The sequence below is a fragment of the Dasypus novemcinctus genome, chromosome 3 (genome assembly GCF_030445035.2).
Source record: "Dasypus novemcinctus isolate mDasNov1 chromosome 3, mDasNov1.1.hap2, whole genome shotgun sequence".
NCBI lineage: Eukaryota > Metazoa > Chordata > Mammalia > Cingulata > Dasypodidae > Dasypus > Dasypus novemcinctus.
The window spans coordinates 83,041,487-83,185,665 of NC_080675.1; the positions used below are offsets into that span (position 1 = coordinate 83,041,487).

The 144,179-nt window shown below is 36.5% G+C and overlaps 1 protein-coding gene across 7 annotated transcripts; it reads right to left on the bottom strand.

Annotated features, from left to right (window-relative positions):
* Positions 1 to 24,794: 24,794 nt before the first annotated feature.
* ARHGAP5 (Rho GTPase activating protein 5) lies at positions 24,795 to 114,761 on the bottom strand. 7 transcript variants are annotated; one of them, XM_058293593.1, is made up of 7 exons: positions 114,454 to 114,761; positions 97,179 to 101,066; positions 62,580 to 62,727; positions 38,517 to 38,594; positions 35,107 to 35,238; positions 32,672 to 32,777; positions 24,795 to 28,427 (listed from the first exon to the last, which is right to left on the bottom strand). In XM_058293593.1, the coding sequence occupies exons 2-7, from the start codon at positions 100,893 to 100,895 to the stop codon at positions 28,100 to 28,102; spliced, it is 4,509 nt and encodes a 1,502-aa protein (XP_058149576.1). In that variant the 5' UTR covers positions 100,896 to 101,066; positions 114,454 to 114,761; the 3' UTR covers positions 24,795 to 28,099. The 7 variants fall into 7 exon arrangements, with proteins under 7 accessions (XP_058149576.1, XP_058149580.1, XP_058149577.1 ...); XM_058293597.2 differs by lacking the exon at positions 114,454 to 114,761 and adding an exon at positions 114,232 to 114,350 and having other exon boundaries at positions 62,580 to 62,724; XM_058293594.2 differs by lacking the exon at positions 114,454 to 114,761 and adding an exon at positions 114,232 to 114,350.
* Positions 114,762 to 144,179: the final 29,418 nt, after the last annotated feature.

Below are 144,179 nucleotides of genomic sequence, written 5' to 3' on the forward strand. Positions count from 1 at the left end.
CACAATGATACAGATGAATCACACAATGTAATGTTGAGCAAAAGAAGCTAGACAGAAGAATATATTTGGTATGATTCCATTTTCATGAAGTTCAAACATAGGCAAAACTAGTCTATTGCATTAGAAATCAGAAGCTAACTTTGGAGAAAGGATGGGGAAAAAGACTAGGACTAGGTAGGCTTTAGAGTTGTAATATTCTATTTCTTTATCCAGGTGATAATTATACTGGTTTGTTCATTATTCAATAATTCATTAAACTATCTACTTCTTATTTGCACATTCTTCTCTATATGTGTTATAGTTCAATGAAATGTTCATTGTAAAAAATAAAAGCTATCTACTGTCATAAATAGTATCTCATCCTGAAACCTTTCTCATCCATAGAAGCATTCTGTACTTTTCTATGGAATTTACCTTACTCATACTTTCAGTCACTTCAGTACTTGTCTTGTTCTATTAGGAAATATAAGATTAGAAACTGAGTGTTAATTATCTTTTGGTTTTCTGAAGACCTTTGCATCTAGTAGGTTTTTAATAAATTGCTGAACTGAGATGGAAAACTATGTATTAGAATCCTTTCTGAACAGTTTTAAGTAAACATGCCATGAATTATTACTGGTTTACCATTCTCACCAACTGATCTATCTTTTATAATATCTTAACATGAGATTAACATTCTCAAATTCTAAGCAATCTAGTACCATTGCTTTGGAACATAAATATTTCTAAACAAGTTTGTTTTAATTTTAGAATATTTTTTCTGGGCCCTAGACTGGTTGGTCTATGGGTATAATTTGTTCATGTTCAGAAATCAGAGGCTGCAGCAAAATAATTTATTTTCAGTTGTCAGCATATTAAATTCACCTCCATATACCCAACTGAGGAGCCATAGTATCTGTTCATAGAATAAATATCCTTTATCCTTCTTATTTTTTTTTTAGCCTAAGGGTTTTCTCTTCATTGTTTTTAAAGAAGACTTACATTACGTAAGTGTTACATTGAAAATACAGGGAGATTCCCATATATTAATACACCACCCCTGCCCTCCCACACTTTATTTTTCATTTAAAAATATGTTTCTATCTACACAGCAGCAAAGGAACACCTGCTCTAAGCTACTTTTTCTAGGAAGGATAAATTTTTTTACGAATCCATCTACTTTCCCCTGCCTAGGCTTATGGTTATCATCTGTTAAATGCTTTTGCAGATAATCTCCCCAGGGATAGTGTGGCAATTTGAAATTATTTTATGAATCCCAAAAAGAGAAATATTACGTTTGTAAATCATTCCTCTGAGTATGATGCCCTTTGATTGCATTAAATTCAGTTGAGGGACCTTTGGTTAGATTACGTGATAAGATTGGTTTAGGACTTTTGATTGGACGACGTCAATGAGGCACAACTCAGGTTGAGTCTCCACCTTGCTGGGTCTGATATAAACAGAAACACAGAGGGAGACTCACTTAGACACAGGAAAAGGAAGCCACCATGTTTGATCCTGCCATGTGAGAGAGAGGACTACAGGATTGCTTTAAACATGAAGCCGCAATAGGCTGGGCCCACAGAGCAACTCAGGAAGAGACGGTGAGCCCTGAGGGGAAAGATGAAACCTCGGCAGAGAATGGTGGCCATCTTGCTTCACCACATGGCAGCACGGAAGGATCAACAGCAGCTGACTTTTGGTGAAAAAGCATTTCCGATGGAGCCTTGATTTGGACTTTTCATGGCCTTGGAACTGTAAGCTTTTACCCCAAATACATCGCCATTATAAAAGTCACCCCATTTCTCATACTTTGCATCAGTATCCCTTTGGCAAACTAAAACAGATAGGAATAACTTCTGTGAAAACAGACCATAGCTAAGATAAAAACCTCTCCAAGAAAGAATATGTGAATGTGGCCTTAAAACAACTTAATCTAATCAATTAACCATATCCAGTTTAGTTAATAATGTCACTAAAAGCACCTTTATTGTGCAACATGGCCTTCCTAGAATACTCCCACTCTTACGGGAGTTTGGCTTATGGACTTTTTCCTGAGCCCCCACATCTCCTGAGCAAACGTCCTTCATAACTCTTAAAACACTGAGCTGTAATTGTCTCTTTATTGGTCTGTCTCTAGATCACGAGGACCTTGCAGATAATGTTTCTGTTTGTTTCTGTTTGTTTGTTTTTTCCTATCTGGTTGCATTGTCTTTTTGGTGCGTCACTTCACCATGCAGGGGGGCCTGGTGCCTCACCATGCAGGCCTTTAAAAAAATTTTTTTTTACCAAGAGTTCCCGGGAATGGAACTGGGTCCTCCACATGGTAAACGGGAGTTTTTTTTGTTTTTTTTAAAATTATTTATTTATTTATTTAATTCCCCCCCCTCCCCTGGTTGTCTGTTCTTGGTGTCTATTTGTTGCGTCTAGTTTCTTTGTCTGCTTTTGTTTCTTTGTCCGCTTCAGTTGTCCTCAGCGACACAGGAAGTGTGGGCGGCGCCATTCCTGGGCAGGCTGCACTTTCTTTTCACGCTGGGCGGCTTTCCTCACGGGCGCACTCCTTGTGCGTGGGGCTACCCCACGCGGGGGACACCCTTGCGTGGCACGGCACTCCTCGCGTGCATCAGCACTGCGCATGGGCCAGCTCCACACGGGTCAAGGAGGCCCGGGGTTTGAACCGCGGACCTCCCATATGAAAATGGGAGTTTAATTGCTTGAGCCGCAGCTGCTTCCCTCATTCTTTTTAAAAAAATCTTCAGTTCCTTGGGAGCAAATGTGGCTCAAGCAGTTGAGTGCTCACCTCCCACATGAGAGATCCCAGGTCCTGTTCCCTGTGTCTCCTAAAGAAAAAACAAACAGACAATAAGCAAAAACAACAAGCAAACAGACAAGGGAGCCATCTGGGAGGGACTGGGAGGGCATAGAAATCAACTTTACAAAATTTTTAAAAATCTTCAGTCCCTAGCATTGCACCTGGGAAAAAAGTCATCATTAATAGATTTTACATATTTGAATGAAAGAATGATTTGCAGACTTGATCTGTCACACAAATTCCTGACTCATACAAGGTCAGTTGTTATTATTAGTCATATCTGGAATTTATTGAATCACAAATATGGATATCTGGACATCTTGGAAGCAAAACATGAGAGAGTATTGACTATTAATCAAATAAGATTAAACTTCTATTTCTGGCAATATAGAACCAGATAGATAACCTGAGGAATTCTTTCAGTGTAGAACACACACACACAAAGCTGGATAAACATTAGTTAATTTTTCTATAAATGCAGAGCTGAGCTGGCAAAAAAAATTTGCTCCAAAAAAAAAAGTTACCTCCACATAAGGTAATGGACATTGGAAAAAAACAGCTACTGGAAAGCCTCCTGTATGATAGGTGGATGCACTATCACTTAGGCCACATCCGCTTCTGAACCTTTCAGTTTTAACTGAGCATATGCAAAAGGCAGGAGTCAAAACTGAGGGCTTGTGCAAGGTGGGTACTCAAAATAAGATCTTTTATAAAGCCAGAACACTGAGAGCTGTCATTTTAATGAAAAGGTGAACTTGGGGGAAAAAACCCATTACATGGAAAAGACAATGAGGACAAATGCCAGTCTTAACCTTTTTTTCTGAATAGAGTGGGGGGGGGGAGGAATGCTCTCTTGAGATTTACTAATAACAAACCAATCTTCATTTGGGTAATGGGCCAGATTTTTAATAGATAAACTGAAATTATAGTTTAAAATAGTTCCAGATTGTTAATGACTATTGTTTAAAAATAATAATAAAGTATCGAGCATATGGAGTTTTGAGCTGGAGCCTGGGAAGTAAACACATAGGAGAAGAACACACAGGCCCCAGGAAGGGAAATGAACCATTTACCTGATAGTCTACAGCTGACCTTGTGGATAGAAGCAAGCCTGAGTCCAGAGAGAATCAAGCCCCAGGGAGACACAAAGCCTAGAGAACCTAATGGTCTACAACTGATATTGGAAGAAGCTGGGACCACAGGGACTTAAAAGGAAGAGGAAGGCTGAACATTAGCAGCCATATGGCTCCAACACGTGGCAACAGACTTTGGTGAGTGAAGTAACTTATGCTTTATGGCCTGGTAACTGTAAGTTTCTACCCCAAATAAATACCCTTTAGAAAAAAAAAGTATCAAGAATATGCCCAATAAACTATCAACATAAAAAAAGATTATTAAAAATTGTCAGAAAGATCTAAAAAACTCAAAGGTAACATCTAGAAAGAAATATGACTAAGATCAGAAACACATTGATTGAGTTAAATGGCAGATTGGCCATAATTAGAGAATTACTAAAATAGAAGTTATTAAATAAATCACACAGAATTTAGCACAAAGATATTTAAAAACCTGTAAAATAGAGGTTAAGAAATCTTGAGACTAAAGTGAGAAGGTCCAAAATATGCTTATTCAGAATAAATAAAAGGCCATATAGAATGGGAGAAAAGATAATATTTTAAGAAGATAATGACTGAGAACTTTTAAAATTGATGTTCAGTAAACTTTAGAAATCCAAACCAGTAAAAATGGAAAGAAATGCATGCCTAAACACATCTAAAACTACAGAAATACCAAACACAAAAATAAGATTAAAGGAACATGGAGAATGCATTATCTACAAAGGCACCCCTAGTATACTGACAGCTGTCTTCTCATGGGCTTCAATAGAATTAAGAAGATAATGGATAATGAAATAAAAGCTTCAAAATTGACTATTAACTTAGAACAGTATATCTAGTGAAACTATGTTTTTAATAATAAGAACTAAATAAAGATATTTTCTGACAAACTAAAACTTAGGAATTCTCACTAAAAGAATTTCCACAGACTATATCCCAGGAAGAATGAAAATGTACCAAGAAGAAAAGGAAACAGCAAGTATTTGGGTAAATCAAAGCAAATTTTGACTGGATAAGATAAAAAATATTAATTCAAATTAAATCCCAATTTAATTAAAACTAGAATACTGGGAAACAATTAAAACTAGAATACTGGGAAACAATAACATATAGGTAGAATGGGGGGTGATCAGAATTATAAAGCACTCTCAGGTCTTGTAATGATCAAGAGAAAGATAAATATACTGTTAGAAGCTGTTAAGAAAGCATGTTAAATATTTGAGAGTAACACTGAAAGAAAAGACAGAGTAGAAAAATTTCAGATTAGTAAAGGTAGACAAATAACCAAAATATACAGTCAAGCTAAAAGGAGTCAAGAAAGAAACAATGAAAGAAAGAGACAGAGAAACAGAAAAAGTGGAACAAAATAAGATACAGAAATAAATTCAAGTATATAAATAATTATAAAAATATAAATTCACCTTCAAACTAAAAGACAAAAACTATTACCCTGGATAAAATAAGCATCTATACAATCATCTCTATGCCATTTACAAGAGAAACATCTAAAGTCTGAGGATATACAATGGTTAAAAGTAAAGGACAATAAAAGACATACCCAGAAAATGCAAACCCAAAAAAGCAATAGAGCTATATTAATAATGGACATAAAAGATGTACGGCAAAAAGGATAAATAGGATAAATAAGTTTTAGGTGGTGTTTTAGTTTGCTAAAAGCTGCTGAAAGCAATATACCCGAAATGGGTGGCTTTTATAATGAGAATTTATTACCTTTTAAGCCTACAATTCTGAGGCTGAGAAAAATGTCCAAATCAAGGCACCAGGCAATGCTCTCTCCCCAAAGACTGGCTGCCGTTGATCCTGGTCTCCTCTGTCAAATAGGAAGGTACATGGACGCATCTCCCTTTTCCTCTGAGCCTCCTTACTTTCAGCTTCCTGTTCTGCTTTCCGTGGCTTCCTCTTTCAGTGGTTGTCTCTGTCTCTCTTTCCAATTCTCCTGTAAGAGAATTAAGATCCACCCTGGGTCACACCCTACTGAAGTAATCTAATCAGAAAGCCCCAACTACCAATAAATTTACAGTCACAGGAATGGATTACCTCTAAGGACATGATTTTTTCTGGGGTTCATAAAAGCCTCAAACTATCACAGATGGTACTATCCACCAAGAAATTTTAGCAATCATGAACTTCTTTGAGGCTAATATTAGAAAATCAAATTACATAAAGCAAGAATTAATAGAACATAATGTGAATCTAGCAAGTTCAATATCATATGAAATAGTTCAGACATTTATCTTAGTAACTGATAGCAAGAGATAAAAATCAGTAAAATTATTAAAGACTCAAACACCACAGTTAATAATCTTAATATAACGAACAGGTGTAGAAAACTGCATCTAAGACTTCACATTCTTTCCAAGAGCTTGTGGAAAGAAAACATACTACGTACTTTCCATAAGTAAATATCAATTAATTCTCTCCATAAGTGAAACCCAATTAATTTCAAAGTACTAATATTATAATATTAGAGAGACAATATTCTCTAAAAACAATGCAATTAAATTAGAAACTATACAAAAACAAACTACAAACACCCTGCACATAAAATATGAAAATCAATTCTAATAATAGAAACAGGGAAACATTTCAAAGTGAACAATGATAAAAAAAAACACTATGTATCAAAATATATGGAATACAGCTAAAGTGCTACCCAGAAGGAAAGTTAGAGGTTTAAATACATATTTAAAAAAAGGGAAAAACTAAAAATTAACAAGTGAAGCATTCAACTTGAGAAGTTAGAAAAATAAGAGAATAAACCCAAAGAAAGTAGAAAGAAACAATAAGATAAAAACAGCAATAGAGTAGAAAACAAAGACACAAAGAAAAACAATAAGGCAAATAAAAAATTGGTTCTCTGAAAACATTAATAAAATTAACAAACTTGTGATAAGACAAAAACAAAAAGAGAGGAGGTAAAAATAATGTTTGGAAGTAAAGATGGACATTACAGAAACAGAAGAAATTAAAAGGAAATATTAAATACAACTTTGTTTCTATGAATTTGAAAATGATATAGACAAATTCATAAAAAAATGTTATTAGTCATATCAGATTGATATCATTATAGAATGGTATAAATTGGAAATTCACTGAGAATTTTCTGACTCAGACCAGAAGGAATCTCCTTCAGTGACCTTTTAAATTATCCTCCCAAGATTGTTTGAATACCTCCTGACCAGAAAAGGGAGGATAGACTGAATTCTCAAATTTTGTGCTAAGCTTCTATTAGTTTCCCACAGGGCAATATATAAACAATGCAATATATAAGACATGGGTTGACTTTTATTATGGGAAATGTATTAGGGTTAAAACTTACAGTGCCTAAGTTGTGAAAATGTCCAAATCAAAGTCAGCTACGGGTGACATGGCAAGGCAAGATGGTGGTCAATCTCTACCTAGGTCTCTGACTTCCATCAAGTCTCACCATCTCCCAGGTGTGGGCTATCAGGCATGTGGCTTTTCTTTTTCCTGGCCTCCTCTGCTTTCTCCCCAAGCCCAGCTGTGGATGATCAGGAGTATGGCTCATCTCTTCAGCCTTGACCTGCTCTGTGGGCCCAGCCTTTAGGGGCTTCAGCTTTGGCTGTTAGCGATCTTTGAGTCCTCTCTCATGTGACAGGATCAAATATGGCAGCTTTCTTTCTCTGCCTCTCTGTGTGTTCTCAGTTTATATAAGACACAGCAAGAGGGTAGAGACCCAACCTGTGTCAGCTCTCACTGAAATAGTCTAATCAAAATCTAATAAAGTGATCTAATCAAGGTTCCTTAACTGAATCTAATCCATAGGCCCCATCAACACTGCATTTACAAGCACAGGAATGGGTTAGCTCAAGAACATAATTTTTCTGGAGTCCACAAAAGACAAACCAGAAGAGCTTCTAGCTAATTGGAGGCAGAGGTTGGGAGTAGAGTGGGAAAACAGATACAACCTCAGCACCCCATCAAACATGAAAAGCAGTAAAAGTTAAGAATTTATATTAGATTTCTTATTGAAAGAATACTAAGTCCCACTGTTCATTTTCTTTAAAAAACTTTTTAAGAAAGGTAGGATCATTGATAGAAATACTAAACCCAGAAAGTGGACAGTAGGTGCTCTATAATACAGTTCTTGTCCCTACTCCTTTGCAGTACTGGTGGAGATAACATGTTTACAAATTGCTCTAACCTGTAAAGGATGAAAATGTTTCTCCTGGGATCTGGCTTAGAAAGTTCTAAACATCACACATTTTAAACCCTATTGTTTGGACCAAAAGATTGTTTCAAGAAATTTTGTATTTTTGGTTTATCACACTTTCTAGGGAGCTGGTTAAAACTTCAGTCTGTGTTAATGCAATAAAACAGAATCCTCTTTTTGAAATAGCTGTGGAAGAAGACAACAGAAGATATAGGGATGTCAGTGAGGTGACTGGCTGCCTGCCCCCAAGAAGATGCCATTTTGTATATAAATATGCCATTCATGTATATAAATATTTAGAGAGATACTTTTATGGACTGGCCTGCTAACATAATTATACCTTTACTGATATATTCCCCCAGTGAGAAATATATTTTCATTTTAAACAATTTACTTTCAATAAATTATTCATATTTGACAAATTAATCTGCATATATATTTATATTAAGCTTTATTTAGAGTCCAATATTTCTAGATACTCAGCTCTTAACATTGTTTTTTTAAACTGTGGGATCTATGCTAATAGTGGTTGTTGTGAAATCACCTACACAGGAAGAGTAGTCAGTTATGATCAATACTAAAAAAAAAAAGAAAGAAAATAATAGAGAGTATTATATATAGTAAGTGAAAGTATTGTTGGTAAACTTTTGTATCTATGTTATATGTGTGAGTATGTATGTGTGTGTGTGCATACATGCACACTAGGTTATAATGGCAAAAAAAGCAATTTTTTAAAGTATATCATTCATATATGTGGCAGTTTGAGATTATTTTTGAATTCCAAAAAGAGAGATTATATTTGTAAACTGGTCTGTTCCTCTGGGTGTGATCCCCTTTGATTGTATTAGATTCAGCTGAGATGTCTTTGATTAAATTATGTTAAGATTAGGGCTTTGATTTGACTCATCGAGGTTGAATCCCCACTCCCTTGGTGGGCTATATAAATGAACTCTTAAGACGATACACATAAGAAGGCAGAGGAAGAAAGAGAGGTGAGAATCTTGACCCTTTGGCCCCAGGAAGAGAGAGGAACAATTTGACTGATAGTTTGCAGCTAAAGAGAACAGAGCACTTGAGCTGAGGAAGCCTGGAAAGAAACAAACCCTATGCCAGCCTGCAGCTGAGATTGGAAGAAGCTGGGCCCACAGAGCCTTAAGAGGAAGAAGAAAGGAGAGACCAGACCTGCTATCTTACTTCAACACATGGCAACGACTTTGGTAAGAAAGTACCTCTTACCAAAGGGCCTTGTAACTATAAGCTTGTACCCCAAATAAATACCTTTAACAATAACCAACAGATTTCTGGTACTTTGCATCAGCATCCCTTTGGCTGACTAATACAATACCTGAACATATATAAAAAATAACAGTAGAGTAAAAGTTGTGAACTTACAAAACAAACATGCATAACATCATACAGGGCTCTCATACATCACCCCACCACAAATACCTTGCATTGTTATGAAATATTTGTAACAAATTATGAAAGAACATCATCAAAGTATTACAACTAATTATAGTCTATATCTTACATTTGGTATATTTTCCCCCAACCTTTTTTTTTGTTGTTCATAAACCGTGTAATTTACCTAAAGTGTGTACAATCAATGGCATTTGCTATACACTGAGTTACTCATTCATCATTTCAATCAATATTAAAGCACTTTCATTACTCAAAAAAAGAAAAAGAAAAATGACAAAAAACACACACACCAATATCATACCAATATGTTAGCACTACTAATTACAAATCCCCAATTTCTTTTTTTTTTTCTTTTTTTATTGTCTTTTTTTAAAAGATACATAGATCACAAAAAATGTTACATTAAAAAATATAAGAGGTTCCTATATACCCCACATCCCACCCCCACCCCCTCTCCTCCCAAATCTACAACCTATTTCATCATTGTGGCACATTCATTGCATTTGGTGAATACATTTTGGAGCACTGCTATACTGCGTGGATTATAGTTTACATTGTAGTTTACACTCCCCCTGTCCATTCGATGGGTTATGGCAGGATATATAATGTCTAGCATCTGTCCCTGCAATATCATTTAGGACAACTCCAAGTCCTGAAAATGCCCCCACATCATTTCTCTTCACCACTGTCTCCACATCAATGATATAATTTCGTCCATTGCTAGAGTCACAATAATTCTATAGTAGAATCCATATTTTATTTCTCCATCCTGTGGACCCTGGGATGGTGATGTCTACTCTACCTCTAAATCGAGAGGGAGCTTAGATCCCACATGGCTGATGGATGAGATTCTCCTGCTTGCAGTTGTAGGCACTCTCGGTTTTCTGGTGTGGTGATTGACCATCTTCACCCTCCTGTTAGCTGACCTGGGTAATTCCAATGAACCAGAGAGTGGGTGTTGCAACTCTGCTGAGGCTCAGGGCCCAGCTTGCACATGGCTAGTGCAGAGATTCAAGTCTCCTGAGTATACACCAACCCCAGCGCCAACCACAGGTTCAGTAAATGTGACAGAAGAGGCATGTGTAGACAGGTCACATGTGAGTTCAACTTCATCACAGTCAGGAGCACAAATCCCACTAACAAGGCACTGAACTCCAGAGCTTTCTGCCATGACCGTACAACCTATGTGTCTCTGTAGCCCTCAGGAGCACCAGTACCTGCGGTTATATATCTACTTTGGCTGTTTCTGGGATTCTGCTGAGAAGGGCATAGGAATGACCCCTCTGATGACCTCTCAACTCATTTTGAAGTCTCCTAGCCATATAAACTCATTTGTCTTTACCGTTTCCCCCTTTTGTTCAAGATCTGTTTATAGTTGCATCACTGGCTGGTGATTGCACTAATTGCACCAGGGAGGCTCATCCCTGGGAGTCATGTCCCACACTGAGAGGAAGGTAATGCATTTATATGGTGAGTTTGACTTAGAGAGTGGCAACATTTGAGCAATATGGAGGCTCTAAGGAGGTACATTTTAGGCACCCTGCAGCTCTTAGGCTTAGTTCAGATTTCAGGCACACAGGCTCATAATCATAGTCATCAGTATCAAGGGCTCATCATTGGACCATCCTTCACTGGTCTTTGCCCTTGCACTTGGGGAATTGTTGCTGTTCCATTGGGGAATGTGACAGAGCTCCCCTGGCTAGGAACTCAGCACTCCTTCAGTTGTCGTTTGTAACTCTTCCTACTATGACAATACCCAATTATATCCAAATATTTTTATATACCCTATATACATGCCCTGGAGAACTCCCTCCCAACCATGTATTTCCCATCAATAACACCCCACACCAGTGTTCCTCCCCTGCCATAGTTGAACCACTCTGATCCAAAACTTCTTAAAAAAATGAAGCCTAATATATGCCAACTTCAATTAGTAGGAAAATGAAATAGTACTGACAGGATTAAAGATTAGAAATAGAATACATATTAATTTAGAAAAACTAAAATAAAGTAAAAAATAAATTCGGGTGTTAAAACTGAAAAATATCATAAAACCTTGTTTTTGACATTTTGCCTTTCATCACTGTAACAAATCCCCATTTCTATTCATTTCCCAAATTCTGCACAGACCAACCTTAGCTTTCTATTCTCTAACCATATTCTTTTCTCCTTGACCTATATTCTAGCAATTAACTCCATGAGTTTGCTCATTACATTTAGTTCATTCTTGCAAAATCTTACATTGGTCATTTTGTGTCTGGCTTGCTTCACTCAATATAAGATCCTCCTGGTTAATTCACATTGTCAAATGCTTCACAACTTCATTTCTTCTTAGAGCTGAACAATATTCCATCATGTGTATATATCACAGTTTTTTCATTCATTGTCAGTCGATGGATACCTGGGTTGTTTCCATTTCCAGGTCAGGGAGTGTGAGCCTTCTGACTTTGCTCTTCTTTTTTTTTTGGATATTCTTGGCTATTTGGGACCTCTTTCCCTTCCAAATAAATTTGGTCATTGACTTTTCTATTTCTTTCAAGTAGGCTGTTGGTATTTTGATTGATATTGCATTGAATCTCAATTTGGGTAGAACTGACATCTTCACAATGTTTAGTCTTCCAAACCATAAAAATGAATTGTCCTATTTGTTAAGATCTTCTTTGGCTTCTTTAAGCAGTGTCTTGTAGTTTTCTGAATATGGATACTTTTCATTTCTGGTTAATTTAATTCCTTGATATTTGAGTTTTTTGTTGCTATTATAAATGTAATTTTTTTCTTGAGTTCTTCTTCAGCTTGCTCATAACTAGTATAAAGAAACACTACTGATTTTTGTGTTGATCTTGTGTGCTGCCACAAGGCTGAACGCATTTATTAGCTCTAATAGCTTTGTTGTAGATATTTTGGGATTTTCTAAATATAGGACCATGTCATCTGTGAATAGTGAGAGTTTTACTTCCTTTTTTCCTATTTGGGATGGCTTTAATTTCTTCTTTTTGCCTAACTGTTCTGTCTAGAACTTCCAATTCAGTGTTGAATAAAAGTGGTGACAGTGGGCATACTTGTCTTGTTGAGAATTTTTGCATCTATGTTCATTACAGAGATTGGTCTATAATTTTCTTTGTGTGTGTGTGTAGTATTTTATCTGGGTTTGGTATTATGTTAGCTTCATAAAACATATTGGGTAATCTTCCCACCTTTTCAATTTTTTGGAAGAGTTTAAACAGGATTGGAAATAATTCTTCTCAAAATGTTTGGTAGAATTCACCTGTGAAGCCATCTGGTCCCAGACCTTTCTTTATTGGAAAATTTTTGATGTCTGATTCAGTCTCTACTTGTGATTGGTTTGTTGAGTTCCTGTATTTCTTGTACAGTCAATGTAGGTTGTGCATTTCTAGGAATTTGTCCATTTCATCTAAGTTGTCTAGTTTGTTGGCATATAGTTTCTCATAATATCTTCTTATGATTCTTTTTATTTCTTAGGGATCAGCCATAATATCTCCCCATTCATTCGTGATTTTATTTATTTGCATCTTCTATCTTTTTTTCTCTGTTAGTCTTGCTAAAGTTTCATCTATTTTATTGATTTTTCTCAAAGAACCAGCTTTTGCTTTTCTCTATTTTTTTTCTCTCAATTTCACTTATTTCTGCTCTAATCTTTGTTATTTCTTTCTTTCTGCTTGCTTTGGAAATGATTTGCTGTTCTTTTTCTAGTTCTCCTGTTGTTCAGTTAGATCTTTGACTTTATCTTTTCCTTTTTTAAAAAAATATAGTTAGATCTATAAATTTCTCTTTTAGCACTGCCTTTGCTATATCCTGAAAGTTTTGATAAGTTGTGTTCTTGTTTTCTTTCATCTCAAGATATTTACTAATTTCTCTTACAATTTCTTCTTTGACCCATTAATTGTTTAGACGTGTGCTGTTTGGCCTCCATATATTTGCATACTTTCCCTTTCCCACCTATTATTCCTTTCCAGCTTCATTCCATTATGATCAGAGGAGGTGCTTTGTATACTTTCAATCTTCTTAAATGTATTGAGAGCTGTGTTGTGCCCCAACATGTGGCCTATGCTTGAGAAAGATTCATGAGCTCTTGAGAATAATGTATAATATGCTGATTTGGGGTGCAATGTTCTGTATATCTGTGAGACCCAGCTCATTAATCATATTGTTCAAGTTCTCTGTTTTCTTGTTGATCTTCTAATTGTTCTATCCATCGATGTCAATGGTATGTTGAAGTCTTCACCTATTTTTGTAAAGATGTCTGTTTCTCCCTTCACTTTTGCCAGAGTTTGTCTCATGTATTTCGGGGCACCCTGGTTAGGTGAACAGGTATTTATTAGCTACTCTTTCCTGGTGGATTGTCCCTTTTGTGAATATATAATGGCCTTCTACATCTCTTTATCTTTTTTTTTTTTTTGCATTTAAAGTCTGTTTTGTCTGACACCAGTATAGCTACCCCTGCTCTTTTTTGATTACTATTTTGCATGTAATACGTATTTCCAACCTTTCCCTTTCAGTCTACTTGCATCCTCGGGTCTAAGGTGAGTCTCCTGCAGACAGCTTATGGATGGGTCATGTTTTCTTATCCATTCTGTCAGCCTGGCTTTTGATTGAAGAGTTTAATGCATTAACATTCAATGTTATTACTGTGGAGGCATTACTTATTTCAGCCATTTTAGCCTTTGGCTATCATGTCATTATCTTATTTTTGCCTGTCTTTTTACCTTTTTGGTTACCATTTCTGATAGTCTTCACTTCTACACTCTCCTTTCAAGCCTCTCTCTTCTCTTTTCTTTTCAGGCTGGAGAACTCCCTTTAGTGTTTCCTGCAGAGATGGATTCTTATTATGAACTCTCTTAGTTTATCTGTGAATATGTTCATGAATGAAATTGGTCTGTAATTATGTCACTGAATTTGGTTATCAAGGTTATGCTCACCTCATAAAATCAGTTAAAAAGTATTTCATTTTTTCTGTCCTACTTAAGACTTTATTATAAGATTTGTGTTATTTTTAAATTAAATATTTAGTAAAAGTCACCTACAAACCCATTTGGAACTGTGTATATGAATTCTGAAGTTAAAAATTCATTTTACTTAATAGATATTCCCTACTTTTAAAAAACATAAGTTTTGATAGGTTGTGCTTTTCTTGGAATTGTTCTTTTTCACTCAGATTTTCAAATATATTGGTATAAAGTTGTTCACATTATCTTTTTATACTTTTTGCCTTTTAAACTTTCTATACACTTATTTTTTTGGTGTCATCCTTGTAAATAGCTTATGAATTAGTTGTTTGAATCAAGGCTGACATCTAGTACCATTTACTTATAACATTTACTTTTAAAATTTATTTTAACTATTAATATTTGAATTTAAGCATATCTTATATTTTTGTTCTCTTTTCCCTCTCTTCCCCTCCCCCCACACTTTTTTTTAGGAGGTACTGGAGAACTAGGGCATGGGAAGTAGGCATTCAACCATGAGCTACATCCACTAACCAATGAGAGTTGGTTTTTTCATGTTTACTTTTAGGCGGTAGCAGGAGGGATCAAACCTGGGACTTCATACATGGGAAGCAGGCACTCAACCACTTGAGCTACATCTCCTCCCATCCCCTTCTTTTTGATAAACATTTTTCATTATTCCATTTTTATTTCCTGTTGTCTTGGATGTTATCCTGTTTACTATTATTTTAGTGATTATCCAAGAAAATAAATTATGCAAATGTGACTTAGTCTAATATTAATTGGCATTTCTACCCTTTTCTTGGACAAGGACCTTCCAACATGAACTTCATCTATACCTCTTTCAACTTCTTGTCTTAATTACACGTGTACTTAAATCCACTGGGCATTATTATTGTTTTCATATAGTCAACATATTTACCAGATTCATTGCTTTTCCATCCTACAAATCAACATTCAATCTTAATAGTTTCTGTCTGAAAAGTCTTCAGGATTTTTTGGTCAAGAAAATTTTCTACTTTGTTTTCCTGAAAATGTATTTAACCTTTATTTTTTTTAAAAGATTTATTTATTTTATTTCTCTCCTCTTCCCTCTCCCCACCGGTTTTCTGTTCTCTGTGTCTATTTGCTGCGTCTTTTTGTCCGCCTCTGTTGTTGTCAGCGACACGGAAATCTGTGTTTCTTTTTGTTGCATCATCTTGTTGTGTCAGCTGTCCGTGTGAGCTGCACCATTCCTGGGCAGGCTGCACCCTCTTTCGTGTTGGGCGGCTCTCCTTACGGGGCACACTCCTTGCATGTGGGGCTCCCCTACGCGGGAGACACCCCTGCGTGGCAGGGCACTCCTTGCGTGCATCAGCACCGCACATGGGCCAACTCCGCACAGGTCAAGGAGACCCGGGGTTTGAACCATGGACCTCCCATGTGGTAGACGGACGCCCTAACCACTGGGCCAAGTCTGCCACCTAACCTTTATTCTTAAAGGCTGTTTTTGTTGGGTGTTGAATTCTAGGTGAAAATGTCTTTTCACTGGTTTTTGGCTTCTAATGTTTTGAATGAGAAAGGAGCTTTTAATCCGATACTTCCTGGATGGTAATATTTTTTCCTTTCCTGCTTTTAAGATTTTTCTTCTCATTTAGTTCTCTGCAGTTTCATTATTAAATGCTTAGGTAAAGATTTCCTTTTCTGTCTTGTTTGGGGTTGGTTCATAAACCTGCTTTAATCTGTGTCTTGCTGTTTTGACAGTTGTGGAAATATCTCAGCTCTTACCTACTCATATATTGCTTCTGCCTATTTCTCTCTCTACTGTCTTTCTGGAGGTTCATTTAAATGTATGACAGACCTTTTTTAAAAAAAAAATCCTTTCAATTATTTTATTGTCAAGTCTCTCAGTGTCTAAAAACAATTTTCAGCTGTATTTAATCTATATCCCAGGGAGCTCCTAATTTCAGGTGATAATATATTAAAGGTTCTAGAATTTCCATCCAGTACTTTTCTTTATTTTCCAGTATCTGCTGATATTTCCCAGCTTGTCATTACTGGAGAATTTTTATGGGTCTGTTTTCACATCTTCTGATATAATGGACATTGACAGTTTGCTCAAGAATGTGAGCACTACACTGCAGCATTACTATTGTCTTAAGTGACTATATTGTATGGGGATGTTTCTGAACCCTATCTTGTTTCCTTGGTCAGCTTTCCCATCCTTCACCAATATCACCCTCTATTAGGTGCAATAGTCTTTTAACAGGTTTTGTTATCTGCTAGGGTAAATCCTCCAGCTTTGAGTTTCAAAATTGACTTGACAGATTTTGGTATTGTGTTCCTCTGGTTTCACAGAAAATCATGGAAAGAGTTGTCATTTTATCTTTTTTTGGTTATTCTCTGGAAGACTTGTTTACTGTTTTACTGTTTTAAGTTTTTTACTGTGTAAATTTACTGTTATTTCTTCCTTAGGTATCTGAAAGAATTCAGCAGCAAGGTTATGAATAGGGAGAGAAGCTTTGAATACTAAATTCAATTACTTCTATAGACTATTCAGACAATTTCTTCTGCCAATTTTGATGGGCCATATTTTCAGGAAATTAATTTCACCAAAATTGTCAAATGGATTCATATATTAATATTATATATAATAATGTCTTTTTTTATTCCCAATATTAATTTTATCTCACTTATTTTCTGGACCAGTCTCACTAAAGATGTATTACTCTTATTTCAAAGAATTAACATTCTGCATTGATTTTGTATATTTTTCATTTGTTTTCTACTTCATTGATTTCTTCACTCATCCTTATACCCCTTTACTCGTTTTTTTAAAATTTCTCTCCCCTCACCCCCTAGTTGTCTGCTCTGTGTGTCCATTTGCTATGTGTTCTTCTGACTGCTTCTATCCTTATCAGTGGCACCAGGAATCTGTTTCTTTCTGTTGCGTCATCTTGTTGCGTCAGCTTTCCGTGTGTGCAGCGCCATTCTTGGGCAGGCTGCACTTACTTTCACCCTGGGTGGCTCTCTTTACGGGGCGCACTCCTTGCGCATGGGGTCCCCCTACGTGGGGGACACCCCTGCGTGGCAGGGCACTCCTTGCGCGCATCAGCACTGTGCATGGGCCAGCTCCACACGGGCCAAGGAGGGGCCCGGGGTTTGAACCGTGGACCTCCCATGTGGTGGGCAGACACCCTATCCATTAGGCCGAGTCTGCTTCCCTACTCGTTTCTTTAGGTGTGATTTGCTGTCATTTTCTAGCCTCTTGAGCTTAAATCCTTAAATTTTTTCACTTTTAAAATACACATTTAAATGTCTTTGAGGTATAATTAGCATAAACCACAAAGTATAAAACTTGATAAACTGTCACTCATTAACCTGACATCACCACAATGACAATAATGAATATATCCATTTCCAGTTTCTTCACACCCTCATTAATGCTTGGTATGGACATTCTTAATAATTTTAGCCTAATTGGCATGTAGTGGTAATTTATTATTTTGTAATTTGCGTTTTCCTAGTGGTAATTATGAGAATGTTTTAATTCCCATATGTATATGTTCTTTGGCACAGTGTCCAAATCTTTCATATTTTTTAATGAGTTACTTTCCTATTATTGACTTGCTAGAATTGTGTTCTGAACAAAAGTCTACTAAACCAATTTGCAATTCCACTGTCACCCAAAGCAACTATCGATGTTTTTTGTTGATATAGTCTGCCTTTCCCAGAATTTTATTTAAATGGAATCATACAGTATGCACTCAATGACTGGCTTCTTTCACTCAGCATAACTGAGATTCAGTCATGTTATTGTGTCAATAGGTCATTACTTTTTATTGTGGAAAACGCCGTTGTATAGTTATACTACAATTTGTTTAGCAATTCACCTTTAGGAAGATATTTGGGTTGTTTCTAGTTTTCATCTATTACAAATAAGGATGCTTAGTTTCCCAGGGCTGCTGAAACGAAGTACTGCAGAGAAGTTGACTTTGGAACAACGAATTTATTTTCTCAGTTTTGGACACTAGAAACCCAGTAACAAGGTATAAACAGGATCATGCATTCTTCAAAGTCTGTGGTGTTCTAGCAGTAGATTGCTAGCCATCTGTCAAATGGCCACCTCAGTCCTACAACTGCTGTTAAAATTTCCTGTAACAAAACTACAGTTAAATTGGCCTAAGGCCCACCTTGACTCTTTCAGGAGTTACTGGGGCTTGAACCGGGGACCTCATACCTGGGAAGCAGGTGCTCAACCACTGAGCTATACTCCACCTGCATGTCTCATTTTACTAGGATCTCCAAATAACCCAATTACATTAGTTCACAGTCATAAGACCAGTGTTAGGGCTTGAATGTCTTTGTGGGGGCATGATTCAATCCCTAACAGCTGCCAGGTACATTTCTATAACTTTTTATGGACATAAGTTCTCATTCCAGCTCCTGACCTTCCACGTCTGTCTTCATAAAGCCTCCAGTACTAGGATTAAAGCCTAACCTCATTCAGTCAGGCAACATCTTAACTAAAGGTCCTATCTACAATGAGTTCACACCCACAGGGATGGTTTAAGAACATATCTTTTTCTACCAATATAATTCTATACTTAACTCTTCGAGGAACTGCCAAACCGATTCCCACAATGGGTGCACAAGTTTGCATTTCCACAAACAATGTTATCATTATTGCCAATCCTTATTTTTCATTTTGAAAAATGAGGATTCAAAATAGGTTCACATAAAAGATCAAATAAGGCAGTAATAGAAAGAACCGAGGGACAAAAAATACAAGACTAACACAATAGCAAAATGTTAGAAGAAAGTTCTGTATTATCTGTAATTACTTTAAATGTAAATGGACTACACTTTCCAGTCAAAAGGCAGGGCTTAGCAGAATGGATTAAAAAGCATAACCCAACTACATGCTGTTTACAAGAAACTGACCTTAAATTGAAAGACATAATAATTTTGAGTCCTTCTCATTTTCTTGTGTTTTTCAGATAGTTTCTTTGTGGTTCCCATAGGACTTAAATTTAGCATCCTAAATCTATCACCATCAAGCTTGATACCAACTTTATAGCATACTATAAACAAACTATATTCCTGTACCACTCTATCCTCCCATCTTTCTGTAGTTCTTGTTACAAATTATATTTTTGCACACTGTATGTCCAAAACCATATATTTATCATTAGTTCTTATGCCTTTGCATATTTTAGATCCTTTAAATAAAAAGTTACATAACAAAAAAACAAGACAAGACTACTGGCATTTATAACTACCCAAGTACTTTTTACTGAAGACTATTATTTCTTTATGCTCTTTTGATTTTCTATCTAGTGTCCTTTCCTTCAATCTGAAGAACTTAGCATTGCTTGTACATCAAGTCTAGCGGTGATGAATTCTCTCAGCTTTTGTTTATCTGGGAATGTTTTAATTGCTCCCTCATTTTTGCAAGTCTTACCAGATATAAAATTCTTGATTATTCTTTCAGCACTTTATCATCCCACTGCCTTCCATGGTTTTTGATGAGAAATCAGCATTTAGTCTAATTGATGCTCCCTTGTTTGTGACACACTGCTTTTCTCTTATAGCTCAGAACTCTCCTTTTTCCTGGTATTTTAACAGTTTGACTACTGTGTGTCTGGGCACATTGTTTTTCCTGTTTGTGGTTCACTGGGGTTCTTGAATGATGTGGGTAAATATAAATACCAGTCCTATTGCATTTTTAATTTGTATCTCTACTTTTTATTTCCTTCAGGATCCAAAGGACAAATGCATAAAATGTAATAATGGTTTTGGACTCATAATGTATACATACGTAATTTGACAAGAACTAAATAACAGGGGGGTTTGTCACTGAAGGGCACAGGAAGTTAGTTTAAGTATGCTATTCAAGTTAAATTGGTATCAAGGCAAGTAAGATTTTAATAGATTCGTGGTGTTAAATTTAAGCTGCAATGGTAACCACAAGGAAATGCAAACTCAGAGACAGAAAGTAGAGTACAGGTTACCAGGAGTGGAAGGGCGGAGGTAATGGAGAACTAATGCAGAATTAGTGGTTTCTGTTGGGGTGAAGTGGTAGTTTTATAGTAATTGATGGTGGTGAGGTTACAACAACATTGTGAATGCGATTAATTCCACTGAATGGCATGTTTGGGAGATTTACGCTGTATAGTTTTCCACAATTTTTTAAAAAAGAGATTAAAGAAATGACAATTAAATGCAATAATGATGTCTAGGAAAGGAGGAGAAAGGCTTATAAGGACAATAATAGGACATAAGAAAAAATTGGAATATATAAATTTTAGATCAAAGTTAAATTGCATGAACTTGGTTAAGTGCTCTTAAGATAATTGCATGGGCTGGTATCCTTGTTAGTAGTAAATGTGGGGAAGCGGACTTGGCCCAATGGTTAGGGCATCCATTTAACATAAGGAAGGTCCATGGTTCAAACCCTGGCCTCCTTGACCTGTGTGGAGCTGGCCCACACGCAATGCTGATGCATGCAAGGAATGCGGTGCCCTGTAGGGGAGACCCACGCACAACGACTGCACCCCATAAGGAGAGCTGCACAGCACGGAAATAAGTTCAGCCTGCCCAGGAATGGCACTGCACACATGGAGAGCTGACACAAGATGACGCAACAAAAAGAAACACAGGTTCCCGTGCCGCTGACAACAGAAGCAGATGAAGTACATATAGGGGGAAAGGGGAGAGAAATGAATAAATCAATCTTTAAAAAAAGTAGTAAACGTGGAGGTTTTATTTGCTCAAGCAGTGTGATGTGTACAAACTGTTCTCAAGTATTTGGATGGGTAGGTGAATGGATGTATGGATGGAATGGCATGAAGGGGTGGTGAAGCACTGATGTTGGTGGATCTGGGTGTGTTTGAGGTATGGAGGTATGGTGGAGTGTTTCTGTATGGGGTTTGTATTATTCCTGTAATTTTAAGTTTGACATTATTTCAAAATAAAGGTGGGTAGAAGAGGGAAGTTAATTGTAGTTAAATTTGTAGGAAATAAAATCACAATATAAGCTTCCTTACTAATAATTTCATGTCTCTATTAAAAGTATTTTTTTTTAAAGATTTTATTTCTCTCCCCTTCCCCCCACCCCCATTGTCTGTTCTCTGCATCCATTTGCTGTGTGTTATTTGTTCACTTCTGTTGTTGTCAGCGGCACGGGAATCTTTTTTGTTGCGTCATTTTGTTGTGTCAGCTCTCCGTGTGTGCAGCACCATTCCTGGGCAGGCTGCGCTTTCTTTCGCGCTGGGCAGCTCTCCTTACGGGGCGCACTCCTTGTGCGTGGGGCTCCCCTATGCGGGGGACACCCCTGCACGGCAGGTCACTCTTTGCGCCCATCAGCACTGCGCATGGGACAGCTCCACACGGGAGGCCTGGGGTTTGAACCATGGACCTCCCAAGTGGTAGACGGACGCAGTAACCACTGGGCCAAGTCTGCTTCCTAAACGTATTTTTAATCAGCTTATTACAATTGATGATTATAAAATTTCTCAGTAACTATCATGTCTACAAATGTAGATGTAAAATTAAGAGTTGACTTTTGAATGCCAAAAGTTTTTGCCTATATAATTAACCTTTGCCACATGGATCTTTTCCTCAAGAAAGTTCACCTAGTTCTGCATGGATGGAATGGAAGCACATGGCTGGGAATAAATATCTTTTCCTTGTACCTCAGAGATTTGTATACAGGAATGACTACTGGATACCTTTATTTTAAAATTTCCACGAGTGACCCTGATATTTGGAAATCACTTATACTGGAAAACATTCAAAGGCCAACACATTCTTACAATTTCTATGGTTATTTTTAACTGAAGCAACTTATTTGAACTTGGCCCAAACCAGTCAAGATTTCCCATCTTTAAGGTTCATAGAGCATATACGTATTCATACTAAAACAGCCAAAAGGATTTAAAATTAGAGATACCTATACCTTGGAGAGCGATCATTCATTAAGTAACTTTCATATACTTTTAGATTCATTATGGGCATCACTAGTATTTCAGACTGACTTTCTAATCACTTCATTAGTCTATGACACAATTTACTGAAATACTTACTATGTAGTAATATTTAATAAATAATATGTGAGGAAACAATCACTGCCCTTAAGCCATCCTTAAGAAGAGAAATAAACCTGAGGCAATTCAGTTATGATGTATACAATTATATCACCACTTCTACCTTGCAGCAGCACTGTTTTAAATAATTTAATAAGATCTTTTAAAATAACTATTTCATACAGCTCTTACTTTATTATTAAAAAAGATTACTGCCTTGAGAAAAAAGGCTGGTAAGAATTCCTATGATTACCCTTTGTAAAATGTTACTTGAGCCTATATTATCTTGAATCAACCTATTATTAAATTATTCCATATGGATAAAACCTAAAGATTTACTTTTATTAACCACTTATGCCAGGGATCATTTAACTTGAGTAGTTGAGTACTGCCACAGAAATAAAAAAGCCGGCAAAGTCTAAATCTGTCCCTTCACCAAAAAAGTTTGGTCACCCCTGATTACACCATGAAAATAATGATTCAAATGAGTTTTAAGGTAACTTAAAATACTCATTTTGTAATTAAGAAATGAAGAAAGATTTTCATTTTTATTTTAGAAGTATATTGCTGGGAATGTACATCAAATATTGTACACCAAAAATATTCAGTAATTATGTGTCTGATTGCTAACAAGGTGAAGAATCTGGAAAAGAAATTTCCAAGAAACAAATCTGAGAGAATAGCTAAGGTCTGTTCTCTCAGATAGTTAGGTGATTTAAAAAAAAAAAAAATCTTTCACCTACACTTTTTAAAATAATCCAAGTCCTATAAAAACAGTAAGAGGACAGTGTGCATTGTGTCTAACTTTACTTATACTTTAGGGAATTAAATAAGTATGCTCGTGAACACCTCAACTGACATTCTGGAAAAAAAAAAAAAAAAGAAATACCAAGAATCTAGAGAATGGAGAAATTAAGAGCTCTAAATATAAAGCTGATAGATTTTAAAAACTGATAAAGAATGCCTAGAAAATATTAAATGGTTAGGACAAAACAGTCACAGTTCAAGGTACAAGAAAATGATCTGATGAGCAAGTACAGATATATAATTAAAACTAATTTGGAAATAATAATGAATCAATGCCTAGTCCAATTGTTAAGCCCACATCACATAATGAATACGATTTAACGTAATACAAGAGGAAATTTGAAAAAATTGGTTAAAACATGAAGAGAATTTTAAACTCTTAGGCAAACAACTAGAACAAGAGAGCTATTATCAAATTATTCTCAGTTTTTTGCCTTTTGAGGAAATTAAAGCTGAATCCAATTTGTACTGTGGGAATAATCAAGTACTAAGTTGTTTCCCAACTACAAATTCTTTGACTTCTTAAAATATATATATTACAGGCCCTCTTAACTACTGGCAAAAGTGACTAGAGTAGAAGTGCAACCACTGTGCTATACCAAGGTTTATAATTTTATATCTTAAACTTTGCAGTAACTAAAATGTTAATTTACAGATTGATAAAGTTCAGTTAAATAATAAAGTTTCCCAAATCCATTAACCAGTAAATATCATCAGAAGACCACGGTACTTGGATCACATCTAATCATTAGATAATGCTGAAATATCAGCTGACATTAACATCAACTACAAAGTAATGCTACCATTAGAAAATGATTTTGAATAGTCGTCCCTTCCCTTACTGACTGTTAGAAAATTTTATTCTGAGATAATATCTGATAACTTGAAAAAATTCCTGAGTACTTCAAGAGTTCAAATACAATAAAAAATTTAAAAATTTCCCATATGCAAAAATTCTTAGTATTGAAAAACATCAGAAATTGACCAGCTTAAGATACTAGGTACCTAATATAGTTAAATTTAAGATAAACAAAAAGATTCAAGTCAAACAGACCTGACAAGAGCCACAAAATCTGACAACATATACCCATGAAGTTTGATTTAATAATCACAAACTTAAAAAATATTTTTAGCATCTCAAAAGAATGCTTAGCCACATCTCAAATTTCAGATCCAGTTAACATATGAGTCTTAGAAATCTGTGCTTTATTACCTTGTTTTCTGACCACTTTTAAAATGCAAGTTTCATCTGTATATATCCAGAATGAATTTTGGACCTCCTTCCATGGTTCAGTGAAAGTTCAATTTATCTCCCTAATAAAGTTTCTTCATATTGACATAAATTTAAATTTTTGTATTTTACTTGGGGGGAGGGAGGGGAGAAGAGCTGATTTTTACCACTGAAATGGTAAAAATAGAGGCAACTAGAACTTAAAATTATACAGCTTCTTAATGTTTTATTCAGAGCATTGTTTATACAGAATAAGCTTCACTGATATTTAATTCACTGCAGCATCCTGTGGGTGAAGCACAAAATTACATTAATTATAAACAAACAAAGCACTTTTGACTTTTTAAAATTATATATATATATATTTATATCCAGTTGACAAATAGCATCACAATTATTACTGTATAAAAAACTAAAAATCACCATGGAAGCTAAGGCCTAAGTTCTTATTCCAATTGTTCCCTTTGTTTATATCTAAGAGTTTTAGAAATTATAATTCCAGTACCTCAAAAAAAGGAGTCTACAATATTTACATACAGTATGGAAAATAAAAATTGCTTTTCAGCTAAGTTAGATTGCTGTTAACTACAGTATTTACAATGTAAATGTCCAACCAAAACAAAACAAAACAAACCACCACTAACAAATACCATTTCAAGCTGAAATATCTGAAATACATTGTGCCTGGGATTTTGTTCTTAAATTAACTGTATATTCTAATTAGTGTCTGTTGAATATAATTTGATTTCCAACAAATCTACTGAAAGTTTGAAACAGAGTACCACTATTCTTCTTTATACTGCTAATCTAGATACTGTTAAGCCAATAATCTTATAATTACAAGCACTGAACCTTAAATGAAACAATGGCACCATGTAAACAGATGGAATTTTATTTAATATTGTTTTAAAATATAATGCCTTAATGCTTTCCCATAATTATGAAAAAACTATCTAACAGTCTTTTAATCCGTGAAGACGTCTCATAGATAATGACCCTAAACAGTGAAACCTTCCAGTAACTTATCAGAAAAAAATTCATTTTATTATTCTGTTCTTAGAATTATTTTTCTAATATTTAGAAACATATCTAAACCCTTGGCAAAAAGAAACGCAATCAATTCAGTGTAACAGACTGAGCTTTAAATTGTACTTTAATTTTCAATAACTGTAATCTACTGGTTAATTGAACCAAATGTTGACTATTTAGATGACTCACTATGAAGTGTGTCAAATCAATGATAGAATGCATAGAAAAGTGGAGGTAAATTTTGGGGAAGGTGTAAGGTAGTTAATGTGGAAAATGGTAAATGCTAGTTTTAACACAAAAATGGTACTATAGCAATGGAAGTTAAATTAACATAGTATAAAAGAGAATAGCTTAAATAAACTGGGATTCACATATTACAATAGCAAAGTTAGGAAAGATTGAACTGAAGACACGAACAGTTCTGAAAATTCTCTTTTCAGCCTACTTCCAAATAGAAATAGTCAGGCTTTTTTTTTCCTGTACATAGTTTGATGCTTTGTCTATACCATAATATAGTAGAAAAATAAATTCTTTAGCAACCTAGAAACAGTTTATAAAACTCTTAAAGTTTAATTTTCTTTGCCAGACATGCCAATGTTAAACTGACAGCTATAAATTAAAGCTATATAGACAATAGGTATAAGTAATATAGAACAAGTTAGGAATACTACATTTACCGGATTTTATTTTTTTAAAAATTACTGTACTTTCTTAATTCCTGTGTGCTTTGCAATAGGAATAATAGGGACTTTGTTTTCTTAGAAAAGATAATAACATGTAAGATTATAACACAAATAAGATAATTTATAATATACATGTACTTCAACAGCAGCCTGGTTCATGTCATCTTGATTTTGAAGTTAAAATTAGAAGTACAATACCTAGGACATAACAGTTAGGAAGGACAATATTTATTTTAGGCAAAAAAAAAAATGGAGCAAATCAAACTCTTAGGAGCTTCAAATCTCAAAATCATCTATTTACTATAAAACACATAAAACAACCTTAAAATTGCATTATGAATGAAGATTACAACATCGACCAAAGAATCTTTCTTTACTATACAAAATATATCCTAGCAATGGAAAAAAAGCCATTTTTTTTTTCCCTTTCCAGAAAATTATGGCATGGTTTGATAATGAAAGAGAGTTCTGAATAAAGCCTAACAAAACAATTTACCTATGCCACCTTTTCTGAAATTTTTGCCCATAATTTAGTGTTCTGGTTGAATCTTCACTAGTAAAATGTTTAACCCCAGAAGCAGCAGTCATTTATAGCAAATCTGGTACCAACATCAAAGGAAAAACCTGGTTTAAAAATGGTGCAAGAGCCATTTTGGATTTTAGTACAACATGTCACAGAAAAGAATATGAATACAAGTTTGTAATTTTATATACACACACTCCAAAGAGGCTGTCAGTACCCAAAGTATTTTTATTGCTATACTAGCAATGAATTTTTGGATATGTTTTTAAGGGCCACATAAAAATAGATTCAAGGAACAAATTAGATTGAAGTCCTAGATTAAAATGTTTGGTTTAAAGAATTTTCTACAACAAATTTCATGTTTATGTATGAAAAGTTATATAACTTTATATGAAAATGTCATGAACTATTTTCTATACCATACTAAATGTATTCCCCAAGAGGGAAAAAATTAAAATATCTAAAATATATTAGATTAAGATTATAAGACCATCAAAGATCTTTTGAACATGCATCTGTTTACAGAATTAACAGTATACAAAATGTTCATTTCATTATGGACCATGAAGAAATGAACTGGTGACAACTATCTTTTGCACGACTATTATCAACTCTAGCCACAAGCGTGTCCTTGGTATGCATGTGCGTACAAGAATTACGTTCATTTACCTCTCATCAAATCATCCACAGGTTTACTCTGAAGTAAAGATGAAGATGCAGAAATGTGAAATATGTTTAGTGGATTTTTTTCTTTCTTTCAGACTATACCCCAAACATGGCCTAAGTAGCCTGAAATTATAAAATACCTAAATGGGTTTTTGTTATCTATACAGACTGCTAGAAAGTAAATTGCCCAAATTAGCACATTAAATAACAAAATCAGCCATAAAGCAGGCTGAAAAGCATTAATGTTTCATATATGTGAGTTTTTAAATTAATTTCTATAGAAAAATTTTATTCACAATATAATGTGACAGAAATTGCCACAGGAATGATATACTAATTGCAATAAGGTTGCATGCAGCAGCAGCTTTGTTTTTTATAGCTATTTTTGTTTATAAAAATTAAATCTCTCCAGTCATGCTTATCACTTGGCCTTAGATCTGTAATGTAATGAATAAGGAATACCATATAGTTCACAGAGAAAATGTCCCATCCTTTCGAATGTGAATTATCTGTAAGAAATATGAAGTATACTACTGAACCCTGAAACATGCATGTTTGGATATGCCTTTTGTCCAATTTCAGGCTGTCTGCAATTACTTCCTACTTATATAATACCAAGAGGATCGGTCTGTAATTGTGGTTGTATCAGCTGAGGTTGCAATGGTGGTGGTAACTGAAGAGGTACCATTGGTTCCACCAGTTGTCCTGGGTTTGAAGGTGGTGGAGGAGCCACAGTGTTCACAGTTTCTACAATTTCCCCATTGTAAAAGAAAAACTGATACTGTTGAATGAACGTTTCAACAACAGATTGATGGATCTTAGTTGTTGACAGAAGCTCTCGATTTTCAAAATCAGGTCTCATCAAAGTTGGCCAAAAACAGATGGATAAGTTGTCTGCTGTCATTAGGTTGATTTTATTTTGCTGACTAACCCTGAAATTAAGAATGGAAAAAAAACCAATTAGACATTAATAAAAATTCATAAAATTACAGAATCCTAGAGTTGGAAACGCTCTTAAGATTATCTAGCTTTTACCAATTCCATGTTAACTTAAATTTAAAACATTTTTCTATTCATGCATTCTACATTCAACTACATTCTATTGACAAGAGACAGCAATGAAAAACAATTCCTTATAAGAATCAAAGATAGTGTTTTTGAACAGGTGCATACTGAGGTTTTATAGTTTACTTATGGAGCCTCTTTCTTTGGTGTGGAAAAACCACTTTTCTCAGAGTGAGATCATGTAACAAGTTTTAATGAATTTCCAGGTACAGAACAGAAAATTCTGATTGGATATCCAAATTTCTTGACTATTATGGAGATGAAAAGACTATAAAAATCAGAGTATTCCATCTTTTTCAACCAGTTTTGGAAAAATTACCTTATGACATCTTCCCCTCCCCAGAATTTTCCACTTTCAACCAAGCGTTAGTTTCCAATATTATACACAATCTTTTAAATCATTAAATAACTTGCACACAGTTGCAAATTTCATTTGAAACACAACCCTCAGTTCATAAAAACATATTCCACTTTGAAATTCTTGAGATTTAACAATTTATAAATGATCATACATTATTAGCTGATTTGCCTTGAGTCCTTTTAAATATATGACCAAGTACCTCTACTATCAGCTATAATAAATTTTAAAAAAGGAGGGAAATCCTGGATTATAACTCAGAATCATTTAATTTGAGGGGATATAAAAGAATTTTATTCAATTTCATTTCACACCAAAGAAACAGTCCAGATGTATGCAGGTAGCAGGAAAATCTTAAACTTAAAATTTACAAACCGAAAATTTTAAAAAATCTAAACCAAAGGAAAACCCCAAGCACTGAAGCTAAGGTTAAAAAAAAAAGTGGGCTAAAAACATGTTCTGTGGTAAAAGTAATCACTAGTTGTTAAAAGAGCCAAAATTAAAATATTCAGAATAAAATCAAACCTCTGTTAGACTATTTGGAATTTCTTGTAGTAAGCAAGTGCTACGTTCTAAAACACTTAGAGTTAAAAGATAAGAAGTATGGGCATCAGGTCTAACTGAAGAGTAAAAAAACTACAAAGGCAAGGTACCAAACCAATTTGAGATGAGGATGACCAAGGAATATTCCTTGAAGAAATAATTTTTAGGATTAGTCAAGGGTGGTGGTCATAGGAAGAATGGCAGAAAGGATGGGTAAATCAGGTAAAACAATGGATTTACCCCAGAACTTCCTGAAAGACTTGTTAAGAGAGATTGCTGGGGCCTAACCAGAGTTTCTGGTTATGTCTAAGATGGTGCCTGAAAATTGGCATTCCTAACAAGTTCCCAGGTGATGCTGATGGTTTGGGGACCATACTTTTGAAAACCACTGAGTCAGTCATGTTAAGATATGGTGATGGGGAAACAGACTTTGGCCCAGTGGTTAGGGCGTCCGTCTACCACATGGGAGGCCTGCAGTTCAAGCCCCAGGCCTCCTTGACCCGTGTGGAGCTGGCCCATGCGCACTGCTGATGTGCGCAAGGAGTGCCCTGCCACCCAGGGGTGTCCCCCGCGTAGGGGAGCCCCACGCGCAAGGAGTGCACCCATAAGGAGAGCCGCCCAGCGTGAAGGAGGGAGCAGCCTGCCGAGGAATGGCGCCGCCCACACTTCCCATGCCGCTGAGGACAACAGAAGCGGACAAAGAAACAAGACGCAGCAAAAAGACACAGAAAACAGACAACTGGGGGAGGGGAGGGGAATTAAATAAATAAAAATAAATCTTTAAAAAAAAAAAAGATATGGCGATGGACTAGGCACAACTTGTGTTATCTGCTATTAGTTCGATATAGGTGGAGCTTTCTTGGTGTGTGTAAGGAGGGAAAGAAAAGGAAATTGAAATGAAAAAGTTAGAACTAAATCACTTAATGTTAAAGAGTTTAGGTAGTATCCTGAGAAAATAAGGTGTTAATTAATTTAATCAGAAGTGATCTTTACAAAGGATATTTCTGGCCTAAGGATCAAGAGAGGATCAGGAGGGAAAACTGGCAGGGACAGCTCAATTAGAAATTCTTGGGAAGTGGACTTCGCCCAATGGATAGGGCATCCGCCTACCACATGGGAGGTCCCTGGTTCAAACCCTGGGCCTCCTTGACCCATGTGGAACTGGCCCATGCGCAGTGCTGATGCACGCAAGGAGTGCCCTGACACACAGGGGTGTCCCCTGTGTACGGGAGCCCCACATGCAAGGAGTCTGCCCCATAAGAAGAGCAGCCCAGCACAAAAGAAAGTACAGCCTGCCTAGGAATGGTGCCATACACACAGAGAGCTGACGCAACAAGATGATGAAACAAAAAGAAACACAGATTCCCGGTGCCACTGATAAGGATAAAAGTGGTCACAGAAGAAAACACAGCAAATGGACACAGAGAGCAGACAGCTGGGGGGGGGGAGGACGGGGAAGGGGAGAGAAATAAATAAAAAATAAATCTTAAAAAAAGTTCCCCAATGAAAAATAATAAAACCTGAACTAAAGAAATGGTAGGAAAAAATAGTAATAAAAAGGAATATAAACCATGCAATACTTCTTACACTGAGAAAGTCTTGCTCCAAAAAAAGATGTTAGCTAAACTCAAGTGTGCCTAGTGACATAGGTGATTTATATTCTGAAGCAATCACCTTATCTTGTCAGTGAACTACTCTAAGGACTAAAGCTGTTTAACTGACAACTCTTCAGTAGTACTGGCCTACATGATCTGACATTGTCCCTTTCCTTTTTGACTTCATCTCTTACACTGTCCTTTCTTTACTCTGCTCCATTAGCTGTTTCTCAATTCATCATATGTGCTTGTCTGTGTGGTTCACTGTTGTACCAGAGCCTAACACATGGGTCAGCAGTGTGATCATTTGAACATGCTCTTCCCTATGCTCTCTTCTTAACCTATTTAGTGGAGTATAATTCATATTTTGACATTTTTATCAGGACAGACAATGACAAACCATCCCTAATCTCCATACAGGTAAGGTACATTTTTATCTAACCACCAACCACTCACATGGTAGTGTAATTTCAAAAGAGGAAATTTTACTAATTTTACCATAATACTATGTATGCTGATGTTTTCTCAGGAAGGGATTCTTCAGGGAAAAGTTATGAGAAATGCTAGTATGATTATATACTGCCTGGACAGCAACACTGAAACTTTAAACATTGTTTAATATTCTTCATACTTTGTTTGGGCCTTCAATATTTTATTAATTTTAAAAAAAACTTCAGTTCATTAAAATGTCAGTAGAAAATACTATGAAGAGCAGATTTTTGAAAAAATTAGTACAAAAATGAATAATCCCATTCAGTCCTCAGAAATGAGGTGCTACTCTTTTCCTGTTTATAGCTGAGAAAAATCAAGGCTTGGCAAAGGTAAGTAATTTGCCCAAGGTCATAAAACTAGTGATATTTCAATCCCAAATCTGTGTGACTACACAGTCTGATTTTTTAATCATTATACAATATGGCCTCTCACTAAATTAATGGTATTGGGAAGACTAGCTTTTTAAAAAATATGTATATAAACAAGAAGCTCAATATACTAGGATTATTCAAGTTAGTATAGGATTATTGCCCTGCATTTCAGGTAACTGGTTAGATAGTAATATAAATTCAAGTTTCTGATAAAATTCCACTGTGTGAAATACCCAAACAAAACAAACTAAGACACACCAGAGCAACATATGGTAGAAAAGGCAATCAAACTACTGACCTGGTTTCTAGTCATAAATGTGTCACTTACTAATTGTGTGACTTTGGGCATATCATTTCCCTCTTTAAGCCTCAATTTTTCTAGCTCCAAATAACTTGATTTGGTTAACTATCTAAGAGTCATTTCATACTTAAATTCTAAGGTTCTATATAAGAGAACTGTCAAAGAATGTGATAAAGAAAATTTGCATACAACCAATATACATTTATATTATCATTATACATACTAAACCAATCATATACCTTTTCTATAAGCTACCTGACTAAAAATCTACATTTTTTTAATCAAGAAAAAATTATTTGAACTTTATGTGTCTTACCATTACAGGACCAAACGTTGAACCATGTTTAAATTAGTATGTGTCCCTTTTTCTAGCTGAAACTCAATTCATAAAATTACATGTTGAAATGTATAGTATATTTTTATTTGCAAAAACAAAACAAAATTAAAATACCTGTTTAGATGTGTTATTATATATCTGAATACATCGTAGTTTACAGGATGGAATTTCTTAACAATTTCTTTCAATGCGTGAAGACGTTCTATTTTATCTGGGGTTTCTGTAAAATTAATGAAAAATTTGTGAAAATCATAACTTTAAAGTTTAATTTAAAAAATATTTGATGCTTCCTGCTACACTTATTCTATTACCATCAAGAATTAACTTATGGATTATAGATAACAATAATATTGTAGTATTTCTGCAGCAATGGCAAAGAAGATATATCAATTCTAAGGGACAAAAATGGCAGGATATAAAGGGATACGGGATTTTTCCTTTTGGAGTAATTGAAAATGTTCTAAAATTTACTTAAGGTGATGAAAGCACAATTCTGTGCTGAAAATGAGAGCCACTAAGTATACATTTTGAATGGACTGAACAAAGCATGGGACTCTATAGCACACTGAATCCTGTGGTGGAAGATGGACTGTGGTTAACAGAATATCAGAATGTTCTCTCAAGAACCATAATACATAATACTAATACAGGATGTTAATAATAGGGTGGGTTGGGGAAAATACACCAAATGTAAGGTATGGACTATAGTAAGTAATACTTTTGATGATGCTCTTTGATAATCTGTTATAAATGTTTCACAACAATGCCAGGTATCGGTGGTGGGGTGATATATGGGAGCTCTGTATATTGTTACGTATGTTTGTTTTGTAAGTTCACAACTTCTACTATACATTTACTGTTTATGTTTATTTATGAATGGTACATGTCAATAAAAATTTTTTTTAAATGAAAGAGAGAGAAAAGAGCATGTTTGAAGCATATTAGGATAGGTAAGCAAAAACAAAATGTTACAAAGAACCTGCTAAAATTATCTAAATTCAAGTCACTTCAGCTAGCAGAACATCAGTTGTCATTATCTACTACACTAGCCTTTTTGTAAGTAAAACCAGTCACTGAATATCAAAATAGCTTGGTGCTAATAAAATGGGCAATGGTATCTTAGCAATTTACTCATGCAATTTATATAACTAGATGCTGATTTAGAATTGGTTCATTACTTTTAATAAATAATAGACTTATAATTCATGCTACAGATATTAAATATTTTAGACTTTGTGGGCCACAGTCTCTGTTGCAACTATTCAACCCTGCAACTGTAGCACAAAAGCCGCCACAGACAGTAACACTGAAATTTGAATTTCATGTAATTTTTTTGTTATGAAATATTTTGCTTTTGCTCAAACATTTAAATTTTAAAAACCATTCTTGGTTCACAAAAACTTTTTAGGCTGAATTTGACCCGTAGTCCAGTTTGCTGATACCAGATTTAAAGTCTCAACCCTGTATTTATTTATATAATCTTACTTTGCTTATCAAAACTCTTTCTTCCCAGGCAGTATAAACAAATATTTAACTTAGTAACTATCCAAATTTATGCAAATTATGAAACAGGATAACTGAAATGTGGTACTGCAATAAATGGGAGATATAGAGTACTTTTCTCCTTTTCCTTATTTATTCGTTCTTCCAAAAGTTACAACCCAAATATACCAATTCCTTTAGGCTTTCTAACCAAGTACTAACAAATTTTCATGTGCCATATATTCTAAATCAGTCCTCAAAAACTTCCTAAGTAGGAATATACTGAGACTATTGTTTATGGTTTAAAAAATAAAATCAATTAAACCATTTCTCCAGTTTAAATGTAAGAGTATGTACAAAGCAACTATACCTTGAGACAATATAATGAAATAGTTCTTAATCTAAAAAATTTAACCATGAACTTTCAGAGTCAAAACCAAAAATAGTCTCACTTTAGAGAGCTTGAGGACCTAGAATCAAAAGGAAATATTAAATAGAAATATTTAAAACTATATTAATTTTGCCCAAATGGACCTTATTTCATTATCTAGATAACAAATGAGTATCTGTTTACTTGAACCATCTGGATGAATGATGGTAAATTATCAGTATAAATATGGAGTAAGCACCATTTACCTGCCTTATTTTTTTCCAAAAATACTTAAGAGCTAAAAAAGATTTAAATACACATGTGAGGAGACCATATGCAGGTTAATATTTTACTTAAGTACACTATAGATACATTCACCTCTGGGGTTTAAATTTCTTGTAATAACTTTTATTTTGAATTGAAGGCACAAAACCTCCAACTTCGAAGTATAATGATCTTCAAACTTCCAGGAACATTTGAGTCACCTGGTAAGTCACCTACAACTGAATATTCCCAGGTGTCAACCCTAGGAGTTTTTATTTTATTTTATTTAGAGGAAAAGACCTTTAAGAAAGAAAGTTCAAGTAAGTTGAATTTTTATTAGCTATATATTCTAAAATATGACTAATTTAACACTTAGCAATCTATATTTAAAAACTGCTTCCATCATCCCCTTCCAAAAAAGATTTATACTTACTTGCTGCTTCCAACAGCTCTGGATGAAGAGGATATGGAATTAAAGGATCTGGCAGATCTGCAAAGAAAGCTTTAAGAGCTCCAGCTACAGCATTTACTGTTACTTCCATTGATACTAGATTGATATTATGATCTATAAAATAAAAATTAAAAATTTAATTTACAGCTTATATAACAAACCGTTAATTTATTATAGAAGGAGTAAGCCAAACAGGTACCTCTACGACCTAAAGATATTTAGGTCTTAATCAGACACCTTTCTTTATACACTCGAATAGGCTGACTCATCACTCAATAATTACATTGTTTTAATATAAGTCTGCCTAACAAACCCATACATTTCTAGTAAACAGTACAGATCAGGGAAGAGAAAACCAAATTAAGAAGCATTTTCGGTAATAATGAAAATGCTTTTAGTCTTCTGAGTATATTGAAGAACTTTAACTTTTACTAATACCTATCCAATTTCAAATTTATTTTGTTTACATAGGCTATTTAAAAGAAGCCATAGGCGGTGGACTTGGCCCAGTGGTTAGGGTGTCCGTCTACCATATGGGAGGTCCGTGGTTCAAACCTCGGGCCTCCTTGACCCATGTGGAGTTGGCCCATGTGCAGTGCTGATTCGCGCAAGGAGTGCCCTGCCACGCAGGGGTGTCCCCCGCCACGCAGGGGTGTCCCCCGCGTAGGGGAGCCCCACGTGCAAGGAGTGCGCCCCATAAGGAGAGCCGCCCAGCACAAAAGAAAGTGCAACCTCCCCAGCAATGGCACCGCACACACGGAGAGCTGACACAACAGAATGATGCAACGAAAAGAAACACAGATTCCCGTGCTGCTGACGACAACAGAAGCAGACAAAGACTACGCAGCAAACAGACACAGAGAACAGACAACCAGGGAGGGCGGGGAGGGGAGAGAAATAAATAAATAAATAAATAAATAAATAAATAAATAAATAAATAAATAAATCTATCTTAAAAAATAAATAAAAGAAGCCATAAGGAAACAGATGACAAAAAACACGAATTAATCATATAATTCCTAATTTAGACCTTTGAACTTTATTCTTAAAATTTTCCTAACAAAGAGTTTAAATTTAAGAAGTTGGTAGTGAAATTCTGATTTAGTACACCAGAAATACTAATACATACTAAAACTGTATCCTAAGGTTAATTTGCTATTAGAGTTACATGTTTTTATTATAAATCATTGTTTATACTTTGGCATGTTTCATTTCAGCCCTTCCTGTCCATTAAAAAAAAAAAGGCCAAATCATACATATGTTTTACATCAGATTTTCATTTTTAAAGCATTATCCAAGGTTATTAAAATTTCATGAGCAATTAAAAATTTTTTTTGATTTTTCAAGGTAACATTTCACTGTAATATAATTTTAAACTCACAGAAATGTTGCAATAAACTAAGAACTCATATATACTGTTAATCCAGAATTACCAATCATTAACATTGTCATATATAAACAATTTTGTTAAGTTAAAAAATTATTCTCCCGATGTTACAATTTAGACTCTATTCTACTGAACATTTAATTTTATTTCATTTAAAAATATAAAGATACTATGATAAACACTTTTAGTATTAAAGCTTATTTCCTAAATTTACATTCCTTGTAATAACAAGCACCCAATGGACATTTAAAATGGTGCCCAGCACAGAAAACTCTTCATATACATTATTTCATTATTCCTAATACTTACTCTTATCCTCCCCTTTCTAAAGATGAAGAACTTGAGATTTAGAGAGATTAACTCACCTGGAGCACAAAACAGTTAAGTGGCAGAGAACAATGAAACAAAAACAGGAAACCTAATTCAAGAGGCCCTGGTATTAACTATTTCTGCCTTCAATACTGAAGTGAAATTGCACCCAAAACTCAATAACATAAGTCAAATATATTATTTTAAACAAAATATTTTTTAAAAAGGTCTACATACACCACTCATCATTTTGGTGGTTTTGCCATTTCAATGTACAAATCATTTTACATGGCTATGAAGTAGTCTATTTATAGACACGAGCAGTTCCCCCACTTACCACACCCTTTTTCAAAATTACAAAGCTATAATGAATGCCTTTTTAAGTTTCTCTTAACAGGCTTCTCAAACATAAATTCATAGGTTTTAGTCTAGTAAAACCACTATTCATTTTAATAGATATTCCCAAATTGCCTCTGAAAAGGCACCCCCAACCAACAGTGTATAAGTTCCCTATTTGCCCACACACTACCTTAATAATCTTTTTTACTCTAATAGCAAAACAAACATAACCTTTTTGTTTCAATTTTTATTTCTAATCAACACACTAAGCATCTTTCCATGGACTTGTTAGCTACTTTCTTCTGATGTGAACTGCTTAATAGTGAACTGCTTAATCTAGCATTTGTATTCCATGCCCTTCCTAAATTTATAGTTTGTCTCCTGATTTTTATTACCTTTTAGCCATCTTCTCATAATGAATTTTTACATTTTTATGTAGTGCAACTTAACATCTTGCTTATGCTTTCCAAGTTTCATATCAAGTTTAGGTCTTTCCCTACTCCAACATTATAAAAACACTTTATTTTCTGTAGTTACAATTTTCACTTTTTACATTTACATCTTTGATCTCATAGAGACTTTACTTTGATATAAATAGGAATTCAGTTTTTTTCCTTTAACTCCTTAATGTTAGTAGTCCCAGTAACAACAACAACAAAAAATGTTCAAATAAATTACTCATGGCATACAAAAATACTGATCCATCATAAGGCCATTTATTGCTTTTCTAATTCTAGCGATAGATTTGATGGATTCAGTCAAAGTTTTATATTTGTAAGATGGCTTTTTGAGTTAAGGATATAAACTATTGGAAAAAAACTGAGCAGGAGTATATGGGCCATTAAATAATCTTGTTCAAAATATTTGTTTTATACTGTTCTCTGTAGACTTAAGAGTAAGAAATGGTTTATCATTTCTAAAACAAAACCTATTCGCTACATTCCATTCCTTCTGGGCCTATAAAGGACTTTGCCTCAATACTGAATATCTTCTTTTTCAGTAACTTATTTCCTACTGCCTTTACATTTAAAAAGATACCATATTTTCCTGATTCAACTGCCTCTCTTCTTAATATTTTCAACTGCAAATGTATTTAAAGCATCCTTCTCTAGTACCCAGCACTAAAGTAATCAATAGTTTTGCTGCTAGTGAAACAGCTAATCTTTCTTAGTAATCAATTTCCCTTGACTGTAATACCTATCCCTATATATTACATCTAATTCCACTTCAAAATTTTCACCTTTACCATCCATATCCTCAGAAAGTTTTCAAACTAAAATTATTTTTCACATCAACAATTTCCAATTAGGTAAACAAAAAACCCCAGTAATTTTATTTTACAGAATTACATTCTTACCTTGATCAAACTGCTTTTGAATGTTGTCTTGATCAGTTTTATTCCCACTAACACGGTAAAGTCCTTCAGTACATAATCCTTAGAAAATAAAAAAACACACAAGCTTTTATAAACACATAGATAAATGTAGCACAGAATAAACTTAATCTAAAGAACTAAGTATAACTTAGTGACTGAGAAAAATACAGCATAAAATATTTCAAGAATATTTTTGAGCATTTCATTTTTAAATATATTCTCAGTAAACTACTTATTTTAGAGCATTTAAGACATCTAGTTCCAGAATGAGTAGAACAGGTCTCCCTATTCCTCATATCAAGTACAGTTGAAAACCCTGAACAAAACAAACAAACAAACATAAAACTGAATCATGAAGAAAAGAAAAGGAAGTGGACTGATTAGTGGCCTTGGGACTCGAAGAATGACATGACAGTGAGTTCCTTGGGGTTTCTTTTTGCCTCCCCAAAATCTTGGACTAGGCAACAAGTCCACAACCCAGACATACCCACAGGCAAGGACAAAAGAAGAGCAGCAAGAAAAGCCTACTTTCTCTAGTCAAAGGACTGGAAAAAGTACAACCTAGCAAGACAAATAATCACCCTACTACAAAAAAACACCACGGAACCCCCTTTTCACACACGTTAGTGGAGGCCAAACATGAAATATGGACTTCCACCCCTGGCCAGCAATAACAAGGTGCTCTTCTCCCTGCCAAGAGTGCCAGCAGAGGCTAAGGGGAGTGACTGAACTTCCACCATCATCCTGAGGTAAGAAGTGCCTACCAGAACCCACTATTGTAGAGTCAGTAGAGGCCAGCAGTCAAAGTAGGAAGCCTGTACAAACCCATATGGCAGTAACAAGGAAGTCTCCCTTCCCTATCACTGGGTTGTCAGAGGAGACCTGCTAAAATAAAAGATTTAAATAAGGTCCAAAGTCTCAAAGTCTCATAAATATGCAAACATGCAAGATAACAAGAAAAAAAAAAAGCACTTGTCATACCGTGAACCAGGTAAATCTCAACGTGACTGAGGAAAAACAATCAACTGATACCAACACAAGGATGACAGATACAGAATGATTTGACAAGAATTTTAAAACTATCATAAAAGTGCTTTATGAACAATTACAAACATGCTTGAAACAAATGAAAAAGTTTCAGCAAAGAAATAGAAAATGTAAGGAAGAACCATTTGGAAAATTTGGAACCGAGAACCATAATAATAGAAATTAAAAACTCACTCAATGGGCTCAAGATGACAGAAGGAAAAATCACCGAACCTGAAGACAGAGCAAAAGTAACTGCCCACTCTAATTAAAATAAAATGAACTGAAAAAACAAAAAAAATTAAGGAGAGTCCTAGGGACTTGTGGGAGAATAACAAAAGACCTAACATTTTTATCACTGGCTGGAAGTCTACAGCTATCTATATATTCACTGAGGAGTACCACAAAGCACTTTTGGAAAGAGAATCTTTTTGATATGACATTGTACTTTTCAATACACAGTAAAGATCAATGGAAAAGTAAATTTTGTTCAACTTAACATTTCTGAATAAATATGTCACAGTACTTCCAAAACACAACCTGTAATTCTTTATGTCTTATCTAGCTAGAATTATTTCATTAGGTGTGAAAGGCAAGCCAAATCTCTCATACTGGGAAAGTATCAATTTTTAGAAATCCATCAAGATGATAAGCATAAAAGGAGCAAAAATCTGAGAAATGTTTTGTGTGACCAAAGTTAGAACTCAATCCTCTCCCAGGAAAATAGCCAGAGGACAGACAGAAAAAGACTGGGGCAGGCTGGACACTGTCCAGAGAAGAGAGAGGGGCACAGGAAAAGAATCTCAAAGTTAAGACCATGAGTTGAAGCTGCAGCTGGAGACTCCCCTTAGCCTCCCATGAGCAGAGAACTTTGAAATCTCTAGCCTCAGGCAGGTGGCTACAGACAGAAGGGGGATGTAGAATCTACTTCCCAAGGAAAGGGGAGAGAGATGAATGCAGTCTAAGGTTGATTTAGCTTTTGCCCACAAATTTCGTCTGCTGTGTTCCATGATCATTTCCAGGCTGGGTGGAGCCACATCATTGTTTGCCCCGGGAGCCAGCACCAGACTAAAGAGATCTGACCCTCTCAATCACCCTCCCTACTGACTAGAAATGGTTGTTGAGAAGGCAGAGGGGAGTGGAATTATTTCATATGAAGGAAAAGAGAGGGTGCTGCTAGCAAAGATTGGAGAACTATCTTTGAGAAAGTCTGATTTGCAAGGCTCTTAGCCTCCACACAGGGTCCTCTGTCACATTCATCTGGTCCCTGTTACAGCCAACATTCTTCAAGTAGACTTTGATCTGAGAAGATGGCAGAAGAGTGCTATCTGCTGGCTGACCAGTGAACTGCAGGAGAGAAAATTAAAGGTAAATTGAGAGGCTATTTCCTGTCTTTATAGCCTCCCTCCACAAGGCCCTCTGAACTGGCTTGCAACCCATTACTGGGTCCAGTACATAGATTTGAGCAACTAACAGGACAATCCTAAAAACCTAAAACCGGTTGAATCAAGAACAAAAAAAAACAAACAAAAAACCGGCAATAACACAGTCTCCTGCCACCAAATCCCTAAAAAAGAGAGAAATTGAGCATGAGTGTAAACTCACCATTCTAATCAGCTGCTTAGATATCAGCAAAAAATTATTAATACAAGCCATACTAAGAAAATGGAAGAAATGGCCAAAGTGAAGGAATATATCAAGCACCAGATGGGACACAGGATATGAAACATCAATGAGATTCATACAAATTTCCAAAATCAAATACATGAGTTGAAAGAAAATATGGCTAAATACAAAGGACATCAAGAAGACACTGAGTGAGCACAAAGAAGAATGTGAAAAACTGAATAGAAAAATAGAAGAGCTCATGGACATGAAAGACACAATAAGTGAGATCAAAACACATTACAGGCATACAAGAGCAGACTCAAAATGATAGAAGAAAGAATAAATGATACATAAGACAGAACAGCTGAAATTGAAGAATGGGAAAAATTGAGCAGTGGTGCAGGGATTTGAATGTTAACATTAAGTGCAAAACATAGGTGTCACCGGAGTCCCAGAAGGAGAAGAGAAGGGAAAAGGGGCAGAAAGAATGGTTGAATATTTCCCAACACTCATGAAAGAAATGAATTTACATGTCCAAGAATTGCAGCAAACCCCAATCAGATTCAATCCGAACAGACCTACTCCAAGACACATACTACTCAGAATGTGAAATGTCAAAAGATAAAGATAAGACTTAGTGCTGATTTCTCATCAGAAACCATGCAGGTGAGGAGACAGTGGTATGATATAATCAGGATACTGAGAGAGAAAAATTGCCAGCTAAGAATTCCTTATCTGGCACAACTGTCCTTCAGATGTGAAGGTGAGTTTAAAACATTCACAAATAAACAGAAACTTTTGAGTTCATATAAAGGAATCCACTTTTGCAGGAAGTATTACAGGGAGCCTTACAGGCTGAAAGGAAAAGGAACGGCTTGGAGGAGAGTGTAGAAGGCAAGAATAGCAAAAAGGATAATCAAAACGGTAAAAAGACAGATGAAAATTAAGATTTGACATAAGAAAACCAAAGAATATAATGATGGAAGTATAAAATGGATATACAGTAATATCACTGAATGTGAATGGATTAAACACCCCAATCAAAAGACATAGGCTCATAGAATGGATGGAAACACATGAGCCATTCATTCATATGCTGCCTACAAGAGACTCACCTCAGACCCAGAGATTCATTGGAAAAAGATACTCCATGCAAACAGTTAACCAAAGGAGAGCAGAGTAGCTATACTAATATTGAAAAAACAAACATGTTAAATGCAAAAACGTTGTAAGATATACACAAGGCCATTATATATTAATAAAAGGGACAATACATCCGGAAGAAGTAACAGTCATAAATGTCTATATACCTAGCCCGGGTGTCCCAAAATGCACGAGGCTAACTCTGGCAAAATGGAAGGGAGAAACAAACATCTCAACAAAAATGGTTGGAAACATCAAAACGCCACTCACATCATTAGAGAGAAAACTAGATAGTAGATTAACAAGGAAACAGAATTTGAACAATATGATAAATGAGCAAGATTTAATATATAGCGTGTAGTATCCCAAATCAACAGGTTATACATTCTGTGCTCATGAATCATTCTCCAAGATAAACGACATGTTAGATCACAAGGCAGGTCTCAATAAATATAAAAGACTGGAAATATAAAAAACACCTTTTCAGATCATAATGGAATGAAATTGGAAAGCAATAATTGATGAGAAAGAGGAAAATTCGCAAATGTGGGGAGGCTAAACAATACACTTCTAAATAATCAGTGGTTAAAGAAGAAATTGTAAGAGAAATTAACAAATATAATGAGACAAATGAAAACAAGAACACAACTTGTAAGATACAGAGAAGGTGATGATGAGGGAAATTTATAGCCCTAAACTCCCATATTAAAAAAAAGAGAGAGAGAGAAAGCTAAAAGCAAAGATCCAACTGAACAACTGGAGAAACTAGAAAAAGAACAGCAAACCATTCCTAAAGTAAGCAGAAAATGAAATAACATTAGGCAGAATGAAACTGAGAACAAAAAACAACAAAACCAAAAGCCAGTTCTTTGAGAAGATCAATAAAATTGGGACATCCTTAGGTAAACTTAACAATGAAATAGAGAAGATGCAAATAAATAAAATAAGAAATGAAAGGGAGTTACAACTGACCCCACAAAAATAAAAAGGATTATAAAAGGATATTATGAGAAACTGTATGCCAACAAATTAAACAACCTAGATGAAATGGAAAAATTCCTAGAAACACAAACAACCTATATTGATTCTACAAGAAATACAAGAATTTGGGAAACGGACTTGGCCCAGTGGTTAGGGCATCCGTCTACCACATGGGAGGTCCGCGGTTCAAACCCTGGGCCTCCTTGACCCGTGTGGAGCTGGCCCATGCGCAGTGCTGATGCGCCCAAGGAGTGCCCTGCCACGCACGGGTGTCCGCGTAGGGGAGCCCCACGCGCAAGGAGTGCACCTGTAAGGAGAGCCGCCCAGCGTGAAAGAAAGTGCAGCCTGCCCAGGAATGGCACCGCCCACACTTCCTGTGCCGCTGACGACAACAGAAGCAGACAAAGAAACAAGACGCAGCAAATAGACACAGAGAACAGACAACCGGGGGAGGGTGGGATTAAATAAATAAATCTTAAAAAAAAAAAAAAAAAGAAATACAAGAATTTAACAAACTGATCACATTTATAGAGATTGACTCAGTCATCAAATATCTCCCAACAAAGGAAAAAGTCCAGGACCAAATGGTTTCACAGGTGAATTCTACTAAGCATTTCAAGACGAATTAACATTAATCCTATTCAAACTATTCCCAAAAAACTGAAGAGGAGAGTAAATTACCCAGCACATTTTATGAAGCCAACATCACCCTAATACCAAAGCCGGATAAAGATACTACAAGAAAAGAAAATTACACACCAATCTCTCTAATGAACACAGACACAAAAATTCTCACAAAATACTAGAAAATAGAATTCAATAGTATATCAAAGGAATTACACACCACAACCAAGTGGGGATCTATTCCTCGTATGCAAAGGTGGTTCAATGTAAGACAATTAATTTCATCACATTAACAAATTGACGGGGGAAAAAAAACCACACTATCATCTTGATGCAGAAAAGGTTTTCAACCAAATCCAGAATCCTTTCTTGATAAATCAACATTTTGAAAGATAGGAATTGAAGGGAAATTCCTTGATATAAAAGGCATATATGAAAATCCCATAGCCATCATCATACACAATGGGGAAAGGTCGAAAGCTTTCCTAGATCTAAGATCAGGAACAACACAAGGATGCTGACTGTCACCACCGTTATTCAATATTGTGCTGGAAGTTCTAACTACAGCAATTATATAAGGAAAAAATAAAAGACCTCCAAATAGGAAAAAAGGAAATAAAAGTATCACTATTTGTGGATGACAAGATCCTGTATTTAGTAAATTCTGAAATGTCTACCACAAAGCTAATTGAGCTAATAAACGAGTTCAGATAAGTGGCAGGATACAAAACATGAACACGCAAAAATCAGTAATGTTTCTGTACACTAGTACTGAACAATCTGAGGAGGAAATTGGGGGGAAAAATATAATAGCAACAATAAGACTTAAAATATCTAGGAATCAATTTAATGAAAGAAGTACAGAACCTATATGCAGAAAACTAGAAAACAATGCTAAAAGAAATCAATGAAGACCTAAGCAAAGAGAATGACATTCTGTTTTCATGGAAGACTAAATATCGTGAATATATCAATCCTACCCAAACTGATTTATAGATTCAATGCAATACCAATCAAAATTCCAAAAGTAGTATGACAGTGGTTTAAAGGGAAAGTCAAACATCATTTATATTACTAAAGGAAAGCTAAAAAATGTAACATGGGTAAAACTGCATATATAAAACCATTTTTCTTTGAAACAATACGTTAGTTAATACTATGTTAGTATCAAAGAAACATTGCACAAGTTTAAGAAACCAGACACAAAGTACTATATATTGTATGACTGATTCATTTATATAAAAGGTAAAGGTTTCCTTTCTATAATGGCATGTGTTCTTTTTGCATATTCTAGACTTGGAGAAAATGAGTACATACAATGTGAATTCACACTGGATAAAGGAATTTAAAATACTAAAAGGTAAAGACAAAAATTAAATAAATAAATAAAATACTAAAAGGGGGCCTAGCACTAAAAGGTACTCTGTAATGTTGGACTGAAATTAGAGGTATCAGTATAAACTTATGGTTTTTAATACAGATACAAATTCAAATACAGATAATTGATGCAAGTACATGCACAAATTTATTTCCTAATTTTGTCTGCTGCGAAGAACTAAATACTCTTTCTAAATTATTCACCACCAAAATATAAGAGAAATGGCTGCTTTAAGGAACATATACAATGAACCTAGTATAGCCTGTGTCGAAAGTAATTAAGTCCTCAAAGAATTATGGGAAAATATCTCAAAAGGACAGAGAAGCCATGAAGGGAAGGAATCCCACTGGGCCAAGGTCGGGAAATCTGAATATCAAAGCATATAAGGGCAGTAATGCATTATAACTCATAGACTATAACAGCAGAAGAAAGAAGAGTTCATTCTTGTAATAAAATGTTAATAAGTAAATATAGGAGGAAGGTAGGGACTAAAAAAAACTAGTATCAAAGTATATCTCACCCCAAATGAGTTATTAATTACAAAGTTTTAACTTCAGTAAGAAATCTGGCAGACACCACACCAAATGATCAAAGGTAGCATCATCTATATTGGCACAAACTAATATCACATCCCTCCTGATATGACGCACTCAAAAGATCACAAGACCACTTTGATGGTATTTCTGACTTAAATGCAAAAACTGCATAATCTGAATCTAGCAAAATGACATCTGACAAAGCCAAATTATACAAAATAACTACAATGTATTCTTTAAAACTGTCAAAATCAGGAAAGAAAAGAGGCTCCAAAACTTTTCCAAATTAAATGAGTCTGGAAAGATAAAATAACTAAATGTAATACTTAATTGTCAATTAGACCCTAGAAGGCCCCCTTCTCCCCAAACACTGCAGGACCAGTTGATGAAATAAGAATATGTACTGTGGACTAGGTAATAATACTGTATCTATGCTATTTTCATAATATTGATTACTGCAGTTTTGTATGAGAATGTTCTTATTCTTAGGAAAAAAACCTCTCAAGTGGTTTAGGAAAAAGGCTCAGATAAACAGATGATGGAGAAAGTGCGGCAAAATAAAAATAAATGGAAATTCCTGGTGATATCATGAACATGGTAGTGTAAGATATCCCCTGAAAAAGTCTCCTGTCAGAATCAACTAAAAGGACAAACCCCACTTATCAGGATCTCTGAAGTATGACATAGACTGGAGAAGGACTCCACAAATGCCTGATAAAAGACACACAAAACAAAGAGGGAATATGGTACAAAAATAATATACAGAGGGGCAAACAGAGAAAGGATATCCCATTGAAGACAAATTGGTATCTTTTCAAATTAGTAGATTATAGATGCAGGTTGTGTAATATCAACTACAGGGTAACCACAAAGAAAGTATTCTTAAAATCTCCATTCAAAAGACAGATTGGCAAAATGGATAAAAAAGCACGATCCAACTATATGTTGTTTACAAGAACTTGCCTCAGACCCCAAAACACAAGGTGGGCTAAAAATGAAAGGATGGAAAAATACAATCCATGCAAATTAGTAACCAAAAAAGAGCTAGGATGATATACTAATATCAGACAAAATAGATTTTAAGTGAGAAGCTGTTCAAAGAAACAAAGAAGGGCACTATATACTAATAAATGCATAAATCCACAAAAAGAAATAACAATCATAAATATTTATGCACCTAATCACAGTGCCCCAATACACACGAGGCAGTGAAGGGAGAAACTGAAGGGAGACACAGACACCTCTCTCTCTCTCTATATATATATATATTTTATGTTTTGGAAACTTTATTTATTTTATTTTATTTATTTCTCTCCCCTTCCCCCTGGTTGTCTGTTCTTTGTCCGCTTCTGTTGTCAGTGGCACGGGAATCTGTGCTTCTTTTTGTTGCATCATCTTGTTGTGTCAGCTCTCCGTTTGTCTGGTGCCATTCCTGGACAGGATGTACTTTCCTTTGGCCTGGGAGGTTCTCCTTATGGGGCGCACTCCTTGCACGTGGGGTTCCCCTACGCGGGGACAGCCCTGCATGGCATGGCACTCCTTGTGCACATCAGCACTGCACGTGGGCAAGCTCCACATGGGTCAAGGAGGCCCAGGGTTTGAACTGCAGACCTCCCATGTGATAGACGGACGCAGAAAGCTGGCACAGCAAGATGATGCAACAAGATGACACAATAAGAGACACAGAGGAGCGAAAATAAGGAGACGTAGGAGAACAGGGAGCAGAGATGGCAGAAGAGAGTAATCGCTTCCCTCCTACTCCGGAAGGTTCCAGGATCGATTCCTGGGGCTGCCTAATGAGAATACAAGCAGACACAGAAGAACACACAGCAAATGGACACAAAGAGCAGAGAACGGGGGGAACGGAGTGGGGGCAGAAATAAATAAATCTTAAAAAAAAAAAAAAAAAGACATCAAATGGCTAGAAAGCATATAAAAAGATGCTTGACATCATTAGCCATAGGGAAATCCAAATCAAAACCACAATGAGATATTAATAACGTTCATTAAAATGGCTGCTATTAAAAAGGAGACAGAAAATAACAAGTGTTGGAGAGGATGCAGAGAAATAGGATCACCCATTCATCACTGGTGGCAAAGTAAAATGGTGTGATAGTAACAAAACATTGTGAACACAACTGACAGCCCTGAAATATATATCTGAATATGATTAAAAAGGGGAATGTTAAATTGTATATATGGTAGCAGAATAAAAATTAAATTTAAAAAATCCATGAAACTATATAATACACACGAACCGTAAGTTAAACCATGTACTTTGACCCACATCAACGCAAGGTATTGGGTGGTGGGGTGGTATAAGGAATCCTGTATTTTATGCACGATTGTTATGTAAATCAACAACTTTTCTAATAAAGGGGGAAAAATTAAAAAGCTAAAATGAAAAACCTAACTGCACACCGGGAAGAACGAGAGAAAGAATGACAAAGTAAACCCAAAGCAAGTGGGAAAAAAAAAGCTTTAACTAAACCAAAAGTTCTTTGAAAAGATCAATAATATTGACAAACCTTTAGCTCAGGGGTTCTTAACCTTTTTTGTTCCACGGATCCCTCTGCCAGTCAGGTGGAATGAATACTACTGTAATTTACTTATTATATACATTCATAATTGAAGAAAGTGGGGAGCAGATGTGACTCAAGCAGTTGAGCAGCTACTGCCCACATGGGGGCAGGGAGGTCCCAGTGCCTCCTGAAAAAATAAAAACAAAAAATAAGCAAAACAAACAAAAAAACCGACTCAGGGAACCTGATGTGGCTCAGTGGTTGAGTGTCAGCTTCCCACATATGAAGTCCTGGGATCAATCCCCAGCTCCTGGTACCTCAAAAAAAAAAAAAAAAAAGGAATGCTAGATTTCAGTTAGAGGTCAAAGAAAACAAAGATAATAAGCCAATTCTTTTTCAATTCAAGTTCTCAGACCCCCTGGTGGTCCATGGACCCCTGGCTAAGAGCCCCTACTTTAGCTAGACTGGCAAAGAAAAAAAAAGTAAGGACACAAATAAAAATCAGAGATGAAAAAGGAGACATTACTACAGCCTCCACCAAAATAAAAGGACTATTAGAGGCTACAATGAATAGTATATCAACAAATTAGACAACCTAGATAAAATGGAAAATTCTTAGAAACACATCCAACAAGCTACAGTGACTGTACAAGAAATAAAAGACCTCCACAGACCAATTACAAAAGAGTAACTGATTCAGTTATTACAAAAATTCCCAAGAAAGAAAAGCCAGGACCGGATAGCTTCACATGTTTGAATTCTACCAAACATTTCAAGAAAAATTAATACCAATCCTGCTCCAACTCTTCCAAGAAATTTAAGAGGAAACACTACCTAACCCATTCTATGGTCAACATCACCCTAAAACCAAAGCCAGATAAAGATACTAAAAGAAAAGAAAATTAAAGACCAACTTCTTCTATGACTATAGACACAAAAATACTCAACAAAATACTAGCAAATCAAATCCAACAGCACATTTAAGAAATTATACACCATAGTCGGATGGGATTTATTCCAGGTATGCAGGGTCGTTCAACTAAGAAAATCAACTAATGTAATATACCATATTAACAAAATGAAGGGAAAAAAACAACAAGATAATCTCAAGTAAGGCAGAAAAGGCATTTTTCTGCAAAAATATGGCCTAGAATTTTGAAAAAAATGCAAGTGACATTAAAACACATACACAGCTATTATACATTGAAGAATAACAAGGAGACATGACAAGAAATATTAATGCATAAGCCTTGACTGAATTGAATTGAAAAGACAAAAAAACTAAAGGAGACATTGTTGGGACAACTGAGAGAATTTGAAAAAAAAAATGGTATATTAGGTGATAGGATTGTTAACTATGTTAAATGTCCTGAATATGATATTCATATTGCAGCTATGTATGATAAATGTACTGGTTCTTGAGACATATATGCACTAAACCAGGGTTCTTAAATGAGCTTGAATTTAAATTAAAAAAAATATTATTCTTGCGGGGACATGTTGGTATGGGTGTGATATGTTTATTAAATACTTAGTGTGGACTCAGTAAGGGTTCTGTGGTTTTCACAGAAAAGGGTTCTGTGGAAGAAAAAAGGTTAAGAACCCCTGTGCTAAACCATTTAGAAGTGAAGTATCATAATGGCTATAACGTATTCTCAAATTGTTCAAGGAAAAAAAAAAAGATAATGTGGTAAAAGTTAAGAATTGGTAAATCTAGGTGAAGGGTATAGAAATGCTTACTCATTATACTATTCTAAGCAGTTTACTGAATTTGCATTTGGTAAAGAATGGGAAAGCAGTCTGTCTTTTTGTTAGGTCCTGGCAGTCAAAGAAACCTGTCATAACATCAGCTGACTCTAGCTTAAAGAACAGATGCCCCACTGTCTAAATTCCAAAAAAAACCCACATTAAAATATTAAAATGTCCAGGTTGTAACAAAATATTACAAAACATTCAAAGAAACAAGAAAATATGGTCCAAAGGAGATTAAAGCATTAGAAACCATCACTTCGAAGGACCTACCCTGCCCCTAGATCTTCTCCTAACCTTGATTGAATTCAAAGCTCTACTTAAAACTGGTTGAGGGAAACTATGGGGGGAAAAGAGGGGGAAAGATGGGGGAGATGTGAGTTTAGCATAGAATTCTGTCTACTAGACCTGGAAATTAAAAATGATAGGGACAGAGTAGATATTACAGGATAAACCTTGCTTTGCATGGTTTGTCTGTAATTCCCCTATTAAATTTTAACAGCCTTGAGATGAGTTATTAATAATCCAATGGTCAAATTTCCTAAGTAAAGAAAAAGTACTTAAAAGCTATGAAAAGGTTTTTCTATATTATGATTAAAGCAAATAAAGCAATTATGATACATTCTCCAGAGCCTGATAGTATGCTTTTGAGGTTATTTATAATTTTTTAAAAAATTCTTTAAATATGTTTTTTATATTTTTAAAAAGATACTTAGATTATATAAATGTTACACAGCCATTTATAATTTCAGGTAGTATGACAACAAAGATTTTAATCTATGCAGGAAAAGAAAAAGGAAAACACTTCTTAAGTAAACTATCATTAATTTTAATTTACTTGGGTGTAATCTCCCTTCCTAGGTTTATAGAGATACTAATAAAATAAAATAGCATTAAGTCTGTTAAATCCTTAAGATGTACAACATACAATGGTTTTTGTGTTCATAATGTAAAACATGTGATCTAGGTAAAACTTCATTAAAGTAAATGTAGGATAAGTTTAGGAATATATTTGTGTATACCCTCGAAGGTAAATTGGTATCAACCAAACAAGAATGTTACAGATTTAGGATGTTATTAACTTCAAGTCCCATGGTAGTAACCACAAAGGAAATATCAGAAAAATATTCACAAAAGGAAATAGGGAAGGTTTTCTAAAGGGCTCACTACAAAAAAATCAACTAAATATAAAAAAAGGAAGTATGAGATGAATTGAGGGACAAAAAAGGTACAAGATTTTGACAATTTAGACATAAGACTTAGTGAAAGGATAAAAAAATATTCCATTCAAATAGTAATCAGATGGCTATACAAATATCAGACAAAAAGTGTTAAAAAGGAACAAAGATAGACACAATAGATTAATAAAGGATCAATTCATTAAGCAGGTATAACAAATATAAACATAAAAGCATCTAACAACAGAGCCAGAATATGCCTAAGGCAAGTTTATACAGATTTAAAGGGAGAAATAAAGGGTTCTACATTAATTTTAAGAGATTCTAACACATTACTATAATGGATATAATGTAAGGAAAGAGAACTTGAACAATACTGTTAACTAACCATAACCAGTTGACATATATAGAACACTTCATCCAACAATCACAGGAAGCAACATTCATCTCAAGTGCACATGGATCATTCTTTAGGGTAGACCATACAATAGGTCACAAAAGAAATCTGAATAAATTTAAAAGAATTGAAATCATACAATATATCTTCTCTGACCACAGTGGAATGAAGCTAGAAATAAGAAACAGAGAGACAGCTGGAACCAATGGGTCAAAGAAGAAATCACAAGAGAAACTGGGAAATATATTGAGGAGAATAAGAACAAATATACAACATACCAAAACTTATGGGATGCAGCGTCAGGGCTCAGAGGGAAACTGAAAGCTCTAAATGCTTACATAAAAAAGGGAAGAATTATCTCAAACCAGTAACCTCACCTCACACCTGCAGGAACTAGAAAATGAATAGGAAACAAACCCAAAGTGAGCAGAAGAAAAGATATAATTAAGGTTGGAGGGGAGATAAATGAAAGAGAATGAAAAACAATAGAATCAAGGAAAAGATAGTTCTTTGAAAAGATTAATAAAATTGACAAACCTTTAACTAGACTAACAGAGAAAGAGAGAAAGTGTGCAAATAACAAAAACCAGAAATAAAAGTATACCACCTATTTTAATTAAATATAAAGGTTAAGAGGATATTGTGAACAACTGCACACACACAAAACTGGATAATTTAGATGAAATGGTCAAACTCCTAGAAGCAGAAATACTACCTACAGAGACTTAAGAAGAAATAGAAGATGTCAAAAGACCAATAACAAATAAAGATATTGAATAAGTAATCAAAAACACCCCCAAGAAAGGAAGGCCTGGGGCCAGATGGCTTCATTGGTGAATTTTAACAAACATTTAAGAAGAATTAACATCAATCCTTCTTAAAATCTTCCCCAAAAATGAAGAGGAGGGATGATTTCTTAATTCAGTCTATGAGGCCAGCATCACCGTAATACCTAAGCACCACAGAGAGACCACAAGAAAATTACAGACCATTATCATTTATGAATATGGATGCAGACATCCTCAACAAAATACTAGCAAACTGAATCCAACCGCACATCAAACGAATTATACACCACAATCAAGTGAGATTTATCCCAGGAATATAAGATTTCAATGTAGAGAAATCAGCCAATGTACAACAACACATTAATAGAAAAAAATGCATGATCATCTCAATGGGTGCAGAAAAGCATTTGACAAATTTAGTACTCTTTCTTGATTAAAAACACTCAGAAAACGAGGAACAGAAGGAAGCTGTCTTGTCTTAACATGATAAAGGGCTTATATGAAAAACCCAAAGCCATATTATTCTCAATGACGAATGACTGAAACATTTTCCCCTAAGATCAGGACAAAACAAGGATGACTGCTATCACCACTGCCATTCAATATTGTATGGGAAGCACTAGGAACAATTAGGAAAATCAAAAAAAGGGCATCCAAATCGGAAAGAAATAAAACTATACCTATTTGAAGATGACAATTGTAGATGTGGAACATCAGAGGAATCTACAAGAAAGCTACTAGAGCTAATAAACGAATTCAACAAAATGGTAGGGATCATTATACAAAAATAATTGTGTTTCTATACATCAGCAATGAACAATCCGAAAAGGAAATTAACAAAATTCCAGGGAGCTGAAGAAGTTCAAGAGGTTGAATGCCCACCTCTCACATGGGAGGTCTCGGGTTCAGTTCCAGGAGCCTCCTAAAAATAAAAAAAAAACAACAAACAACAAGCAAAACAAATGAAAAACAAAACAAAACAAAAACTAACCAAAAAAAAAAAACAACGGAAAAACTCAGGCTCTGGTCTCATGGTATTGAGAAGCCCACCGGGTTCTATAATCCTTATGGGGGACCAACTTTGTGTCTCCAGGAGATCTACACTCCACCTGGAAACAAAAACGAAACTAAACCTCCAAAAGAGCGCTGCCTCCTCGTTTTGCATTGGGATTATCTGGAAGGAATTCCAAATGGAGTATGCCTCTCTCCTCTGCACCAACTCCCACATCATCCAGCCTCCTTCGGAGAAGTAGTGGTATTTCTCCCACCCCAAACCAGTCTTTGAGAGATTGCAGTATGACTTCATTTCCTTGGTACATTTGTAAAATAATTCACCCAGTGAAGATGATGAATATTAGTGATGATACCACCCTGCTTTCTCTGATTTCCTGTGCCTGGAAGTTGTGATTTTTAAGTCTTACAATACAGTTGGTATAATTTCACTTACTGAAGTTCCATGAAATCTAAGACACTGGCAAGATCAAGTTGTAGACCTGTGAGATTGAATACCACAGCCTGAATCATGGTGAAATCACTAAAGCAAATAAAATAATGCCTGTGAGATGGTCCTATAGCAGCCAAATTATGCTGTTTTGGTGATACCCATTCTTTACTGTGTATCTTTGAATTCCTATAAATCCATTAAGGTTCCAATAAACTTTGTCTCTCACAAACCAACTCAGGGAAGCTGATATGACTCAGTGGTTGAATGGTGCCCCAAAAATCTAAAAACAAACAAAAAACTATCTTGACAAAGAAAAGTTGGAGGACATATTTCACAATTTATTACAAAACTAATCAAAACAGTGTGGGTACTGGAACAAGGACATATAGACCAATGAAATATGAGAATCCTGAAATAAACCCACAATCTGTGGCCAGATGATTTTTGACAAATGAGCCACGTCCATTCAATGGGCAAAAAATACTGTCAACAAATAGTGCTTGGACAACTGGATATCCACATAAAAAAAATCAAAGTGAACCTCGACTTTGTAACACAAATAAAAATAGATTGACATATGAACTGCATAAATGTAAGAGCTAAAACTATAAAACTCCTAGAAGAAAATGCAGAGAAACATTTTCAGGACCTTTCAGTAGGCAATGATTTCTTAGACTACACCAAAAGCATAACCAACAAAAGGAAAAAATTGATAAACGGGACTTCACTGAAATTTAAAACTTGTGCATCAGCATTATCAAGAAAATGAAAACCTACGCAATGGGAAAAAATAATTAGAAACAATGTTTCTGGATAAAGATTTGGTATCCAGAATATAAAAGAACTACTTATACTTCAAAAACAAAGAGACAACCCATTTAAAAAAGACTTGAATAGACATTGCTCCAAAGAAGATAGACAAATGGCCAATAAACAGATGAAAAGATGTTCAACACATCACTAGCCATTAGGAAAATACAGATCAAAATCATAAGACACAATCTCACACCCACTAGAATGACTTTTATTAAAAAACTGGAATATAACAAGCACTGTTGTCGCTGTGGAGAAATAAGAACCTTCGTACACTGTTAGTGAAAATGTAAGATGGTACAGTTGCTGTGAAAAACAGTTTAGCAGTTCATCAAAAAGTGAAACACAGAATGAAATATATTCAGCCATAAAAAGAAATGACGTTCTGATACATGCTACTATATGGACGACCCTTGAAGACATCATGTTGAGTGAAAGAAGTTAGACACAAAGGTACAAATATTGCATGATTCCACTTATATGAAATAGCTAAAATATGCAAATTCATAGATACAGAAATTAGAGTACCAGTTGCCAGGTTGCCAGGAGGGAATATGGGCAGTTAATGCATCAAGAGATACTGGGTTTCTGTTTGGGGTGATGGGTAAGTGCTGGTAATTGTAGCACAACATCGTGTATGCAATTAATGCTGTTGAATATTATGCTCAGCAGTATTTGAGATGGGAAAGTTTATATTGTATATATGTTTCCATAACTGATTTTTTAAAAAGAAGAGTGAATAAAGACAATGACAATTAAATGCAATACATGATCACAGAGTAGATAACACTGGTGGAGAAAAGGCAAAAAGGACATTGTGACATATGAAAAATCTGGATTATAGATTTTTAAGCTTTATATCCATGTTAACTTTCTTAAAATTGGTAACTGTATTTAAGGTGGTTACATAAGTGAGTATTTTTATTCTTAAGAAAGGTACATGGAAGCATTAAGTATGCAATGAACATGATGTATACAACCATCTCTCCAATATCTTAAAAATAAGATACATTGATAGATGGATAGATTCAATGATATGGCAAATGTGGCAAAATGTTAAATAGAGCTGGTTATCTGCACGGGGTTATGATGGAGTCCTCTGTATGGCTTTTCTATTAATTTTTGCAACTACCTGTAAATTTGAAATTATTCAAAATAAAAAGTTTTTAAAAATGTGAGAACAAAATACAGAAAAAAAATCACTATTAAAAAAAGGATCCTTACTGAGAGCAAGAGAATGGCTAGGAAAACAGAATATTTCAGATTTTGGTGACCAATTTAAAATGAGATACATGTTTCTGTTTTTATAAAGTTATGATCCACTGCACTGGTGCAAACAATGAGGAGGCATATAGTTTCAAATACAGAAGAGACAAAAAAATTAGTTTAACCAAATTGAAGTTTTGCCAGATGAGTAAGACGATGAGACTGAAGAGACAGCATGCAAAGGCATGAACCTAAAAATGGACTATGAAATCTAGTCAGGGCAAGATAGGACTGAAGATTTAAGGCGTTGATGTTCAGTGAAAAAGTGATAGAAAAAAGTGAGATTTCTTCAACATACTGAGTGGGAATGCTGAAATTCATAAAGAAAAAGAATTTAAGAAAGTTATATTTACATTAAGGATAAAACAAAGATTCATATATCTACTTCGCTTTATTTCTCTTAAATAGAAGGATTTATTCTTGATTTATCTGTTTCCATCATTGGTGTTTAGGAACAAGACACATCTTTAGTTTAATTTTTAAATGCTCACTGACATTTATCCTTGTAAGTCAGCCTTACCAGAAATATAAGCTTTAGAGGTAATCTATTTCTTCATGACTGATTTGTAATAGGGGAGCATTGTCAGATTTGTTACAGCCACGTGCGAGTATCAGTTTTGGCAAAGAGTAATAACTGACCTATGTAGAATGTAGTCATCTGATCCATCAGAACTGAAATAAAAAATATATATATATATAAAAGAGGCAAAAGGACTATGAATAGCCAAAAAGATGTCACAAAGCCCTTGCACTGAAATACACTTCATATATAGGAGAGGCACCTCAGGTTTTTCTACAGATTCTATTTAACCTAACCAAAAGAATAATATGAAGTGGCCTCTGCCATATGGTTTCCTGATTTACAGCAGATTTAGTAGATTCAAGACAGATATAAAGAGCAATCAATATCCAGAGACTGAGTGCCTCCCTCCCATGTCGTCAGAGTAGGAACCAGTTCAGTTCCTGGTTCCTAAGGAAACAAGGAAGAAGAGACACAGCAAGAAGTAACAATGAGTGGGTAGGGAGAAATAAATAAATAAAAACTTAAGGAAAAAAAGGTTGACTAATATCCCTTATATAAAAATCCTTCACAAAATACAGTAAACCAAATCCAAGAGCATATTAAAAAGGTTATATGCCATAACCAAGTGGGATTTATCCCAGGAATGCAAGGGTGGTTTCAGAATTGGTTCCTGAGGAAATCAATCAATGTAACATACCACTTTAATAGAACAAAAGAAAACACTGTATGATTATTTCAACTGATGGAGAAAAAGCATTTGACAAAACCTAATACCCTTTCATGATAAAAACACTTAAACTATATGATCTCAACATGATCTAGAGCATTTATGAAAAACACTAACATCAGACTCAAGGCTGAAAGACTGAAAGCTCTCCAAGTAAGATGAGGAAGACAAGGATGACCACTTTTCACCACTGCTATTCAACATTGAACTGTATGCTCTAACCAGAGCAATTAGGAAAGAAAAAGAAATTAAAAGTAGCCAAACTGGAAAGGAAGAGTAGCGCCACACACACGGAGAGTTGACACAACAAGATGACGAACACACAGCAAATGGACACAGAGAGCAGACAACCGGGGCGGAGGGGAAGGGGAGAGAAAATTAGATAGATAGAAATAGGATGAATAGATTAGACAGACAGACAGACAGACAGATATATAAGAAAACAGACAAAAAGACAAAGAGAAAATAATTCCATAAAATCAAAATCTTTTCTGAAAAAGAACAATACAAGTGATAAACCTCTTGAGACTGCTTAAGCAAGTGACAGAGAGAAGACACAAATTAGTAGTATCAGGAAAGAAAGAATACATCACTACAGATCCTAAAGGCATTAAAAGGATAATACTGGGGAACAGATGTGGCTCAAGCGGTTGGGCTCCCGTTTACCATATTCAAGGTCCAGGGTGCTGAGGTCAGCTCAGCGATAGGTTGGCTTGAAGGGAAGGCAACGCAGAACTTTATGAAATAAAGGACAGAGAAAAAGACAAAAGATAGGACCAGGGGACTCACAGCTTCTGGAACCGAGAGCCTCAATCCTAGTTTCCACATCATTATTTATTGGAAACTACCGAGCAGCTGTTTGCTATCAGAACTGCAACATCATTTACAATAATAACAGGGAACAAATGCAACATCTACAATAAGGAACAGGTCATACAAAGTTTAAATACAACTCAATTTAAACTCTTTTTCCCTATTTCCCCCTTTTTGTTTTTGCACATAGGGGGTCACACAAAAATCAGATATATTACAATAAATGTTCTGCTAGATAAAATGCTTTTCCAATGCTTTGCAACATCTAACTTACGGCTAGGAAGTCCTGAACCAGCAGCCAATACCAGAATCTTGATTAAAATAACAAGTGAAAAAGTGCTGACCCATAAGGCATTGGTTCACTGATTTAAAAAGTTTCCTGCATGGTATTTTCACTTCTGGTTTGAATAATACTCATTAGATTTTTTCTCAATACATTCAGGCCCAGGATTGTTCAAACTTAAAACAAGAGATTTACAAATACATTCAACTAGGTACATTTATATATCACTTAAAGTTCATCGAATCACTTAAGTACAAAATGTTACATTATTGAAGTTCTGATTAGTATTCAAGCATTTATATATAATCCATAACTACCATAGATTATATAACAACAAACGATAAGACTTCCAACTAGCAGATGTTTAATGAACAAACTTTCATTTCTCATGGGATTAATATTTCCAACCAGCAAGGCTATATAGGCCAGTAGTCCACTAAAAACGATCTCATTTTCCCCAGTTTGTATAGTGCTCTTAGCATCTTCACTTGACCTGGGGCAACATCCAATTCACAAGCTAATTCAATATTCACCTTTTCCCTCTTTTTTTATTTTTTTAAAGCAGCCTGCTGGAGGTCCTACTCCCATTAGGGACCTTTACTAATTAACACATCTCAGTGAGGGATAAAAGATTTTGAGTATTCCAACAATATTACAAACTCCATTAACACGAGAAAACAGCAGAGAGTATACTTTTGTCTTACCCAACCAAACAACATTTAATAATTGATAAGGGTAGCAGGGACCTTACACCTTGTCCCAATTGTTTGCCTATTCCGGGCTCTTAAGATACCACTGTCTGTGATGTTTCTTTGTAGGTCACTGCCAAAGGTTTCTTCTATGCAGCAAGATTCACTGCCATCAGGCCAGGGCAGAAAGCCTTAAGGAAGAACTGCGAAAGTCCACTGTTGACCTTTTCACACAGTTTTTGCATTTTTTTATTTACTCAGTCTTGTTTTACTTTCACAAAACACATTATCTCACTGAATGCTACCACAATACTTTTACAACATGCTATATGCATACTAGTTCTGTCCCGCATGTCTCCATTACTTTAAAACTAACCATTTTATTTTAGGACAAAATACACCTTATTAAATTTCAGTTAGCAGTCTCACAAACTTTTTACCTTTCTCAATATTCACTTAACTTTTATATCCTTTCATTTTATCCTTCCTTTTTCTCTTTCTCTTTTTTTCTTCCTTTTCCTTTCTTTTTCTTTTTCACACACACTGAACAATTACAACATACACATTGACATTGAGCAAACACAAAAGCAGTTCCAAATCTATTAATCTAGAATTTCTTCATTGCTTTCTTTTATAATTCAACATTTCTTGTCCAGTTTTCCTCCTCTCAATTTCCTTCTTCATCTCTTTCTGTCCCCAAGCCATACTTGCTTTATGATGCCATGCTTGAACAAGTTCTGTAGTTTAGATACTTTGATGTAAAGCCATTCTAGTCTTTGGAATGAGACACAGCCATGCAGTTTCCAGCATCGTCTCTCCCTCTGCATGACCAGAGGTTCTGGGTTCCACAGGAACTTTTGTCGTCTCTTGGCGTTCATGGTATGGCTTTATCCTACGAGCTGGTACCCACGCAAGATGTTCTCTGTCTCCTGGGGAAATGCAAGCAAACCCTCGAGGACTGTGACTGTGAAGGCTTTCCAAACCACTCGGGGCTCTGCACTGTCACAACCTCTTTAGTTTCCCTAGGAGTGATCCTTCTTCCCTTCAGGTACCTGTTCAGGCTCCAGTTGCTGAGTTTCCCTTCAGGTCCCATGTTGGGCGCCAGTTACCGAGATCAGCTCAGCAACAGGTTGGCTCAAAGGGAAGGCAACACAGAACTTTATGAAACAAAGGATAGAGAGAAAGACTCAAGAGAAGAGATAAAGATGGGACCAGGGGACTAAGAGCTTCTGGAACTGAGAGCCTCGACCCCAGTTTCATTATTTATTGGAAACTACCGAGCAGCTGTGTGCTATCAGAACTGCAACATCATCTACAATAATAAGGAACAACTGCAACATCTACAATCTCCCATTCTAGAGAGTCCCAGGATTGGTTCCTAGAGCCGCCTAATAAGAATACAAGCAGAGACAGAAGAACATACAGTGAATGGACACACAGAGCAGACAACAGCAGGGTGCGGTAGAGGGGTGGGGGAATAAATAAATAAATCTTAAAAAAATGAAATAAAAGGATAATACATTTAAAAACAACCTTCATCAACTTAGAAGAAATTAACAAAGTCCCCAAAAGACACAACCAATGCTCACTCAAAAGAAAACCTAAATACTCCTCACAAAGAGAATTCCAGGCCTGAATAGTTTCACTGGTAAATTCTACCAAAATTTAAGGAAGAAATATTAGAAATTCTTTGCATACTCTCCCAGAAACTCAGTCCATGATGCCAGCTTTACCCTGATACCAAAACTAAACAAAGACAATGCAAGAAAATTACAGACCAATATTACAGAAATTCTTAATATTTTAGCAAACTGAATCCAGGAATATATAAAAAAAGCAATGCATTGTGACCAAGTGGGGTTTATTCCAGGAATGCAAAGCTAGTTTACCATCTGAAAATCAATTAATATACTCCATAATATAAGCAGACTAAAAAGCCATATGACTCTCAAAATAGATGGCAGGAAAGAAAAGTTATAAAACCAACACCGATTTTGGATAAAAAACTCATCAAACAAGAAATAGAAGGATATTTTTTCAACCTGACAAAGAGCATCTATAATAAACCAACAGCTAATATAATACTTGATGATGAAAAATCAGATGCTTTCTCTTTAAGAATGGGAACAAGTCAAGGATGTCTACTCTCCATATCTACTCAATATTGTAGTGGTGGTACTAGCCACTGCAATAAGGCAAGAAAAAAACAAAAGGCAAGCAGATTAGACCTTTATAAATGCAAATCTATTATTTTATTATTTTCCAATCACTAAAGAAAAGTGTTTTCTAACTGCCTTATCATATCCATAGAAGGCCTAATTATATTACTAGAGAAAATGAGAAATCAATAATCTCAAAGCAGAAAACTAATATTCCAAAAACTTTACATTTCAACTGTGTTAAAGATGGAAAGAAATACAGACAAGTTATGGTTGCCTAAAACATACTTTTCAAATATTTATTGAAAGAAAAAATAAATGATTATGAGTATATCCAAATATAGGTTGTAGGAAGCAGGAAGGTATGTGTTATTACAAATAACAGATATTATTCCCCACAGTGTGCTAAAATAACTACTGAAAATAAGCATTCTCACCAGACAACCCAATATGTATAGAACTTAGCTGATCATCAGGCTAAAAGTAAGGAGTACATCTAAGTAAAGATAAGCATGCTTTTTACTTTAAAAAATGTTACTAATAATGCTTATTTAAAAAAACATAATTAACAAATATAGTTAAAACAGCACTAGTTCATACTTTCAAATTATTAAATTTTGCAATATATTCAATCACTAAGATTTTCATTTTAAACATGATACTCTTCTACCTTTATTCCACACCTTTGGCCCAATCTTCAGATACTAGTTTATACTGGCCAAAGTAATTGTAGGGGAGCGGATATAGCTCAAGTGGTTGAGCACCTGCTTCCCACGTACAAGTTCCCGGGTTCAGACCCCGGTATCTCCTAAAAACAAACAAACAAAACCAAAACAAAACCCAAAATAAACCACATAAGAACAGGCTTGTTTTTCAAATAGTGAGGATATCTACCACATTCCTTAAAAAATACAACTCAAATCACATGAACTCATACCAAGCTAGTGTAACCAAGTAATAGTAACATTACAAACAGAGTAAGATGCCTTTATACATCTGTAAATACAGCTATGAGTTTTAAAAGAAATCCTTGTGCAAAATGCATAATATAAATAAACAATATTGGATTTCAAAAATATTGATGCCTTTCAAATACTGACTCATATAATGACTATCTTTTGATTAAATAGTAACATAATTTAATATTCAAGTTATTCTAAATTCCGGGATGAGATAAGCTTAACATTTAGTATTCATCTTAGTCACTCAAGGGTCAAAGAGAAATACAACAGTAGCATTTTAAAAAACTTTCAAATATAAGTGAGTTGATACTCAAGACATCCAGTCCAAACAGAAATCTTTCAAAACTTAGCTTTAACAAATCACATCTGATGAACAGTTAACGCAGCAAAAGTGAATTTTAAAATAAAATCTCTTGCAATGATACTTCTATCCTACCTGTATCTTCAATAAATTCCACACATTTTTCAACAAATAGTGGTATGGGCTTCTCAGCTGTAACCAGATCCTGGAGGGGCATCCCAAAGTAATTACTTTCCCAATTTCTACGTGTTGGTGGATTGAAGTTCTTAGTTTTCTTTTTCTGCTATAAGAAAACATATTCATGTTAAAACTATTATGATTAATTTCCCTCAAAATATTAGTATTAAACACTGTAAATAAATAATTTGGATCAAAAGAAATATTTGAAAGCTATATTCAACCTAAATGTCCATCAATATGTGACTCATAAAATAAAATTATGCTATAAGCAGCAAATTGAACAAAGGAAAGAGACAAAGTGAACGGAGAAGAAACGACTAAGTCCTAGAAAATAGAAGACAAGACCAAATAAGTAGGGAGAGATAAGGGAAGGTCATTGTTCAATACCAGTACAAGGTACAAGCTGGGAATAAACACAGTCTAATTCAGTTTAGGTATGGTCTATTTTATTTGATCTTTGCAACAGGTCCAAATAAGGTGTTTATGTATATCTATATCTGTAAGAATATATAGCATTAATTATTCCTTATTCAATAAGATTATATAACTTAATTTTTAGTCCATCATTTATCCCTTATTTTTCCTTTTTCTTCCTATCTACCCCTTAAATGGTAAAATAATATTCATAAATAATGTACAAAACATTTTCATAATAGTGAAAAAGAAAATTAAACTTTTTGGAACTTAACCTCAATTTAGCATTACAGGGAAATGGGTCCTTAAACCAAAGAAAGTTTTTTCCTGCAATCTAACCCTTAAGGCAATTCTGATTCCATCTTTCTAGAGTAGGTTGTAGAAAACATCTCCATAAATGATTCTATTGTGCACCCTAGTTTAATAATCTCTGATGAATAACAAGATAAGGAGGTTGTCAGAAACTCAAGAGGACTTTAGACCATTTTAGAAATGGGCAACTTTGGTTCCTAGAAATGGGCAACTTTGCCTTTTTTTACTCTAACTTTTTATTACAAAGCCTTTATTTTCTCTGGTATAAGTAAATCATAAACCCATTTATTTATATTTGCCATAAGTATCACTATTGGCTTTCGACGGAACAAAACATACCATTTCTATTAAGGAAAGTGTATGCCTGCATAAGAGGGAATATAGGCAGTCCTCATCTTAGTCTCCCATTCTTTCTGTTGGAATCTCTCCTCCAGATGTTTTCTTCTAAGTCTCTAGAGTTGAGTTGACTACTTAACTAAGTCCTTTCTTAATTTCAATTTCAGGTTGCTCTACCTAGTAAACTGCCAGAGTTCATGAAATCCAACTTCCAAGTCCTCATATTCTATCATTTTCCATAGCTTCAAGTTACATACAACATAAAAAGGTATGCAATATTATCAACAGGGTCTTGGAGTGTTTGCTATGGCTCAATATCAAATCAACTGTTGTGGATCCCTGCTCCTTCATAAAATAACAGCTCCACTATCACCACCACCAAAACAGAACACTGGGAGGAAATGGAAATGGAAGTGAAAAGGCTAAAACCTTCAAAGTTCATCAGAAGTACAGTGGCTGAGTCCTCTTTTCAGGAACACTAGGGTGCCAACCACTAGCTACCCTATCACTTGACTAGAAAAGTGAAAACTGTGGCAAAGATGGATGCTTTTTGTTTATAGAGATAATAAAAGTGGTGGGAAAAGAAATACACTTCGGTAGACTCATGAAACAGCAACATCTAGACTACAGCAGAAACAACAGGAATGAAGAGACAGAGATTCTCACCAGTCTGCAATACTCCTCCAAGGTACATAATAGTCTAAGTCCTTAATACTTCACTAAAACTATGGGGTGAGGAGGGGTGGAGGCAGAGAAGTAGAATAAGGTAGACTCTGGCTCATGCTTAGTGAACATCCCCACAAGTCCATACAGGCGAAAGTTACACCAAGATTCAGGGCTAGCAATCTAAGGTACTGAAAGCTAATCTAAGTAGCTTATAACAAAGAATTTCTGGCAACTCCAAAGGGGTAACTTACTAACACTGAACTGCCCTAACAGTCAAGTTATTTCCAAATATCCTCCTGTATTAACTTTTATGATGAATAAAAACATACATGATTTATTCCTTCCCTCCCTCTTTCTTTCTTTGCTATATGGTAGTCCTTAACCAAAGGTACACATCAAAATCACCTCAAGGAGGCACTTGTAAAATATATGGATTTTGGAAAACTCTCCAAATAATTTTGATATGCACCTCCTGGTGCATATCAGTTGCTGACTGACGGCTAAAACCTTATACCAATTCAAAATGACTTAAGTGCCTGACAGATATTTAAAAACTCCTATCAGTATAAGTAACAGGACCAAAGAATATAAATAACTTTCTGCAGAAATTCCTCCTCTTTACAGTAATATCAGCAACACAAAAAGGGGTCATCTAAGCAACATCCTAAAATACTATAATCAACATTAAAAAAACAAAACTCTCAACCACTTCATTGGTCACGAACAAACTGAACAAAACTTAGGCAGAAAAAGGTAGTTAACTAGGCTTTCAAATAAACAATCCAGGGAAGTGGACGTGGCTCAACTGACAGAGCATCTGCCTACCATATGAGTGCCCAGGGTTTGATACCCAGGGGCTCCTGACCTGTGTCATAAGCTGGCCCACACGCAGTGCTGCCGCACGCGAGGAGTGCTGTGCCACACAGGCGTGACCCTGCGCAGGGGTGCCCCACACGCAAGGAGTACATCCTGCAAGGAGATTTGCCCTGCATGAAAAAAGTGCAGCCTGCCCAGGAGGGGTGCTGCACACAGAGAGCTGACACAGCAAGATGACACAACAAGAAAGAGACGCAGTTTCCCAGTGTTGCCTGATAATACAAGCAGATGCAGAAGAACACAAAACAAATGGACACCGAGAGCAGACAACAGGGGGAGGGAGGGCGGAAGGGGGAAGGAAAAAAAACAACTTAATATTAAAAAAAAAAAAATCCATGAAACAGGATCCTTTTGGACTTCTTGATTTTCTTAAATTAAAAGGTAGGATCTTAAAATAAAAGATCAAAGAAGAAATGAGATAATAGGAGATGAAATTTAAAGAAAACTCCATTATAGAAATGAAAATTTCTTTAGAAGCCATGCAGTTTTACTCCCATTAAGAGAGGAATTCTCAGTCTTATACCCCCTGGTAGCTACTGCCACAATGCTACTACTTCCTTTTGTCAACAAAAATCATCAACTAGATTCTTCTTCCACTCTCTTAAATACTCTCCTATCAGTCTATCAATGTCATAGCTCCACCAAAACTGCTCTTATTTACTAGACTTTCAGGACACCACTTCTATTACCTTACTGGTTCTCCATTTCTTCCTCTCCTTTGCTGGTCCCTCTTCTTTTCAACCTTGTAATGTCGTGAATACCCCAGCGCTTAGTCTCTGATTGTCTTCTTTTTTTCCATCCCTACTCACTCACTCCCTTGCTGTCTATGCTGATAATCCAAATTAATACTTCCAGCTCATCACTTTCTCCTGAAATCTAGACTTATGTGAAGCAGCCTACCTGATATGCCTCTTGAATGATGAGGAGACATTCTTTCTTAACATATCCAAACTGAACACCTGACGCTTCCCTGAAAAAGTACTCTACCTGCGGCCTTCTGAATTTCAGTTGTTGGGAATTCATTCCATCCATTCAAGTACTCAGTGGTAAAATTCTTTAGAATTTTCACCCCCTTTTAATCTCTCACCTTATTTTGAAATGTTTAGTAAAATGTTATATAAAATATAGAATCTAAGTAATTCTTAGCACTTTTTCTGCTAACTCCCTGGTCTGTATAACCATCTTCAATTCTCACATCTGAATTACTGCCATCAACAGCTTAAATGATCCCTCCTGCTTCTACTACCAACCCACACAAGTCATTCTCAACAGAGTAGCCAGAATGATGCAGGCTCTGCAAATAACAAAGCCTAAAAGGCTCATACAACTTGCCTACCTTGGGCCCTATACATTCTGATTTCATTTCCCTCACCATCTATAACCTGGCACTAGCCACAAGGTTTTCTTGCTATTTTAACATGCCAAGCATGCTTCTACCTTAAGACCTTTATTTTCTCAATGAGGCCTACACTAAGCCCAAAATTTGATAAGAAGGGTACATTATCATTAACTCACTCTATGAAGTCAACATCATCCTAACATCAAAGCCAGGTAAACATCTGGCTTTTTAAAAAGTGACACACAAACTCTCTTTTTCCCCCTTTTTTATTATCTTTTTTTAAAAGATACATAGATCACACAAAATGTTACATTAAAACATACAAGAGGTTCCCATATATCCCCACTCCCCACCCTACCTCCACTCCTCCCACATCAACAACCTCTTTCATCAGTGTGGCACATTCATTGCATTTGGTGAATACATTTTGGTGCACTGCTACACAGCATGGATTATAGTTTACCTTGTAGTTTACACTCCCAGTCCATTCAGTGGGTTATGGCAGGATATATAATGTCCAGCATCTGTCCCTGCAATATCATTCAGGACAACTCCAAGTCCCGAAAATGCTCCTGTATCACACCTCCTCTTCCCTCTCCCTCCCCTCAGCAACTCCCTCTCCCTGCCTTCAGAGGGTCTGGACAAATCCTCTTTTGATCGCTCATTGCCCCCTAGCTATTGCCCTAATTCTCCACTCCTTTTCATAGCAAAACTTCTTAAACATGTTATCTATATTCACTGTTTCAACTTTTCCTTTCACCTCCCATGTACCTTCCAAACCACTTCCATCTGGCTTCCATTCCACTCAACTGACTTTTCTCCATCTTTCTTGAGCTCTCAGTGGCATTCTTTCTTGACTACTTCATCCTTGAAAACTTGATCTAACTCTAATGCCACTACTCTTTACTAGTTTTTCTCTTTTCTCATTGAGGATTTCCTTTTTCAATCTCATCTGCCAATAGCTCCTATTCTACCTAAACTCAGTTCTGAATCCTCTCTTCTTTACTGTTACTTCCCTTATATGAATTTAGGTAACACCATAGCTGTAAGTCCTTCATATGCTGATAACTATTCTTCTGAGTAGATTCATATATTTAACTTTTAACCATAAAGACATTTCCATTTGGATGTCAACTTAGATACTTTAAACATAACATAAAAAGGACAAAACGGATGCCTTGATTTCTTCTGGGTTGAAACATTTCACCCCTATATTTGTTATCTCAGTAAATTTATTTAGTTCCTCAAACCATAGCCTAGGACTTACTTGATTTCCCCCTTTTCCCTTATTCCCCACAGTGAATTCACCAGAAGCCATTGGTATTACTTCCAATATACTACCTAGATTCTGCCCACTTTTTATCTCGCACATTCATAGAAGCAGAGAGAGCTACAGATAGAAACCAAAAAAAGTCTTTACCATGTAAGATTTCTGTGATAAAGAATACAAAGTATTGTTAGTTTACATATTAGTTTATGGACATAGCTTCATTATATATTTTTTTCATTCATATGGACATCACCATATTCACTACATAGGTGTGCAAAAGCTGAAGCATCCCAACATAATAAAAAATTAGGATTCATAAAAATGATTACTTGTAAAATTACAAGATGAGCTGCCAACTTTGTGAATTCATTTGGAAATAAAGTGATGTATTTTCAACAGTATGTAAGAACTGAACACTAACTATATGTATAACATCATACTAGATATTGTGAAGGATACAAAAATCAGTAGATGCATGTAATCTTTTATGAACAAAAAATACCTCACTACCAGTCATTTAATTGGTGGCACAACAGAAAACAGTATGTGATTAAGTGTCAAAATAATTAGATGTAATGTTTAAATCTAGATTTCAAAAGGTTGACAGGTTTATACAGGAAGAGATGAGATAAGGGCATTTTGGGAATTTAGAAAGGATCTAGTCTGAAAGTCCTTTACTCATCTAAACATTTTGTTCCTGTAATATATCAGGGTAAGGATTTAGTAATCATTAGAAAATGCTATTGACTGACAATACTATGGATTAGGCATTAATACTGCTTGCATAATATTAATCTATACAACAGCTCTGAGATATCTACTATTATTATTCAATCTCATTTTATAGATCAGGGAAAAGATACAATTAATTAGAGGAAAAATGAAAGGAAAAAAACATGCTAGGAAAGAAAGACACATGAGGGGAATAAGGGGAGAAAGAGAGACACACAGACCGGTGGGGGGGGGGAGAATAAAGGAAAAAAACGTGTACAATGCCTTAATGTCAAGGTTAATAAGCCCAGGGACCAGAAGAGGGACGTGTACACTCAAGACTGAGGAGTCAGGGAAGGCTTCTTTCTCTTCAAGTCTTAAAGGATCATTACAAGTTAGCTCTGAAGAGGGGAAAAACACTACAGCAAAGGAACAGTGTAATTAAAGATATGAAAGGAATTAAACTATATATTTGAAGAACTGCATGTATTTTGACATAACTGGAATTTAAAAATATGTGTAAGAGTGAATAACAAGGATATGTAGGTAGGCAAGCGGCAGAATGCAAATGGCTTTAGATGCCCAATTAAGGAATCTGAACTTTATAAAGAAGGCTACAAATATTTTTTAAACAAGAAAAGAGATCAGACACTTCTATTTTAGCACTAACCTTTAGAAAGCAACATAAAGAACCACTTGAAGTAAGGGTGAATGTGAAACATAGAAACTACTTTAAAGGGTAATGCCCCACATCAAATGCTGGTAAGGATGTTGAGAAACTGAATTCATCATTCAATGCTAGTGGGATGTAAAATGGGATAGCCACTCTGAGAAACAGTTTGGCAGGTTCTTATACGACTAAACATGCAATTACCCCATGACCCAGAACTTTTATTTCTGGGCGTTTATGCCAGAGAAATTCATTTTTGTGAAGGTTTTCACAAAAATACCTGTGTTTGAGTGTTTTGAATCTTCACAACAACTTTATCTGTAACAGCCAAAAACGAAAAACACCCTATATGTTCTTCAACAGGTTAAAAAACTGGTATAGCTGTACCATGGATGATAAGTCAGTAATAAAAAGAAATGAACAATTGATATATGCAAAACTTAAATGAATCCAAGGGAATTTCATGGAATGAAAAAAGTCAACTCCAGAAAGTTACATAATATATGATACCATTTATAAAAACATTCTTGAAATGACAAAATTATACAAATGGAGAACAGTTGCCAAGAGTTAGGGGGATGGGCAGAGAGAGGAGAATGTGGTTAATAAAAGGACAGCACAAAGGATCCCTACTATAGAACTGTTTCTCAAGTGTTGGTGGATACACAAACCTAGAGAAAACTAAATACATACACGCAAATAAGTAAAAGTAAACCTGGGGAAATCGGAGTTAAGATCTACAGACTACTAAAGTCAATACCTTGGTTGTAATATTACATTTTTGTAAGACATTACCATTGGGGGAAACTGGACAAAGGGTGCATATGATCCCTTCTTTAATATTTCTAACAATTGCATGGAAATCCACAATTATCTCAAAGAAATTTCATTAAAAAAAAAAAGTTATTGCAGTAATCCAGGTAAGAAGTGGCCAGAACTTCAACTAAGACGATGACAATGGAATGGAAGCAGGAAGTTTTACAGAATCAAGAAAGAAAAATACCAATAGCATATAGCCGGGCTAACCACACAAAAAATCCTCTTTTCTAAAAATATATTTTCATGCAATCATGGTGAAACAGGGAAGTAAAGGCTATGATCTGTGAGGAAAAACCTGCCTTTCCTACTGAGCAGGTACAAACATGCCTTCTAGACTTCTAGAACATCACAGGAATTTCCTTAAAAACCATATTCTGGGTATTCCAGGGTTTCTAAGCTTCAGCATTATTGACATTTTGGACTGTGTGATCATTTATTGTGGAGGTGGCCTGTGAATAACTGTAGAATGAGTTTAGAAAGCAATCCCCAGCCTCTGCCCCCTAGATGCTAGTAGCAAGCCCTCTTCCCCCAGGGTTGTGACAACCAAAAATGTCTCTAAATCCTGGCAAAATGTTCCCTGGAAGGTAAAATTGTCCCTAATTGAAATCAGTGTCCTAGACTAGTAAAAAGAAAAAGGATATTCTAGACCATGAGGAAAGGGGATATACTAAAATGTGTAAATGAGAGAATTCTTAGGGCCATGTGCATATGCCCGACTACACATGCGCCAAAAGAATTAGGGTGGCTACTTAAGTCTGGAATAATTATCATACAACTGCACTGTATAGATAAGCCCTGAAGAAGAACACCTGCACAGGTCAATCTGCAAAGACTGAGAAAGACATTTACTACCCCTCTCCCCCTTTTTTGTTGTCTCCTGGCATTCAAGGAAAGCTCCATCTTCACGCACTGGGGAAGAAGATGTGGCTCAAGTGATTGTGCTCCTGCCTACCACATGGGAGGTCCTGGGTTTGGTTCTCGGTGTCTCCTAAAAGAAGATGAGTACACACAAAGAGCACACAGGAAATGGACAGAGAGCAGACAATGAGTGCAAACAAAGGGGGGTGGGGTGGGAGGGGAAGTCATAAATAACATAAATCTTGAAAAAAAATAACACTAGCTGGATACAAGTTTAAGGTACACAGACACCACAAAGTCTAAACTTCAGCAACAACAAATTAACATATCAAAATGTCCAGGTTTCAACAAAACATTTAAAGAAACAGGAAGTAATGATCCAGGCATAGGAAAAGATCAAAGCTACAGAAACCATTGAGGAGGAACAGACCTGAGACATACCAAAGACTTTAAAGACATGGTCTCAAATATGATCAAGGAGCTAAAGGAAAACATGATCCATACATTACTCAGAATTGAGAATCACAACTGTAGAGTACATAAAGATAAATTATAATTAATTGCCTTCAAAAAGCTTACAATGGAATGAGAAAAACAAAAATATATTAAACTACAATATCAAGCAATTACTGTAGAAGGATGCACTTACAACATAGTATAACAGCTTAATATAAGAAAGAAGACTTTAGTGGGAACCAGGACTCTATGAAAGATTTCTCTAGTCCCCTTTTTTAAGCCTAAAAAAGCTGTATGTAGGTGTTGGTCAAAGTCCAAATACACTTTGGGATACTGTGAAGGCACTCTCATACTCTGTAAGCTAACGCTAGGTGAAATGAGTGAAAAGAAAATAACTGAAGGTAAATAAATGTTGTCTGGGTTCTTATACACACTAATCAAGACAGGCTCTAGGTTTGTTTCAGGAAACTTTTTTCTGTAACATGACATCTTCCTATAAAGCATTTCAACACATAACTACCTAACAGATTTTATTAATAGCATCAACACTTTGTTATAAAGAATAAACCATCAAACTGTCAAACCAGCAAACTGTATATACACAGAGAATGAAAAGTAATGTGAACTTTACTTACTAAAAATACATCAATATGAGTTCATTAATTATAATAAATGTACCACATTAATGCAAGATGTTAATAATAGGGGAAACTGTATAAGTGGGGTTGGGGGTATATGAGAACTCTGTACTTTCTATGCAAGTTTTCTATAAAATGGAAACTGCTATAAAAATAAAGCTTATTATTTAAAACCAAATAAATAAACCTGGAGTCACATAGAGAGGGCCCTAGCAAAACATCTATTTACTGAAGTGAATCAATGGATTCCCCGAATATATTTTTTAAGTGTAATAAAATGAAGATACATTTTATTTTACACTTAGCATGTCTTTCTAGAACTGCTAGGCGCTTCCCATCCCGTTTGTTAGAGACTTTCTCTTACAATGATAGTTGCCAATCAGAGTGTCAATAAGGAAAAAAGAAAAATTTCATGTGTCTACCTCCTCCCTCAATTATTATAACAGGGATTCTTAAGCTGGGGTCGACAAGGCTTTAGGAAGTCTGCAAAACCCATAAAACTCTAGTTAAATTTTGTACACATGTATTTTTCCAGAAAAAACACCAAACATTTCCTTAGATTCTCAAAGGCTAAGAACAATTTCCCCAAAGCTAAAAATAATTACTTTATACAAAGTATACAAAAGTGTACCTTTTATTTGGACAGTTAAGTTAGACACTCAATCACTTTTATCATAGCCTTAATTTGTTCTAAGAGTTGGAAACATCAAAAATTACAAAAGCACTAGTTCTTTAATCCAAACCTTCCTTTAAAGACTAAATGCAATAGTCCTTTTCCTCTGGGATGTCTTTTCTTTAAATAGTCATTATTAAGCACTATTTACTTGAGTACTCATTCACAACATCAATCAAGATGAGAAGAAAGCAAATCAGAGTTAGATATCATAAAAACTTTCATGTAAGAAAAAAACAACAAAACCCTTCTAGGATTGAGTGGGACAATCTGTTGTATATCAAATTGTGCAGTACATAAAACTGGCAACCCTATGAACTGATATATGATCTTCCAATACAACATCTGTCTAATGGCATAGTGATACAATATGAATACAATATGAATACAATATTCTGTTATAGAACTTATGCACCTCTCTTGATAAAAAAAAGAGTAATAACTTGAAGAAAAAAGAGTAATAACTTTAATAACTTGTGCCATGTCAGTTTTTACTAAACATTCAATATGCTGCTGTGAATGCAACCAAAAAACCCCACAAAGTTTGATAGCAAGACATGGGACTCTCTTCTTTCCCAGAAAAAAACTAATTAAAGGACAGGCAGAAATGGGCCAGAAAATTTTTTTCTAGGGTTTAGGACACCAGGGCAAGGCTGGACACTGCCCAGAAGAGACAAAGGCAAAGGAAAAGAATCACTACAGGAAAACTGTGAGTTAAAAGGAGCTGCAACTGCCAGCATCTTCCCCCACACTATAGACACTTTTGAATTCTCAGGTCTTGGGGCTACAGACAAATGGGGTCCAAGGGATCTACCTCCCCAGGAAAGGGTAGAGAGGGGGACACAGCTTTTGGCCTACAAATTTGGTACGCTGTATTCCATGAGCCCTTCCAGGCTGATACAGCTGCATCATTGTTTACCTTGGGAGCCAGCAAGGAAGGGGGCTGCCTACAAAGGGTTAACGAACTGCCTCTAGGAAAGTTTGAATTATGAGGCTCTTAGCATAGATACAGGCAGGAGCCTCTATCATATAGATGCAGCCCATATGGCAGCAAATACACTCCGACCAGGCTTTGAAATACGAGGGATGCCAAAGAACCCCATCTGCTGGTGGACTAAGGAAGTACATGTGTGGAAATTAAAAGTAAATAAGAAGGAAGCGGACTTGGCCTAGTGGATAGGGCGTCCTTCTACCACATGGGAGGTCCGTGGTTCAAACCCCGGGCCTCCTTGACCCATGGAGCTGGCCCATGCACAGTGCTGATGCGTGCAGGGAGTGCCATGCCACGCAGGGGTGCCCTCCGTGTAGGGGAGCCCCATTTGCAGGGAGTGCGCCCTGCAAGGAGAGCCGCCCAGCACAAAAGAACGTGCAGCCTGCCCAGGAATGGCACCGCACACACGGAGAGCTGACACAGCAAGATGACGCCACAAAAAGAAACACAGATTCCCGTGCCGCTGACAACAACAGAAATGGATAGAAACAAGAACACACAGCAAATGGACACAGAAAAAACAGACCCCCTGGTGGGGGGGCGGGGGGAAGGGGAGAGAAATAAAGTAAATCTTAAAAAAGTAAATAAGAGGGAAGCATATGTGGTTCAAACAATTGGGCTTCCACCTACCACGTGGGAGGTCCCAAGTTCAGTTCCTGGTACCTCCTGGAGAAAGTGAGCTGGTGCAGCAGGGTGCGCATGGCAAGCTGACACAACAAGATGATGCAACATACAGACACAAAGAGGAAAGACAATGAAAGATGCAACAAACCAGGGAGCTGAGGCGACTCAAGCAATTGAGCACCTCTCTCCCACACAGGGTGGGGGGGGAGGTTCCAGATTCGGTTCCCAGTGTCTCCTGAAGAGAAGATGAGAACACAGAAAACACACAGCAAATGGACACAGAGAACAGACAGCCATTACAAATAACAAGGTGGGGGAGGGATAAATAAAATAAATCTTTAAAAAAAAAAAAAGTAAATAAGAGATGCATTTTCTGGCCTGTACAGCCTCCCTCTCCAAGGCCCTTAGAAGCTGGTCTGCAATGCATTACTGGGTCCTGGGCCCTGATGTGAGCAATTAACAGACCCAGATCAGGTTAAACCAAGAATAAAAGAACAGCAGTAACATACAGCCTATTGCCAGTAAATCCCTACGAAAGGGAAAGAGTAAATTCACCATCATAATCGGACGCCTAGAAATCAGCAACAAATTATGAACCATACTAAGAAAATGGAAGTAATGACCTAAAAAAAAGGAATATCACAAAGCCACAGAAGAGATACTGGATTTGAGACAACTAATCACCAAGAGGCACACAAATTTTCAAAATCAAATTAATGAGTTGAAAGACAATATGACTAAAGAGATAAAGGACATCAAAAAGACACTGAGTGGGCACAAAGAAGAATTGGAAAACCTAAGCAGAGGAGTAACAGAGCTCACAGGAACAAAAGACACAATAGGTGAGAACAAAAACACATTAGAACACATACAACAGAGGACTCAAAATGATTGAAGAAAGATATGTGATACAGAAGACAGAACTGAAATTGAAGAAAAGAACACAGAGGGAAAAAAATAGAAAAATTGAGCAGGGGGGGCTCAGGGAGTTGAATGATAACACAAAATCCAATAATGTATGTGTCATGGGAGTTCCAAAAAGAAAAGGGAAAGGAAAAGTGATAAAAAGAGTAGCTGAGGAAATACTGGCTGAAAATTTCCCAAATCTCGGCAAAGAAATGGATTTACATGCCTAAGAATTGCAGCAAACTCCAATCAGAATCAATCCAAACAGACCTAATACAAGACACATAATACTCAGAATATCAAACATCAAGATAAAGAGAAAATTCTGAGAGCAGCAAAAGAGAAACAAACCACCTTATACAAGGGACGCTCAGTGAGACTTAGTGCAGCTTTCTCAACAGAATCCATGGACGCAAGACACAGTATAATACAATTAGGATCCTGAAAAAGAAAAATTGCCGTACAAGAATTCTTTATCCAAATATTAAGGTGAGTTTAAAATATTCACAAATGAACAGAAACTAAGAGAGTGGGTAAAAAATCTGCCTTTGCAGGAAATACTGAAGGAAGTCTAACAGACGGAAAGAAAAGACAGGAGGGAGAGGCTTAGGAGAGTACAGAAGGAATAGAAGAAAGGATAACCAAGAGAGTAAGAAGACAAACAAAAATAAGAAATAACATATGAAAACCAAAGAATAAAGTGGTGGAATAATGCATTTACAGTAATATCACTAAATGGAAATTGATTAAACTCCCCAATCAAAAGATACAGGCACACAGAATAGATTAAAAAAAAACAAAAACAAAAACATGAGCTATCCATATGCTGCATACAAGAGACTGACCTTAAACCCAGGATACAAACTGGCTGAAAGTGAAAAGGTTGACAGTGAAAGGTTGGAAGAAGATACTCCATGGAAATAGTACCCAAGAAAGAGCAGGGGTACCTATACTAATATCAGACAAAACAGATTTTAAATGCAAAAAAGCTATAAGAGATACATAAGGCCATTATATATTAATAAAAGGGACAATTCACCCAGAAGAAATAACAGTTAAACATCTATGTACCTGACCAGAGTGCTCTAAGATATATGAGACAAACTCTGGCAAAACAGAAGGGAGATATAGACACCTCTACAGTAGCTGAAGACTTCAACACAAAACTCACACCACTGAACAGAAAAACTGAACAGAAGATCAAGGAAACTGAGAACTTAAACAATAAGATAAATGAGCTAGACCTATTAAGACATATACAGAATGGTGCACCCAAACTCAGCGGCTTATACATTTTCTCAAGGGCTCATGGATCTTTCTCCGGGATAGAACACATGTTAGGCAACAAAGCAGATCTCAATAAATATAAAAAGATTGAAATTATAGAAAGCACCTTCTCAGATCAAAATGGAATGAAACCAGAAATCAATAATTGACAGGAAAGAAGTAAAATCACAAATGTGTGGATGCTGAACAACACAATCCTAAATAATTGGTCGGTCAGAGAAGTAATTGTAAGAGACATTAGCAAATATATTGAGATGAATGAAAACGAGAATATAACTTATAAAAACTTATGGGATACAGTGAAGGCAGTGCTGAGAGGGAAATTTATGCTTGGAATGCCTACATTAAAAAAGACAGACTAGTATCAAAAGATCTAACTGAACAACTGCAGAAACTAGAAAAAGAACAGCAAACCATTCCCAAAGCAGGCAGAAAGAAAGAAGTAATAAAAATAAGAGCAGAAATAAATGAAATTGGAACGAAAAAATAGAGAAAATCAACAAAACCAAAAGCTGGTTCTTTGAGAAGACCAGTAACAATGCCAAATCCTTAGCTACACTAACAAAGAAAAAAAGAGAGAAGCAAATAAATCAAATCAGAAATGGAAGGGGGGATGTTATGACTGACTCCACAGAAAGAAAAAGGATCATAAGAGGATACTACAAGAAACTGTATGCCAACAAACCAGACAACCTAGATGAAATGGACAAATTCCTAGAAATGAGCAATTTACATTGACTCTACAAGAAACACAAGAGTTTAACAACCTGATCACATTTAAAGAGACTGAATCTTTCATCAAAAATGTCCGAACAAAGAAAAGAACAGCACCAGATGGCCTCACAGGGGAATTCTACCAAGCATTTCGAGAAGTAGTAACACCAATCCTGTTTAAACTCTTTCAAAAAACTGAAAAGGGAAAATTACCCTGCACATTTTATGAAGCCTATTTCACCATAATACCAAAATCAGATAAAGACACTACAAGTAAATGACAGACCAATCTTTCTGATGAACAGAGATGCAAAAATTCTCAAAATACTTGCTAACAGACTCCAACAGCATATCAAAAGAATTTTTATATACCATGAGCAAATCAGTATGCAAGGTGGTTCAACGTAAAAAAATCAATTAATGTAATACACCACATTAACAAACTGAAAGAAAATAAAACTTCATGATCATCTCTATTGATACTGAAAAGGTTTTTGACAAAATCCAGCATCCATTCTAGACTAAAAAGCACTTCAAAAAAATAGGAAAAGGAATATTCCTCAATATGAGAAAGGGATATATGACAAACCCACAGCCAACACTGTACTCAAGGTGGAGAGATTGAAAACTTTCTCTCACAGATCAGGAACAAGACAAGAATGCCCATGGTCACCACTGTTATTCAACCTAGTACTAGAAATTCTAAATCATCCAACAAGAAAAAATAATAAAAGGCATCCAAATAGAAAGAGATGAAGTAAAACTCTCACTATTTACATATGATGTAATTCATTATCTAGAAAATTCTGAAATGTCTACAACAAGGTTACTTGAACAAATAAACAAGGTTAGCAAAGTTGCACGATACAAGATCAACATGCAAAAACCAGTCATGTTTCTGTACACTGGTACTGAACAATCTGAGGAAATCAGGGAAAAAATTACATTTACAATAGCAACAAAAGATTCAAATACCTACGAACTAATTTAACCAAAGTAGTACAGGACCTATACGCAGAAAACTACCAAATGATGCTAAAAGAAATCAATGAAGACATAAACAAATGGAAAGACATTCTGTTTTCATAGACTGAAAGACTAAATATTGTGAAGATGTCAATTCTACCCAAACTGATTTAAAGATTCAATGCAATACCAATCAAAATGCCAAGAGCCTACTTTACAGAAAAAGAAAAGGCAGTTACCAAGTTCATTTCGAAGTGAAAGTACACCCGAATAGCCAAAAGCATTCTAAAAAAGAAGAATGATGTGGGAGGAATCTCACTGCCTGACCTTGAAACATATTACAAAGCTACAGTGGTCAAAGCAGTATAGTATTGATTAAAGTTAGACACACTGATCACCGGAAGAGAATTGAGAGTAAACCCTCACCTCTACAGCCAACTGGTTTTCGACAAATCTACCAAAGCCTTATTTATGGGACAAAAGAGTCTCTTCAACAAATGGTGCTGGAAGAATTGGACATCCATAACCAAAAGAATAAAAGAAGACACCTATCTTACTCCCTATACAAGAATCAACTCAAAATGGATCAAAGACCTAAATATAGAAGTCAGGACTACAGAACTACTTGAAGAAAATGTAGGAAAACATCTTAAAGATCTTGTGTTAGGGAAGTGCAAGCCACAGAACACCTGCTTCCCACAAAGGATGCCCCCCAGGTTCAGTTCCCAGTGCCTCCCTGAAAAACAAAAACAAACAATGAACAAATAGAAAAAACCAACTCAGGGGAGCTGATGTGGCTCAGTGGCTGAGTGCTGGGTTCCACAAAAAGGTCCCAGGTTCAATCCCTGGCCCCAATAACTTAAAAAAAAAAAAAAGACCTTGTGGTTGGTGGTAGTTTCTTGGACCTTAACACCCAAAGTATGTACAACGAAAGAAAAAAATAAGTAAATGGGACAGCTTCAAAATAAAACACTTTTGTACCTAAAAGGACTCTGTCAAAAGGGTGAAAAAGCAGCCAACTCAATAGGAGAAAATATTTGGAAATCACATATCTGATAAGGGTTTAATATCCATGATGTATAGAGATGTACAACTGAACAGTTAAAAGACAAATGACCCAATTAAAAATAGGGCAAAAGCTGAAAAGAAAAAACAAGGGTGAGAGATTTGGAGAAGAGTTTAGAAATGAAGATTAGGAACGGTAAACTAAAAGTTAAGAAAGACAATAAAACGATAAGATGGAGAGCCGAAGGACAAAATGGATGAAGTAAATAATGCCTTTATCGTAACAATACTGAATGTTAATGGACTGAACTCCAAAATCAAGACACAAGGATGCGGATGTGGTTCAACCAGTTGGGCACCGGCCTACCACATGGGAGGTCACACGTTTGAGTTCTACTGCCTTCTAAAGATGACGAGCAAAAACCTGTACCAACCACAACGAGCTAGCTGCCACACACTAAAGGTAGACACCACAAGCCAGCAGATGCCGCAGCCCACAGGGAACAACAGATGTGGCTCAGGCCACTGGGCACTTACCTCCCATGTGGGAGGTTTCAGGTTTGGTTCCCACTGCTTTCTGGAGAAGGCACACAAACAACGAAGAGACAGAAAAGATAACCATTTGGAGGAGGGAGGGATAAAAAAAAAAGAAATCTTAAAAAAAAAAAAGATATAGACTGATAGAATGGATTAAAAAAAAATGAGCTGTCTATACATTTGTCTCCAAAAACATATGTTGTCTCCAAGAGACCTACGTCAGATGTAAGGACACAACCAGGCTATAAGTGGAAAGTTAGAAAACGGTATTCCATGCAAATAGTCAACCAAAAAGAGTTGAAGTAGATCACATAAATGTAAAATAACATTATAGTAGTATATGAACAATAATTACTCAGTGCAATTGACAAATTGTTCTTGTGATCAATATTCTGTAATTTTTTTCATACAAAATAAATACTTGCTTTTAATTGAGGATGGCTGGAGATGTATTTTTGGATATTTCATTTTTCTTTAACCCTTTCTTATTCATACTCTTTAATTAAAATAATCTATTTGGATCAATAATGATTTAGCATGAGCACTGTTTAACAAGATATTGGTTTTTCTGCCTCATAAAATTATGAGTTGGCAAACTGTTATCTGCTGTAATTCATTCCAATAAGATATGAAGAATTCCCAAATAGGAATTTGATTATCTAGAAAAAATTATGGCCCAAATGGAAATTAAATAACTAAGCCAAGAATTTCATTCTTAGAGACTGTTATGTCCAATAGTTAGAACTGTAATATAGAAATCAGAATTGTTATTTCTATATTTCAATTATTATTTACATTTATAGATATTTACTGCTATGCTATTTTTAAAAATTGATTATATTAAATCTAACCTGGCATTGCACTCTCGTTTCAAATTTGCATATTCTTTCAACCTATTTTCCTATTTATTTTAAAATTTTAAAAGAAAGGATTTTTAACAGCTTAAAAAAAAAACCACTGATTATATACTTTGGGTAGATTGTATGGTATATGACTGCTTAATAAAACTGCTTAATAAACAAATGAATAATTGTGCAATAGCCAGAAATAATAGCTATGTTCAGCAGCAGAACAGAGATACTGAAAGGTGAGGAATTGTCTGTTTTTTGTTCATTATTAGTTAAATAATGAAAATGCTTTAATGATTGAAGTGATGAACGCACAACTATGTGATTATACCAAATACCACTGATTGTACACTTTGGATAAACTGTAGCTTTATTAATACACAACAATAAAGTCGATTTGTTTAAAAAAAAAAAAAAGGGCAAAAGACTTGAACAGACCTTTGTCCAAAGAAGAAATACAAATGGCAAAAAAATACATTAAAAAATGTTCCACAGCACTAGCCATTAGGGAAATTCAAATCAAAGCTCAAATGAGATATGATTTCACACCCATTACGATGACCAGTATTAAAAAGACAGAAAATTACAAGTATTGGAAAGGGTATGGAGAGATAGGAATGCTTATTCACTATTGATGGGAATGCAGACTGGTACAGCCACTGTGGAAGACTGCTGGCAGTTCCCAAGGAAGTTAAATATAGACTTACTATGTGATCCGGCAATACCACCACTAGGTATATACCCAGAAGAATTGAGAGCAGTGACATGTACAGACGTCTGCACAGTGATGTTCATAACGGCATTATTCATGATTACCAAAAGATGGAAACAACCCAGGTGCCACGTGTCCATCAACCGATGAACGGATAAACAAACTATGGTATACAGATAACATGGATGAACCCGGAGGACATTATGTGGAGTGAAACAAGACAGACACAAAAGGACAAATTCTGCATGACTGGACTACTATGAACTAAATATATTATATAATCTCACAGAGTTAAAATGTAGGTCACCAGAAAATAGAATGAGTTTAGAGAATGGAAAGCTGAGGGTTATCTTGTGCAGAATTTGTAAAAAGTATGAATGGTAATCTTTGGAAATGAAAAGGTGAAAGCACAACATAAAGTTTGTAACTAGCAGTACTATTATATGGGTGCAACAGTGAAAGGGAAAGTCTAAGGTCATGTATACTACTAAAAGGAAAGTTAAAAAAAAAAGTAACATGGGAATGTATAGCTTAATAGTAGCACATGTGAAATATGAATATGAGTAAAACTGCAATATATAAGACCATTTTCTTGAAACTGAACTAATTTGTTAATACTACAAGATGTTAATATATGATTCTAATATATAAAATGTAAATATAGATTAATTTATAAAGATGAAATTAGATTAGTGGTTATGTAAGTCTGGAGAGGGATAGAGGGATTGAGAGGTGACTGCTAAGGGGTATGAAGATTTTCTTTTTGGAGTAATGAAATTGTTTGAAAATCTTCTGTGGTGATGAATGCACAAAATTGATTATACTAAAAGCCATTGATTATATACTTTGGATGGAGTGTATGGTATGTGATTTTATCTTAATAAAACCGCTTAAAAGTAAATAAATACATGTGTAAGAACAGCCAAAAATAGCTATGAGTGGCAGAGGAAGGATATATAGAGATTGAGATGTACAATTTTGTTTTTTTTAATTTGAATTTTATTATTATTGACATAATGAATATGCCCTTTTAATGACTTAAGTGATGAATGCACAACTACGTGATTATACCAAATATCACTGATTGGACACGTGGGATGAACTGTATGCTTTTTAAATACGTATCAATAAAATTGTTTTATATTTTAAAAAAACAAAGTTTGAATAGAAAGCCACACCTAAGAAAATTTACATTGGCCAAATTCTTTATATTAGTGAAAGCAAGCACAGCATTAATACAATTATTTTAAATTAAGTCTTATTAAAGCACATTAATCAGAAATATACTGAAATAAATTCAAATTCAAAGAAATACTAAATATTAAAATATAGGTGGAAATATTTGTACTATAGATTCAACCATATATAGCACCATAAATTGGTGTAGCCAGCACCAGAAATGCTACTGAAGAAACCAATTTTAACTTTATGAGAAATACTGAAATGCCATAGATTTAGTCTACCTATTAAGACCAATGCTGTCAAATAGCCAAAAAGAAAGCAATAGAAACGGTTACTAAAGAAAAGACCCAGTAAGTGCTTTCAAAATATGAGATATGAGAAAACCAGAAGTTCTGCTAAACTTTGTAGAAAACATAAAACACATTTACTCTTAAACAAATCAATTATACAAGTTTGAATTCCTTCAGGGCAAAGGCCATGACCAAGTCATCACCATGATTCAGCTCTAAACAGTGCTCAGTCTAGCAGACATTCAATAAAATGGTTGCAAATAAAATTAAAATTTTTTGGGTCAAAATAAATTCTGATTAATAAACAAATAAAAAAACAATGGTTCTTTTATTACCACTATAAAAACAAAAATCTTAAACAATATACACAGGCTTCATTTGTTCAAAACATTTGAGTATATAACATACTGTGCTAGACTATGGAGATGTACTATAAACAATACACAAACCTTAGCTGAAGAAAACATTGTGGTTTTCATCCTTTAGAAACTACCCCAATTTGGGAGAAAGCCAACTTCATCCAGGGGACTAACTGTAAAGGCTCATGCTTAAACTCAATAGCATGACTATATTCCCCTGGCCAGAGTTTTTGGATTGGAAGGGATACAGGACCCAAATCAAGAATACTAGAAATGATGCTGGTTGAAGGCTTCTGGTAAAGAAGTTTCTCATTCTTTCTTTACAAAGGTAACCATGACTCTCTTCCCTATCTGCAAAGTAACAGGGGACATCCTACAGCAAATGTCAATAATTCTAAGCAAGATACTTTCAGTGGTTCAAAACTTAAGAATCCTTGCTCTTTAAACAAAGTGTCAAGTCTACTACCAAATCCAATCTTTAAGTGTCGATGGTTCTTTATTAAGTTTAACAGCATCCATTTTAGTGTAACTTAATTAAAAAATTCATTCAAGAACCTATTTTCTTTCACATATGAACACTGATAATTTAAGGATTGTCAAGAGGTTAAATGATAAACAGGGAAACGGACTTGGCCCAGTGGTTAGGGCGTCCATCTACCACATGGGAGGTCTGCGGTTCCAACCCCGGGCCTCCTTGACCCATATGGAGCTGGCCCACGCGCAGTGCTGATGCGTAAAAGGAGTGCCCTGCCACGCAGGGGTAGCCCCCGCGTAGGGGAGCCCCACACGCAAGGAGTGCTCCCCGTAAGGAGAGCCGCCCAGCGCGAAAGAAAGTGCAGCCTGCCCAGGAATGGCACCGCCCACACTTCCCATGCGGCTGATGACAACAGAAGCAGACAAAGAAACAAGACACAGCAAATAGACACAGAAAACAGACAACCGGGGGAGGGGGGGAATTAAATAAATAAATAAATCTTTAAAAAAAAAAAAGATAAACATGAAAAAACGTAGTGCAAACTTACTCTATAACTTATGCATTTTGATAGGGATAAACAGTTCAATGCAGACATAGTCCATATATTTCATTGCTTTTCTATTTGGAATCAATAAGTTTCTGAATCAAGAGAAAATTCTGGTCACCACTGTTTGGTTAACAGTATTTATTTTAAAAAAGGAATTTTACATAATAAAGACTGTGAGGTTCTAGAAGTTAAGAGGCCAAATAGTTCTAGATCAAGATTTACTTGGGAAGGGGGGACTTGGCCCAGTGGATAGGGCGTCCGCCTACCACGGAGGAGGTCCGCGGTTCAAACCCCGGGCCTCCTTGACCTGTGTAGAGCTGGCCCACAAGCAGTGCTGATGCACGCAAAGAATGCCCTGCCACACAGGGGTGTCCCCACGTAGGAGAGCCCCACGTGCAAGGACTGCACCCCGTAAGGAGAGCCACCCAGCGCGAAAGAAAGTGCAGCCTGCCCGGGAATGGCAGCGCACACACGGAGAGCTGACACACAAGATGACGCAACAAAAAGAAACACAGATTCCCATGCTGCTGACAACAACAGAAGCAGACAAAGAAGAAGAACACGCAGCAAAGAGACACAGAGAACAGGCAATTGGTGTGGGGGGAGAGAGAAATAAATCTTTAAAAAAAAAGATTTACTATATTCTAAAGGATCCACCATAATAACGGCATGGTATCAGATGACTATTTGCTAATATGGAATTAATATCTTGTGGCTGAATATACATATCAATACTTTCTGTTCAGTTTTGTTTCCTTTTGTTTTTAAGGAAAACATACCAAGTTTAGCATTTTTCCCCCCCAAATGGTCCAAGCTCTGGCTTCAGTAGGAAGATCTTTTAAAACACTATCTAATAGTGGGGGTTTTTAAGAAAGGGAGAGTAAAATACAGGGAAAAGAATATGCACTGGAAGGAACATTTGAGAATAAAATAATGGTAACTGCTAAAATAAATTAGAGGACAGAAAGATTCAGGATCTGAGAACAAGAGGAAAACAATTTTAAAAGAAATTAAAATGAAAAGTTATCAAAATACCAGCTTACCCCAATGCACTGCAATAGGCATCAAGTGTTTTACTATTTACTCTATCTGAATTAAGGTGGCAACCAATGAAATAGATAAGTGGAAGAATAAACAAATTAGCCTAAATATAAGTATACCTCACACTTTACTAAACAGATGTGTTAAAAACTGGCAATTTTAGCAACACAACTCAAATTTTCTCATTCAAATGTTTCCTTTTTTTTTTTAAAGCATTCTCTTTCAAACAATTTAGTAGGTTACAACCAGCATTTTTTTTTCCCTGTAAGAAATGAGAAAACAAAAATATTTTATACAGTAAGGGCAAGTACTGATTTGTGAAATTTTGTTACAGAAAAATATCTGCATATAATCTGTTATGATTGAAAAAATAGTTTTTTCACTGCTGGTTGCAATCAAGAATCTCTTATATTCACCAAATACAATGACTGTCTCACGATGATGAAAGAGGTTGTTGATGTGGGAAGAGTGGGGTGAGGGGGTATATGGAGACCTCTTACATTTTTTGAATGTAACATTTAAAAAAAATAAAGAGAGAAAATAAAAAGAAAAGAGTAAATTAAAAAAAAAAAAGAATCTCTTAGAGATCTTATTCACACAATTAATTTCAAGCTCACTTTGAAGTACAGAACAAAAGACAACCAAGCACAAAGCCTTCTCTAATTGGCAGGAATGACAGAATGACAACTAAGCCAGTTTAAGAGAAATAGATCCCTGAGCCTTCTCTAGATGCCACAACGCCCAAAAGTTATGGTTTTCTAGGTGTCAAAGAATCTAACAAAAAGATCCTAGACTATGGCTCACACCTTGAAATCAAGAATAAAGATTAAAAAAAAACCTTTTCTCAAAAAAAAAAAAAAAGTGCATAAATTCAGGATCAGAAATGGTAAAAGTAGGGAAGCAGACGTGGCTCAACTGATAGAGCATCAATCTACCATATGGAGTGTCCAGGGTTTGATCCTCAGTGCCTCCTGACCCGTGTGATAAACTGGCCCACGTGTAGTGCTCCCATGCACAAGGAGTGCTGTGCCACACAGGGGCGCTAACTGCCTACTTGACATCTCTAAAATTTTAATTTCTACCCCCAACTCCAAACCTGGTAAACTTCCAATGGCCTATCTCATGAAGAGCATCTTTGCTAATGAATTTGCACAAGCTAGTAACCTAGGAGGTATTTTTCCTACCTCGTCATATCCTTGCCCCACTCCCCCACCCCCAGCAAAATACAATAAAACAAATCCCATGGGTTTTTCCTGTCTCTCAAATCCATTCCATTGCCACTCTCTCTCCCCATCCCAACTACTCTAAGCTTTCATCATCATTTGCTTAAAAGGCTGCAATATTCTAAATGGTCCTCCATATCCTCTCTAGCCCTTACTCCCAACATAGTCTCCACACTGAAACTAAGCATGAAACAAACTGAACTTCCAAGAAGATGGCAGATTAAAAAGACAAGGGGGGGGAAGTGGATTTGACTCAACAGATAGAGCATCCGCCTACCACATTGGAGGTTCAAGGTTCAAACCCAGTGCTTCCTGACCTCTGTGATGAGCTGGCCCACATGTAGGGCTGATGTGTGCAAGGAGGTCCGTGCCACACAGGGGTGTCCCCCTTATAGGGGAGCACCACGCACAAGGAGTGTGCCCTGTAAGAAGAGCCGCCCAGCACAAAAAAACTGCAGCCTGCCCAGGAGTGGTGCCGCTCACATGCAGAGCTGACGCAGCAAGATGATGCAACAACAACAAAAAAGAGACGCAGATTTCCAGTGCCGCTGACAAGAATATAAGCAGACACAGAAGAACACACAGAGAATGGACACAGAGAGCAGACAACTGGGGGTGTGGGGGTGTGGGAAGGGGAGAGGAAAAAAAAAAAAAAGATAAGGGACTCTCTCCTCTTTCAGAAAAATAGTTAAGAAAGGCAGGAAGGGCCTGGGGAAAAAAAAGTTCTAGGGTTTAGGACACCAAGGGAAGGCTGGCTGGACACCACATAGAAGAGAGAGGGGCACGGAATGAGAACCTTGACACTAAGACCATGAGTAGAAGCTGCAACTGCAGCTACCAGTACACCAACCCACCCTACCAGCAGACCCTCTCAGTCATCCTCCCTACTGATCAGGGCTGGTTCTTTAGGACACAGAGTGGAAGTTAGTCTGCAACCCATTCTGGAACCAGGGCCCAGATTTGAGCAAATTAACAGGGACAATCCTAAAAACGTAGAACAGGTTGAAACAAGAATCAAAGAATGGCAGTAACACAGTCTCCCACCAAATCCCTTCAAAAGAGAGAAATTGAGCATCATAGTAAACTCCCCCATCCGAAACATGTGCCTAGACATCAGCAAAAAAATTACAAGTCATACTAAGAAAATGGAAGAAATAGCAGAGCAAAAAGGAATATATCAAAGTCCTAGAAGAGACAAAAGATATGAAACAACTAATCAACAAGAGTCATACAAATTTTGAAATTCAAACTAATGAGTTGAAAGACATACAGCTAAAGAAATTAAGGAAATCAACACATAAGCAGCACAAACAATTTGAAAACCTGAAAAGTAACAGAACTCATGGAAATGAAAGACAAAATAGGTGAGATAAAAAAACACATAAAAAAAATGTATCAGCAGATTCAAAATGACAGAACAAAGAATATAAGTGATACAGAAGACTGAACAGCCGAAACTGAAGAGAGAAAAGAACAGAGAAAAAAATAATGGAAAAAATTGAGCATGGGCTCAGAGAGATGAATAACAACAGGAAATGCAACAACCTACAGGTCATGGAATGGCAAAAAAACACATGAAAAAAATGTTCAACATCACTAATGAAAATGAAAATCGAAGCTACAATGAAATCACATTTCATACCTATTACAATGGCCACTATTAAAAAGACAGAAAACTACAAGTATTAGAAAGGGTGTGGAGAGATAGGAATGCTTATTCACTATTGATGGGAATGCAGACTGATACAGCCACTGTGGAGAACTGCTGGCAGTTCCCAAGGAAGTTGAATATAGACTTACTGTGTGATCCGGCAATACCACCACTAGGTATATACCCAGAAGAATTGAGAGCAGTGACATGTACAGACGTCTGCACAATGATGTTCATAATGGCATTATTCACGATTACCAAAAGATGGAACAACCCAGGTGCCACGTGTCCATCAACCGATGAATGGATAAACTGGTATACAGATAACATGGATGAACCTGGAGGACATTATGTGGAGTGAAACAAGACAGACACAAAAGGACAAATTCTGCATGACTGGACAACTATGAACTAAATATATTATATAATCTCACAGAGTTAAAATGTGGGTCACCAGAAAATAGAATGAGTTTAGAGAATGGAAAGCTGAGGGTTACCTTGTGCAGAATTTGTAAAAAGTATGAATGGTAATCTTTGGAAATGAAAAGGTGAAAGCACAACATAAAGTTTGTAACTAGCAGTACTATTATATGGGTGTGACAGTGAAAGGGAAAGTCTATGGTCATGTATACTACTAAAAGGAAAGTTAAAAAAAAGTAACATGGGAATGTATAGCATAATAGTAGCACATGTGAAATATGAATATGAGTAAAACTGCAATATATAAGACCATTTTCTTGAAACTGAACTAATTTGTTAATACTACAAGATGCTAGTATCAGACCAAAAAAACACACTATGCTAAGTTAAAGAAACCAGATGCAGAGTACTACATGTTATATGATTCTAATATATGAGATATAAATATAAATTAATTTATAAAGATGAAATTAGATTAATGGTTATGTAAGGCTGGAAAAGGATAGAGGGATTGAGAGGTGACTGCTAAGGGGTATGAGGATTTTCTTTCCGGACTAATGAAATTGTTCGAAAATCTTTTGTGGTGATGAATGCACAAAATTGCTTATACTAAAAGCCACTGGTTAAACACTTTGGATAGAGTGTATGATATGTGAATATATCTCAATAAAACTGCTTTAAAAAAAAAAAAGAAATCCCATCACTCATTTGAAATCCATCTTAGTCTAAATAGCAAAATCCTACCATTGTCAACAAGGTCTCCGTGGCAGTTTTTGATACTATTTATATAAAAATTCCAAAAAGAGATACTATGTTCTTAAACTGGTCTGTTCCTCTGGGCATGATACCCTTTGAGTGATTTAAATTCAAAGGCTTTATATTTAATTGATTAAATCAAGATCAGGACTTTGGTTCGACAACATCATTAGGGTGTGCAGGGTTGAATCCTCACCTCCTTGGTGGGTTATATAAATGGAAGCTCAATCAAGAACACAAAAGTAGACACACAGAGAAGACACACCATGGAAGAGACCTCCACAGACACACGACAGAGGTCCAGAGAAGAGAGATGATCTATGTGCCTGATAGCTGACAGCTGACCTTGTAAAGAGAACAGAGCAGCTGAGCCCTACACCAGTCTACAGCTGAGATGGGAAGAACCTGGACCCACAGAGCCTTAAGAGGGAAGAGGAAGGCTGAACCCTCACAGACTTGCCTGCCATCTTGCTTCAACACGTGGCAACAGAGTTTGGCTGGACTCTTTAGGGCCTCTGAAGTGTAAGCTTTTATCCCCAAAATAAATACCCTTTATAAAAGCCAACATTTCTGGTATGCTGTACCAGCATCCCTTTTGGCTGACTAATACAGTCTTCATAGAGTCTGGTACATACTCTATTCTTCATCTTGTACTACTCTCTCCCCTAGATTAGGAGTCAGCAAACTAATTATGACTTAGGGGCCAAATCCAGCCTGCCCCATTAGTTTAATAACACAGCCAGCCACCCTCATTCATTACATGCTTTCCCATTTAATTTTCAATAAAGTTTTATACTTCCCCTAAAGGTTTGCGCATGTTATTATAATTAAAACCAGGGATTGGGTAATCTATGATACTTTTCAAATCTTTTTAAGACTTTTTTTTTTAAATTTCTCTCCCCTTCCCTCTCCCCGCCCCCTGTTGTCTGCTCTGTGTCCATTCCCTGTGTGTTCTTCTGTGTCTGCCTGCCTTCTTGTCAGCGGCACCAGCATCTGTCTTTTTGTTGCATCATCTTGTTGCATCAGCTCTCCGTGTGTGTGGCGCAGCTCTCCTTGTGGGGGTGCACTCCTTGTGCATGGGGGTCCCCTATATGGGCGACACACCTGGGTGGCACGGCACTCCTTGCGCGCATAAGCAGTTTGCGTGGGCCAGCTCACCACACAGGTCAGGAGGCCCTGGGTTTGACCCCTACACCTCTTATATGGCAGGCGGACGCTCTATTAGTTAAGCCAAATCCACTTCCTTCAAATGCTACTATCTTCGATTACTTTCTTTTCCTGCACTCTTTTTCTATATCTATGAGTTTGCATGTTCTAACTATTTCATGTAAGCAGAATCACTATTTCATGCATCTGTCCCTTAGTGACTTATTTCACTCAAAATGTTTATAATGTGCATCCACATAGCAGCATGTATCAGAACTTCACTCCTTTTAAAGGCTAAGTAATATTCCACTTTACATATATAGCATATTTTGTTTATCCATTCACCTGTTGATGAAGCAACTGACTTTTGATTAATGATCTTATATCAAGTTACTCTGCTAAACTCTTATTTTACTAATAGTTTACCTGTAAATCTTTTTATGTAGCTAATTGTATTATCAAGCTGATAATCACAACTTTGTTTTCTCCCTCCCAATACACTGTAAATTTCTTTTTCTTATCCTATTGCTTTTGCTAGGCTTTCCATATAAAACTGAACAGAAGTGGTGATAATGTACATACCTTGTCTTACTCCTGAATGAAACATTTCCCCATTAAGGATGATAGAAAATGTGTTTTTTGTGTGTGGCTGTTGCTTGTTTGCATGTATGTAGATAAGGATTTTTCAAGTTAAGAAAGTTACCTGTTCCCAATTTAGCAGTTTTCCCCATGAATTTGTTAAATTTTATCAAATGCTTTTTCTGAATCTATTGCCATTATAAAATGATTTTTTTTCTCCTTTACTCTACTCATGGAGTGAACCCTAAGTATAGATTTTCTGATATTAAGTCATCATTGTACATGTGGTATAAACCCAGTCTGGGTATGACTTCCCTTTCATACACTGTTGGATTTTTGCTGTTGTTGTCTATTATAGGTCTACAATTCTTTATCTATGAGACAAATAGTTTATATCAGTATCTTATCTAAAACTTTTGGAACTCAGAAATTTTTAGTCACTAGTACTAATATATAGTACAAAAAGTGTGTATTATGTAACAACCATGGCAGATTGTGTATCATCACTCTGTTCTCAAACACATTAATATTTCTGCAGTAAAATGTATGAATATTCACTGTAAGTAAGATAAATAATAATTATAAATAGCCTCACATCAGTTCGGGTGAGGTTTTGCCAAAAGTAAAGGTCACTGAAAGCGGACATGGCTCAACTGATAGAGCGTCTGCCTACCATATAGGAGGTCCAGGGGTCAAACCCAGGGCCTCCTGGCCTATGTGGTGAGCTGGCCCATGCATAGTGCTGCCATGTGCTAGGAGTGCCCTGCCACACAGGGATGTCCCCCACGTAGGGGAGCCCCACACACAAGGAGTGCATCCTGCAAAGAGAGTCGCCCCTTGCGAAAAAAGCGCAGTCTGCCCAGGAGAGGCGCCGCACACACGGAGAGCTGACACAGCAAGATGACACAACAAAAAGAGACACAGATTCCCAGTGCTGCCAAGAATGCAAGTGGACACAGAATACACAGCGAATGGACACAAAAGAGCAGACAACAGGGGCAGGGGGGCAGGGGGGCAGGGGGGGCGGGGAGGGAGGGGAGAGAAATAAATAAAACAAATCTTTAAAAAAAAAATTAAAGGTCAGATCAGATTTCATGCCAAGTTCTAGAAAAACTTGTTTCACAGGTTACTGGATTTCAAAACTACAGTTAAGGGTATGCAGACCTGTATATTAGTTAAGATTTTAAAATTCATACTCATGAGTAAAATCAGACTAATTTTCCTTTCCCATTTTTGTCTGGTTTTGGAATACATTCCCCTGCTTTCTATTCTGAGGAACAGTCTGTGTAATGAATAATCTGTTCCTTGAAAAATACCCTGAAAATTTATCTGGACCTGATATTCCCTTTGTGGGAAGATTTACTACTTCACAATTTATTTAGTAGTTTGCAGATTTATTCAAGACTTTCTTAAAATTTTATTTTCTAGATATTTGTTCATTTTGTTTAAATTTTCAAAATTTTTAGCATAAAACTGTTGCTCATATTCCCTATTATCATTTAAATCTGGTCTATCTGCAGTTACACCCCCCTTTCCTCAGTGTTTATGTCTTCTCTTTTTTTCTGATCAATCTTACCAAACAGGGGAAGCGGACTTGGCCCAGTGGTTAGGGCATCTGTCTACCACATGGGAGGTCCACGGTTCAAACCCTGGGCGGGCCTCCTTGACCCATGTGGAGCTGGCCCACGCGCAGTGCTGATGCGCCCAAGGAGTGCTGTGCCACGCAGGGGTGTCCCCGCGTACGGGAGCGCCACGCGCAAGGAGTACGCTCCGTAAGGAGAGCCGTCCAGCGTGAAAGAAAAGTTCAGCCTGCCCAGGAATGGCGTCACACACACAGAGAGCTGACAAAACAAGATGACGCAACAAAAAAGAAACACAGATTCCCGTCCTGCTGACAATAACAGAAGCCAACAAAGAAGAACACGCAGCAAATAGACACAGAGAACAGACAAGTGGGGTGGGGAAGGGGGGAAAGCGGAGAGAGATTTAAAAAAAAAAACTTACCAAATAACTTTTACCTTTGTTGATTTCATTTGGTCTATGTACCCCATATACCACTTTACATCTGCATATGCCTCCTAGTTATACTATATGATGCCAATCACTTAACTGTATACCAGAAATCAAACATAACTGTCCTTATTACTCAAGAACCTGCTTAAAATAACTGCTTCTGGATTTAAACTAGTTCTTCAGTTTAGTAAACACCCTGAACAAATGTAATGCTATTTTGCAATACCTCAATTAGGACAGCTTCCTTATCATACCTTACACCTTTCTTATAGTTTTATACCTCTGTATAACTGATTTCCCCCATCTAAAATACTTTTCCTTCTTCAAAACCAATCACACTGCTAGAAACTGATGTTTTTTTTTTTTAATGAAATTTTGTGAAACTAACCTCACACTGTATGGTTATCTTTCCTGCTCTACATTTCCATAATATTTGAACAATATTATCACAAAATAATGTATGCATTCTTTTATCTAACAAACTTACCATGCGTCAGGCACTATTGTAAATAATTATTAACTTATTTCTTGTAACAATCCAAAGAGGTATGATTATTACCTCCATTTCCTAAATGAGGAAACTGAGGTTCACAGTTACATAGCTAGTATGTGACAGACTCTGGATTCAAGCCCCAGAAACCCAGCTCTTGACCATATACTTGTTAACTACTACATTATGCTTCTTTCATCTGCTATGTAGTATTTTTCTTAACTACGCCCCAATCATAGTGTATTGTTTGTCTCTCAAACCAACATCTAAATTCTTTGGAATGCATGAGTCTTCAACTTTTTATATGCTTCAATAGCTTTTTGTACAGCTTAATCATTTTGCAGGTTTTCAGTGGATGCTTACTAAATTGACACAAGACTACTTCGACTGTGCAAGTCAAGCTTACACTAAGAAAAGAATTTTTAGGCAAACTAACCTGCACAAAGTGCTCCAGCCATCCTGTAAAACTTAAAGGAAAAATAACATGGATTACTGTTATAAAACCCCCAAGCCCTAAATTAACTCTGGCAGAAAACTATCTATAAAGTTGCACTGTAACTTATGTTTATCTTTTTAAGACCACAGGTTCAGAAACCAAATATATGAGTGCCACCAGATTAAAAACTACTTAAAGATCTAAAAGCTTCTAAATTATCATTTTTCCAATTTTCTTAGAGTTCTTGCATAAAACATGAATCTAATAATTAAAGCAATGGATATAAAAAAGCAGGGAATTCCGGTACAGCTCTAAAAGCAGGACAGGAGAGGTTGATGTGGCTCAGGCGATTGTGCTCCCGTCTACCATATGGAGGCCCTGGGTTGGATTCCTGGGGCCTCCCGGCGAAGGCAAGCTGTCCTGTGCTGCCTCAGAGAGCTGACTGCAGACAGTGAGCACAAACAAGGGGGGTGGGAGGGTGAGAATAAATAAATGAAATAAAATAAATCTTCAAAAATAAAATAAAATAAAAGCAGGATAACTGAGACTACTAGGAGTTAATCAACAAAATGCAGACTAAAAGCACAACTCAAAGACAAGTCACCACTTGGATGCCAGTGAGGAAAGGACTGACACCAAATGAATAAAGAGAAGTGTAAATATAGAGGACCCATTGGAATTAAATATATTAACCATATGCAAAGTGTGAAGGAAGAGAATCTAAGTCTGTTATTAGCTCCCACAGCCCTCTGTCTAGGAACAATAATAAAAATTAAAGACAAGTTATTGTAGTTCAGTGAATCTAAGATGTCAATGATTGTAATGATTTTATGAACCACTTAAAAACCTCCTGCCACTTAAATTATTCGACACATCCATATTTCAGAAGTATAAATAATTCCAAAATATACTATATGACTAGCTAGGACAAATCAGGTATGAAGGACGGAATACAATTTAAGGAACATTAATAAACTAATTGGAATTAGGGACTGTGCTAACATTTCATCATATCAATATCAAATTATTTACAATGTTAGAGACCATGGGGGTGGGAAACACTAGTAGATAAATACTAGATAAATAATATCTTCATAACAGCATGAAAATGAAGAACCCTAACTTCTCTGACCTTTATTCCTTTGTTAAATGGGAATAATAATAGAGTTGTGGGTATTAAAAAAAAAAATTGCACATGTTAAGTGCGTATAACCCCATGTCTAGCTCACAGCAAGTGCTCCTTAAACATCAATTATTAATAATATGGCAAATTTAAAGTTTTATGTTAAAAACATCAAATTAGCACATTCCCCTTCAAAGTGCCACATTCTTTCTCATTCATTCAAAGTGCTCATCATCAAGAATTTAACACTAAAATAACTGTAATAATGTTAAATATTGGGTGACCAAAATACTTTGAATCTAGGGATTCCACTGCAGAATATTTATTTACCCTAAAGAAAGAACCCAAAAGGAACAAATTTTTATGCAAACTGGTCACTGCAATAAAAGTGGTATCAGAATTTAAAATGCGGAAACCTAATCATAACAATTTTGATACATTTGCTAAGTGGAAAACTATGTAATGACTAAAATTGTCATCTGAAAGACTCTACAGCAGTAGATGAAAACACTAAGTGGAATAATATAGGGAAAAATATATACACATTATGATTACAAATAAAAATTAGGTAGAATTGGTGCTAAGTTACAAAAGGACATTTTTGGGACAAATGAGAAAATGTGAACATGAACTGTGGATTTTTAAATAGTAGTATTTTATCTGTTAAATTTGATTCTGATAACTGTTCTGTAGCTATGTAAGAGAATGTTCTTATTCTTAGGAAACGCACAATGACACATTTAGTGGCAGAAGAGTCTGACGTCTCCCTCCAACTTACTCTCAAAGGACTCAGAACAAAAAAAGCAACCAATACATACAGACCTACATAGTTCAAGCAAATGGGATAAAATGTAAACAAGTGGTAAATCTGGATAAAATAGTTCCTTTTATTATTCTTATAACTATTTTCTAAGTTTAAATTATATCAAATTAAAAGTTACCAAAACAATTAAGTAGACTTAAAAAATGGAAAGATAACACACACCAAAAAAGCTATATATAAAATGGAAAAGATGTGGATGCCTTTTGTTATTGCTGTTAATAAGTGCTTAGATAATAATGTAAACTTACTGAAAGAAAAATATTGAAGTCTTTCCGCAGTGAGATATGTAGAGAAGACTAGTGATAACAGGGTGAGAAAAGGTGTCAGAGATATATACCCGTAGCAGCATGTATTGTGGAGTTAAGAGTACATGCTTTAAGTCTAGATGAATCTTATTGTAAAAGTTTACACATCTAACCTTAAGAGAATAGATTAAGGATAAAATAAGGAAATACCATAGCTGCAACTTAAAAAATTAAATGAAACCTACCCAAAATAGGCAGACAGTTATCATATGTAGGAAAACTATCTAGAACAAACTTACTCAAATATCCATTATCTTCAATTAGGTCTGACAAATCAATCTCAGCTATAGTAAATACATATTGATAATTTATTAGACTATGGACTTAACTGATGAAGAAACTGCCTGTTATGTTAGAATAAAGACCTAATTCACTATTAAAATCCTTCAATAAAAGCTTGTGTACAATCAACTGTCTAACTTTAGATGTGAAATTGCTAAAATACTGTGAAAAAGGTTTAATAAAAATACAAATTAAGTTCAACTTTAATAGCATACATATTTAGGTTTCTAATGCTTAATACCATCAAATGAATTATGTAGCAATATGTAGAAGACAAAAATTAGCTATTTGATTAGAATTATACAATTCGAATTTTGGAAACTTTTCTACATGAGTTTAGTTTAGGCATTTTGCCAGCATCCACAAAGAAGCTGCCTGGAAAAGGTAATTTTACAAGGGCTTTAAATTGTTAATGTTAATAGCCTTTAGTGAGACAGGTGCATTGAATTAATACTACAAAACTGGTAGAGAAGAAAAAAACAAGTGGAATATTTATAGGCAAATAGAAAAAATGTAGGAAACTACTTTATATCTGGTTTTCTGTATACTTAGGAGAACATATCCACCTAGAATTTTTATGCTAAAGAATATGAAATCAAACTTTTACACCAAGTAAGACACAAGTAAACAAAATGCAATGAAACAGTAACAAAAAAGGAGCCACTAATTATATTCCACTGAATTTGACATAAGACAGTCATCAAATCCATTATCTTAAAAAAACTTTACACATTATTAAAAAGACAAAAAAAGATCTCTCTAAACATCACTGACTTTAAACTTACCTTTTTATCTTCCTTTACTTTATGGGTTTTCTTCTTCATTTTCTTATCATCTAACTCCTGGTCTGAAGTGATTGCAGGATTATCAATACCACCTTTCCAAGTTTCAACTGGAGAAAGAAGTGGATCTTCTTCACTTCCACGATGTCTTCCTTTTCTTTTTGTTTTAGAAGTAGTGAAAGCCTCATCATCACTTGCGTCTGAATGTGTTCTTCTGTAGTATGACTTAGCTTTACTAAACAGGGTTTTAGATTTATATTTGTATTTTGAAGGTCTCCGTTCCCCATGGCCTTTTGAGATTCTATCAGAAAATCCATTTTCTTCATCTCCTTGGGTGTTATTTACAAACGAGTTTCTAATTTTAATAATGCGATTCTGACTATCATCTGGGACAACATAAATCTCATCAGGATAGCCCTTCTGCTTAAAAATTGTGTCAATAGGCTCCGCATAGTTATCGGAAGGATCCATATCTTCTGGATGTGCCAAAGGCACCCTGGAAGTCTGTTTCCTTGGATTTTTACCAATACCAGCTTCAATTGTTTTTAAAAGGTTTGGGTCTAGTTTCTTCACATTTGTTTTAGGTACAACTGGTTTAGGTTTAATAGGTGGAGGCACTTTATGGTTGCGTTCATGGTCATGACAGTTTGGGGTGCTATGAATAGGATATTCATTTCCTTCCAAATCTAATCTGTATCTGGAACGTTCACTAGGTGTTGGAAGTAACTGCACATCATCCCCAATTGGACTATAAGGAGGTGGTGCTTCAGTATCGTCATCTGAATCAGGGTAGTTGTTATAAGGATAACAGTCTCTGGGAGATGGTAGGAAAACATCTTCACTCTGATGTGTTGATTCCCTTGTATTATCAGATAAATAGGAGTTTTCTATCATATTTTTTTTCTCCAAAACATCACTGAAAAATAGAGTAAAGACCTCAGTTTGTCGATGATACTGAGATAAAGAATACAATGCTGTAAATTTAGCAGTGATCTCAGTTGCTATGTGTTCTCCTTCAGTCATTAATTCCTTGATGGCCTCATTTTCAAAAAAATCTGCTTGGCTGTCAGTAACTGCTACCAGCTGTACAGGAATGGTGTCCTGAACTTCAGAAAGAAATGCTCGAAGCATTCCCATTGATGCTTTCCTTTTGGCAGAGTAAACTAATATATACCCATGAACCAGTTCATCTTTCCTTACTCCAATTGAGGAATGATAAGATAATATTGTGATCTGTATTCGCCTCCTCTTTTCACCAATAATTTTATCAAGCATTAAGGAATTATTCTGTCCAGCTTGAGCAGCACTGCAAGAATGAGAATCAAGGAAGGGTGAAAGAATAAGATCCACACTAAATGGATCACCACACATGGCACACATGACAATTCTCAAGTCAGCTTCTGAAACATCCTTATTGGTAGGAACTGGGCTCACCACATCTAAATTGTGTTTAACTGATTCCAATACTCCTCTTAGAGCTTGCTTTATTTGGGTTTCATTAAATTTACGAGGATATGTACCAGCAGGTACATCTACAAAAGGACATTGTAACTTGTTTGCCAATTGCTGCCCTTGGTGCCTGAGAATTGGTAGATTCTTACTAATGGAATCTCTCTGATTAGCCAGAATTAATGTAAATGGAAGATTAGCCATATATTTATCTTTTCTGGTCTGAGAAGCTTCAGTTCTTACTTTTCCAATAAATTCCCCAATAAAATTCAGTGACTCAATGGAATTAAAAACACAGAAGCACCCATGTGGTTTAAAGGCAGCAGTCCATAAATGACTCAAAACGTAAGGCGATTTGGCATCAAACGGCCGAAGATCGAGTTCATAAATTTTCCCATCTAAGGCATACTCATCATCGGTAGACTGTGTTCTTATTTCATTTGCTAGTTCTTGGGCAAGGCCATCTTTCCCTAAAATGAAAAGGTTAACCTTATCTATACTGGTACTATCATGATACAACCTGGAGCGGCCATGATCCATCTGCAAAAGACTCCTGGAAAGTAACAGTTCCACTTTAATGTCTGTGCAATTTTGGCCACTAAGACATGTTTCTTTAGTAGGGTGATAAACAAACCCAATATGCTTAAGCAGAAGAGACTCCCTATCAGGTGCAAGTTTCTGTAAAGCTTTATATCTAGGTTCTTCACTCAGAACTGTATGAATTTCACTCATTTTATCTGAACTTGGTGTTGCATTAAGATCTAAATCATAAAAAAGTTCAGAATGTTCAAAAAGCATTTCCTGAAACTCTTCTTTGGCTTTTTCAACTATTTCTCGCTGATGCCTACCATATACCTCTTTGCTATCAGCCTCAGTGATATATTTGAAGGCTTCATCCTCCATAACAAAGCACATAACTTCCTCCCATGGCTGCCCAGGTGAAATGAACTGAATTTTTTCCAAAGTCTTTTTGAATTTTTCCTTCATTTCTACCCTCCTCTTCTCTGATATTAAATGTTGTACATGGTTCTGATAGACTTTCTCAGCTTCTAAAGTGCTTAGGAGGTCAAACGGAATCCGTCTATCATTAACTTTGTCTATATGGTCAGTTTCATCCCAAGGTGTTTTCTCTAGCACCACAAAACATAACTGGAAATCTGCTCTCTTTTCCATTAACTTCAAAGCTTCTGACCAATTCATATGTTCAATCTCTTCTAGATTTGGCAAAAGAGTATTGAATGCTCTTGGTAAAGTATTTATATATTCTTCTCTTCTTTTCCTTATATGTTCTTGTTTAAGTTGTTCTATATGCTTTGAGAATGTATTTCTGGCCTTTCTTGTTCCCTCTAAATTGATGTATTCTTCATAATCAGGATGATTTTTTAATTTATTACTAACAGTTTTCCAAGTTGCATGATAATCTCTCACAGTCTGCACAAGTTTTTCAAACTTATCTGTTGCTGTGACAACAAGTTGTCTCTGTGTTTTATAAGCATCCAGATAGGGAATGATTTTAGGCTTGCCACGAGTTTTATCCAGCATTTGTACCAGTGCAGTGAAACACGTCTCAATGTTGACATTAAATCGGGCTGATGTTTCCACTACGAGAAGGTTCTTTTTGTTTGAAGCAAATGCTTGAACTTCTCTAAGATAATGATCTACACATTCATCACATTTAGTTGCTGCTATTATTACAGGTTTTTTTGATTTTGACAGCTGGACAAAAAGGTTATTCACAAATTTAAGTTGATCATCAAACTTCCTATTGCATCCTTGACTTACATCAATGCACAATAAAAATCCATCTACATTGAGCTTCCCTTCAGGCATCTGCTTCTGTTCAAAGTCTTGCTCCAAGCCTAGCTGATCAGTGCAAATGTACATTAGCTTTTCTGCTGACTGCAGTTTAGAGGCAGCTGCACGTTTTATGTATGGTTGCAAATTCGTACTCCGATGAGGCAAGAAAGTCTGGTCATCAATGAACTCTGTCTGTTCAATGACATGAATTTTGCATTCTACTCCATCTTCACCACTTTGTGTTATGTCACCCCAGTATAAAAAGTGATCATTGTTTACTACTCGTCCTCCAAAGTCTATCGTGCTAAGCACAGACGTATGCTCTGGATAATATTCATCTGCTTTTGAGCGTACAAATCTATTGCACAAACAAGATTTTCCAACTCCACAGTTACCTTTGTCTTTTTCAGTGCCAGAGAGTCCAACTACACTGATAGTATAGGATGGGGGACGAGGCTCTTTGTTTTTTGCCATTATAACTCTCTTCTTATGTCTCTACATTCACAAAGGTAACCAGATATATTTCTCATTCTGAAAATAAAATCATGTCAAAACACAGATCCAGAACTTCAGAACTTCATTTGGTTCTTTGTATTTCCCTCATTTCTGTGCAATAAGGTCTTCAAGATCTTATGGATCATCTTCCTAGAAAGAGGGCAAAAAGGACAAATCTTAATCATAAAACATATACACTGAGTTACACATTTTAAAGATGTTCATAGCAAAGAATCATGCATGTTAACAGTGCTCTAACTTTCTTTGTTACAAGCTTTTAAAGAAACCACCATAAGAACAGTCTCTGATTGACTATTATAAATCCAAGATGAATTCAAAATTTAAAATCTAACAAATTATAAAAATTAACATAATTAAATATAAAATTTAATGTAATGTCTCACAAACTTAAAAATAAACTCCTATTAATGAAATGTGTTTTGCCTCTAATTACTGCTTCCTATGTATTTGAGGAAACAACCAGTCCTTTTCCCGCCCTTATCTTCTCTGCCTTCTGTAAGTGGAGGCTATGTTTGATAATCACTAAAATGTGTCAAATGCCTTAGCAACAACCCCAACTTATAAAATACAAAATGTTCTGCCTCATGTTACAGGGCTCCTCAAAACTTGTTCCCTGAAATGGAAAACCATATGAATTTAGTAACATTTTAAAGTTTAAAAAAGATTCAAAATATTTTAACACATTCCCGTGAAATCTATTAAATTTTATGCCCTAAAACAATTAAGAAAATCCAAAACCTTAAGCAGAAGTAGAAATGGACAGTTAATACAAATAACAGTATTTATTAAGATCATCAAGCTACCTATAACAAAGGACCAATGTTTATTTCAAAAGGGTCAAACTGGAAGTGGATGTGGCTCACGCAGCTGGGGGCCCGCCTAACACACGGGAGGTCCCGGGTTTGGTTCCCAGTGCCTCCTAAAGAAAATGAGCAAGACCGCAAGCTGGCGCAGCAAGGTGACACAGCAAGATGACACAAAGAAGAGTCACAGCAAGCAAACACAATGAAAGACACAATAAGCAGGGAGCACAGGTGGGTCCAGTGATTGGGTGTCTCCCCACACACAGGAGGCCCCAGGTTCAGTTCCCAGTGGCCCCTAAAAATAAAACGAACAGGAAGTAGATCGTGAGCAACAACAAGGGGAGAGAGAGAAATAAACAAAATAAATCTTTAAAAAAAATCCTGTCAGACCGATTTTATAAAATATAATAAATTTTTAAAAACCACAATTTTTAAAGTTAAATTCAACAAACATAAAATTACTGTCAAATTGTTCCTCAATCCCTTTCAATTTCTTGATTTACATCTCCTATCAGAGCAGTTACAAAGAGTTTAGGGACCATATTTTGAGTAGCACCAAACTAAACGGTTTTTAAGATTATACCTCTGAGACAAATAATTTTTAATTATTTGGTATACCAGCAACACTAGAAGCTTTTAAGAATTGAATGTAATTTAATTTTGGTTATTTACTCATATGTAGGCAATGAATCAAAAAAAAAAATTTTTTTTTTTGAGGTACTGAGACTAGAGATGGAAGCATGGGCCTTGTATGGGGGCAACTGACGCTTTGAATCACTGAGTCACATCAGCTCCTCTGAGTTGGCTTTTTCATTTGTTTGTTTTTAGGAGGTACTAGGGCTTGAACCCAGGACCTCCCATGTGGGAAGCAAGCACTCAACTGCTTGAGCCACATCCGCTCCCCTGAATCAATCTTTTAAAACAACTTTTACTTGGAAATTCTTCATACTTTTTTGATGCTTACTTAAAAGCAACACATTGGGAAGCGGACTTAGCCCAGTGGTTAAGGTGCCCATCTACCACATGGGAGGTCCGTGGTTCAAACCCCAGGCCTCCTTGACCCATGTGGAGCCAGCCCATGCGCAGTGCTGATGCGCGCAAGGAGTGCCCTGCCACGCAGGGGTGTCCCCACGTAGGGGAGCCCCACGCTCAAAGATTGCGCCCCTAAGGAGAGCTGCCCAGCGCGAAAGAAAGTGCAGCCTGCCCAGGAATGGCGCTCCACACACGGAGAGCTGACACAAGATGATGCAACAAAAAGAAACACAGATTCCCGTGCCGCTGACAACAAGAGAAGCAGACAAAGAAGACGCAGCAAATAGACACAGAGAACAGACAACAGACAACCGGGGCGGGGCGGGGAAGGGGAGAGAAATAAATAAATAAATCTTTAAAAAAAAAAAAGGCAACACATCATTTCTACCACCTCAAAATTCCACAAGATAAAACCCAAAGTCAGACACACCAACATATGTGAAAATTATCTTCAACCCAGACGAAATAAAGTACATTAAGGAATTAAAGAAAAATAAGAAACTCCCCTTTCAAAATACCTCCCCTCTCCACTGACCTCTGTTGCAAATTAGCATTTAGATTGCACGTACATTTATCATACCAAAAATCAAATGGTGTTTGAGAAACTGTTTTGTATTTAAAGTTCTGACTAGGATTTCTGGTAAAATTATAGTAATTTTAAAAATTAAATTTCAGATGTATTCTTATATTCCAAAAATCTTAATCTGGTCAAACTGAATATTTTCACCTATCACCAAATTTAACATTCTTTACCTAAACTGCATTAAAAGAACACTGGGGAAGTGGATTTGGCTCAACAGATAGAAAGTCTACCTACCACATGGGAGGTCCAGGGTTCAAACCCAGGGCCTCCTGACCTGTGTGGTGAGCTGACCCACTCACAGTGCTGATGCACGCAAGAAGTGCCATACCATGCAGGGGTGTCCCCCAGGTAGGGGAGCCCCACTCGCAAGAGTGCGCCCCATAAGGAGAGCCGCCCTGTGTGAAGAAAGCGCAGCCTGCCCAGGTGTGGTGCTGCACACATGGAGAGCTGATGCAGCAAGATGATGCAACAAAAAGAAACAGATTTCCAGTACTGCTGACAAGAAGCCAAATGGACACAGAAAAACACACAGCGAATGGACACAGAGAGCAGACAACAGGGTGGGGGGAGAGAAATAAATTTTAAAAATAAAATCTTCAAATAAAAAAAAAAGAACATTGGACTACATTTTTTAATGGATATTTACAGAAAAGGAAACATAGTGCACTAACTGAATAACAAAGTTACATAACAGTAATAAAAAAAGAAAATTAACTGGTGAAAACAGAACAATTCCTTGGCTAACAAGGAAAAAAAAACAGAAAATGTTATAGAATATGCTTTCTTCTTACTAGAAAAGCCAAAAAACTGCAGATGACATACTTTAAAATGTACATTAAAAGAAAACCTATCTAGGGATTACTTTATGAAAGTTCTGGAGGTTAGAAGTCCAAAATCAAGGTGTGAGCAAGGCCATGCTTTCTCCTAGGTTTGTAGTGTTCCAGTGGCAGCTTGCTGGAGGCACTTGTTGCAGATGCATCTCTGCATCCTTCACATGACAGTCTGTCTCCTTATGTTCCTCCTCTGCCTTATACTGACTGCACCTAAATTTTCTCTACTTATTAGGATTCAGTTATATTAAAGCCCACTCCAATTCAATCTGGCGTCCCCTTATAGTATCTCCAATGATCCTATTTACAAATAAGTCAACATCCACAGGACCGTAGTTAGGATTTGAGATTCCATTTACAAATTAGTTTATACCCACAAAACTGGGGTCTAGGACTTGAACACGTTTTCCAGGGAGAGGTAATATACCGCAGGGAACTTTACAGTACAAACACAAGAACTAAATAATGAAATACAGCTCTTTATTAAACAAGCATCTATTAAATCTGACACGTCATAAGTACAATTTTGAAATTAAGAGCAATTCAAAGATGTATAAGACTGTCCCATCCTCCAGTTGAAGAGACTTGGTAGGTGGGAAAAATAATACAATATACTAAGTACTTAAGTACTGTAGAAAATTTCTAACTACAAACCTAATCCTGATAAGAGTCACATCTTTATTAATATTTGCTATATATGCTTATCCAAGCACAATATAATTCTGGATAGTGGTACACTTTAAAGCAAGTCTTTGAAAGACTTGCTTCTGCTCTTCTAAAACATAAACCCCAAAATACTGAGATACACTCTATACTTTGAGATAAAAGGGAAAGAATAGACACAAAAACATCCTATCGTAAAAAGTATGTCAAAAGTTTTAGTTTCAGGAAGAGGTCTCTGAATGAAATGAAGATGAATGGTTGGCATGAAGTCATCATCCTTCTATTGGTCACTGAAAACCACAAGACTTTTTAATCTATATCAGAAATAAAACTATTATCGCAATGAAGTTAAATTTTAATACCAAAGCTTCCACACATCCTAATTAATTTGATAGTGGCAGTCTCTGAATCATGTATATTGAAGTTTAACTTCAAAACAAGGAAGCTTTGCATGACATTTCTGGTTTACACACCAATTCACAGTAAACTGCCAATTAGACACAGTGAGAACCATCCATGTCCTTCTTTCTAATGATGCTCTAAAGCAGGCTACCTGCTGATATTTTGAAATCAATTCCAGAGCTTAAGTCATGCATCACCATGTAAGTACTTTTCAAATGGTGATGGAAAAATTCTTTTACCTAGAGGTAGGAAAGAAGGGTGCTGGCAAGTAGGTGCCTTCTCCTGCCTACTCGTTCATCAGAAGCCTTCTTTATCTGATTTATAGTTTTACTTTACTCACATGTTGTAATTTGGAGAAAAAAAACTTTTGAGACTTAAAAAAAAAAATTGAGAACTGCCCTCCCCCTCCCCCCCGCCAGATTAGGAAAAAACTGTCATCTTGTCCCCAAAAAGGATTTTGGATTTTGCCATTTGTATGACTAAGTACAGTGTTACCACCCCACAGGGGAAAGACAACTCATATGAGGTTTGCTGTAACAGGCTATAGGGAATTGAATGTCATACACTGGCAAAGTTTATATACACACATGAATTATCCACTGGCCCACACCATCAGGCTAAATTTGTTAACTAAGTAGGTGTCTTAGTTTCCTAACTGCTAAAACAAATACCATACAATTAGTTGGCTTAACAACAGGCATTTATTGGCTCACTGTTTCAGAGGCTAGAAGGCTTGCTTCCTTCTGGGGCTGGTATTTTCTGGCTGGCCAGCAATCTTGAGGTTCCTTGGCTTTTCTGTTATATGACAGTGTTTTCTTTTCTTCTGGTTCTACTGACATCCAGTTTCTGGCTGCTCCCTGTAGCTTCCTCTCCTCCCATGTCCAATTTCCTTTACTTATAAGGACATGAGCCATACTGGATTAAGACCCACCCTCATTCATTCAGTTTGGGCACACCTTAACTAGAATCTTCAAAAGTCTTATTTACAAATGTGTTCAGACCCACAGGACCAGCGGTTGGGATCTGAATATGCCTTTTGTGGGGGACATAATTCAATCCCCAACCCATCATAGTAGCTTTTCCATGCTCAGAACAAAAGAATCCCTTCTGTTTTTCATGCTCCTACTAATCAACTCTATGTGGGCTATCTGATTTAATTTCTAAATTCTCCTTTAAAATGTATTTGCTTCTATCAGTCCACGACCATCTCTTTCTTTTTACACTTGACATCTTTCTTTTATACAACGTACTCATTTTCTCTTAACATGTAGCATCATGCTTATTTTTACTGAAGAAGAAATAAATCAGGATAAAAATATCAATGATCTACTCATAAACAGAACTAGGATGAAGGTCTCTTGATGCCCAATCTTTTATTTTCTTCCCAAGCAACAGTACTGCTTTTAATAGTCTGCAATGCGCTCCTTCATTTTGCCTGGAAGATAATCATATAAACTTTATTTGGGTTAAATTGTCCTGTCTGTCAAAATGAGGTTTTATCTCTAAGTTTTATGAAAAGTCTTGCTAGGCCATTCAAACATTAACATGTTCCTTTCAATGGAGTTTTACTAACAGTGTGACTTTCTGTAAAAACTAAAAAAAGAAGAAAGTCCTACAGGGAACTAAAAACTGAAAAAGTAAATTTTTAGTAATTAGGAATCTTAAAAAAACTTAAATTTTATATCACTTCACAAAACTGCTGTATTCATTAATTAAAGGTATAATTCTTTTAAATGTTTTTTATGCTTTTAAATTTTAAATTATACTTTTAGGTAATTCCTATTGTCCCTATCTTTAAAACATATCCAGAATTTACCACTTTCCACTTTCTTTTTTAAATTATACTTTTAGGTAATTCCTATTGTCCCTATCTTTAAAACATATCCAGAATTTACCACTTTCCACTTTCTTTACTGCAAAAACCCTGATCCCATCTACCATCACTTTCAGCTCTAGATTACTCAAAGCCTTCTAAACTAGTGTCCCTTCTTCCATTCCTGTTGCTCTTTCCCAGTCTGTTCACATCAGAGCAGCCAGCGTTCCTTTTAAAATATGTCAGAGCCTCCCATTCTTCTGCTCAGAACTTTCCAGTCATTCCTAAAAGGAAAAGACAAGTCCTTTCAATGGCATACATACTGTAAGATCTGTCTTCTGCAACCCCCTTACCTCTCTGACCTCCTCTCCTACTATTCTCCTCATTTTCATTCTGATCCAGTCACTGAGGAACACTGAAATGCTTCTCGACATGCTAAGCATGTTCCTGCCTTTGTACTTACTTTACCCAATCTACTCAAAATACCCACTACCTATCAATTTACTTCTTTATTATTTGCCTTTAACACTATTCTTTCCAGCCTAATCAGGTTTAATAAAAGATCTACAAAGGCACAGATCTTTTTTATTTCACCAACATATTCCAAGAGACTAGAAGAGTACTTCCCACCTAATAGCTACTCAATAAAATCCTTAATAAGTGCACAAAAGCTAACACACATTAAAAACCAAAGTGTTCTTAATGCTTTGGCATAAAAAATTATCCTTAAAAGTCATCATTTTCATGAATTAGTCTTTAGAGAAGACTAATATATAAAATATATGTAGTGAATAAAATAACCTGGACACACATTTTGGTAGGATTCAGGATTAAACTGTTAGGTCAAGGAAATTCAGTTGCATTCTTTACCATATCCCCAGCATCCAGAACTGCACCTTACACAAAATGAGTACTCAATAAATATTTAGTGAATAAACAAATCAATCCCCAGACTCAGAACAGTGAGCTCCTAAACTACTGAACAATCCTGAAGTCACATTTGCAGTCACAATTGATAAAAATCACATACTGCTATCTATAAGGCTCTAAAGTCTGGTATTGCAAAATATCCTAGTTTCTTTCAAGACTTGAGTCTTATCAGCAATACAAATTACAAGTTTATAAATATTTCAAGCAATTACTATTTAAAAAATCCCGGCTGGTGAAAATATTTGAAAACATCAATAAATTATTTCCAAACAGTTTAACTGCCCACCCTATTATTTAACCTATACTCTCCCAGACATTATATCCCTGAGGCCGTGGTATAAAAATTATTCTAAACTCTTCCTAGTCCATATCCTTATTCTGTGGTGAAAACAGAAGAACCAAAGGTCGACTCTTTATAACAACCTACGTAAACAACAGTACTTACTGTGCTTAGGCACTATCTGTTTAGCTTTAAGTCAGAGGATTTATGGGTGTAATGGGAATGTAAAGGGAAGTTCACTAAGCCACTGATGTGTCCTTTCTCCCCACTTTAAAAAACTGGAGAGGAGTTGGGGGAGGGCATGATTTGACATTAATATTATAATGTAGGGAGCTGATGTGGCTCAGTGGTTGAGCACTGGCTTCTCACATGAAATCCAGGGATTAATTTAAACCCTAGCCCTGATACCTCAAAAAAAAAAAATTAGTGATAATGCAATACAAGAAGTGAACCATTATTTTCATAACATGAACTAGAACCATTAAGAGGTTGAGTAAAGAATCTGAAGGCGTATGAACTTAAAAGAAGGCAAAGTTTTTTAAAAAAAAATTTTAAAGGCTGAATGAAAAGCATTGTTCCCGCTATCCTTAGGCAGGTTTATAGTAGCATACCTGAGGAGACAAAGGCAATATGCTATACTATAGACCTGATAAATCCAATAGGGACTTTTAGAAATGGAAGCACAATGTAAGTTGATATACATCAGTGTTTAAGACAGAAAATATTTTAGGCTTTGTGGGCCATATAGTCCCTGTTGTACCAACTCAACTCTTCCGTTACAGCACAAAACTATTAGTGACAATACTTAAATGAACAAACATGGCTGTGTTTCAATAAACCTGGACACAGAAATTTGAATTTCATATGTTTCACTTATCATGAAATATTAATCTTTTAAACTTTTCCCAGCCATTTTGAAATGTAGAAAGCGAGCCTTTATACCAAAATGGCAGCAAGCCAGATTTGGCCCACGGGCCATATATATCAGTTGTCTGAAATAGATGAACAGTTTCCGAACAATTTCTTATAAGAGAAAGGACTTGAATCATTCTTGAAAAATTGACTGGAATTGGATTATTTTTAAAAAAGAAGTCATTCGTGTATGATTAGGGTAGAATAGTTCACCACTGTAGCTCTGCTGGAAAGCAGTGAGTAATAGGCTTGAAGATGTAAGTTAAGACTACAATTCTTCAAGGGCAAAGAAGAGTTACATCTTATAATAAGCAATTTGGAGCCAATACGGATTAGTTTAGAAGTGGAATGTAAGACTGGATTTGGTGGGGCACAAAACCCAAGAGATGAAGAACTGGAATTATCATAGTGAACAGAAGAGAGTAATCCAAGACAATGAGAGTTTGGTAACTGGCTACTAGATATAAGAAATAAAAACAAATGAGTCAATGTTTCTTAATGTAAAACAAACCAGTTTCAGCAATAGATGGGGATTCATCTGATTTTCAGGTTGTAGTTTTTCCAAAGACAAATGAAAATTCAGTAGTGAATGAGACATGGTAGTAATATAAATTTCAAGATCAAACAATCTTAGAACTCTAGAAAATCACCAGAGACCATTTATTATCCTTATTTTATAAAGAAACATCCAAAGAATTACATGTCTAGCTAATAGAGAAGAGAGTAGAAACCTGGGTTCCGCAATTCCCTAGGCCATAAGGTAAGTTTTCTTTCTCTAAATAGTTAACCAAAAGAGAAGAGACATTATCTTGGCCCTGAAAAGATAAGTATAGAAAGAAATATACAATTTTAGATCCAGATGAGGACATAATCAACAGGAAGAAAATGAAGAAATTACAGCGTATCAGAAGCCAAGGCAAGAGTTCTTCCAAGACTGTTTGACAATGTCAAAAACAGCAGCTAGGACATAACTCCAATGCATTTATGTTTACTTCTCCATAACCCCTACTAGTACTCTAGTGTTAATACTTTCTCCCAAATCCTTCTATTCAGCTCATAAGGTCCAAACTGCACTTACATTTTTACCTCGTATTTTCTCTTCACACACCAATCAACTCTGCTCTTCTCTGTGCTTTTTGGTCCACACTGTCATTAACTCACCTACATGGGTTTTTTTTCCCCCTCACTTATCTCCATCTACCCAACTTTCAAGTGCTATCTCCTTTATCTTAATTCCTTCACACCAATTTTTTAAGCAGTATGTACTTTCTGGTATAGTGCTTTTATTTTTTTAAGAAGTACCAAAGAGAGAATCCAGGAATTCATACATGAAAAGCAGGGGCTACACCAGCTCCCCTAGCACCTCTATTTTGTCCTGAACTGACATTTAACTACTTATAAGGTGTCATGATCTTTCCCCAGCAAAACTTAAAGTTCTTTTAGAGCAAGAAGCAATGTATTATACTCGCATCACTCACAGTGCCTGGCTACTCAATAATATACTGGTCTGGGTAAATTAAGTAGGCTAAATTGAATTGAAAAAACTTTCAGAGTAAACTATTCTTCTTAATTGCTAATGTTTTTTTTTTTCCCTATTAGTTTGCTAAAATGATTGGCTGAAACTTTCACTTAAGTAAGGGTTTGGTTACTCACAACTTTATCAAAGTTTCTTCACAGTTCTTTTAGAAACCATATATCCCCGGTATATTTTAAATACATTTTACAAACATATTCTAGGTAAGGGATATTACTAAAACACACATTACATGTTTTTTTTTAAAGGTACCAGGGCCAAGGATTGAATCTGGGACCTCATATGTAGGAAACCGGGTCTCAACCACTGAGCCACATGGGCTCCTCAGCTGTGGTTTTCTTTCTGTCTGTCTGCTTGTTTTTTTATTTTAAGGAGGTCCTGGAACCCAACCCAGGCCCTCCCTTGTGGGAAGCAGGCATTCTACCACTTGAACCACATCCGATCCCTGTAATGCTTCTTGATTCATATTACCTGCATACCTTCTTGGTGTGCAAAGAAAAGAAGAAATAATCATGGCTCTTACAACCCAAATAAAAAGTACAACCCAAATGAAATAGTGTCCATGAAATTGAGGTTGTGACAATTAAAACAATCTGTAGTTATCATGGCCCATCTCTATTATGCCATTTCATATTTAAAAAGTGAATATTAAAGGCAACAGCTGCAGGCCTGCTAATGTTGAAAAAGAAGTTTAGGAGAGTCTTCACGAGACGTAACTTTTTCTCAATTAAAAAAAGGGGTGCGTGAAACTATTGTAAGCTACTCCACAAATTCATTTACAAAAGGGAATGCAAATACATTTCATTCCTTAAAAATCTTAACTTTCAAAAGGTCAAAATAATTCTTTTCTTCCAAAAATGTAACCGTACTAAATCTGCCTTTAAAACAGAAAAAAAAAAGGGAGGGGGGGGAGAGGGGGATTGGGCAACTTTGAAAACATTGACTCTAGGTACAATGAAATAAAATTAGGATATTAATTTTGCAATACATTTTAACTGCAGAGAGTTTAAAAAAATGGACAAAGATACCAGGATAAAAAAATAAGTTATTTCTTATATCTAAGTATAACATACCTCACTCTGTAATGCTCTTAATAGTGTATGAAGAATAGTAAAATAAGATATGCTTACCCTAGTTAAAAAATGTTGTCTATGCAATCGATCCTCAGCTCATCATCTATATTGTTTAGACTGATTCTGCTTTAAGTCAATTAAGATCAATAGTGCTATACTTTGAAAGTTAAAAGCCTAGGTATACACAATCTTTCAATTGAGTATATTTAGTCATAAAGTAATTACTTTAGTGCTCTGGAGATATGCCTTGGCAATTTTTAGGTCCCCCACACTTCTCACTCTTTTCCTCTGCTCTATGTATTACAGATATAAGAAATGTGGGTCGTCAGTTACAAAGAATGGATCAAAGAGTCAAAAATGATAAAGTAATTTAAAATGGAAGCAAAACCTTATTCTGGAAACTCTCTAGTATGTACCTATATGGTCAACAGTATGTCTAGAAATACTAAATAAAAACACTGCTTTATCAAACTAAAGTACAAATAAGCCAGAAACAACAGTAAAACATTTCTACACACATTTACTAATTAAAATATCTTACTAAACAAAATATTTTTCCAAGTAGTTACAACTGAATCAAATTTTTTTAAAAAAGAGCCATTTTAAATGGAGACCTAGATATCTTAAGTAAATGAGGTCCTGAATAAACACCCCTAAATCTATTCAAATGTAATAGTGGTTTTAGCTTCAAGAGGAAACAGCCTTCCTCCCTGCCCCCTCAAACACCTGTAGAAGGCAGCATAAGCAAAGATACAGCACGAATTTTACAGTTATACCCGTGAACATTGTTAAAAGATGTTGTCATTGTTTTCTACCTGACTATCACAAAGGACAAAGCAAATTATCGATGGGAATTTAAACTGCAAAACGCGCGCGCGCCCATCCATATGCCTAGTTGGGTCTAGATTTAAACATTTAAATTCCCACTTAGTAGCATGGCCCAAAACTAGATTTTTAATCATAAGGAAGTATAAGCATCTCCCGTACAACTTTCCGGAATTTTGCTAACCGTCCTAACAGTTTGCTCTTACTTTCGAGCCCCTTCCAAAGCCTCAGCTACACCCAGAGCCTCCACCTCACTCGCATTTCCAAGAACGCCGTGCGGGAGGGTGTGAGCGAGCGAGCGAGCGTGTGTATTTCTGTGAGAAGTACGCGCGCGCTCCCGCGCCCTGCCCCACCCCCACCCGATACTTTTCCTTACCGCAAACAGAGGGAGAATCTAGAGGTTATCCTGGAAAAAACTCAATATCAACGCCTCAACCCAGCCGCAGCCAACCGATGGGACTACGGTTTTGGCGGCGCCGTGCAACTTCTCTCACCCTACCCCGAGCTTTAGCAGTCGATGGGAATGTGGTGAAGAGAACCCAGGGAGGAGTGGGGGGAAAAGTGAAGAGGACAGATCCCCGGAAAGGCGTTCAAGTTTGCAACCGAAATTGTGTTTCCGCGAATATACACCCACCCCTTCTCCCCCTTCCAGGTGGCACTCGTTAGCAGCAGCCAGCGAAAAGACATCGCCACCTTCCCCCACCTACCATCCCAGACCAGGGCGAGTGAGGGCGGCGAGCGAGAGCGGACGCCTGCGGGGGCCCGCGCGATCCCAGCCTACCAGGCCTTCGGTGACCCCGACCTCGTCACCTGTGGAGAAAGCGCCCCCTCCCCCGGCCTCTCTGCCCTTCACGCCGACCGTACCCACCCCCCCACACACCCGCAGTCGCCGCTCCCCACCCGGCCTGCGAGGACCGAGCGCGGCGCCAGGCTCCCCTCGGCGGCCGCGGGGCCCCAGCCCCTTGAACTGGTTACAACCGGCGACGGCGATCGAGCGGGACTGCCGGTGGCGGGAGGGTCAGTGCCGGGGCGGGGAGGGGGCGAGCGGGCAGGCCCGGAGGAGCGGGGGGTTGCAAGGACCTACCTAACACCGTCGGTCTCCACCTTCTCCTCCTCAGCGGCACCGGTCCCGGCGGTGGCGGCGGCAGCGACATTCCTAGGGAGCGCTCCCGCCGCCGCCGCCTCCTCCTCCTCCACTCTCGGCTCGCCTCTCTCCCCCGGCGCGCTCAGCGAGCGCCGCGTCCCTTTGCAACCTCTCCCCGCCCCCCCAACACACGCCCGAAACCCCCAAGCCCTACAGTTCCCGCAACCTGATAACCCACCCTCCCTCCCTCCCCGCCACCAGCGGCGGCCCCGTCCCTCCCCCCTTCCCCCGCGCCCGCCGCCGCGCCGGGCTCAGTAATGGCGGCCACTCGGGCTTCCTCGCGCAGACGGATCTCTCTCCCTCTCTCCCGAACTTTACCTCAGCATCTCTCCCGGCGCGTACCGCCGGAACGCACGCGCGCGCGCAGCCACACACCCGGCCGGGGGCGGAGCGGCGGCGCAGCCTCGACGGGGCGCGCACGCGCGCCCCCGGCCGCCCGCCCCACAATCCCCGGCCCCGGCAGCCCTCACCTCGCTACGCCTCCCGCGCCGCGCGCCCGGCTCCGCCCCGCCCCTGCCCTGGTCTCCCGGGAGCCTCGGACGGCGCGAGCTCTCGAGCCGGAGAGAGGGGGGCGAGCGCGCGGGACCGCGTTCTCGCCGGCGCCCGGGCTCCCACATTGGCCTCTGCCCCTCCCCCTTCTTCCTCCGCCTCTCCCACTCATTGGTTCCCTCCCCTACTCCATTCCTTCTCACCTTTTCCCTTTTACCCATTGGCGTGAGTATTTTTCCTTAGCTTTCCCCTTTCTCTGTATTCTGCTCCTCCTCCGTTCCATCCTCCACGCTTTGGAAGCTGCTTGTCGTGCAGCCCAGAGCTCGGTCGTCTCTGAATCTTCCCTGCTTTCTCCCCTTCCTTCTGTTCCGGTTTCTGACCGTAACTCGAAGCAAACCACGGTACTGTAAAGGAACCTGATACTGTGTTAGCCGTTTCAAAACAGGGCTAGGGTACCGACTGCTTCTCGATACCCACCTCCCACCCCCCAGCCCCGCGCGCGCACGCACACGCGCGCATACACAATCTTTAAGCATTAAAGAATTCAAGGGAGGAAAATATGCGCCCAAGCTCTTTTGCAGGGACATGTTCCTGTATGCGTCTGTGTGTGCAGCCAGTTTTCTGCCTGGGGATCGCTTGCCAACTAACAGACGTCTCTCTCCCGGGACCTGGTGCCATACTCACCCAGAAGGCAAAACTCCACCGGGAAGCAAGAAGAAGCGTCCATTTCTCCGTGGACTCGGGGCAAGAACGCAGGCCCTATGGAAGTTGAGCGAGATGCCGAGACTTGGGACTGGTTTTAGGACGTCCTAAAAGACCCCTACTCTCACCACCATCAGTCTAAATTGAGGATCCCCCGGCCACTTGGGTTTTACTATTCTACCTTAAATATATTCAATACATTCTGAGACTTTACCTCTGGAAATTTCACAAGTTTGGGGGTGCCCTAGGCTTCCGATGTATTTCTCATCTGGGCTTCGAAATGGAATGGTGGAGCGACAAAGGACCGTAAAAACCATTGCCTTTCGTGTTACTATGGAAGAAACCAAGGTCCTGTGACTTTCCCAAGGTCATAAAATAACACAGTTAAATAGTTGCCAGCAGATAAAAGAATAAAAAAAACACACCTATCCGAATTTAAGTCTGAAAAAGAGAAGTAATTTGGGGAGAATTGCTCCTTGGGGTAAAATTTAGTTCTTGATTTGAAAATAGTTTATCATCAATAAAGTTAACATATAAAATGTCTTTTAAATTCAAGTTGTTCTTTATTTCTTGAGAATGTTACATAAGGTACTGAAGTTAGCCAAGGTTGCTTTTTAGTGTTTTAATGATGCAGCTGCTGCCAACCAGAAGTACGTTTACGGTCTGTCAGTAAAGAAAAACAAAAACTGCCTGTTGGTAAAAATCTGTTAGAAAATATTTGTTAGTAAATCTGTCACAATATACCAGCAGAAATTCTGTTCGTTTGCCACCGCCCACTCTTCATAGTATTAAAAGGTAAATTTAATAGACAAAAGCAGAAGTGACATTTTCAATTTCTCCCTAATTTTAAATAGCCATGTGACTAAAATTGTTTACTCCAGCCAGTCCCTTGCACCTGAATGTTACTGAATGTTAAGTTCAGAGATGAATTCACCAAATGGCAATGAATGTCTCATGATGATGGAGGAGACTGTTGTTATGGGGGGAGGAGTGGGTGAATGGGGGGTGGTATATGGGGACCTCATTTTTTTAATGTAATATTGAAAAAATAAAGATAAAAAAAAAGTTCTGTAGGTATACTTCTCTCTCTCAGTTCCAAATGTAGGCAGAGAAGGATGCTGAAGAAAACTTGAAATGGAAGTGATCATAGAAAGGGGAATAAAGGAGAAAAAGAGGAGAGGTGGAAATAGCGGAGAGAGGTCAAATATGGAAATGTGGGATTGGTACCTTAGGTACCTACACCATTTGTAAAAGTTAGAAAGTTCATATATTGAAAAAAAAAAACCACCCTCAAATACATCAGCCAATTCATAGACATAGCTATTTATCGACTAAAATATTAAGTATTACAGAATGTCTACCTTAAAGATACTTAAAAATTATTTTCCTAAAGATTCAGAAATTTCCTAACTGTGGACATGTGTCAATATAAACCAAAGTCAGATAAATTCGGACTTTTAAAGAAAACACATAAAGAAGGTATAATTTTAAATTACAGAACATGATACTGGAAAAAAAAGACTTGGAATCTCATTTTCTCATAATGAAGACACCAAAAAATTGAGAAAAGCCAAGTTTTTCAAAAGATAATTTTCATAGCTGACAATATTTTCAGTTTTGCCTCATCCATATTGACTTAGGAAGTCTATAATTTTAGAACTTTGTTCCTCATTAATACTAATGATCTTATTTGACGTACCAGCCCAAATAAGTTATCACTCTTACCATTTTTAAGTTACTTGTTCTTCTCAAAAAGTAGAATATACGGTCTGCTTTACAAATAGAAATCTGAAAAAAGGAATTGAGGTCCAAAGCTATGTGACTGGTAATGCTTGGGAATGTACAAGTAAAAGGCAATAAAGAGCAAATAATGAAACAAAAACCAAAGACTAAGATGATATGTTTTAAAATTGATAAGAAACCGTGCCGTCAAAGAAGCAACTTTAGACACCTACCCTTCCCAAAAGGGTGAGAAAATAAGGGATTTATTATACACACACATATATAAATACACACACACAAGAGAAAGAGGTGGAATAAATATTACCAAGCCCTCTCAGAGCAACTATTCTTCTTATGCAAAATTAAAAATATAAGTGCTTGTTCTTTTGTGCTGGGTAATTAAAATCACCCCAAGCTTTGTTCTTTGGTTACTTTGAAAACCTTATAAGATTTCAGTCAGGCATTTTAGGTTTTTAATTGAAATATTCTTATCCAAAAATGTCTAGCTCATCAACACATCCTAATAAAAGTATTAATATGCGGGGTCTTTTAGCATCAAAAGCGATGAGTCATAAAAAAATGTTATCATAAGCCCGCTTCTACTCTCAGCTTAATGCTATAAGAGTCAGATGTTTGATGTGTCCTGTCTTCAAAAGAACTTACCCTATAGAAGCAGCTACACCCCCTGCTGGAAATCTCTGATCATAGCAACTGTGGCTTTTCTAGCTTCATCCAAGACCATGTGAAAAGCCAAAAACAGTGATAAAATTGACCAGGACTTTGTTTTACTTGTCTGACATAAAACAGGATTTTGAAGAACAAACAAACTACCTCAGGATCTCACCTTGATTACAGACAAAATACTCAAAGAAGTTGGGGAATAATGACAGCAAATAATGACCAAAGCACCGAAAAATTGTTAATTATCTAATTTCCCACCAAATTTGGTAGTTTGTTTCAATCCCCAACCCACACCTCATTTCACTGCCTAAACTTCTCTTTTCTCCTTATCTCATACAGTTAGGACTATTGTGGGATGGGGCGGGGAGGAAGAGAAGTAAGATTGGATAGGGTTCCCACTGGTAGGCAAATCATGCTGTATCAGTAGCCACCAGAGCCATTTGCTGAGTTTAGGTGTTTGAGAGCTTTCCCCAGATTTGTTTTATGACTCACAATGATATTTTCGATATAAAGAAGAGGTGCTAATTATGTATGGGCTGTGACTGTAGAAAATATTTTGACAAGAGTTAAGGTAATTGTGAGCATGGGACTGGAACAGGAGAAAAGTAATGCATTGAACTTCCTGGCATTTTGTTCCACAGAGTCTTGTTCTGTTGATTTTCCGGAATTGTATTTTCAGACATATCCCAAAGATGGTATCAGAGTCCAACTTCGAAATGTTATGCTGTTGCCACTCTAGTCCTAGGACATAACAAATAGTGAAAGCAGCACTCTATTTGTGAATAATTAGTTGTTTTATAAAGATTATTTTCAATGCACACTCCTTTTAAGGAATAACAATTCATTCAGGTCCCACCAGCACAAATACTTTAATTAGACAAAAATCTTCAAGTTATTTCCTCTCACAAAAGGAGGCATTGTTGGGCCATCTGGACACTCCATTGAGTTTTTATGAAAGATCGCAGCTTGAATTTAATCAACCCCAATAAGGTTAACCCCATAAAGCTAAAAAATAATTGGCAAGGGTTGCTAACCAAAGGATTTAGACTCTCCCTTTGAAATTACCACTGTCATTTGTAAATCATCACAATGGGAAATAGGAACTTGAATTGCTTGACTATTTAACAAGACCCATAATTTTTGTGAACTTCCCTTGTTCTCACTATCTTCAGGCCATATTTAGATTGTGAGCTCCACTAGGTAAAACTCACAAATGAATTTTTGGCCCTATGTAATAACTAGAGGATCATTAGTAGAGAGCGCAACAAATGTTTGATAATAATAATATGAAACACTCTAGGTTACACATTTCTGCGGATTTATGGCTAACAGAAGGCTTTAGGTTATATTTCAAGTGCCAGCTGAAATAATTACTTAAGAAAATACAAACCATTTAAATAAATTGCTGAATTAGCCTGGGAAAGTTGAGTTAGATTTCCCTCATCAAGTATAAACCACGCTTCTCCATATAATGTATCTAGAAATAAATGTGAGTTACTAGCAAAAAATAACCATGAATCTGAAACATCAGGTAGCATTCTAAAGAAGTAGTACAACATAAGAGTTTCTGCAATCAGTAATAAGATGGCCAATCACGTCACAATTAAGGTTTTGTCAGTTTTCCCTATCATGATAAACTACAATAAATGGTGTTTGCCAATGCATGCTTCTGCATTTTCTTCAAAAAGCTTCTCAAATTACAGTGTGATTTTTCTCAAGCTTATTTCATACACATCTATTGCATAGTGGGGCATAAGAATACTCATCTTCTTTCCCATTTAATTAGATAAATTGTAGGCTCAGAAAAAATCCCATTCCCCCTCAGCACAGTCCAGGACAGGGCTATCTCATATTCCATTCATTTCTAGCTCTGGCTCCTATAGGAATGGACATTAAATAACTACTTTTCATTCTTTCCCAAATGTGGCAGTTTGAGATTATTTATGAATTTCAAAAAGAGAGATTATATTCGTAAACTGGTCTGTTCCTCTGGGCATGATCCGCTTTGATTGTATTAGATTCAGCTGAGATGTCTTTGATTAAATTATGTTAAGATTAGGACTTTGATTCAACCACATCAGTAGGGTGTTACTCAGTTTAAGTCCCTGCCCCCATGGTGGGCTATATAAATGGGCACTCACTCAAGAAGACACACAGAAGAAGATACATAAGAGAAAGAGTACCATAGATACCAGAGGAGAGAACTTCCTCATGACATGGAAGAGGAGAGAAGTCTGATCCTGTGGCCCCAGGAAGAGATGAGTCATTTGCCTGATAGTTGTAGTCGAAGAGAACAGAGTAGCTAATCTACTAAGGCCCAAGAGCCCAGGCAAAGACTGCCCACCATCTTGCTTCAACACGTAGCAACTGACTTCGGTGAGAAACCAACCTTCAGATGGACTCTTTAGGGCCTTGTAATTGTAGCTTTTACCACAAATAAATACCCTTTATAAAAGTCAACAGATTTCTGGTACCTTCCATCAGCACCCCTTTGGCAGACTAATACACCAAGAAAGCATTTACTTTAGGAATCCTGATATTTTTACAAACAAGCACCAACACTCAAAAGGAGCATGTGTATCCTATAAATCAAATTCTTATAAAATTAAATTTAAATATAGGCAATTATTTGAAATGACATTTTAGAAATGTACTTACTGAGGTGGAAAAGTATTCCTAATATTTTCTTTGAAAAAAAAAATCAGGTTACAAAGCAATAAAGGGAGTATGATTCCATTTTTTTAATAGTTCAATTATTTTTTATTATATATATTTTAAAAAGGTATATAAATCACACAAAATGTTACAATAAAAATATAAGAGGTTCCCATATATCCCACTCCCTGCACCCCACAATGATTCCATTTTTGAAAAAAAGAAAATATTTGAAAGTAAGACCATATTATTGGCTAACATGTTCATAGAGATTTAATCTAGATGATGGGATTACAGCTAATGTTTATTTTATTCTTCTTTTGTGAAATAATAAAAATGATTATTGTTTTAAGTCACCAGATTTTGGGGGCATTTGTATTGCAACATAGTTAGCTATTAGACTCTCTATTGTACTCCCCTGGTTTAACAGGCAACCAGGAGAGTACAACCTAAGATGGGCAGTGGTAGATACAGTTTTTTGTTATTGTTGTTGTTTTTTAAAGATTTTTATTTATTTATTTCTCTCCCCTCCCCCCCACCTGGTTGTTTGTTCTCTGTGTCTATTTGTTGCATCTTCTTTGTCTGCTTCTGTTGTTATCAGCGGCATGGGAATCTGTGTTTCTCTTTGTTGTGTCATCTTGTTGTGTCAGCTCTCCGTGTGTGCGGCACCATTCCTGGGCCGGCTGCACTTTCTTTCGTGCTGGGCGACTCTCCTTAAGGGGCGCACTCCTTGTGCATGGGGCTCCCCTACGCGGGGGACACCCCTGTGTGGCAGGGCACTCCTTGCGCGCATCAGCACTGCGCATGGGCCAGCTCCACACGGGTCAAGGAGGCCTGGGGTTTGAACCGCGGACCTCCCATGTGGTAGACGGACGCCCTAACCACTGGGCCAAGTCCGCCACCCTTGTTTTTTAATTCTATATATTTTTTAATTAGATAAGTTGTAGTCTCAGAAAAAAATCATTCAAAAAAAATACAGAATTCCCATATACCACCTCCACACAGTTTTCCCTTTAATTAACACTTTGCATTATTGTGGTAACTTTGTTAAAATTGATGAAACAATACTATTATAATTATACTATTTACTAGAGTGCATAGTTTACATTAGCATTTGTGTTGTACAGTCCTATGATTTTTAAAAACATTTATTCTGATAACATAGCTAGTCTATTTTATTCTTTTTGCTTTTCTATATTTTCTAATTTTTCTCCAATAGACGTATTTCTTTTTTTAAATATATTTTTTATTTTTAAAGTACATAGAGCACACAAAATATTACATTAAAATATATAGGAGGTTCATATTATTTCTTATGTAATAAAAATTTGAATATAGAGGGGTTGAAAATTGAGGGAGACAATTGTGAAAAGCAGGATCAGGTAAACTGTCTTGAAGCAATTTAACTGCCTAGCCTACCACATATATCTCTTTATTATTCTTTTTCTCTTCCCTTTTCTTCTCTCCTTTCTTTTCTCCCGCTTACTCCTACTTTAAATGTTTCTTTCTCCTTCCTTTTTTATTTTTTAAAATTCTTCATGTTTTCCTTCTTTCCTAATTGTCTCTTGGGCTTTTTACAGGCCACATTGGGCATTACCTGGTTTCATTGGCAGCAACTTCTGATGTAATGGAATGAAACAGTCTAGGCAACCTTATTATAGCCACCACTAGATTGAATTGTTTTTAATGGCCTTTTTTTTCTCTTCGAGTTCTTATAGACCAAAAGCTGAGGCATATACCAAGCAAAAAAACATACACTGTGTTATGTTAGTGACTCCTTATTTTTACTTGGATACTGCTGGTCTCATGGCACAGAGTCTGTTTTTGCACTGTGACTGCTGTTCAAAAGCTTTCAGGTATAGACAACAATAGATACTTTCTCCAATGCTAATAAGGCTGAGTTTATCTTTCCTCATGCTCTAGTCTTTCCCTTTACAATAAAATGGGCTCTATTTTGGATGGTTTCCCATCTGGATTTGCTAACATTTGGGTTACTTTTGGCTTCTACCACTCCAGGGATCTAGAGGCTATTTTCCAAGTTGGGGTATTTCTCTCGTAGATATCTTTCGCCATTTATCCTCCTCAGCACAACACAGTCAATCACAATTTAAAGAACAGGCGATAAAAATGACCTTATTACCATGCAAAGGAATGCCTGGGACACAAAGTACATAAAAATTAAACAGGCTGTAGTGGAAAGACCACTGAACTGGGAATCAGAAGACCTGAAATTTTATCACATGTTCTGCTTATTGTGTGACCTTGGGAAGTCATTGAACAGCCCTGAGCTTAAGTTTCATCATCTAACAAATAATCCCTTTGTCAGTCTATCGTTATTTAGTTTGAAGTTATTTTGCAGAGTTAGCACATAGACCAGGTTTTACTTCTTCCTAATTTACGTTTCATATGCTATCTACCCACTCCTACCACCAAACCCAGGACAAAGCCATGTTAGTTTTATTTGGGATCCTTACTCTACCCCTATTCCCAAAGAAAGAAAGAAAAAAAAGAAACAAACTTCAAATCCTGTTGAAACCAAATTGTTTCACATTCCTCCAAACCCCATCCCTAAAATCTATTTCATTAGGTTCAGACCTCTGGATTTCCCAGAACAAGCCTGCCCCACCCTTGTTATTAGGTCAGCTGCTCTGAAATGTTTTTGCCAAAGGGTTGCCTTGTACTTTCTAAGCCCACAAGTTCCTTATAGTCCCAAAACTGACTTATCACTTTGCCCCCCAAGTAACAGAATCCAGAGTATCCAGTGGCCCATCCTGAATCCCTGTAACCCTGTTTAGTAACCTATTCAGGCTACTCATGGCCTCAGCCATGTCTTTTCTCTCTTGGCCCTTATACAGTCAGTCCTGTTCCCACCCTCAGCTCCAGACAACCACTAATCCACTTTCTATCTCTAAGGATTTGCCTATTTGGGATATTTCATATAAATGGAATTCTACAATATGTAGTCTTTTGCATATGGTTTCTTTCAGTTAGCACAATGTTTTTGAAGTCCCGCCATGTCTTGGCATGTATTACTAGTTCATTCCTTTTTATTGCAGAATAGTATGACATTATATGGATATACCATATTATATCTACCCAATCATCAGTTAGTGGACTTTTAGGTTGTTTCTAGTTTATGAATAATGCTGCTATAAACATTGACATAAAAGTCATTACGTGGATTTATGTTTTCATTTTTCTTGAGTAATTATCTATGGGTGAATTGATGGGATGTATGGCAAATTTGTTTAACATTTTTAAGAAATTGCTGAACTATTTTCCAAAGTGGCTATATCATTTTATACTCCCATCAGCAAAGTATGAGGGTTCTAGTTTCTCCACCTCCTGATCAAATCTTGTCTGTCTTTTTTATTATAGCCATTCTAGTGGGTGGGAAGTGGTATTTCATTGTGGTTTGAATTCACATTTCCCTAATGACTAAGGATATTGAGTGTTTTATCATATGCTTATTAGCCATTGGTCTATCTTCTTTGGTGAAATATCTATTTAAAATCTTTGGGCTGTTTTTTAATTGGGTTGTTAATCTTTTAATAATGAAATCGAGTCCCAGTGGATTTTAAATTCTTTTAATGAATATTGGAAAAAATTCTTAAGATTTTTTCTTAATGCAATAATGACTTTATTTTAACATTTTCCCTGCAATACCTCCCAAGCATCATTCCCTTGAGTGTTCGTAGTACTTCCTTTTCCAAACTTGCAAAAATTTGTAAAAGACAGTGTCATTGAGTAAAATACTCTCTTTTTCTCTTCTGTGTTTGATCTTCTTACCAGCCAGTTTACGTTGCTGGCTTTGCATAGTTATTTGGACTTCCTTTCCCCATTCTTCTTTACTCAAACAGATAGCCTCATACAAGATATCCCATTTGATTTTGTAGTAGAACCAGTAACTCATTCTATCAAAAAATCTGGGTGAAAGACTATTAAATGATGAGCAATTTGCATTTTGATCCAAGATAGCTGAGATCTCTTAACTCAATAACATAAGCCTTAAACAGGACTCTTGAAGTATATCAGTCAAAAGTAAGTGACTACAACTAATCTTTTCCTTGGGGTCTAATTCAGTTAGTATTTTTGAAAGTGAGTTAACTCTTTTAGGCAAGGGAGGGTAATTTTAGAGCACTTCAAAGTAGTCTTTTCATTTGATATCTCGAACTACTACCCATGACTTTTAATATTTTGCAGCGCAAGACAACTTCTTGGCCCCAAAGAAATCATGTGCCACAGTGATTTAGGGATTAGAAGGAAAAGAGGCTACTGCAGTTTGGATACTCCTGATTTACTGTGTACATCCGCAGTGTGGCCAGGGGGTTCATGTTACTGTAGAACACATCCCAAGTGTCATCCTAGTTCTAAGAAATGAGCTCCAGTTTTGACAGTATTCTGTTTGTTTGCCTGGTAGTAGAAAAGACTGTTGACAGTTCTTTGAATTTACCTGAGGGTAAAACTCTTTACCCTCCCTAATCTTCTCATCAGTTAACTGACTGTGTAATCGATGACCCACAGCCCTCCATTCAGATAAGCACTGTTAACTAAATTACACAAGTTTAGCTGTCCACAATCATCGGTATTTACAAAGAGATTTTCTGATCAGATTCTGCCCTGTACACCTGCAGCTTAGAGGGACTACTTGCTAATCAAACTTTCCTAAAACATTTTGAATAAGTACTCTGTAAATTGTTAAGAGGAAAAGTCCTCATTTGAAAAGGGAAAGAACCTGCATACGAAGTAAAAACATTTTTTAAATGCTGGCAGCCTAGTGATCCAGAGACTCTTTATAGGCTCTCAAGTCCTATTACATTGACCCAAACCTTTAGCTTCAGTTTCTAGTTTAATTTATTGAGAACTCATTGTCTAAAAGTGATACATATTAAGAATAAGCTGATTATAGAATAATGGCTTTTAATTTACTCTGTTTTATTTTATATATGAGATATATTGGGAATTTTACATATTCTAGAAATTCAATATTATTCCAAATTTGTACAAATAAAAAACATATGAATAGTTAAATAACCTGAAGGAAATGTATTAAAATATTAACACTGGCTGTCTTTGGGTGAGAAGATTATAATTTCCTGAAAAAATACATTCACCTTATGTACTTTCTTATATATCTATAGACTTTCTTAAAATAAAAAAAAAAGATATTCTTTTTAACACTGCACATACAAATCATGTCTTCTCAATCATAATATTCCTTAAAAGTACGCTGATGGGCAGAATACAAGCAACAAGTTTTGAATCTTGGTAGATTATCTCTTTGGAGTACTACTTGAAGATACTCTCTCATTCCACAACTATCAATTTGCACGCACAGTGTGCTAAATGTTGTGCTCAAGCCAGCAATATAGATGAAAGGCATGATTCCTGCCCACAATGAGACCATTTTCATGTTCTAGGATTGACTCTTAAGTGAGAAGTGGGCCCGTAGATTACGTCTTTTAGTGAAGAGAAAAAAAGACTTTCAATTTGTTACACTATAATAGCTTCTTCATTCAAAATGTCTTGTTTTAAACATGACAAGTATATATATTTATACATAAGTCTTTTGGAGAGTGACAAATTTGATTTGAGTGGGCAATAATTTCTCCTTAATCTAATTTACCAACTAACTTGCTAAAATTGCTTTTGTAGTTAGGGTATTTTCAGAACTCACATTCCGAACATTAGAGGCACTTTGAATCAACTCAGTCACTTTTCTCTTCTATTGTCAAATTTTTAGTCTCACGTTTTTGTTTTTTTGCAGTCTGTAGGTTAGCTCCATGCCACCAAAAGACTTAGCAGTCATTCTGAGACCAAATGAAGTCTTGTTTTAACTGGAATATAACTGTTTTTATTTGGGTTTCTGTGGAATTTGGAAGTCTGCAACTTATCCAAAATGAGGGCATTCCACAAATTCCACTTCATAAAATCCATCCCTCTTTCATATACTGTTTCCCTTTCCTTCAATGTAATTAAACTTTTAACAGGACATTCCAAGAAAAGTGATGAAGGGAGGTGTTTCAAGACAAGCAAAACAGAATTCTTACTCAGCAAGTCCTCCTGGTGGTATTCACAGTAGTAGCAGCAGGAGCAGCATTGCTAGCAGTACAGAAAATAATAGCCATACTACAGCTCAACACTTAGAACATTAACTCTTTTAAACAAGTTCAGAAAATTCCAGAATTGAAAACAGCAACTTTTGGAACAATATTAGTTATATTCAATAAAAATAATATTCATCATTCTTGAGCAATGTGTGCTGTTTTTCAGAGTGTTTAAACAAAAACTAGTTGTTGTTGTTTTTTCTGGGTAGCCAGACTTTTAGCCTAAAAATCTTAGTTTTTCTTTAAAATGCAAAAATTCATTGGACTCCGAGTGCTATAAAAGCAGAGAAATGGAATACTCTATGCTATGGAGAGGAGGCCTTAAGGAAGAACTGGGCTATATTCTGATGTAAGGTTAGACCTGTGGCATCTTGTTTCCTGGGAAATACAGGGAAAGGCTGCTGTGGATCAGTCTCTTTTGATGTGTGGATAAGATACATTAAAAGTTAATGGTGGGAAGTAGATTTGGTTCAACAGATAGAGCATCCGTCTACCATATGGGAGGTCCAGGGTTCAAACCCAGGGCCTCCTGACCCGTGTGGTGAGCTGGCCATGCGCAGTGCTGATGTGAGCAAGGGGAGCCCACAAAGGGGAGCCCTACACGCAAGGAGTGCACCCTGCAAGGAGAGCTACCTGGTATGAAAAAATCACAGCCTGCCCAGGAGTGGTGCTGCACACATGGAAAGCTGACGCAGCAAGATGACGTGCAACAAAAAGAGATACAGATTCCTGGTGCTGCTGACAAGAATGCAAGCAGACATATAACAACACACAGCAAATGGACAGAGAGAACTGACAATGGGGGAGGGAGGGAAGCGGAGAGAAATAAATAAAAAATAAATCTTAAAAAAAAAAAAAAGTAATGGTAGGGTGCAGATGTAATTCAAGTGATTGAGCACCTGCTTCCCATGTATGAGGTTCTGGTTTGATACCAGTACCTCCTAAAAACAAAACAAACAAAAAAGCCAACTCTAATTGGGTCTCATAGCTCAGTGGTTGCGCTCTTGCTTCCCATGTATGAGGTCCTACGTTCAAATCCTGGCACCTCCTAAAAAAAAAATTAATGGGGATGTGGCACATACATGAAGGCAAATGCTGAGCCTGCAGAATATAACAGCAGAGAAAATTCTGAGGAGGTACAGAGTGAATATTGAATGGTAGTAAGGATTGTGCTGCAGGTCCTCATTTCATTTGGGACACCTTCTGTGCCTTTCTCCGCGTCCTGCCTTTGTGCAGATTCATGGCAGAATGTTTTGTTCTAGCAATGTGCAGCTCACCATCTCTTCACTGAGCACAGTTTAACACAAATACTTCTGAGTTCACTAACTTATGGGAAATAAGCCCCATAAGAGTTGAAGTAACTTGAATTATTTTGCTTTGGAAAATGGAAACTATTATTTTCAAGCTTATAAAGAGATGCAGTGAAGAATGAACCAAAGGAAATGGGCTTACACAGCTATAGGATTAGAAAGAGGGAGGAATATCCTGACAGTGCTGATTCCAAAAGTTAGATGTCAAAGGGTTTTGCGGTCTTCTCTAGAGGTGCTTAAAAACCAGAGAGAGTTAGGTGTGCTGCTGTTGCTTAAGTCAGGGTACAGGACTAGGTGGATGTTCATTAAAATCAAAAGTTCTTTCTGTGTATCTTAACATGTCTGGAGAATAATGAGACTACCTTTCATTTGGTGAATAAGGGTAAATAGTGCTCCAGTGGCACATTTTACCCATCAATATCGGAGCACTTATCATTTTGTGCTACTTCTGGATGACTTGTCCGAGTCCTGAGTCTCAGGTTCATCTTTGCAACAGCACTAGTGGCTGTTTCCATAGTTCATAAACAATAAGAACAATGAAAATGAATGAAGGACTAAATCACTATCCCTTTCCAAATGATATTTGAATCATTCAGTTTCACATGCACTTCAGAAAATTTCAATGTTTTTCACATGATATTTTGAATTTTGAGACTATTTATGAGACAAATACAAATTGACCAAAAAACTCTCAAGTTTCTGATAATTTAAAAATGAGGTTTTTTTCAAGGATGTACTGGGGATTGAACTTCCTACAATCCCCAAAGCAGGTGCTCAACCACTGAGCTACACCCACTCTGCTAAAATGAGCATATTTTTGGTAACCCCAGTGGCATTTATGTACATTTGAAAGATTGTTAGTGAGGCACTATATGTTAAATCTCCAGACAATGCTTGGTCTGCCTATTCAAGGGTCCCTAGTAAAAGTCAGCCCCCTCAGGGATCTGGGCCCACAAGCTGGAAACCACCTGTGGAACAAAGAGAACTGGATCTGAGGTAGCTCATTGAATACTTTTTTCTAAGCCTTAATTTCATCTATTAAACAAGAAGGTTGATCTAGATGCTCTCTTGAAAGCCATTGAGTGCTAACATTTCTTTTATTATATCAGGTCCTTTATTTAACAACCATCATGCAATTGGACTTAAATGTCAGGTGGATTTAAAAAACAATGAATAACAATATTAATATGTTTTTCATGCTAGGAAATTTATTCTTATTAAAATTGATCAGTATTCCTACACATTTAGTGAACCCATTATAAAAATCCAGCATGGCCATTCTTAAACATCTTTTGTATTCTGTTTAATTTTTTTAAAATTAGTTTTTCTCCTTACAGATGGAAATACTGAAGTCTATCCAAAGAATCACATAGTAAGTCAGTGACAGAATTCAGAATGAAGCTCTTATTACGAGATGATTACTGCTAAGAATGCTGAAAGAATCTGTTTATGTTCTCTTCATAATAATGAGTAAGTTATTGAAATAATTAATCACTGTAGGTGATTTTCTGTTTCAAAATTTTCACTTTCCTAATTACTGATGACTTTTAACTCAGTATTTTCCTAGTTTATATGATTTGATTGTAAATGATTAGAAGATTGTAATGCTGCCTTATCAGGGTCTGTGTATGTTTTTAAGTGTTAAGTTGAACTATACCTTAAAATATTTAATATTAATATTATGATTGCTTATGTAAATAGTATTTGCAGGAAAGTTTTGAGAATGAATAAGTTAGTAAAATTCTAATAAGTGCTTTTCTTAGTAAATTTCAATAAATCACTGTGCTGTGTAATTGTAAAATGTCACATTTTAATTGTAATGTTTATAAACCTATTTGATATCCTTATGTTTCTTCCATAATCTAATTCTAGCAGTGTCTTCAGCATTATAATTTTTCTGACCAAGTTTTCCCTGAAGTGGGTTTATATACTAACTAACATGACTTTATACACACCCACACACAATCTTTAAAAGCCATGAATATATCTCTTTCTGTTCTTGACTATTTTGAACTCTCAGTGAATATTTTATGTATCTGCAGGAATGCCTTTTATTCATAACTATACCATCATTTTTTAGGAGACACTGGGGATTGAACCTAGGTCTAGGACCTTGTACATGGAAAGCAGGTGCTCAACCACTTGAGCTACATCTGCTCCCCTTATACCATCATTTTAAAGCCTAATTATAGGAAAACATTTTTGTTTTAAAATACAGGGAGTCTAGAAATAAAGGGATTTCTATTTTAAGAAACTTGGGCTAGCTGATGTTTTAAGAGCAACTGAGCACCTCATATACTGGGAAGAAGAGTAGCTTTCAATTTGGAGCAATGGAATTACTATCAAGAATTAGTCAGTACCAATTTAACAAGGGTTTAGTATGTTTACAATTTTGTTTACAACGTATAAAAATTACACTGAGTAAAAATCTAAGAGGAGTCATGTCAGATAAGGGTTAGCATGATAGAGGACCAGGGGTTTAGGTGGCAATGGAAAGCAGAAAAATAGAGCCTAAAATACAAGGAACATAAGCCCAGAAAATTTCCCCAGAGCCAGGGAGTGTGGCTTTGAGGCCTCTGTCATCTCACCCCTTCCTTCTTTTCATCAGTCTCAATGTTGAATGAAGTAGGGACAAATGGGCTACATTGGATGCTCCTGTAAGGGGTTGGTCCCGTTCAAAGTAGCTCTGCTGTGCAAATATGGATGTATTCACAGAAACTGACTCTCCAAACCAGAGCAAGCTACTGTATCCTGAGAATTATTTACAGATCCAAGACTTTTGAGAAATTTCTTCAGGAGGCTTTCCCAGGATTGCTTGGGGGAAGAGCAGCAGAGAAAAATCTTCCTCAACAATATTCCAAGCAGGGAATGTTTCAGACACAATCTGAAAAATGCTGCATTGAATTAGTAGGATCAGCAACTACTGGTCAGAAACTCACAATAGTACAGATAGTCCCACCATTTGCTGCCATATGATAAGGAGGACACAAAATGGAATTCTGGACACAACACAAAAAGTTGAGACGTGCTACTGTAGTTTTCAAGGCTAAAAGGAGAAAAAGTTCAGAAATAAATTTCAGCTTTACATAATCACACAGGAAGCAATTAAATGAAACAAGACAACCTACTTGTTTAGAAATTAATTTCTATGCTTATCTTGAACACTGAATTGTTGCTAATGCTGTTTAAGTTTAATCTCTTTTACAAAAGCACACACACTTAGCCATGTTTCCCCAATGCCAATGTTAAGCAGTTGTACATCATATTTTGTTTTGATACAGGTCTTATTCTTGCCTTCATCTTAACAAATAAACCTAACACAAGCAAGCAAATAACTTAAACAAATAAACCTAAACACAAAATTTTAAAATTAAAATAAAAATTTAAAAACCAATAAACATAAACACAACTACATGCAAATTTTGGAATGCTTCTTGGTACAAATATCTCAGAAAAATTCAAATTTTTAGATATCATTTTGGCCCAATCCAATTCATCAGAAAGCCCTGCAACAAACCTCTACAATTGCTTCCATAGACTGATAGAATCTAGTGATTTAACAAATGATGGGTGAAAATTGCTATTGTAATGCCTTTTGGCACATCAACCATCATCAAATATGCAGTAGTCATTTTCCAAAGTAAGTCATTATCACCCTAAGCCACAGACTTTAAAGATTCTAAGTAAAGTGACGATAGCTGAAATATGGACTCATGAAGTTGAGAAGGACCTCTAACCCATCCTTCTTCCTCTAGATTGAAATACACCTATGACATCTAAGAGGAGACAGTTTTTCCAATTGGTTTCTTCAATCATTCATTTAGCAATTCATTTAACCAACATTTACTGAGTGCTTAATTGTGTGCTTCGTGTTGGAGATATGAAGATAAAAGACAGGTCCCCCATCTACCCTGTTTAATGGGAGAGAGAAACAAGAAAAACACCAAATTATAGCAATAAGCACCCTAGAAGAATGTACAAGATTCTGTGCTAGTGAGGGTGTGCCAGGGGAAGTCTTCTTTGAGGACGGGATGACTGACCATCATTTTGAAAGAGGAAAAGTAGCTGCAATAGAGAATGGGCTGGGGAAGAGCCAAACAAGGAGTACATGCACAGAAAGAGTGTGGAGAGGGGAGTCGATTAGATGAAAGGATTATCCATTAATTTTTGTAACGAAAAAAAAAAAGTTCAGAGAAAGGAACTAAGTAGGGGTCATTTGAAAAGGTAGGTGGCCTGTGACCACGCTAGAACACAGCTAGTAGTTTCATTGCTTCAGGGCAAGAGAAGGGAATCAATGGTCTCCAAGGACTCCTTTTCCATTTGAAAGTTTTCTGACTATTGATGCTGTGGCATAGACCTAACAATAAAAATGATAAAGTCAACAGCAGACAGACAGGTAGGGGAAAGTGCAGGGAGGACAGTGGAAGGAGTCAAAGAGACATGGCCAAATGGCCCTAATTTAAGTCATCATTCTTCAAATACTCCATGGTCCTGGTTCTTCAACTCCCTTTGAACTGTATTCTACTTTCCTAGAAGTTATAACTTTTCATTTGAGAGGCAATGATATATTCCCATTCTTAAAACTCTCTATGATAAATTTTTTGAAAGATATATCTTTTTTTATCTCTCCCCACCCCCTTGTTGTTTGCACTTGCTGTGTCTGTTTGTCTCCTTTGTTTCTTTAGACGGCTCAGAGAACCAAACCCAGGACCCATGGTATGGGAGGGAGGCAACTAATCGCTTAAGCCATCTCTGCTTCCTGATTTGTTGTGTCTCTCGTTCTGTTTTTCCTCCTGTGTCTCTTGTTGCATCATCTTGTCACATAAGCTTGCCACACCGGCCTGTCATGCCAGCTTGCCATCTTGCTTGTCCTCTTTAGGAGGCACCAGGAACATCTGCTCCTTGCTTTGTTGTGTCTCACCATGTTCTTCTTGTGTCTCTTGTTGCATCATCTTGTGTCAGCTTGCCACAACTGCCTGTGACACTGTCTTCTTTAGGAGGCACCAGGAACTAAACCATGAACCTCCCTTGTGGTAGGCAGGAGCCCAATTGCTTTAGCCACATCTGCTGCCCTATCTATGTTATTTTAAAAACACAGTTCAAAACATGACCTATATAGTTCTAGCCTAAACTCATTTTAAGAATTAAAAAATTCAGAATTTTTAGATGGCTCTCTTTCTCCAATACAAATGAAATAATGGAAACATTTGTTCTAAAAAAAAAAGCCCACAGAAAATGTACATTAAATTAAGGAGCAATTATTTTGTGGAATTTCAATAAAACTGGATTACAATTGTCTAATTCACTGAGAAGCACTTTATTTCATATTTGCCTGCCCCTTCAAATTCATTTTGCGGAATGCGTTTTTAAGTGACTACCCCACTTAAATGAACCACCTTGTATGTGGTTCAAGAGAGAATAAATATAGGGAAGCGGATGTAGCTCAAGTGATTGGGCTTCCACCTACCATATGGGAGGACCCGGATTTGATCCCTGGGGCCTCCTGGTAAAAAGCATGCCCACATGGTGAGCCACTGCCCACGCAAGTGAATCACACAGCAATGTGATAATGCAACAAAAAGAGAGATGAAGGGGAGAGTCAAGGCAAGGTGCAACAGAAACCAGGAACTGAGGTGGCACAAGTGACAGGGAACCTCTCTCCACATCAGAGGTCCCCAGGATTGAATCCCAGTGAATCCTAGAGGAGAAAGATGAGTAGACAAAAGGAGAAATAGATACAGAAGATCACACAGCAAATGGACATAGTTAGCAAAAGAAAGTGGGGCAGGGTGGTAAAAAAAAAAAAATATATATATATATATATATATAAAACTTAAATTGAACTTAACTTCTAAAAAAATCTTGTTATAGTGAGAACCCAAATATTAAGACATCATTATAATATTGATTAGATTACTATAAGTGGCACCATCTCTCCTCTTTGCCCCTTCTGTTTGAGAAGCTAAAACTTTGTTATACTAGCATCTTAATGTATTTGAAGAATCAGTTAAATGGGGTAGAATTCCAGCCTTATATAAGACAGGGAAGAATAATCAAACCAAGAGAGAATATTTCTAAACATTGTAACAGATTGTTTTAAATGACACTCGAAAAATGGCATGTCCTTTAAAACAGCAATTCTACTTCTCAGATTCCATCTATGGAAAGATAGATATATAATAATGTCCATTGTTGCACTGTTTGTGTAACTGAAAATTTCATATTGATTAAAAAAGGAACGGTTAATGTATGTGCATGCTTGTGCACACACACATTGAGAAAATATAACCAATTTATATTTCCAAGAGATAAAAAAGGAATTGTTAAATACATCGTTTTAGAACCATGATATCAAATATTATGCAACCATTAGAACAAATGAAATTGATCCATATGCACTAATGTGAAGATTTCCAAGACAATAAGTGAAAAAAAAATGCATGTTAATATAATATATATATATACACACATTTGATCCCATTTATGTGAAAAAGATATGTGCATGTATATGTATATATATATATATATATATCAGTAAATTTAATGTCTGGGAAAAGGTTTGGAAGGATGCATACCCGAGGTAGAAATTAGATTAAGTGCAAGGGAAAAAGATAAGGAGGTTGCAAAAAGGAATCTGCTACTTCTTATGCTTTTATAATGTTTAAGTTTTTATGATTAAATCTTCTTTAAAAAATTAAAAAAGAAAAACAGTATGCATCTATCATTATGCAAGAGAAAAGAAAAGAACCATAAGCAACAAAAAAGCCTAAAACAAAGAAAGTTAAGGGCCATGGCATACATTAGGTAAGGGGTAATAGAAGCTAATTGAGAAGGCTTAAAACTTTCTTGGTAGCAGCTTCTTAATCCTTTCTTAATGTCGGATAAGGTATTTTCAAACACTGAATCATGTAACCCAAAAGCATAACATCTCTGATTGGTATGCATTGCAACTTTATACTACACAGACTGTATCATTTTGTAATGTGTTTCAAGTGCATCACTGAAAAGGCATGAAACACAAGCTTTTACCTGCGATAAATCACCTTGACTAGGTCACAGAACAAATAGATTGCAGACTGCAGAGTTCTCTAAGTGGCATGTAAGAGCCCGAAACATGGTAACACTCCTCTCGTTTTGCTGACATAAATGACACATGCCATCAAAATCACGACTCCATCTCACTTTTGTTACATTTTTGACAAGCAATTTTCATTCAATGATGCTTGTTCATGTATATTGGCACAAAACAGAAGGAGACATATATCAATTTCCTTCATCTCAAAAATGTGGAGTATTCAGCTATACTTTTTTATAATGCTGGTAATTAGAATTATTAGAATTAATATAATAAAACATAAATTACTAAAACCTAGTACCTTGAATAGATAAGAAGTTTTGTTCCATAGTACTCAACTTTACCAAGTGCTGGATTCCTCCTTTCCTTCCTCCCCCCTCTTCCTTCTTTCTTTCTTTCTATCCTGTCTTCCTGCCTGCCTTCCATAAATATGTATTAAACACCTGTTATGTGTCAATTAGAGTGCTGGGTACTAGGGATCCAAAGATGAGTATGACATAGTCCCTGCCCTGGATGAGTCACAGAGCAGAGGGGTAAAGCCACATGTAAACAGGTGAATCAGAATAAAACATGGTAAGTATTTTAAACAAAATCCTGATGAGAAAGAAAATAATATTTGTTGGGCGGTTAATACATGCCAAACACTATGTTAGATGTTTTATATCCATTATTCATTTGACCTTCATATTTAACCTTCAAACCTACACATTATTTACCCTCATTTGGTAAAAAAGGAACCTGAGTTGCAGAAAAATTAAAATAGTGTTAAAAATTTCAAAGTGTCTAGAAATAACCAGAAGTGCTACTAGGATTTGTCAATATTTGTTTTCTGAGCTAGAATGCAAAAGTCTTACTACCCACTGCCAAAGTTCACCTTTAGACATACAGAAAGAAAATGGATTGCTATGATTCATTACAGTGAAACACAGTGCTTGTTTTTAACAACGGGGTTTTGAATTTCAACTATAGGAAGACAATGGTATCATTTTATTAACAATTAATTTTAATAGAAAAACATTTATAATTAGGCAACTGAATTTTTCTGTAAACGAAAGCATTGCCACTATATACAGAAAGCGTTAAGACTCCAGAAATGTTATTAAGTGACTTACCTGACCTCTATTTTACCAAATTTCTTTAATTTCACAGTTTATATGCATCTTAAAAATAAGAGGTAATTTTTCTATCCTCTTTTGGAGGTATTAGTGTGGTTTCTATGTTTGATAAGTACCCAGAGGGGAGCAGATGTGGCTCAAGCAGTTGGATGCCAACCTCCCACATGGGAGGTCCCAGGTTTGGTTCCTGGTGCCTCCTAAAGAAGATGAGTGGAAACGGTGAGCAGACAATGATCAGACAGACAAGGGAGCCATCTCGGGGGTGGGAGGATATATAAAAAAAAAAAAAAACTACCCAGAGATTTTAAAGCAATGTGATTTTTGCATTTTGTATCTATTGAATACCTACTGTGTTTCAGGCTTTGTGCTCAGTACTGGGGATACAAAAATGAAGTATCTCACAGTCTAACAAAGACAGACATGTAAAGAGAATATTATTATTTATATGTGATGTGATATGACATGATATGACGTGATATGACGTGATATGATATTATATATGATATATGATATGATATGATATGATATGATATGATATGATATGATATGATATGATATGATATGATATGATATGATATGATAGTAGTAGAGGTAGTATTCCAGCAGTTATGTTCTGGGCACAGTACTATGTGCTTCACATGGATGATCTCATTTAATACTTAAAAAAACTTTGTCAGGTAGATATTAACAGTTTCTTCATTTTACAAATGAAGACACTAAGGCCAATAGAGATTAAGTCACATATCCAGAAAGTGGAATTGCTAGGTGCATTTGAATTTTATTTACCACACAATGCTGCTAGAATAGAGAGAAAAACAAAGGACTATAGGAGCCAGAAAGGCAGAAAGGGGAAAGACTGACTTGATTTCAGGCAGTCCAGACAGGCTTTCCAGAGGAGATAATTTTGAAAGAGGAACTTGTGGATATTCACTGGGTAGAGAAGAGTGGAAGGGCATTCTAGGCTGAAGGAAAATAACGTATGCAAAGGCATGGAAGTGTAAAAGGGCAAGGCAAAGTCAAAGCAACTGTTCCACCAGCAAGAAATGAGTCAACAGATGTAAAGCTAGATGAGGAAGGGTTTGTGTGCTTCAACTAAGAGCTTAGGCTTTATCTTGTAGATAGCAAAAAGGTAAGGAGGAGTGGAGTAAAAGACTGTATGTGTGTGTACATTTAAGATAATACTTGTGGCAAGGTAGAGGGTGAGCTGGCTGGAGTACAGAATCTACCTGTAGTTGCAATAGTCTAGGAGAAAGAAGGGGCTACCCTGAGGCTCTAATTTGAGGGATGTCCAAGTACTCAGGCAGCCTACACTGTGTAGTATGCTGAGACTGTAAATAAGACCAGGTGATGAGGGAAGTACAGACCTTATATTGATCTTCATAACAGCCTTGAGAAGTCATTACTTCCATCTTAGTTTTATGGAGGAGAACTCTGAATGTTAAGAAACTTACCTAAGGTCATCCAGGTGATCATTAGCTGGGATGGAATCTAAACCACCCAAGTCTGTCTTCCTCCAAGGTCCATGGCCTGCCTACAGAGGACACACTCAAGGACACGAGAACTTATTTAGTGGTTCCATCCATCCCAGTTTGCTTTCACTGGACTTAAATAAAAATGCCTTTGAGAGCCAAAGCATTAAAGCAGCAAACAGAGATGATAAAATAAGAGTTACATAGCAGATCTGTAAAATGCTGGCCTCCTTAGAGGCTCTTTTTAAAAAAATATGTTCTCTACTTCACCTTTGTTGGCATACTGCTATTATCAAAAAGGGAAAGTTCTAGAGTTGCATGTGTCATTTGCATTTGTGGTTTTGGAAACTTCCAAAAAAAACCTTGATCTGAATAAAAATTACACTTACCCTTAATATAAAAATTATACTTACCTTTATTGAGCAATCCAAATTCCAGAGTAAAGTTTATTACCAAAATGATTTTGGGTAGGCTTTGTGCACTTATATGTATACACACACACAAATGCACATGTGTACACACATACATATATTGTGTATTTAGAGAGACCAGGCTACCCTGCTACCATTAGGCCCTGTTTGCAAGATCTCATTCTAGTAACTAACTGTCTTGATACCATATTTTATCAATTTCCACATTGCTGTGGAAAAGCGCCTGTTTTAGCCTGCTAGGCTACTGAAAGCAATACACCAGAAATGAGTTGGCTTTTATAAGGCAGATTTATTTGCTTACAAGCTTACAGTTCTGAAGCTGAGAAAAATGTCCAACTCAAGGCATCATCAGGCAGTGCTTTCTTCCCAAAGATTTGGTTTCTCTCTTCTCTTCTGGGTTTTGTTGCTTTCAACTTCTGGCTCCCATGGCTTTCTCTCCCTTCTCTCTCCATATTCATCCCATTTATAAAGATTCCAGGAAGAGGATTAAGACCCACACTGGGCCATGCCTTACTGAAGTAACCTAATCAAAAGGCCCTTAACTGAAGTAACCAAATCAAAGAACCCTATTAGCTTTAAGAGCCTGATTTTTTGGGGGTCCATATAGTTTCAAACCATCACAATGTCTTTATAATTTTAATATCAGTCATTAAATTTTGCAAATGAATTGAAAAAGATAATCCACATGATGCATAAATCTTAGTTCCTGCTGTTGTTATTCAGCATAATTATTATGATCACTGTTTTCCAATCTGACCAATCACCAGCATTACCCATTGGGGGTAGACCCTGAAACTATTTGGAGGATCTGGCAGTGGCAGGATCCAAAGGTTATATGCCTTTGATCGAAGAAGTATCTTCTTTGATCTGAAAGGGCACCTTTTTTGAATAATCATATTGGCTCAACCACCCAGTCATCATCCTGCAATTTCCCTTTTCCATTTTCTTCTTCTCTTCCTCACTTCCTTCAACAAGCATTTATTAACTCTGACGACTAATTCTATTTATTCAACAAATATGTGAGTGCCTATGCTATGCCAGACTCTGTTCAGGTCCTGAGAACAGAGCAGTGAATGAAGTAGAAAAAAACTCCTGCCTTCAAGAAGCTGACAGTAGTGGATGGATCATGCCACACATCTCAGCCCGAACATCAGTCTATCCAGGGTCAGTATCAGAAAGTCTATCAGGACTGGAAATAGGTGAAGAGTGGAGAAAAGAAAAGTAGACCTCCACACATCCCCCCAGTTCCTCCCCCACCCCCCACCCCCAACCCTGCCAGAATCTGCCTACACACCACCAGCTCAGTTAAGAAAAATGTTCCCTCTTTCTACATTCACCTTCATGGGATCCTTTGGGTTATTTCCACTTCTGGAGTCTCACAGTTCTTGCAGCTGAGTTATGGCTTTTCTTTCAAATAGCAGATATGTCTCACCAAGCATCTGATGAGGAAAAATCTGAAGGAACTGAGGGCATTTTAATTAAAATCAAAACTTATGACTATAGGTCCTAAATGGGCATGTTTTCATTAGGTCCAAGCCCTTACTGATGGGCAATGCAATCTAGGAATCCATCCACCTCCTCCTGAGCCAGAAACCAGAAAGTATACCTGAAGGGCATGACCAGGGAGACTGAATTTGACCTGCTTCATACTTGGGCTCTTTCTCCCTAGGATCTTAATGAGTTTTGTTAAACCAAATTTTCTTTTTCTAAAAATTAAGAAAGGAAAACAAGATTCAAAATGATTCATTTAGAAATGTCCTTTGATAATGCAATGATGATTAAAACCACTTTTATTTTTTTAAAGATTTCTTTTTTATTTATTTCTCTTCTCTTCAACCCCCCCCACTCCCGCCCCCCCCCCTCCCCGCTCAGTTGTCTGCTTTCTGTATCCATACACTGTGTGTTCTTCTGTGTCTACTTGCATTCTTGTTAGTGGCACTGTAAAACCACAGCTTTTAAATGAGGGCATTTCAAGTAGAGGACTACCACTTGCCTGTTAAAAGAGCAGAAACAAACACAATCTAAAAAACAGGTAAATTAAGCTCTCAGAAAACTCAAAAAGTGTTATTTGTGAGGGCTAGGTCTGAAGCAATGCAGAATACAGTGAATTCCCACTACACAAGGTAAGGGAAGAGGCATGGGCAATAATAGTTATATTTGCTTAGTAAAGACAGTAATTAATAGTTGCATGCTTCTACTATGCCAGGCCAGTGCCTATCAGGTGTTTTATATCTGTTATCTCGCAGAAATCCTGCAAGGTTGGCATTTTTATTTTAAAGAAGAAAATTGGAGGCTCAGAGAGTTAAGTAAATTGCCCAGGCCTACACAGCAAGGTGGTAGAGACTGGACAGGAGTCCAACCTCAACACCCTTCCCTTTTACCAAAGGTCTCCTCTGTACCACTCCTTTAAATCCACCATGAAACATTACGCATTTCTCTAATGGAGATATGTTATGTCATTATGTCATTTTAACACATACTTAACAACATCTTAATGAAATGTGTTGGGTATCATTGCCCTAGGAAATGTGAAGCTTAGTGTACATAAAAATTACCTGGAGACTTATTTAACTTGCATATTCCTGGGTTCCACCCCTGGAGATTGAGATTCCATAAGTCTGGGATAGGGTCCAGGAATTTACATTTTTAATAGGCACCCAGGGAATTAAGCTAGATGATCCTCAGATCTCACTTTGAGAAACAATGTCATAAACATTACCCCAAAGAGCCAATTTTCAATTTATTATTCCCTTACCTAGTCATTTCATTTCAAGATATATGGGGCTATGCCAATGAGTTAGTAGTCTGGTATAGCAGGAAAACAATACAGTACTGGTGGGGAGATGTCTGGGTTCCAGGTAAAATTCTATTGCTAACTAGTTGTATGAACTCAAACAATACTTTAAATTATGTAGGCCTTTGTTTCCTCACATGTAAAATGAAAAGTTTCTAAGATCGTACGTTACACCCAGTTCAATGATTTTATTGGCTGAAGAAAACCAAATTTGTTAAATGATAAGGATCTATAGAGCCTTAGCATTTCAAAGGTAAAATATAAGAAGCAGGGTCTACTTTCTTTATAAATGCTGCGATATCAACACAGTTACTCCCAATACCATTAAGTTAGGGATGGAAATGGGGATCCAAAGATGGAAGCAGGTATAATTTAAGTTTTATATTTAAGACCATTCAGTTGTTTGCTTAGCAACTATTGTCTCAATCAGGGAGTTGCATATGTGTCCAAGAATGCTTCCAGTGTGTAGTATTTCAAATCTTAGAAACTAAGTCATTGCACAATCATTCAATCTAAATATCAGTAGCATCGTGAAGTTCAACAGTATTTTGAGTTTGTTTCTAAACAACTAAAGATGCCCGTTGATTTATAGCAATACACACCTAGATATTGAAAACATAGGTTGAGAAATGTTAATTTATATATTGGATGAAAATGCTAAAATTATGGCACAGCAGCTGGTCAGTATCTATGCAGACAAGCTTAATAAGTGAAGTAAACCACAAAAATGAAGTCACAATTACAAAGAGAAGGGCAGACCACTGGTGGAAGAACTAGGATACTAATGAAGAACTGAGGTAATTCAATGAAGCTGACTTAAATCGTGAAGTGAACTTGCTGTACCTTCAGAAAACTGTGTATATATTTACCTTTCTTGAAATATTCCACTTTGCTTTGTGACTTATTAACACCTTCCCCTGAGACACTAATTTGCTTTCCCAAGCACCTTAATCTAGCAGTAGAACTTGGTTATAGAGACAATGAATAGGATATTTGATTACATAGGAAACCTGAGTCACCAAAAACATAAGAAACAATTCCCTCAATTACGAACTTAGTTGAGATGCACTACTTATAGCAATGTTGAGGGAGATATTAATTTCACATTTTAGATAGTGTGTAATAGTTTTACCTGCATTTTGCAATATAATTTAATGGCTTTTATTTAAAAGGGAACTTTTCAACTCAACTGATGCTAGTTTTATCTCCAAAGCTTTCAATTATACCACATTCCCCAAAGCATCATATTAAATAATCTTAATGCATTCATAATCTTACATAGCCTGTATAGCATAGTAGTCACTTAGGAAAGTGTTCTGAGATTATTGTGCATGTATCATAAGGATAAATATACTTTATGTATTTTCTAGCTACTTCCTTAGCAAGATTTCAAATAGTTCATAAATTGTCTTTGACTTCTCCAGTTTATGATTTTGCAGCATCTAAAAAAGACGAAATATTTTCTGCTGCAGCTAAGGAGTATAATATTGCTGCAGTCTATTTACTCATATTGGAAGGTAAGTTCAGTAGTTAAAATAAAAAGTTTCCTTTTTTAGGTCAAGAATTCTAAGGAAAACATTTGAAAAAATATATTCCATACTAATCTTTAATAAAACCTGTGAATGTTATGAATTAACAAACCAAAGGAACTGTGTTTCTTAGTCTGGCTTTTAAAAATTCTGGCCAAAATCCTCTAAATCCACATACAACCCAAAGCATGAATCCCAGAACCAAACCATTGATGAACCACCCAAGCCCAGGTGAGTACCAGGCTGTATACTTCAGGCTTAAGCACCTTCTTCCTTCATAACATTTTCCTGCACCTTCTAAATGGGGAGAAAAAAAACCCCAACAGTCTCTGAGTCTAAAGGAGGTTGGTGGAACTATAGACCTCTCTGTACCAAGACAAAAGAGAATGACCTCAGTAGGCCAGGTACTTCCATAATCAGTGATTTTCAGAAATCACTGGTATACTCCTTGGCCTGCAACATTTTCATTTATTCATCTAATTTCTTAGAGACTCTTGGCCCCCTTACATAATTTTGGGTGTAATTATGGTCTAAGACTATTCTAGCAATGCTGAGAAGAACACACAGAGAGATAGGCCTTGGTTGGAAATGTGTCTGTATCGGTCTTAAACGGTAAATTTTTTTTATAGTATTGTTGTCCAGGCATTCAGAACTTTGGCTTACAGTAAATCATTAATAATAATAATTCAGAATAATTTTGGTGTCTGAAAGGCTAGGAGAAGGAATATCAATGTAGATTAAATGAATTAATGATGGCAGCAAAAATTTATCAATTGTTTGACATGAATGATCTTGATTAATCTTCACAATAATCTTTTTTTTAAAGATATATTTATTTATTCCTCCCCCCCCCCCCCCCCCCACTGTCTGCTCTCTGAGTCTATTTGCTGTGTGTCCTTCTGTGTCTGTTTGTATTCTCATTAGGCAGCTCTGGGAACCAATCCTGGGACCTTCCGGCATAGGAGAGAGGAGATCATTCCCTGGTGCCATCTCAGCTCCCTCTTCTGCTACGTCTTCTTATTTTCTCTTCTCTGTGTCTCTGTTGTGTCTCTTGCTGTGCTAGCTTTCTGCATTGTTTGGCACTCCTGCGCAGGGCGGCATTCCCATGTGGGCCAGCACTCCACATGGGCCAGCTCGCCATGCGGGCCAGCTTGCCCTCACCAGGAGGCCCTAGGCATTGAACCCTGGACCTCCTATATGATAGATGGAAGCCCAACTGCTTGAACCACAACCCTTTCCCACATTAATCTTTTGAGGTGTGTGTAATTCTATCTCCCATTTTATAGATAAGGGAACTGAGGCCCAAGAAAGTTAAACAACTTGCCCAAGGATCACAGCTAGTAATGGCAGAATCAGACTCTAACCCAGGCACATGAGTTCCATATCTAACATGTTTAAACAGTATGATATACTTCCTGCCAGAAGACCTCTTTTGTTTCCAGAATCTCCGGTCCTACAATTGTTAGCTTATCTCTGCCTACCTGCCACAAGATGCTAAGAAAATGATACACTCTCTGAGGTTAGCAGCATAAAATGTTCCAAGGAGATTTAATTAAGGAACAAACATTTTTATTTTTGCTACACTGTGTTGCACTGAAGGCAATTAATTTTGTTTAGTACCTTAGAAGGCATACTATTAATTTCGGAATGTAAACTTGCATGGAGGAGTTGTCCTGTCCAATCTGTTATTCTTTTCATTCAGAATTTCTCTGGCATTGAGGATGAAGTTCAGGGGACTAGAATTATGGCCTCTGTGAACACATTCCCAAGTTACAAAGCTCCTTGCAAGGAGTTGAGGGAGTCTGGATAACTCACTGCATGCAACTGTGGGAAGTGGCTATAAGAGAGATCTCATGCTCACTCCAGTCACCCTGACTAGGCAAATCACACTGCCTTGAGGTGCCCTAGGGAAATTTGTTGTGATCTTTGACCAGAGACCCTGGAATGTCCCAGCAGTGCCTGTCTTTAGCAATTGGACCTTTGCAGTCCGCCCCTCACTTCTAGGGACGAATGAGGCTCCTCAGCCCCTGGAGAGACTGTATGATATTCCAGGAACCCTGTATAATTTCTAACACAGGATGCACAGCTGAGGCCACTGTTTCTCCCCCCAAACCTTTCTAGCCTGAATTCTGGGGTAGTATTGTCTGCACTCCACATAGATGTCCTGATCTGTATTCACACAGTTCTTCATGCCTTTGGAAAGTGAAATTAACCAAATTTTGTTATTACCAATTCATTCCAAGCCTGTGGTCAAAATAGCAAAGAGGTTACTGGGAAAGTCTGTAAAGGGTAAGAAGGGTTTAGTCAATTACGTAATATATAAAATTGCCCAAAAGTAG

What these genes read in the sequence shown, in the direction of transcription:
- ARHGAP5 (XM_058293593.1), bottom strand. Translation starts at nt 100,895, where the DNA reads ATGGCAAAAAACAAAGAGCCTCGTCCCCCATCCTATACTATCAGTGTA. An exon ending in AAGTAAAGGAAGATAAAAAG is followed by an intron (nt 62,728 to 97,178) that starts GTAAGTTTAAAG and finishes GTTTTCTTATAG; the next exon opens with CAGAAAAAGAAAACTAAGAA. An exon ending in GGAATTTATTGAAGATACAG is followed by an intron (nt 38,595 to 62,579) that starts GTAGGATAGAAG and finishes TTATTTTCTAAG; the next exon opens with GATTATGTACTGAAGGACTT.